This window comes from Acomys russatus, chromosome 17 (assembly GCF_903995435.1).
Source record: "Acomys russatus chromosome 17, mAcoRus1.1, whole genome shotgun sequence".
NCBI lineage: Eukaryota > Metazoa > Chordata > Mammalia > Rodentia > Muridae > Acomys > Acomys russatus.
In genome coordinates, this window is record NC_067153.1 from 55,299,747 (window position 1) to 55,443,925 (window position 144,179).

General features: G+C 42.7%; 3 protein-coding genes and 1 pseudogene across 9 annotated transcripts in view; all 4 read right to left on the bottom strand.

The window, feature by feature from the left end:
• Positions 1 to 1,256: 1,256 nt before the first annotated feature.
• Positions 1,257 to 32,109, bottom strand: Gxylt1 (glucoside xylosyltransferase 1). Of its 2 annotated transcripts, XM_051160235.1 has the most exons (8): positions 31,866 to 32,109; positions 21,864 to 21,956; positions 17,141 to 17,312; positions 15,421 to 15,546; positions 11,743 to 11,994; positions 5,235 to 5,358; positions 4,707 to 4,879; positions 1,257 to 1,974 (listed from the first exon to the last, which is right to left on the bottom strand). In XM_051160235.1, the coding sequence occupies exons 1-8, from the start codon at positions 32,069 to 32,071 to the stop codon at positions 1,813 to 1,815; spliced, it is 1,308 nt and encodes a 435-aa protein (XP_051016192.1). In that variant the 5' UTR covers positions 32,072 to 32,109; the 3' UTR covers positions 1,257 to 1,812. The 2 variants fall into 2 exon arrangements, with proteins under 2 accessions (XP_051016192.1, XP_051016193.1); XM_051160236.1 differs by lacking the exon at positions 21,864 to 21,956.
• On the bottom strand, positions 6,361 to 7,280 carry LOC127201774 (60S acidic ribosomal protein P0-like; annotated as a pseudogene).
• A 10,562-nt stretch (positions 32,110 to 42,671) lies between the features above and the next one.
• On the bottom strand, positions 42,672 to 106,729 carry Yaf2 (YY1 associated factor 2). Of its 3 annotated transcripts, none has more exons than XM_051160237.1 (4): positions 106,587 to 106,729; positions 106,176 to 106,301; positions 44,443 to 44,595; positions 42,672 to 43,506 (listed from the first exon to the last, which is right to left on the bottom strand). In XM_051160237.1, exons 1-4 carry the CDS (start codon positions 106,610 to 106,612, stop codon positions 43,269 to 43,271), a joined length of 543 nt encoding a protein of 180 aa, XP_051016194.1. In that variant the 5' UTR covers positions 106,613 to 106,729; the 3' UTR covers positions 42,672 to 43,268. The 3 variants fall into 3 exon arrangements, with proteins under 3 accessions (XP_051016194.1, XP_051016195.1, XP_051016197.1); XM_051160238.1 differs by lacking the exon at positions 106,587 to 106,729 and adding an exon at positions 86,066 to 86,133; XM_051160240.1 differs by lacking the exon at positions 106,587 to 106,729 and adding an exon at positions 86,066 to 86,194.
• A 30,619-nt stretch (positions 106,730 to 137,348) lies between these two features.
• Positions 137,349 to 144,179, bottom strand: part of Zcrb1 (zinc finger CCHC-type and RNA binding motif containing 1) — an 8,881-nt gene continuing 2,050 nt past the window's right edge. The window contains exons 3-8 of one of the 4 annotated variants that reach the window (XM_051160242.1): positions 143,992 to 144,020; positions 142,303 to 142,414; positions 141,900 to 142,007; positions 139,535 to 139,647; positions 139,369 to 139,444; positions 137,350 to 137,802 (exon numbers count right to left, since the gene is read on the bottom strand). In XM_051160242.1, the coding sequence (XP_051016199.1) occupies positions 137,671 to 137,802; positions 139,369 to 139,444; positions 139,535 to 139,647; positions 141,900 to 142,007; positions 142,303 to 142,414; positions 143,992 to 144,020 (570 nt within the window). In that variant the 3' untranslated portion in view covers positions 137,350 to 137,670. Of the gene's footprint in view, positions 137,803 to 139,368; positions 139,445 to 139,534; positions 139,648 to 141,899; positions 142,008 to 142,302; positions 142,415 to 143,991; positions 144,021 to 144,179 lie in introns of all 4 variants that reach the window. The other 3 variants (XM_051160241.1, XM_051160244.1, XM_051160243.1) reach the window with 3 other exon arrangements.

Consider the following 144,179-nt stretch of genomic DNA (forward strand, 5'->3'; position numbering starts at 1 on the left):
GATACCAACAGTTAATTAATATGAACAGTGAGTGCCACTGCATGAGGCTCTGACTCCTTGTCATCCCCGCCCCCTCCCCCCAACAGGGCTGCTCCTTGAGCACACTAAGCAAGCACTCTTACTATGGAGCTATAGCCCTAGTCCACTTACATGTAATTTCTACTCTCTTCACTTTAACGTTTCTTGAGGACCCCTTCCTAGATGTGTTATACACAAGATAGCTGTTTGAGGACGCTCCCTCAGAGTATCAGGCAGACTTCAAAGGCTAGGGTTCTTGTCTTCCCGCCTTGACACAGTTCACACATTCTTACTCCACCATGGCGCCCTGTCAGGGGTCTGGCTGCTGCTCTCTCAGCCCACCTGTTCTGAGGGGACCGTGCTGGCTGACAAGCCCTCTTCTGGGCACAGGGAACACATACTTATAATGGCCCTTTAACCCTCCTCAGTCTGTCCCTGACTGAACTGCAGACGTCAGGACAACTGCAGTGGTCACTTCTTCTGAAGATTCCTACAGAAGATACTGGATCTTCACAGCTGCTAGTGCTCCTTCATAATTTCCCTTTCTCTGTGTAAGCATTAAACATCCCAGAGAAAAAGAAGATAATCGGGAGGCATGGGTAGGTTGAGACGTGGGCCTCAGCACGGCGCATGCTGCTACTCAGACCATGTCAGGGGTCAAGGAGTAAAGTCTCTCATCTTGAGATTTTAAAAAGGAAACTGTCTGTAGTGACGTTCAAAACAGAAAATATGCACATTACCCAAATCAAAACAACTTTTTCTACAGCTAGATATAAAAATCCTCTTACTCCTAACCACCCGCCACAGCCATCTACTCTAAAGCGAGGCTCCGCAGCTGCCTCTTCAAAAGGATCCTGGACTGTACTCTGAGGTAGAAGGAAAGTCTAAATGGACCACTTTTAATCTCACAGGCTTATCCATTTGGTCCGTTGCATTTTTTCCCACCATCCTGTTAGTGTTGCGATTAAAGTTCTCACTTTATTATGGCATAATGCATTTTGCTTCCAGAATACCCAGTAAAGCTGAAATTTTTCACTTAAAGTGATTTTTTAAAAAAACATCTCCAAATATCTTAGAGCTTAAGTTTGGCAAGACAGTTTAATACATACAAAATGAAAACACTTCATTCTTTCTCAACACACACATGCACACACACACGCACGCATGCACGCACGCGCACACTCCCTCACACATCCACTTTTATCATACACAAATGCTTCCTTATGTTTTCGCTGTTTTCTCTTTTCTCATACAGCTAATTTTTAAATGTGCAGCTTACTTAAAATCTACAAATAATCTTTAACATGATTGTCACAACATATTGCAGAGCAGAGATGAAATGTATGCGGTACATAGATTGTCAATGGTTACATTGGTTATATCACATTTCATAAGAAACAGAACTCTCTCGCTCCTGTAAACTGTTTCTCACACTTTAAAGTGAGGTTAGTGCTGACAGAATTATTGCTACACTCACAGCTTGAATGTCTCATTGTGTCTGAGGTACATTTCCTCCAACATCCCCTGACTGTTCTTACAGAGCTCCACAGGCCACAGTGCGCGATGTTTTCATTAACACTGGAATGACACCAAGTCATGTTACAAAATATCAGAGATCAAAACAGTCTTCTTACTGGAGCCCAAGAGTTTAACTTATTCTTCATGACTTGAATATACTGCTCTTTAATTTCTTCAGAAGAGGATTATTCTGGAGACAGGAATGCCTTCCTAAATCCTTCATGTCAACTCTGATGCTTCACGGTTTCTTCCATTTAGCTCAGCGGTCACGAAGATTCACCTTTCCTTTGGTGGGGTGTCATAGCGGTTTCTTATGCTTTTCGTCAACTGCTTGATAAATATTTTGTAAGTTTTTCCACAGTATGTGTGAACTGTCTTCTGTAATTCCAGTTCTAAAGGTTTTAATAAGGAACGGACGGAATCATCCTCAAGAGAACACTAGAGAAGAAATACAACAGGCAACAATACATACAAAAGTTTAACTTTTGTTCTTCAATCAGTAAGACATTAACAACTTCCATTTACTATTTCATGTGAAGTACACTCTCAGCCAACGTTCTTCAGTGAACTAAACCCTGCTACCAGAGAAGGGAAGAGTCTGCGGACAGGGAACCCCACAGAGGAGCGGTGGAAGGACATCGCAGGCCAAGGGAAGAAAGGACGCAGAGAAACACCAAACACTGGTGATGCACGCCTTTAATGCCCGCACTTGGGAGGCAGAGGCAGGTGGGTCTCTGTGAGTTTGAGGCCAGCCTGGTCTACATGGGAATTTTGACGACAGCCAGGGCCACACAGAGAAACCCTGTCTCAAAACAAACAAACAAAAGAAATAGAGAAACTGGCATAAAATGACTTAATCTCGTTAAAAGCATCTGGGAGAAACTAGTAAAAGCTAGACTCATTTAAAGAAAATGGGGCAGGCAATTTCTCCATGCACTCCATCTCCTGAATGCTACTCGGTGACAATGCTGATGTCAACTTAGATATGACCACAACAGCCACAGGGCAGGAGTGAAATGACTCACTTCCCAAAGACACGCAGATGCTATGTGCCTCCCGGAGAGCAATGTTGGACTGGACCGTCAATCGTGGTGATACGAGGAGGTGGGGCTTAGGAGGTGCGGTCTAGCAGAAGGGAGAGAAACCACTGGGGACGTCCCTTAGAAGTGGACACAGGACGATACCCATTCCTAGCCCTTTTCTTGCTTCCTCTGCTGTCTGTTCCCACCAAGACACAATGTTTTACAATAGGCAATGGGACCAAATGACTTTGAACTGTGAGCAAAAAACAACTTTCCCTACACATGAACTGACAAATCTCAGGCTTTCTTACTATAATGGAAAGCTTGTTGACATACTACACAAAAGGATCCTAGGAAAAACACATATGAGAACCAGGAAACACCACATGCTCTTTACAGGGCTCTTACAGCATGTGACTGTCTATAAAGTAAGCCAGCACACCAAGGCAAGACACCAAAGCTCCAATCAAGCGGGACTGAAGTGGCAGTGGCCTCCCTGCTGCCTTAGCTTCAGCAGGGCCACAAGGTGCTGTGCACACTGATGGGGAGAAGTCAGTGGGCAGCAACTAGCAGAGAGTTATCAATAGCTAAACTGCTGAGCTAAGTGCTGACGCTCAGCACTAAATGAGCCATGTCTGTCACCCCAGCCAAAGCTCAGAGAACATCACAAGAGGAGGGTTAGGGGGATGGTAAGATCTGGAGTGTTGATGAACACTGTCCTCAAGCTGTACCACAAACTCTCAGAAGCTTTGCTTAGCTGCATAAGACCAGGCAAGTGTAGGGCAGAGCGACAGTGTTGTGGAGGGGATAGACTCAGGAGGTGGCACCCCTCCTTAAGGAGGCAGGAGGCAATTAATGGGTGCTAGCTGTGAGAGAGACATGTTCTTCAGCGGTGTACCCAACCGGCACAGTGGAAGGTGGAAGGGAGGAAGAGAGAGGGGGAGGAAAAAAGAGGCAGGGGAGGACATGAAGCTAGAGACTGCCTGGGCAGAGGCGAGCATCAGAAGGAAGAAGACATGAGAGGTGCTGAAGATAGTAAAAGTGCATGTGTGAAAATATAATATAGGCTAACAAAACATTAGCAGTTTTTTAAAGGTAAGCTAACAGTGACGTGGAATGAGAAAAGGATGGCGATCCTATCTTCTTTCAGTAAGTCATGCGTTTAAACAAAAAGAAAAAGACATCCAAGCTCCATCCTAAGAAGTGGGCAGCGAGTCTGAAAGGGAAACTGTGCCTGTGCTCATGTGTCCTAGCTTTACCACTTAGAGGCTGTAAGGGCTGGTCTTAGACTCACGCAGAGAAGCACCTCTTAGCGTTACAATAAAGGACCCGCTGAGGGCAGCAAGTGGTGGCATCTTCCAAGGATGGCGAAAATAGAACTTCATCCGTGTGTTCCCCCACTACCTCCACCCCCATGTATCCTTCTGGAGAACCGTGACTAGTACAGAAGAAGCAAAACAATGCATGTGCTGCCCAGCTGGAGCCCATCAAAGAGGAGAAAGCACCTCTGGCTGACCGCTGCCTTCAGAGCTGCTCAAGGAAAGAGTAAAATAAACCTGGAATTTCGCTGAAGCGGGAAATAAAGAGATGGTCTGAAAAACGATGAGGGTGTTTCAAGAGTGTACACGCAGCCCAAGAGGTGCCCAATGGCCAAATCCGAAACACCATCAGCATCCACACAACTTGAAGGAAATATAGTCAGGGAGGGATAAGTACTCCAAAGTCCACAGTGGCTGTACATACACCACTAAGTGGGTACAGAGCTGGGCCCCAGACGTGACCTGTGGACACAGTATCACAACTACGGAAGAGAACTACACAGCTGTCAGCTATCAGGAAGCACTGGTAAGATAGTCACTAACCGAGATTAGGAACACTTGGCAAATACACAGGAGTTTACAATCTGCATACCACTTAGTAAGGAAACACCCTCATCTACTAGAAAACTGCAGATTTTAGGGTCAAGAGGATAATATTTACAATTCGCATTCGGAAGTGCACTGAGAGAGAACCCATAACAAACCACAGAGCCAGATCTTGGGAGCTGTGACTTTACAATAAAGGATAAGGAAATTCTTTACACTATATTTGCAAACTCTCCATGATAGCATAGATTTTAAGTAAAAACTTTGGGGGAGCAAACCTTACATTTCTTAGTGCTTCATAGATCGCTCTGAATGCTGGCTGCTTGTCATCATGGTAGACACCCCTGTTCCCATGAAGGATAAAGACCCCTTCCTCTTCAGCCTCTCGGCAGTTGCTTCCATATATACAGTGATCTGGTCGGTAATTCCATTGACACGGAAAAACAAAAAGGCTTTCTAGAATGAAGAAAGTTCAACAACAGTAAAGTGATAAAGTACACAATGATTCTGGGGAATTAACATGCGTAAACATTTTAGCTTAAAAAATTGTGCTTGGTATTTATATTTCTCCCCATCAAATCAATATTCAAGTCTTATTCTGCCTCAGATAAAAATATTGACAACCATTAATATAAGCAAAAATCAAACAAATTTGTTTTTTATGGTTTCAAGGATTGAACTGAGAGCACTGAATATGCTAAGCAAGCACTCTGCCAGTGAGCTATCCGTAGTACATTGTTTCTTAGTTTCTGATTTTAAATCTGTGATTGTTTTTACAAATGCAAGAATTAAAAGGAATTTAGATGATTACCTGGATTATGAAAAAACATGATATTTAGCAGATCTTGATCACCCCATGTGATGTTTAGTTTGTATTTCTTAAGCAGTGGCATAAGTATGTCTCCCCACTGTAGTCGCGCAGTTGTCATGTCATTCTGTCAATAAAGCATTAAAAGGTCTTAGCACTCACATGTAAGTGGCCGCACGACAGCTCCCATTCCTCCCTTAGCAACCATTACAAAGCCCAAAGAGAGAGGCAAATTCCATTGTGACAAAACCATGTGTCATTTAGAACCCTGCATGTGAGAAGGGCTGGGGTGAGATGGGAAGGCGGCACTCAAGGAAAGCACAGAGAGACAAGGAGGATGACAGCTCCACTGTAAGAGGAAGGACCATGAAAAGTAGTCTTTGGTTTGGTTTGGTTTTTTGAGACAAGATTTTGCTACGTAGTCCAGGAGCTCCCTCACTCACGACCCTCCCGCCCTGAAGTGCTAAGACTACAGGCCAGCATCACGCCCATCTTTGAAAGGTCACAGCTTAGTAAGGCAGGGATGCACACTATCTGGGCAAGCAGACATCTGTGTAAATCTCCCCAGGAAAATTTACACAGCAACCCAACCTTTCAAGAAGGCATTTGTTAGGAGACCCTCAAATAGTGGGGGAACTACTGTACCACAGGCACACAAAATTCGTAATTTTGTATTTATTTCATTTCCCCCCCTCTAAACTAAAGGGTCTTGCTTCCCTCTGCCTCATAAATGCTGAAGAATCATACTGTTCTTTAGTGTTACAACTTTAATTGTATGTATCTTATTTATTAATTTCCAATAATTTCTTTAAGGGTCTAATTATAAAGAACAGTGGTCCTGACAGAAAAAAAAAAATAAGACGTTCCAGACAATATTCTGAGCACTTCTTACCACAGTCCAGCAGGTTCAACCCCAACTCTAACACAAACACATAGAAGGTAAATCTGAGTCCATTTTAAGGGCACAGTCTTCATTATAAAATGTGTGTGTGCATTTGCACGAATTGTATATATTGATACATACAATTAAAGCAGATATTCATAAGAGGAAACAAAAATGACTACAAATTATATTAATAGATTTTCAAGGAGCTGGAAAGATGGCTCAGCAAGCAAGATCACTTGCTGTTCAAGGCTGAGAATCTTTTTTTTTTTTTTTTTTCCTTTTAAAAAAAGAGGAGTAATCCTTTATTTCCTTGTTTCCCACAGGGGCAGCAGCCACAAACGCTGCCAGTCAGCTAAAAAGGCCTTGACTTTCTCAGCAAGAGGGAAGGAGTAGTCAGTCTCCATAGAGAAAGCCAGGACCCTCTTGTACCCACTGACGACAGATAGGGTGTGGCACTGAGGCAACAGTCGGGTAACCAATCTGCAGAAGGACGTTGGCAACATTTCCAACACTCTCTAGGAAGCCGGAGTGCAGAGTCTGCTCGGTGAGGTCAAGCACTTCAGAGTTACAAACGCTGTCGTTGTCAAGCACCCTGCTGGATGATTAGCCCAAAGGAGAAGGGTGAGATGCTCAGCATGTTCAGCCCTGTGGCCTCGGGGCTCCCACTTTGTCTCCAGTTTTCTCAGCTGCACATCACTCACAATTTCCCCTGGTGCCCCTGGAGATTCTAGTGGTGATGCCCAAAGCCTGGAAGAACGAGGTCTTCTCAGGCCCCAGACCCGTGTTCTGAGCTGGCACAATGACCTCACAGGGGGCGATAGCACAAGCAGGAGCAGCAGAAGGTACCTTATTGGCCAGCAGCATGGCCTAATCTTGGTGAGGTCATCCTTGGTGAACACAAAGCCCACACTCCCCCAGATGTGAGGCAGCAGCTTCTCCAGAGCGGGGTTGTTTTCCAGGTGGCCCCTGGTGGCCTTGTGCATCATAGTGTCCTTGCCCATCACTACCACAGCCTTCCCTCTCAGGGACATGTGCATCTGCTGCATCTGCTTGGAGCCCACACTGCCTGCTCCCACAATGAAGCATTTTGGGTAATCATCCAAAAGTCGGATGATCTTAAGGAAGCAACTGCCCTTCTAGGCCACTCTGTCTTCCCTAGGCATCATGGTGGTGAACCAGAAAAAAGAGGGCTTGAGAGGGCTCAGCCATTAAAGGTAAGGCTCCCATCAAAAGAGAAGAACTGGGTAGATAGTGGGTAGCATGCTTGTCACACAACAAGAGACACCGCTCTGTAGATCCCCAGGAAGCAGATAAAAGCCAGGCAGCTGTAGCAGCTACTCAGGAGACACAGGGACCCCAGACTAAGCTAGCCGAGCCATAACTGGTAAGCTCCCCAGTTCATCAAGAGACACTGCCTCAATGAAGAGTGACTAAGGAAGACACTCAACATCAACTTCAGGCCGTTGCATGCATGTGCACACACACAAAAACAAAGATTCAACACTGCAAATATCATCAGGACACAAAATCCAAGTATATATTAATAGCTTAACAGGGTATCCTATTTATCAAGCAGTAAGAGATACAACAAACAAAAAAAGTTTACAGTTTTAATTCTTCATGTTACTTTATTGTAACAGATTGAAACTAGACACTCACAATGGCAAGAACAGGATGTCAGCCACACAAATACACAATTAGACCTTGATTATAGGCAGGTTCTCTTCTGGTTTTCATGTGATAATAACCATGAGGCAATAATAGTCATGGATTTGAATGGAATAATCTGGAAAGTGACCACAAGTCAAATAGCTAATGGTCTAAAATTTATAACCTGTACCCAAAGTTACTGAACAGGGGGAACTAAAGCAGTATTTACTAGAGAGACAAAAAAGCTATGAAGAAAATTATACATAAGCAAATATATTTTAAAAATCAGTTCATTCTATACAACCACCAAAGCAAGCTCATGTACAGCAACACTGAAGAATAATGGATTGTGTCCTTACACGGCGTAACGGAGCTTGTGAATGTGAGGAGAGCGGCTGCAGTCAACCCCATCTGCTCAGTAATATGCCCAATTGTCTCATCTCTTCTGCAGGGAGGGCTCAGAAGGTCAGAGCACTGGCCACTTTTAAACAGGAGTGGAGATGAATTGCCAACAGCTCACAATTGCCTAAAGCTCTAGCCCAAGCGGATCTGATAGCCTTCTGACCTATCTACTCATGGCATACATAGTCAGGAACAAGCACAAATAAAAATATAAACAAGTCTCTTTAAGAAGGAAAAAATGGAAGTTTAGAAATTATTTAATCCCCGCATTACCTGGCTTATGAGCAGAAATAAAAGGGAAAGGGCTAGAGAACACTACTCAAGCAGCAGCCAGGGACCCCGCAGGAGGTGACAGATCAGCTAGGCAGGACGGGATCGGCCAGTTCTGACATTCAAAGGGTTGGACTAGTTCCACAGTTGTTTGCAATACCACACTCATAATTGTATGAAGTTCAAATGCGGTCAGTGAGCAGTCACAGAATCCTTAGCAGTTTGTCTTACAGCACCATCTTCTGGCATGACATCACCAAGCACAGTCTAACAAGCAGCAGGGCAGTCCTGCTGATACTGCTTTCACAGAGAAAGCCTCATGGTCATGAAATGTAAATACTCAGAATGTAAGAGCAAATGAAACAGTGTCGGTTGTTAAACAAGAGCGGATGCCAACTGTGCTGGCTGTTCCTGGTGTCAACTTGACTACCCCTGGAATTAACTAAAACCCAAGCAGCTGGGTATACCTGTGAGGAATTTTTCTTTTTCCTTTTTTTAAAATCAATCTTTCTTTTCTTTCTTTCTTTCCTTCTTTCTTTGCATTGGCATGAAGGTATCAGAATCCCTGGGACTGGAATTACAGTTGTGAGTGCCATGTGGGTGCTGGGAATTGAACCCTTGTCCTTTTGAAGAACAGCCAGTGCTCTTAACCACTGAGCCATCTCTTCAGTCCTGAGGAATTTTTCCTAACTAAATCATTTGAAGTGGGAAAACACACACACGTTCAACCTGGTTCACACCTTCTGCTAGCAGCCTATATAAAGGACATGGAAGACGAAGCTCTTCACCCTTTGCCTGCTTGCCTGCTACCCCATTCCTCACTGGCTTAGAGGCTGCTCTTCAGTATTCCCATGCACAATGAAGACCAGCTGACACATCTGCCTTGGGGACTAAACACCTGCTGGGCTCTTGGACTTTCTGTTGGTAGACAGCCTCTGTTGGACTAGTAGAGCCACATGCTAAGTCACTCTAATAAATCGTATGTATGTATTGTATGTAATTATGTGTATATATGTGTGGATATGCATATATACATATATGTATACATAATATATAGTATAGTATATATACCCCACATATATGTTATATATTTAATGAAAATATTTCATTCTATCATTCCGTGCCTCTAGAGAACTCTGTAATACATCAGTAGAGCACCAGTAGCATTCACTCAGTTCTGGGACACAAATTAAATTTAAAAAAAAAATCAAGATCTTTGTAAAGACTCAGCAAATGGAAAGTTAAAATAAGAGTTTACCAGATGGAGAGAATATAAAGTGTGATACACACAACAGATTTCTAAGATGGAAAGGCTGGCACACAGTTGTGACAACAGCAAGCAGTACACTGCCCACACTGAAGAAAACCTGGCACGGACAAAGAGGTGCACAGCTTTAATGCCAGCACTCAGCAGGCAGAGGCAGACAGATCTCTGCCGGGTCTACACAGAAGTTCCAGAATAGCCAGGAGTACATAGAGACTCTGGCTCAAAACAATAAATAAAAAAATGTTTAAATAAACAATAAATATGCTGGGGTTTTAGTTAAATTCATTATTATATTATTATTAGTTAATTCCGGGCATAGTCAAGTTGACACCAAGAATAGCAACTACAGTTGGCACCTGCTAGTGCTTAACAATGGACACTTTTGTTTGCTCTTATATTTTCAGTATTTATATTTGTATAAACAAATAATAAAAACAAAGAAAAACTTCTACATGATGTGAAGCGTTAAACAGATGTGTAGAAAGGAAAAATAACAATGTAAATCCTATTCTGCCAGAAGTCACAGAAAATTATTTGAAAATATTATTAGAAAATATATTCCTTAATTATTCCTAACTAGTCATAAAGAAATAATCATTGGAGGGAAAGCCTGAGCTTTCTCACAAGTCTCTGTTTTTTACTTAACTTCACCTAATATTTAAAAACTTGACTACTGTCACACTGTATACTGGACTTTCTAAGGTTTTCTTTGGCATTTTACATGTTATATGATGTGTACTTACCTGAGTAACTAATGTGTGCTGTGTTCATGCAGTTACGTGTGGAGGCCAAGGGAGGGCAGAGGATTCCATGGAACTGGAGTTAACACACAGCCTCCAAATATGAGTGCTGGGACCCAAACCCAGGTCCTCTGCAAGAGTTTAATCCCCATAGCCCTCACAGAAAGGCACATTCCATTACCAGATGAGGGATACTCTGAGAGTCAAAACTCACCGCACTCACCCAACTTCTAAGGAGCCAAAGTTAGAGCCTGACTGACAGGCTGCAAATCTATGCTGATAACCAAAACCCTGCCCTGAATGTTGCTTTGGATTCAAGTTCACAATGCTGTACACCTATAAAGCGATGACAGCTTCCTGCACTGACAGTCTAGAAAATGGACTTGAATTGGCCACTACAGAATACTATGAACACACTTTTATCCAATTATCCTAAATAGAAACATAATAAAATAAAATAAAAATAATTTAGTATCTCTCCTTCTGGCTCTCAAATATATAGTGGGTGAGGTAACAACTATGGAGCTCTGGCTGGCACAGAGATCCACCAGAATCTGCCTCCTGAGTGCTAGTATTAAAAGATGTGTGCCATATACACACATATTTATTTTACTTTATGTGTTTTGCTTATAAGTAAGTATATTTACCATGTGAGTGTCTGGTGCCCTTAGAGAGCAGAAAAGGCGTCAGATCCCCTGGAACTGGAGTTACAGCTCTGAGCTGCCTGCCCCAGATGCTGGAGACTGCATTTGCACCCTCTGTCAGAGAGCAGTAGGTACACTTAATGACTGAGCTCTCTCTCAAGCCCCAAATCTATGTATTTTTTAAAGATTTGTTTCATTTTTATTTGTGTGTGTGTGTGTGTGTGTATGTGTGTGTGTGCGCGCGCACATGCGCGCTCGCCGTGTGCCTACAGAAGCCAGAAGAGGACCTCAGATCCCCTGGAGCTGGTAACAAGCTAATTAGTGAGCTAACATAGATACTAAAAATTCATCACTGTCCACTGTAAAAGTCCTTAACCACTGAGCATCTCTCCAGTCCCTAGTTTACATTTTAAGAAAATCAAGTAAGCCAAGCACATACAGGCGCATGCCTGTAATCCCAGCACTTGGGAGGCAGAGGTGCAGATCTCTATGAGTTCAAGGCTAACCTGGTCTACTAAATCAATCTAGGACAGCAAGGCTATACAGAGAAACCTTGTCTCAAAAAAACCAAAAAAGTAAAAAGAAAAGAAAGAAAAGCAAATGACTTCAGGAGAAAGTGAATCTCAACCAGCTGCTTGCATCGTCAGTTTACCTTGAAGTACTTCTTTCTCATCCGGGTCATGTTCATCAGCATCACGCCAGAGTTTACCCCAGTCTTCCCATAGTACGGATGCCGAGCAAAGCGATTATACCATCCTATTCGAGGCTCCTCGTGTTCTGGTGCCATGGCAGCAATTTGTGTGGAATTAAACTTCTTTAGTAATGACCAAATATCATCAACAGGTCGTAAAAAAAGGATATCAGTGTCGACATACAACAGTGAATCAACTTCTTTCAGTATTAACTATGAGGAGAGATATTTGAAAATTATATATAAATGTATGTATTTAATAAAAGCATAATATCAGAAATTATACCTAAGTGATGAGCCAAACTACAGTTAAGGTAATTTTTCTAAAATATATCATTTTTGAAAAATATATAGATACTTTGCTAATTTTCTTCATCAATTTTTAGAAAAGTGAGAAAAATAAACTCTAAAAAAAACCTCAAGATATATAGTGAGGAGAATTAAAAGAAAAAAAAAACAATGGTCAAGAGAAAATTGCTTTCTTGCAAGAAAACACACTAACTTATGGTGGATTCACATGTTGAGCCTTAACACTGAGGTAAGTACAGACATAAATAAAATAACAAACGGGAACTGGAGAGATGGCTCAGAGGTTAAGAGCACTGACTACTCTTCCAGAGGCCCTGAGTTCAATTCCCAGCAACCACATGGTGGCTCACAACCACTATAATGAGATCTGGTTCCCTCTTCTGGCATGCCAGTGTACATGCAGGCAGAGCACTGTATACATAATAATAAATAATAAATCTTAAAAGAAAAAAACAAAACATAAATGAAGGTCACCCAAGCCCACTCCCTCTGCTAAACACAGGCACTGCATCACTTCAGTGCCCACTTTATAGTGAAGGGCAAACAAGAGGCTAGGCTCCCCACAGTCTCCTGTCCTATTTCTATGCACACCATCAAGAAATCAGAACCACCTTGTTAGGAAAAACAAGGTCAGAAGCAACACTTTTACTTTTATTTTAAAACTAAGATTGACTCTGTTGTACTTTAAATCTCCAGAGTGCCTTCCACAGAGATTTTTTCCAAAAATAGTTTTCATTTTTCCTTACAAATTTTTAAAATATGACCCTTGCAAATTTAAATATGTTGCCTATCCTGGGATATTTGGAAAACTCAATGATTAGGTTAACCTAACAGGAGTGTGCACCCTTTTGACATTTGCAACATGACATCATCCACCAATCGCACACTGGAGGACCATGCAATCAAGTTACTAGAAGTAATAGTCTCATAATGTTGTAGACAAGTTTACAACTTTGTAATGCTATATCCATAGCTATCCTCTGGGGGAGGGGGCGTCTGGAGGAGCCTGAAACATTCTAGTTAAGACCCAATGAGAACAACACTTGATTCTCCTTTTGCTACCAAGCAAATGAGTTACCTTGCCAGCAGCAAAGTTGACCCACTGCCTCCCTGAGCAGTTCCGATGAAATCCCTCCTCCTCTCTCGTCTGCTGGAGGCTAATGTAATAGCAGACAAGATAATGCTGAGGGAGACAGTTGGACCTGAATGGGGAAGCCCCCGCCTCAGAGAGCACAGTTACAAAGCAAGGCCGTGCTTCCCCACCAGTGGAAAGGGAGTGAAAGTTGTTTTTAGAGGATTTACTGGTTTTTGTTTTGTTTTCTTTTTTAAGGAAAGAGTGTTTCTATAGAGTCCTAGCGCCCACATCAAGCAACTCACAACTACCAGCTCCAGCTCCATGGACCCAGTGTCTTCTCTGGCCTCCAAAGGCCCCATATGTACATGTATTCATATACATGTACACATGTAAATAAAAAACAGTAATCACAACTTAAATCTAAATCTAATTGATATGCTTGAGTATGGTAAACTATATTCTAATTTACTCAGGTGCTCTGACCCACTTAACAAGCAGCAACTGAAGATCCTTCCCTATAGTTCACATATTTTCAGGAACTTACGACTTGGTTTTGTTTGGGTTTTATTTGTTTGTTTTTTAAACAAGGCAAGGTCTCTCCATTATGTAGCTCTGACTGCTCTGTATCTCTCTATGCAGACCAGGCTGACCTTGAACTTGCAGAGATCCCACCTGCCTCTGTGCTGGGACAGAGGTGCCCACCAGCACAGCTGGCAGAACATAAGCCTTCAGCATTTGCACTGCTGTAAGCATTTTATTCATTTTTAAATTGACTATATCACAAGAATTTTAAACGTCAAGAGTTGGAAAAACTATTCTGGATTTTAAATTTTAAAATTACTTAAACTTAAAATATCTTTAGGATGGGGTTTATTACCCCAAATCATCACCAAAGAGCCCTAGTAAGCAAATGGCTCTGCGCTCTCTTGCCTTACAGCTGTATCAATTCAAGTATCACTTAGAAAAGGCACTTGGCCTAAGACAGAAATGTCATCAGCGATGTGCACACTCCCTACCCGGGCACTATTCCTTCCCACAGTTAAAGCAGTTCACAGCAACTGTGTGAGTTACCACCAAAGCCTGTTTCTCGGTATTGAGGGTCAGCTCCACCATTGAGCTAGTCTGCAGCTCCACACTTCTCACTTTTTCATGTCTTTATTATACCTCTGATGTGTTCTATGCAAACTTTTTCCTCATGTTTGACATGTGTCTGTTTACTTAACGAGGTCTGTATGTAACTACTCAGAGACTCTTCTGTGGTGGTTTAAACAGGAAAGGCCCCATAGGCTCATCGATCTGAATGCTTGGTCACCAGAGAGTGGCACTATTAGGGGGTATGGCCTTGTTAGAGGAAGTATTTCTCTGGGGTGGGCTTTGGGGTTTCAAACACTCAAGCCAGGCCCTGTATGGGGTTGGTGTGGTGATACGTATTCTCATTCTAATTACAAGCTCCTAAGATACAGCTGCTGCCCAGACAAGCACATTACACCTGTCGTTGCTGTATAAACCTTGCTCTACCTATCTAAAAAGTTGATTGGTTAATAAAAAAAGGCCTACACCTGAGCAAGGCAGAAAGAAGGAGCCGAGCAAAAGCTCAAGGACTTCTGGGACAGAGAAAGATTTGGGTAGGAGAGGGGGACAGAAGGAGGAGGAAGAAACAAGACCTCCATGGGAGAGCAAAGGGCTACGTGGGCCAGGAGGAGGAGCTTTGAAGTTCCTCATGGAGAGAAGTGGGGCCGGTGAACAGCATAAGCAAGGATTTTAGGATTATGGATGGAGGTAGCTCAGATAAATAATTAAAGCCGATGCATGAGCTGGGGCTGGGAAATAATGGGAGGCAGTTTAAGGGGTTAGTATCTGCCCAGCCCCAGGTAAAACAAGGCTATTCTAAACTACAACAGCTGTCTGTGTCTTTTATTGATTATGATAGCAGGTTAGATAATACCACCATAATAATTATAGGCTATTATAATAAAAAAGCGCAGCCACTTTTTCTTCCTACTGTCTATGAATCCAAATGTAGCACTCTCAGCTCCTTCTCCAGCACCGTGTCTGCCTGCATGCCGCCTCAGTTCCCACCATTACAACTGTGCACTCGCCCTCTGACCTGTAAGCCAGCCTCGATTAAATGTTTACACCATAAGAGCTGCTAGGCTTATGGTGTCTTCTCTCAGCAACAGAAACCCTAACTGAGACGTCTTCTGCATAAAAATTTAAAAAGAAAAGCAAAAGAAACACTGGGAGGGACAACTCACTGGCAAGAACAGCCTCTGGGAAGCACAGGGCTTGAAGAGCTTCTTCCACTCCACGGCACCGTCGCTCGGGAAGGTGATCGGGTACAAGGTGAAGTTAAATCTTTGTAGAAACAGCCAGCTGTCGAGCTAAGAACACAAAAGGAATTAACGTTAAAAGCATAAACCAATTTAGGTTTGTTTTACTTTCAACCTTCTCTGTAACATCAGAAACCTATAGTTAGTTACAAAGCAAAAATGCAAAACCACACATTATGTTATACATTTAAAAACTTCTTTTCCATTACTGTCTTCATTTTCATTTCAAATCTCACTAATGACACGCTACAAACACTTCACCATCAAGACCTAAGACACAGACGAGTTTTTAAAGTCAATGTTCAGGCCACTGGGATGATAGTCCAGAAAACTAGGAATGAAAACCTGAGTTCAGATCCCCAGCACGGTGCTACATAGGAGACAGGGAGACAGCTATGCTTGCCTAGTACCACCACCAGTGAATGCCAGGCTAACCAAGAGACCCCATCCAAAAAGTGAAGAAGCACACACAGGTGCTTCTTGCTAAGCCCAACAGCCCAAACTTGATCCCCCTTAATTTCATCTATGTGAAATTTCTCAATTCTAAACAAATTAAAATCAGAAAAGTTAAGCACTAAATTTATTACCATAGTATATATGATTTTTTTAAATGTTTATATTAAGTGTCAGAATAACATAAAATCGGTTTAGTCCACTCTGGTATTCCTAATAAACCATTCCACTAAATACATATCCAATGTTAATTTTTAAAAAAACCATTAAGGACCCCAAAATACAATTAAGAAAAAAAATCTACAATGAGTACTACTCTTTAATGTTCTAAATTTACTTCAACACCCTGCCTTGGTCCAGGCTGCTAAAATAATCTATCATTGTTGCTTGCTTCCCAGTGGGCTTATGCCGTTGTAGCCCTGTAAAGTAAGGAATGGCCCATCTGCAGGGCAAGCTGCAAACCCCGGGCTCCTGTGAGCTGGAGGGATGAGCGCATGCCAACAGGCCCCAGCTTTATTTAGAACGTGTGGTTCAATCACCCAGAGAGCACAGAGAGATGGCCAGAGGGAGGTGGGTATGGTTACATCAGGTTGATTAAGGGTCTCTTTGAGATATAGCTGTGTTCAAATACTTGAAAGTATAAGCACCTTCCAACATAATTTAAGAATGCTATTGTTGCAACACCCGCTTTGGAATCCTTGTTAATTATTTCAAAAGAATAGCAATCTCAGTTTCCCTTTCAACTTACAAGTCACCTAATGATCTTTTCAATACTAACTTCAAAATGAAAGAGCACTTTTCCTCCTTCTCTCTCTCTCCTCATATTAGACACGGTTGGAACAGCTGGAGCTTGAATGGCCATTTAAGCCATGAGGTAGAGTCCTATGTTGAAAATGGCCTGGCCACAACCAGAAGAAAAAAAAAACCACCACCACCAGAGCCCCTCCTCACAAATGAAGAACCACAGCAGCACGCACCGCCTACTTCTATCCGTGCCCCTCAGTCCAAACATCCTGGAACAGGTAAGTAAATGAAATCTTCATGCTTGGCAGGACTTAAGGTTGCCTATTCTTGTTCAAAAACCAGTCTTTCTTTTTACTGCATCTGGACTCCCAGAAAGCACTGGTGCTAATGGGGGAGGTTGTAGCAGAGCGGACTAACAGATGGTCATCACTGAGCCTCAAGTACTTACTCTGTCCTTAAAGCTATCATGTAGTTGGTCTTCAGCAAAAATATGGACGTGCAGCGGCTTGACGCTGAAAATCAGGGCTGACTTCAACATAGTAACAGTTTCTTCCAGTCTTTCACCACAGGCGACAACAGCAAGGTGCATCTCCTCAATGGGCCGTGTTTTCAGACCGTATCTAACAGCAAAGAGAAGCACACTTCCGCAGTTCAGGACGTACTTACTACTAAATGATATTTTACTATGTTTAAAAACAGAAGTTTACAACTTAAAATGCAAACAAAAAACTACCTCATTCAGTCATGTATTCTTCTCAACCAGTTCTCCACACCCACACCCCCATACACCCACACACCCACACACCCACACACCCAGCACACGTCATGAGCTCACTCCCCGAGAACACATGGCTACCTCCACTCATCTCACACTGGGTGCCAGGGCAGGGAGACTGCGATCTCACGGCCTTCCATTCAAATATTAAAGACTCTACTTCTTCTAACTCCACTTAAACCCCTTCCCCAGGCCTCCTTCAACACAGAATCATATCTGTGAAGCAAGTCAGCTACAATTCCATGCATATGTGTTTCAGTATCGCATCCCAGCTGAGCCATACTGATTACAAGAAATTTGTTCATGGAACTTTTCTTCAGTGGCACACATTCAGTTCTACTCACCAAGTACTCACCAAAATGTGTCAACATTTTTTAAAGGATCTTAAATATCAATGTGTCTTTTTGGAAGGAAAAGCCTCCTCACCCTACCCATCGCTCCCCGCCCCCCAGGCAGGAACCCGCTTTCCTGCCTCTGGTGTGGGCTCTCCACACTGCTCCACTGCCGGTGCTGGATGGAACTGCTGCCTTCTCCCAGCCACTCCTTCCATCTCCCCGCCATTGTCTCTGCTAAGCCCTTCATCTCCCAGAGCGGAGCTGTACGCTACCACTTATGCCATGACAAAGAAGCATGAACGTAGCTCTTCTCCAAACAGTAGAAGACACAGAGAGAAGACAACGAAGGTGCCATTCTACAGAAGGCTATGTCATCTTCCTGTATCTGTGTTCAGATCCTGCTTCTCACAGTGGTTGAAAAGTCTCCATTAAAACATCAGCGTGAGGATGGACAGACGGTTTGGTGGTTGACAGCACCTGTCGCTCTCACAGAGGACTAGGCAGCTCTTCCTTCAGTGACTTCTCAAGTACTCACAGGTAGAGGCTTATGTCACCACAGTAAAATTGTAGCTTTATTTTAGTATTTTTTAACAGGCCACCCAAAGTTTCTGGCTTCCTCCACAGTCTCCACTGTCACTGTCCACAAGGTGGCTCACAACCATCTGTAATTCCAATGTCAGGTATCTGACACCCTGTTCTGACTTCTCCAGGCACCAGACCTTGCATGTAGTACACAGACATATATGCAGGCAATAAAATAAGTCTAAAAAAATTAAAACATCACAACTAGGCATAGTGGTTTAAGTCTACAGTTTCAGCACTAGGAAGGCAGAGGCAAGAGGATCCAGTCTGGGCTCCGTAACAAGACTGTCACTGGAAAAACAAAATCATAATTTGATAATGTCCAATAGGTTAGGGTGCTTAATTGGTCCACAAGTAGAGTGCACCCCAAAGTCAGGAGTCTAGAGCAGATTAACTGACCTGCAACAGACACACGTTGCTCTGCACAGAACTCTCTACAGAATATGTTAAGAAACACTACACCTTAGAAGAAAAGAAGAAAAGAAAAACATTCCTCAAGGATGGAAAAAAATCTGCCTGAAAGTATACTCAAGGGCCAGGCATGAACGCATCACCAGGCCTCGGGAGGTGGAGGTGGATGGGTCACTCTTAGCTAGTTTGAGGTCTGTCTGCAGCACCAGGCCTCGGGAGGCGGAGGCGGATGGGTCACTCTTAGGTAGTTTAAGATCTGTGCTCTATGCTCCATGAGGTTCCGTCTCAAGCCAACAACAAAGCAAAAGTAGAAACAATCCATTCGATCCCCCACACATTAGTAAGGATGGCTGAGCTGTGGGTCATTTGTTGCAGTGTCATGCTCCCACAGCATTGTGCAGACTCCAGCACCCAAGCTGACAAGATGAAACATGCATTGAAGAAGTCTCTACCCACCACCTGCTCCTTCAGCACCAAGGACAGAAAGAACACTAACTGCAGAAGAACTAGAAGAAATCTGCCAAAAGTTCCATGTTACAGTAATGGATGGCTAATGTTTTCTAAGCAGTCATGGGGAAACAGTGTTCTGGCAACTCTGGCCCAAATGAATGGAAGGATCTGATCACAATCTGTTAAAATGTGCTTTATCTTAATTCAAATCCCTGCAGAGATTAATGCTGCCCAAGAAGAATTTTAAAACCAACTCTATTTTTCCATTATGGTAAAAAGAAATCTCTAGGTAATTCAAAGAACAACAGCAGGCTCTCATACTTCAGCAAAGAGTAACTTAAGGGAGAAGCACAGCCCTAGCTGCCTGTGACTATAGGAACACCTCATAGCATGGCCTGAAGTGGGAGTCAGGATCCCTCAGACCACTCACAAAGACAGGCTGCAGCTCAGTCACCCAGCAAGGAGCTCTGGACTATGATGGTGTTAAATGCTGCTGCAGACAACAAGGATCCAGCTCCCTCCGACAGGCCCCCTACCCAGCTTTATTTTTATCAAAATTCCTTCCCTAGGATCCCAAGTCATCCAAGGATGCTCTCCAACTTGATAGCTGAAATTACTGTGTCCTAAGCTCTGACTGAAGGGTGGTCTGAAATGTAATGGTTCACTTTGTTTGTCAACTTGACATAGCAAAGAACAGGGAAGGAAGGAAGTCTCAACAAGGAAAAACTGTCCAGGTTAGGTTGGCCTGTGGGCAAACCCTGTGAAACAGTTTCTTGGCTGGGATTACTGACCTGGGCAGACCCACCCTAAACATGGGCAGCTACAGTTCACAAACTGGGTCCTGGACTCAGTAAGAAAGCAAGTACAAGCCAGACACTAGTTAGGGACAAATTAATCCATCGCCCTCCGTTCCTGACTGTGGATGTGACAGACCTCTGTCACCCTGACTTCCCACAACAATAGATTACGACCTGACTTGAAAGCCAAACAAACCCTTTCTCCTTTACATTGTTTATGTAGGTGTATTTTATCACAACAACAGGAAACACAACTATGACAGAAGAGGAATCTCAACTGTGTGAGGAAAAACCCTTACTTAGGCAACTTTCATGACTGTAGAGCTTCCTTCCCTAACTCTATGGAGCGCCTCTTACAGAACCCAGGCCTGCCCGCCTCGGGATGGTGTCACTCACAGTGGGCTAGACCCTCTCACGACAGTCACTAAGACAGTCTCTGACAAACATGGCCACGTGCCATTCTGATTCAAGAGTTCTACCTTCAGATGACTCTAAGCCATGTCAAGTTGATAATCAAATTTATGTAGGCCAGATGTTAAAGGCTGCTTCTACTAGATATTTACAGATAACCCTGAGCAGTGTACAGAGCCGTGTCTTTGCTTACTTGAGCGGTGTCTGCAGGGCACACATACATTCTCTCTCCTCCAATGACCTCTAGTACCTGAGGAACCTGAGGCTCACAGGGAAAAGGAAGAACTGGCAGCTTGCTCTGGGTTCAATCTCCAATATCACCAACCGAAAACCCAAACAGTAAGACACTAATGTGGAAGCAGGCAGCAGAAGCCCCAGGACTGCTCTACTGTACACAGGCAGCCGGCTCCAAACAAGGTGGAAGGTGAGCAGCAACATGGAGAGTACCCAGCCCTCTACATTCAAGATCCAGCAGAGGCACCTGCATGCACAAGCACGGAGCACGCACATGCACACAAACTAACACAGGGTGAGAGAGAAGGTGGCATCTGTAGAGAGGCATCTGCTTCCACAGGGTAAAGTTCCCCCCTGCCACTGTGGGTATTTAAAAATACTGGGAGTTAAATATCCAGTATTAAATCCCCTAGCTTTAAATTAGATAACTGACAAATGCATGTGTGCATACACATACACGAATGCACGTGAACACACACATGCACACACATGCACATTATCTGTAAATGTCCAGTGGAAGAAGCCTTTATCATCTGGCCTGCATAATTTTGATTGACAGCTTGACATGGCTTAGAGTCATCTAAGGGTAGAACTCCTAGACCAGAATGGCACGTAGCTATGTCTGTCAGAGGCTGTCTTAGTGACTGATGTGGGAGGGTCCAGCCCACTGTGAGTGACACCATCCCGAGGCGGGCAGGCCTGGGCTCTATGAAGGGTGCTGAGTAAACGAGCAAGGAAACCAACAAATAGCATTCCTCCATGGTTCCTGCTGCCTTGAGTTCCTTCCTTGACTTCCCTCAGGAGTAGTCTGTGACCTGGAAGTATAAACCAAATAAAGCTGTTCCTCCCTCCCAAGCTGCAATTAGTCAAAATATTTTATCAAAATTGAACACACCTATGTATCAATTTATCATAAAGATCAATCACAAATTCCTCTAAAATTTACAATTTATCTTAATAACATTGAGAAAAATTTAGAGCATTTACACATAATATGCATTAAAATTAGTAGTAACGAAAAGATGAGATAAAGAAATTTTTAAAATCCAGAAAAATCAATTATTTAGTTATATGATATTGAATTAGAGGAAAAGAAAGACATTACAGTGCAAGTTTTGATCATCTACTGGCTAGTCTTACCTACTCTGATCTACCAATTAAATAGTAAGGGCCTACCTAAAAGCCGCTTCCCAAAAGCAGTTCACTCCACAAACATCAGAGGGCAGCATCCAATAGGGATTCCAGTAACACAGAGAGAAATCTTTACACCTGACAGTGAGAAGAAATAACAGTCCTCTGTGAGTATTTAGATCGGGAACTACCAAAGAATTTACTGAATAATGCAATAACTTTACATTCAGTTTTACAGCAACAAAATTGAAAATCCAATTGCTATGGAAAATGGAAGCATTTTTAGAAAACTTCTAAATGTCTGCTTTACTTAGGGCACATCATTTTAAATAAAACCTTAAGACCATCAGTGGTGGGAGTATCTTACAATTGGAAGTGTTTTCTAGTCAGGAACTCTCTGGAAACATTAAAATCTCCTCCCCTCTAATGACACATATATCTTCTTCATAGACTATGCACATTACCCCAGGAAATTCATTTCACCCATGTGTTTATCACAAAAGTCAAGTGTCACAAATACAGGTGTGATGAGAGGAAAAGAACATTAAGTACATGCAAATCAATCATCACCTCAAGCTACCCATATGGTGTTCAAAGTGGCGAGCAAGACACTGCGCTGACCACCGTGGCTGCTCATGCCTACACCCTCTGCTTCGCCATTACTACAGAAGCTGAGAGAAAGACGCCCGTGGCCTTCCTTCTTAAGGCTGAAAAAGTGTCTCGTGTTGCAAAAATGATTTTCACGGTTACATCCTCCCAAAGCAGCCACCTGACAATGATGACCATTGTGAACAAAGCCAGGGCAAGTCACTAACCTAGGACGGGTCACCTCAGTCACCTCAGCACCAGGGAGCTTTGTTTTCTCAGTAGATTAAATTAAAAGTTGCTATTCTAATATCAAAAGCTCTATGAAATTTCAGACTCAAAAAACTCTTCGGTCTGACTTCCCACAAAGCTCTGCAAATCTATGATCTAAGGCGGCAGCAGTCCTCAGCCTGAGGGCATAATACTATCTCTTGGAGGGAAGCACACAAGACCGATGATTAAATACGACTCTGGGACCAGGATCTGACTAGTGGCCTTTTAAATACTGTCTACGAAATTCTGTACGTTATTGCATAGACAACTACAGCACTGGAATTTTAAAATCACTAGGAAAAGTTATAGTTATGTTTGGTTTCCCTTTGAGAAATAAATCAAAGCCCACAAAGGGCAGAGTGGTGGCACACGCCTTTAATCCCAGCACCCTGGAGGCAGAAGCAGCAGCTCACTGTGAGTTCAAGGCCAGCCTGGTCTACAAAGAGAGTTCCAGGACAGACAAGGCTACACAGAGAAACTCTGTATTGAAAAACAAAACAAAAAAACAAAAACAAAAACAAAAGTGTAGTCAGGAATGTAAACGTGCATTTCTTATAGGCAGCCAAATTCAGTGGCACCCTAGCAAATAGCATGTATTCTTCTTTCAAATCCAAGTGCCTGAGGATCATGAAAGCCTTACAATGACCTTCAGAGAGAGCCACTATTAGTGTTATTCTAACACAGTTTACTTACAATCAACACCTAGCATGTGCCTTTGTTGGGGGGACATGACAGGACCTAACCTGATTATTCCATTTCTCCTGTCAAAGTGCACAAGAGGATAACACTGGAATGAAAACAGAAATCTCAATGTTTCAAAAAAAATTACTTTGTTAAGTTGATTATATAGCAATACCATTTTCTGCTGGAGTTTTTTGTCCATTTTACACAACAAATCATTTGTGCATTGTTTTCTAACCCTACCTGGCCCTAAGGTCACTTATGATGCAGATACAGGGTCCTATCCTCTGCCTCCTTAATCCAGCCAAGGCAACTGAAGACCCAAGCCTCCAGGTCAAACCTGAGCGAAAAACAACGTATCCAGCAAGAGTCATGGGACTCAGGTGCAGCGGCACAAGCCTGTAATCTTCAGCACTCCAAAGCCTGAGACAAGGACTCTCCAGTTATAGGACACAAAAGAATTTTTCATCAAAAGTGCTTCCTACCATGCCTAAGACATAGGATAGTTACCTGCACCTATTCTTCCCGCCAACGTCTAATGACTTTAAAGTCTCTGGGCTTTGCTGGTCTCAAACTACAGGATCAAAATTCAGTAGATAAAGGATAGTCATAAATTCTATATAGCACTTCCATCAAGAGGTCGGTAAGAGTTTAGATTTTAAATTGCCTCATGAAAAACCTAGGTGCAAAATCTAGGTATACCACCCTTACTTTTAAAGCATGGCAACGTGTAAGTTCTGTTTCTTGGACCTTTAAACCCAAGGATACATACTGTAAGACACCCAAGGTATCTGGAGAAGTAACATGAGAGGGTGCAAGGCAGCAATCTGGTCAGAAGCAAGCATGACATGCCCGTTCTGTGAAAAGCTGACCTGCTGCAGCATTCTCATCCACCAACCTACTGGGTAGCTTCCGGTCAGCTTCTGGGCCACCTTCCTCCTGTCAGCACCAAGGTCCACTTTCTCTCCATTCACTCAATACATTACCAATTGAATGATCAGATACATTCTCGACACACTAGGAAAACTACAGCGAGTAAAAAGCACAAATCACACTTGTCCGATGGGGAATGAGAAAATATGGCCTTGGATACTGAGATGTGGGGTACCTACCCAACAGTCAGGTTCCACAGTTCGCCAATACCACTAGCTTGCACCCCTTTAGGCTCCTCTAAGCTAAAATAGGAAATCCTAGCTGGACCTCATCATCCTCTGAAACTGACACCCTAACCTCCAGTTCTTCCTCAATGAACTAACTGGGACTTGCTGTTAGCCAGGCCCTTTGTCAGCCCACACTACCACAAGCACTCCACTGGACCTATGTCACACTTTTCTCAGGGGCCCTTAAAGACCACCTTATGTCAGCTAGGCCTTCTTCCTTCCTCCTTACATCTAGTAAACTGTCATCCCACACCCTGAGCTGCGTGAATTCTCTGATCCTATTATTTCCACTGACTTTCCCTCTAAAGTGAACCTGGATTACATTATTCACCAACTGTGACCAAAGTAACACAAATCTAGAGCGTCTCGGTCAACGTCTGCGTCAGACTGGGCATGTTCCATGTAAGGAGAGCGTCTTCAGCCTGGGTTCAGAGTGAGATGTTCATGCAGAACCATAGCCACAGCCTTGTAAGACTTCAGGAAGTGTGATTGTTCATTGTTAGTTTATAAACTGCTGAAAAGCTTGGGGTTGTTACAAAGCAAGGAAGAGTAATATAAACCATAATTCCCGTTTAGGGTCGAAATGCAGTGACTAGCAGGATGGCTCTGCAGGTCATGAGGCTCACAGCTGTTCATGACGGCCCGAGTCCAATCTCTGGAACTCACATGGTAGAGGGAGAGACCCGGCTAATGCAGGCTGTCCTCAGACCTCCACACAGTCACTACAGTACACACAAACACACATACAAAGGGAGGTTTGTTTGGTTTTTTTTTTTTTAAGCTAATGGTTTGGGCAACAAACAGCCCACAACTTCCAGTCTTAACACTCTTAAATACTCAAGAACACTAAAATACCTATGTTTATAGGAAAGATGTGTATGGCCAGGTAGTGTTGAGAGACAGAGAGAATGAAATATTATCAAGTATAGTAATAAATGCTACAGATGAACCCTAAAAATACAAATTAAATGAAAGAGGCCAAACTCATGAATGCACAATTGGTATGGTTCATTGTGGAAGGGCTCAGGATAAGCAAATCTATGAGCACAGACGCAGACTCGTGGGAGTCAAGCAAGGGCTGCAGGAATTGGAAGTGACACTTATGGGTAGGGTTCTCTGTGGGTAGTCATTAAACCCAACTAAAAGCCAATGCGGACATATCTACACGGGAAGAGTCAAGTTTTAGGGTGTTTCTTGATTGTACCTCCATGTTAGAAAACACACAGTACTTGACAAGATTTAAAATTCATTATTGAGGTGCTGGCGAGACAGTTCGTTCAGTAAAGTGTTTGAGAAACAAGCATGAATACCAGGTTGAGATCCCCAGTACCATGTAAAAAGCCAGGTGTGGCAGCACACCTGTGACCCCAGAACTACAGGTGGAGACAGTGAAATCTCTGGGGCCTGCTGTCTAGCCAGTCTAGCTCCGTGATCAGTGGAAGACACGTCTCAGAACAAAAAGGTGACTGATAGAAGACACCAAGCCTCACACACACACACGCACACATATACTCCACACAGAAAATGTATTGGATATGTGAAAACACCTTTAGGAAGAATATGCCCACTACTACCACCATGAAAAAGAAAATGAGGGGGCCTTAGCCGTTAAAAGCACTGGCTGCTCTTGCAGAGGACTAGAGTTTGGTTCCCAGCATCCACATCAGACAGCTCTAACTGTCTATAACTCCAGCTCCAAGGAATCTGACATCCTCTTCTGGCCTCCACACACATGAACACACACACACACACACACACACACACACACACAAATAAATAAATCCAGAAAAAAAGAGAAAACACTAGAAATGTGTTTGCAAGAAGAATAATTACTTTAGTGTATTCACTTAAAATATTTACTCTCCCACTCCTAAAAAACTGATTTTTTTTTTTTTTTAAAGGTAAGGCACTGTGTCAAACACCTACAATCCCAGCGTTCAAGAGGCTAAGGCATGAAAAGTCTAAGTTTAAGGTAAGCCTAATCTGTAATAGCAAGACCCTGGGGTGGGGGGACTAGAGGGGCAGAGAGTGAGAAGAAAAACTGTTATTGCCCTGCATGGTAGCACGCACCTTTAATGCCAGCCCTCAGGAGGCAGAGGCAGGCTGATTGCTGGGTGTTCGAGGCCAACCTGGTCTACAAAGAGAGTTTAGGACAGCCAGGGTTACACAGAGAAACCCTGTCTCGAATAACCAAAACAAAAAATAAAGTGTTGTTATAGGTAATAAGTAAGGGAAAGTAACCAACCTAAGGACAAACACCAGCTATATTAGTCCTCAAACTAAGATTCAAAAACACTGAAAAAGTAAAGATCGTAGCCCAGCTTATAACTGCTCAAAGAAGTGTACCAGATGTTCAACACTCAGCAATAACTACTAAATAATCAGAACTTGGTGAACGGTGAGGGAAGTGGCTGTGTTATCAGTTAATACTATGACGTCCCTAAGTATACTTCCTGTGGCTTGTTACCAAGTTTCCCAAGCCTTAACACACAAGGTTCTAAGGTGGCAAGCTGACCAACGGGTAGTGCAAGTCACACAGCTTTAGATATATTATTAAAATGCTCAAAACAACACACACACACACACACACACACACACACACACACACACACACTGCACCAAACACGTCTGAATGAGTTCTGGGAACTATACAATGTCAACTTTAGGGTAGTAATATGCTATACTGACCTATTTTCTGGATATAGAGATATTCTATGTAAGATGTTACTATTCAGAAAACTGGGTAAGAGACACAGAGTATCCCTAAATTTCCCATGAATTAGTATTTAGTTCAGAACAAAAAATTTCTTGAGAGAAAACTAATTTTTAAAAAAGGACATCTTCAAAATTGTCAGTAATTACAAATGTTTCAAAAATTACATTCTGGGACTGGTGGCACACAGCTGTGATCCTAGTACTTGGGAGGCTGAGGTAGAAAGACTAAGCTGATGGGCTGCCTAAGCTACACTGAAACCCTGTCTCAAAAACATAAAAACAAGGGGCTGGAGAGATGGCCCAATGGTTAGCATCACCGGATGCTCGTCCACAGGAGCCGGTTCATCTGTAGCTCAAGATGCAGGGGATCTAACCACTTTTCTGGCCTGAGGGAACCACACATCCATATGGTGCACAACATACATGCAGACAAACCACTCATGCACATAAAATAAAAATAAAAACATCTTCTTTAAAAATGCCATTTCGGGGCTGAAAAGATGGCTCAGTGGTTAAGAGCACTGGCTGCTCTTCCAAAGGACCTGGGTTCAATTCCCACCACCCGTACGGCAGCTCACAGCTATTTGTAATTCCAATTCCAGAGGATTTGACACCCCCACACAGACATACATACAGGCAAACCACCAATGCACATGAAATAAAAATAAGCCATTTAATCAGTCTTTGCATTTAAATAAGCATAAAGCCAGCTGGGCAGTGGGCACACACCTTTAATCCCAGTACTCAGGAAGGACAGCAGGTGGATCTCTGAGGACAGGCTGGCCTACAGAGTGAGTTCCAGGACTGCCAGAGCTACACATAGACCCAGTCTCAAACAAACAATAATCATAGCACCAGGAGGCTGTGGTAGTGCATTCTTTAATCCTAGAATGGAAAGCCAGGGTAAGTGATCTCTGTGAGTTCCAGAACAGCCAGGGTTAAAAATAAAACAAAAGACAAAGCAAAAAGCCTGGTACCAGCTACTTGGGAGGCTGAAACAAGAGGATCTGAGGCCAGGAGTTGAAGGCTGGTGTGGGTAACGGTGAGATCATATCAAAAACAAAAACCAACAACAGAAGCAGTTAACAATACTGCTCTACTCAGGGGCACCCCTCAAGCTTGAAGCAGACTTAAATTCAAAAACAGACGTCTTCTATGGGGAATGTGAGAGCAGGTGAGGTCCTGAGTGAGTGTGCATCACTGACACGGCAAGGACCTAATGCCACAGACCTATGAGAACAGGAAAGATTCTCCCCCTCAAGCCAAAAGTATATTTTTAGTCAGATGAGTATCTCTAAAAGTGTAGAGAAATGTTAATTCAGAACATGGCTGTTCTGGCAAGAGACCACATCCAAAGATCTTCTAGGACTGTGTGATCCGGGCGGGAATACAAACACGCCTTTAATCCATGAGACACAGAAAAACAGATCTGAGTTCAAGGCCAGCCTGGTATAGAGCAAGAATCAGGTAAAGAAAAGCTTAGGTCTAGGCATGGTGGTACATGCCTTTAACCCCAAATGAAGGTAAATTTACTTTGTAGAAGGAAGTGCCCATATTTAAAAATAACTGAGTGGCAGAAAAGTTGACAAATCAGAGAAGATTTGACAGAATAGGATACATCCAACTCTCAAGAGGAGAGAGAGGAAAGGGAAGCTACTTACAAAGCAGTTTTTACCAGGACAGTGATAGAGAGAACGGCTGCAGAGAGAGAACTCAGGTGAAGACAGATCAAGACAGGAAATGAAAAGCCAGTAGATTAGAGCAGATTGCTGAGTTAGTTTGTAGCCAAGCAGAGCAATTCCGGGCTGAGAGAGAAGCCAGATTGAGTAAGTCAGCTGGGAGAAGAGTTTGAGCCAGAACAGCTGAGTGGAACCAGCCAGTCCAGAGCTCAGGAAGAACAAGTAAGGGTGAGCTTATTAAGCAGTAAGCCTCAGAGGCTGAAAACATTCCAGGCCTAGGTTAGATTGTATGGAGACTAGAAGCTTCCAGGACTAGGCCTAGGTTAGCAGGAGGCAGTAAGCCTCTCAAATAACAAATGAGCCAGAAGAATAAAAGTTACTTTTACACAAAAGCTCATAATATTAACTACTAGTTTTTATTAAATATCATAAATCAGGGTTATGCTAAGTATTCGGACAGGTTTTGTATGCCTTCCCCACCAGAAAATTCACATCTTCCATGTGATGACTGATGTCGGGAGGTGGGGCCTTTGGTAGGTGATTAGAGGATAAAGGTCAGGGGCCCCAAAATGAGATTACTGTCCATTTAGAAGCAGCTGCGCACCTGCCTGCCTACGTGAGAACACAGCCAGAAGGTGTAAGAACTAACTTATTCCTGCTGCGTCCAATCAATGAGCTCTGGAAAGTTTGGTACAGCTGCCCAAATAACACTCAATAAGGACCTCAACTTGATGCCACTAGAATGTCCAATAAACTAAAAACCAAGGTGTGGAGATGGTGTTCCGTGCCTCACCAACGAAGCAGAGTACTGGGCCTGACCTCAGTATTCCAAAGCTCTCCAGTGTTTAATGCCCCAATTCCCCTCTCTTCCCAAAGCAGATACAAGGAAGGTGGGTGGGGGGAGGGGAGAGGGGGGAGCCGTGCAAAAAATAATGGTCACATCTATCTCTCAACTGTATCAGTGGTTCTCAGTGTTTACTGCATCTTAATAACAGCTCATGGTTAAACACAGATTACTGGCATTCCAGTTTAGCAGGTTTCTTACTGGGTCCCAATGAACAGATATTTTTCCCTAAAGTAAAAATAAAGTAAAATAAAAGGGGGAGTTACACTTTAAAATTAAAGCGATTGCTGTATCAGCTGCAGTTCTACTGTGCCAGTTACTAAGTAACCTATGCAACTATTTCACTTCAGTCCTAACAAATGTTCCACATCTAATGAGGAAGTCAACACAGCTGCCAGTACATGGCAAAGGCAAAGCTGGTGAGTCAAAAGCCCTCGGTCTTTCGTCATTAAGTTCCCAGTACAGCCTACCAGTGTTGACAGGCCTCAGCAAAAATGAAAAGGAGGGAGGGAAGTGACAATCATTTCAGAATGTACACCAAAATATCAAGTTGTTAAATTAAATATACTTAAAAGTTTGTCAACTATATCCCAGTGTAGCTGAAAATGCACTATGTACGTTTTACAGTAAAGAAATTAATGCACAGAGACTGATGCACCAACCAAAGACCATGCATGGAGAGGACCTAAAGCCCCGGGCTCAGATGCAGTGGACAGGCAGCTCAGTCTCCATGTGGGTCCCCTAAACAGGGAGCAGGAGCTGCCTCTGACATCGTGGCAGCCTTGCCAGGCCACAGAGGAAGAGGATGCAAGCAGTCCTGATGAGACTGGATAGACTGAGGTCAGATGGTAGGGGAGGAGGGTCCCCCTTTCTGAGGGCTGGGGGGGAGGAGGGGAGAAGGAGGGAGGGTGTGGCAGGGAGGAGATAGGGAGAGGGCTACAATTGGGATGTAAAGTGAGTATATTTTTTAAAATTAATTAAAAAAAGAAATTAATACACAGAGAAGTAACCATGTGATTAAAGAGTTCCGAGGACACAGGTTTGTCTGACCCTAAGACCTACTCTGTCTACTAAAGCATATAGCAAGGCAAGTCCTTTACACTGGGATGTATACCCAGTCCTTGGACTATGGAACCTGGGTCTGTCTCACTATGTAGCCCAGGCTGGCCTCAAAGTCATGATCCTCCTGCCTCCGACTCATTCCACAAATCCTACCACAGTGTGGGACACCACAGCCCACAATACCTTTTTAAAGATGCGGGCAATGGAATCTGAGACTACGCCCAGACCCCACATTTCTCTGACTACAATCCAACCATAAAACAAGAAGTCTGGCTATCCTCCTCCTGCTTTTTTGTACCGGCTTCCTCTGGAAGCGACCATCAACTCTCTGTTGCTACATAACAGCTCAAAGTGGATGGTACCCTTTTTATAATTCCTCTGTCTCTTACTCTCCAATTAGTTGGTCTCAGACTTGCCTACAAAAACAGGTATCCACCAAGGCAGTGCGAAATGCTCAGACTGCTACACTGCCAAAACAGTTTGGCACTTAAACTTCGTAATTCTAATACTGAAAGTGATTTATGCAAATTCACCAAATCATTATGCTGTTTTTATAAATATACAAAACTTAAAAAATGATATCTTCACTCCCCACGCCTCCTATAATATATGGGCATACTAAGTATTGCTCATGTTTCTGAACTTCCTTTTGAGTTTCCGAATAAGCAGAGTATTTCCAACACAAAAATTCACAGCTCGCTTTATGCCACGGCCAGATTTATCTAACCACGGCCACAGATGAAAATACTAAGCGTTAGGATGAAAATGTAGACACCTGGAAATGGGGGCTCAACAAGGGCGCCGGCCTAATTCTTAAATAGCTCAGCTTCGACTCCATGGAAACCGGAGGGAATTCCCACTAGCTGTAATCAGGATTTTGTCGGCCACCACTTACTTCCAACAAACCTTTTAGAAAGTTGCAAATCAATTCAATTTCTAACTGCTCTAAACACTGGGTCTGAAGCCAAACAGAAAGTGCTCGGTGGTGGGAGCGGCGCGTCCCGCCGGCACCGTTCCAGAGCCCGGCGCCCCGCACTGCGGCCCATACCTGCGGGGCCAACCCGGGCCCGCGCTGCCCGCGCCTCTCCCGGGGCCGCGTCCGCCGTCCGCCAGCCAGGAAACCGCCGCGGCCTGGGGCCTGCGGCCTTCGGTCGCTCCTTCCTCCAAGGACACCGCGAGCTGGCTGAAGGCGTACAGCAGCGAGCAGAAGCCGCAGGCCAGGCACAGCCCTACGACCCGCAGGTAGCGCCGCATCCCGGCCCGCGCTGCTGCTGCTGCCGCCGCCGCCGCCGCCGCCGCCGCGCCCGCCCGGGCGAACTGCGAAGGGCCGCAACGCGCAGCCGCAGGGTGAGCTGCCCGGTGCCCGCCCCGCCCCTCCGCCCGACTCCTCGCCAGGACCGGCTCCCTCCTGTCTCCGCCCAAGCCCCGCCCCACGCCCCGATTGGCCCCGCCTCCGCGCGCCAGCCCCGCCTCCGAGCCACGCCCCAGTTCCCGCCCCGGATCTGCAGCGCTCCCGGAAGTAGGGCTGCGCACTGCCGGAGCAGTAAAGGGCTGGGCGTTAGGGTGAGCCGCGCAGAGGTGTTGCGAATGGAGCGGGTCTGTAGGCCCTTGAGCTAAATCTTCGATTTTTTCCCATTGTGTAGTTTGTGACTCTGAGCAACTTGAATTTTAAGGTATCGCTGCGTGACTAAAAGGAAATCGTCGTTTTCCGCACTTGTTACCTTTTCCCCGCCCCAGGCTGCTCCCCACAGACCTCAGCCTCGGATCTAAAAGGTCTGTGCTTCGCGGGGCGTCATAAGGCGGCGGTGGGTTAAAGGTGCAGCGCTTTCCCCTCCACACAACGGGGTGGGTGGCAAGGGTCCTACCTTTTACATTTTCAGACTTTGCTTACAACTCGTTTGCATATCCGAAGCAAACCTGATACTCTCCCTAGGAGGCCTTCCCTCCCAATGCGAATTCACCGCTCACATCCTGCGCCTAGAGCTAGAATCTTACGGAAGCCTAGTGGGGACATGGGTAGAGGCATAGATACTAGAAATGTGTACAGCTCGAAAACACTGGCTGGTGCGGAAGACCAGTGTTGAGGATTTTACAAGACGGAATGACTAGCTTCAACTTCATGGTTATTCTTAGATACCTTTAGTCCCTGAATAAGACTTTCGTTAACCACCCATTTCTGATCTAATACCCTTTTGACTCAAAACCTTTAAAGCAATCTCACCAGTTTGGATGCTAAGAATGTTATTAGAATAGACCTAAAACCTACCAGGTTTTTCTCAGTTGGCTATAATCAATCTAATGATCCAACCGGTGTCTGGAAACTGCCCTAATTTCTGACTTTCTTTTAATCTCTAAAGATAATATAAATACTTCCATGTTGTAACATGTTATTCCAGGCAACCCAAAGCCATGTGCCCAGGCCCAGGTCACTCGTATTTGGTTCAAAATAAATTATCTTACTCCCTTTCAAAGAGGGCTGTTGTTCACAGACAGGACAGCAATCTGTAAGGGTGTGGACGCGCCCAAAAATTCAGTCAATTAATTGTAGCTCAGAGAGTAGGTGAGAGTTCTTAGTGATGGTGGCCCTCGTAAGGGAAGGATTTCTAGGTTGAGTGAGCAATGAAAACAACTCTTTTATTCAGGAGACTGAGAGACGTGTGATGCCAGGATAAGTGAATGCAAGAGTGGGCATGTGGAGTGATAAGGCTGCAGAAAGGGTTAGCTGTTACAGTGCCTTGCCTCAGCAAACTCTTGGGAGTCTGAACTTGATCTGCTTGACGGGTTAAGGAAGGAAGTAACATGATCACATTTGCATTTTAGAGAGTGATTCTGGCTGGAGTGAAGGCTGGGGCAGTGATGAGAGATTGGAGAAAGTCAGTCCAGAGCCAAAAATTGAGATTTAAACAAACACACTTAAAATGCACACAAAAATACATTTAAGCACACACTTAAAATGCACATACACTTAAATACATTTAAAGTTAAATACTTTAAATGAACACTTAAAAAATACATGAAATGCACAAATAAAACAGACATCTAAAAATACTGGTAAAATGAACATATTCAAGATATACAGGCAAAAACACACATTCTTAAAAGCATACACTTAAAAATACATGCATACTTAAACACACTTAAAAATGCACACACACCTCATGAGGAAAACCACGCTATTGAATTGTTCAAGTTGCATCTGGGTCACTGAGAAGTCCGTCCACAAAGGACAATGTGAGGGAAAGTGCTGGCATAGAGGCTCTCAATCCCCACACCAAGAGCTGGCTCTGTGACCATGAGAAAGTCACTAGAGGAACTATGGGCTATTTCCTCCCCCTAAGAATTAAATTTCTTGGGGCTGGAGAGATGGCTCAGCGGTTAAGAGCACTGGCTGCTCTTCCTGAGGTCATGAGTTCAATTCCCAGCAACCACATGGTGGCTCACAACCATATATAATGTGATCTAATATCCTCCTCTGGTCTGCAGAGCTCTGTATACATAATAATAAATAAATAAATCTTTAAAAAAAAAAAAAAAAATTAAATTTCTTGCCTTACTGAAAAAAAAAGAAAAGAAAGAAAGAAATCCAGTGAACTGTCAAGATGTATAAAGAGAAAGAAAACGGTCATTTGTTCATTCAATAAATATTTATTGAATATTTTCTACATGCCAGACAGACTCAGATGCACAGTATTCAAGAATAAAGGGGTGTCTTGCCCTCAAGAGGGAGAGAGGCCATAAAAACAAAGAGAATACGACACCTTTCTAATACACCTTACAATTCTTAGAGAAACAAAGACAACCTAAAAGAAGTACAGAACGTTACAAGGGCACTAAGAAGAATAGAAAGTTGGAGGGTGGGGCACATACTAGAGGAAGAGTGCGTATGCAGACAAAGAAAAGCCCATTTGAAAGATGCTGAGGAGAGCGGACTTGATGACTTAAACTCTGGTGGCCGAGGCAGAGTCACCACCATAGGCTCAAGGCCAGCCTAGTCAACATAGTAAATTCCAGATCAAACTGGGCTACTGAGTGTGGCCCCATTTAAAAAAAAAAAATTTATTTTAAAGATTGCTAATAATTTTTCTCCAAGAAACTACATACAAGTAATCTCTTGACTCATAGATCATAAGCCCTGGACAAGTATAAAGAGAAAGCTAGCCAACACTATATGTAAAGAACACACAGAGTAATCATGGTCTTGACATGGGGATTCAAGGCCATATCATCTTTTACATTCCTTTTAATCCTGTAATTGCAAAAGAAGCTGCTGCAAAAGGGCACCCTAAAAATAATGTTTATACCACCGACACAGCAAGCCCTGGTTAGCTGGCAAGGTGAGGAGTCACTGTATGTTGCTGTCTGGCCAGGGTTCACACACTTCCTTTTTATATTCCTACGGTGACTTCTGTTCCTGAGTACAACTCTATCTACTTCAGCATCGACGGGGTATTTCTTTCATTTGTTGCATGTACCTATTCCCAGTCTATCTCTAGAGACATGCTCTGTAATTCTCCAGTGATAAGCTGAATGACTCCAAAATCTCAACTCAAAAGAACAAAGGTGCGTGAAGGAAATAAAATTTAAGATCAGACATATTCAAGGTGGCACTACTGTAGACAAGGTCAGGAAGTGAAATTTGAAACTAATATGTAGAGGGGTTTTTCCCCCCTAAAATTAGATGAAAGATGTCTATGAGATAGAAAACTGACTCAGAGCCAGGCATGGTGGTGCACACCTTTGATCCCAGCACTCGGGAGGCAGAGGCAGGTGGAGTGCTGTGAGTTCAAAGCCAGCCTGGTCTACAAAGTGAGTCCAGGACAGCCAAGATAACAGAGAAACTCTGTCTTGAAAAACAAAAAACAAAACAAAACAAAACAAAACAAAAAAAAGAAAGAAAGAAAGAAAGAAAACTGACTCAGAATTTAAACCAGATTTTAAGAATCTCTAGCTTAGATGGTGCAGGGCTACAAGGAGGCTGGGTACAGACTACTCTTGCAGAGGACCAGAGGTCTGTTCCCAGTACCCAAGATGGGCAGCTCACAACCACCTGGAACCCCCACTGCAGGGGATCTCATGCCCTCTTCTGGACTACACATGCACACAGACACACACCTATATAATGGAAAAATTTAAATGTTGGTGCTCTCCTCTCGTTCTTTCCACCCATCCCTCTTTAGCCCAGGCAAATATGTATGGAGTCCTGTCCAGTGTTTCCTTCTATTTTCTACCTTTGACTCATTACAAAAACAAAACAACAAACAAACAAACAAACCACAGTAATCCTACTGGACAAATACCCTCACCCAGAACTCTCAAGTGCTGGGATTACAAACTGCACCATTTCCTGTCTCCTATATTTCTTATATAGACACACCAGTGTTTTAATAAAATGGTTCTTCCCTAGCTGTGGGAGTGCACACCTCTATTAGCAATGGAGAAGCTAGATTGGGAGGGGACTGCAGGATCTGGTGTGGAGGAATGCCCTGAGTGGGCGTGGCACTTGTCAATAAAGCACTGTTTTGCCAATGGGCTGAAGAGATTAGAAGAACCTGTAGCTGGACTGTTGAGAGTTGGGAAAGAAGCTGGCCCAGGAGTCAACAGGCTGGCAAATTATTGGTATACATGTAGGCTTTGAGGCCGTAAGATTAGAGTAGTTTAGATTCTGCCCAGTGTAGTGGTTGCAGCTTTAAAATACACTATAACCTCACCGTGTTGGTTACTGGCACCTTAGGCCATACTGGTAAGTTAATAGCAACAGTTTGGGCCAGCCTGGGGATGTAGCAAGACACTGTCTCCAAATACAAACTTAAAAATGACAGTTTGGCTGGGTATGGGGGAGTATGACTTAGTGCCAGCCGCTGGAAGGCAGAGGCAGATGGCTATTTGTGAACTCAAGGCCAGCCTTATCTCCACAGCAAGGACAACTATACCTGGAAAGACCCTGTCTCAAAAACAAAGTCACGTCCCTCGGACTCTGCAGTTCTGCGCTAGACACACAGTCCTCTTTACTTTGTATTTCAGTCCCTCCTGAGCCTGACACTATCCCTGTGCTTTTATTCTGAAAACCCAGCCTGCTCCATGTGGAGACTTGCATTTCTTCTTCCTAGGTTCCTCTTCTCCCAAGCTAGTTTCTTACCGCCCAGTCCTCCCCACTTTTGCTTACCTCCCTCACCTGCAAGTCGGCATAAGGCCATTTCATTGTTGCTATAATTGTGAACTAAAGTGGGATAATGAAAATTACACACACAAGAAGCCTAAATTATTACATCTAGGTCTTCAGTTTAGTTTCTGGGTTTTCCTATAAAACTTTACAGAAAAGTGATGACCAGAGGGCAGCTTTCTTCCTCAAGTCATCAGGTGAAAACCGAGATTCAGCTGCAGGCCCTGGGAGCAGCTCCTCAGAACTGCGGGGTAGGGAGGCAGCAGCGACACTGATGTGTGCCCCTAACGTACCTTCCTCTTATTCTCACACTTTGAAAGAAAGCATTTTTTTTTAATTATTAGTTTTACAGGGCAAGAAAGATGGCTGAGTGATTGAAAGGGCGTGCTGCTCTTGCAGAAGCCGTGGCTGTGTTCAGTTCCCAGCCCCCACATGATGGTTCACGACCCTGTGTAGCTGCAGTGCAGTATCAAGGGATCCAACACACGCTCTGACCTCCACAGGCACCAGGCACACACACGGTTCCCAGACATCAAGCAAAACACATAAAATAAAAATGTTTTTAATTAGTAATTTTAAGCCCTATTTACCTACCCAAGAGAATTGAGACAGTTTATAAGAACGACAAAAAGCATAAAGTCAGAATTGGTTAAAATAAAAAATGACAGCCATTGAGTCCTATAGACATGTTATTAAAAACAGCCAATCTTAGCTGAAAATTTTTACAACTACAGCAAAAATTAAGAATAATAAATCTGAATTGTCTTAAAAGAATGGCAAGTTGATTTCTCAGATGAAGTAAACTTTTGCTGAAATCACTCTGAGTAAAATTTCTAATTTGGGCAGTTAAAGGAATCTTCCTTTAACACCTTCACAGGAAAGAAATGTGAGACTTTACTATCTTGACTTTTCAAAGTTGGGGACTGGAGAGAAGGCTGAGCAGTTAAAAGCACTTGTTGCTGTTGCAGAGGAGCTGGCTCACCGCCACCCGTAACTCCAGGTCTAGGAGATCCATCACACCTTTCTTGCCTCCTCAGGTACTGCACACATATGGTACACTTACACATGAAGGCAACACAACCATACACACAAAAATAAATGTATCAAATAAACTAGAAGGAAATGGCATCTCAACTTGCAGTGCTTAAAAAGGTAGTTTTGACAAATACAAGCTGCATTAATAGGTCACTAGTTCAAACAGTTGGTAACTCAGTCCGCTGCAAACACCAACATGAGGTCCCAATACTCTAGAGCAGACTGCCATTCGATGTCTGAGGCCTGGGTGAATCTTCTATGAAAACAGTCCCAGGCACTCCTATCTGCTATTTCTGTGTCTTATACACAGTCTTACTGTTGCAGGGATTTATAGATCTCTAAATCGTATGCTCTGCATCTTCAGCCTCTTTGTAACCAACCGTGAAGCAGTAACTAAAAGCCAAAATATACTTAATATCATAACTAAACAAAAAGCTAGATCAGTAAAATTCAGCGAAGGACTGAATGGTAAGCTATGACCTGTCAAAAGGTGCAGAATGTGGGGCTGGGGCGCTCAGCTGGTACAGTGCTTGTATTCAAAGCATGGATTGGCACTTGTTTGATTCTCCAGAACCTACAGTTTAAAAGGGGTGGGGGGAAAGATTCAGCGGTCCATACCTAGAACCCAGGGCTGGGACACTGGAGACAGGCAGCTCCCTTGGGCTCACTCATCAGTCATCCTAGACTACTTGATGAGCTACAGACCCGTGAAAAAACTTGACTCAAGAAGAAGGAAAAAAACAAAAGGGAAAAAAACATAGAAGGCTAAAAAGTTATTTGAGAGCTGATTTTGTTGCTCCTGCAGGACCTGGGTTTGACTTTCAGCACCTAAATAGTGGCCTAACTCTAACTCTGTCTAACTCTAGTCCCAGGGGATCTGACACCACGGTACACAAGCATACATGCAGGCAAACATTCATACACACAAAATAAAAAAAAAAATATAGGCCTATAACCCCAGCATTTAGGAGAGAGAGGCAGGCAGATTTGAGTTCAAAGTCGGCCTGATATACCCAGTGAGATCCAGGAGAGCCAGGGATAGAAACATAGTAAGTGGCTCCTGAGGAATGACACTGGCAGCACCCACACAAACACACCTTACACACATAACACAGAAGGTAGGAAATATGTCCCAAAACACTGAAACCTTCCAGAACTCTACTTGATTGTCCACTGAAGTATCAGGTCTCTTCCTAGTATTTCAAATGGTCCATTCCATAAAGACAGGATAATCTACTCCAACCAAGAAAAGCTTAAATCATAACATTTATGTGATCTGAGCTAGTAGGTGTGTTCAAAATGCTATTTATATAGTTTAAAGAAAACCTGTCTATAGTAGCTTACACTGAATGGCTTGATGTAAAACTACTCTAAATTCTTACACACATTGCTGCCCTATTTAACATGTGCTGAGGAGATGCATGACAGGTCCCCAGAGACTAGCAAACTATAAGCTGTAGTTCCCTCCCTGGTGATGCACTGTCCAGCAGCCGGCCGCTCCGACACTTGTTGTACAGCCTGTTCCTTCTCTCCTCACTTTCTCCCATGCCCACTCCTCCTTACTGCTGCTGCTAGTGGAGTGGAGCTTGCTTTTCATCAAAGCCTGCCTTGCTTTCTACTTTTGAAAACCATCAGTGATGTCCTTGTTTTCTGAACCCTTCACTGTTTCCCTTTGGCTATTTTTGTCACTGAGATTTCTGTACTTTGATTTTTCTGCATTCTTTGTTTGAGGCTTCTGTACATACCTGAGGTGGCTGAGAGGATGAATTGTAATAAAGTCATCACTTTTTTTTTTTTGGTTTTTCGGGACAGAGTTTCTCTTGTGTAGCCTTGGCTGTCCTGGAACTTGTTATGTAGATTAGGCTGGCCTCGACCTCACAAAGATCCGCCTACCTCTGCCTCCCTAGTACTGGGATTAAAGGTGTACGCCACCACCACCCCACAGTGCATTATTATTTTACTGTTATCCTACACACACATACATACACACACACACACACTTTCACTTAACTCTCAAATCACACAGCAAAGATTTCTTTCTATGACTAGTTCCTTACAAAGATTCCAGAAAAGAGGTGAGCTGCTAAGGAAGTATAGTAAGATCATTACTCTACATGATATGCCCAAAGTCCATTCTCTTAGGCACTGATGATTTCTACCTACAAGAAAGTTGACTGCCATCAATTTAGTTGACTTTCTTCCTCCTATTAATGTACCTCATCTTGTCTATTATCACTATAATTTTAGGAAAGCATTTAATGAAACCTCTAATAAACTTTAATTAAAACCATTAAGCCATTAAGTCATCCATCACTGCTGTGATGTACAAAAGGTTTTTTGGTTTTTAGATTTTATTTATTATGTATACAGTGCTCTGCCTGCATGTAACACCTGCAGGCCAGAAGAGGGCATCAGATCACATTATAGATGGTTGTGAGCCACCATGTGGTTGATGGGAATTGAACTCAGGACCTCTGGAAGAATAGCCAGTGCTCTTAACCTCTGAGCCATCTCTCCAGCTCACAAAAGGTTTTAAGAGTGTATATTCTTATGTGCTTCAAAGTACACCTTCATTTTTACTTACCTTATTTTTACCTGTACTCTAAAAACACCCAAATTCCTTTAGTGTGGAATCTGGTTGAAAGAACCCACTGCCGAGGGGGCTGGAGAGATGGCTCCGTGGTTAAGAGCACCTGCTGCTCTTGCAGAGGACTAGACTTTGATTAGCAGCACCCACAGAGGAGCACACATTGTCTCTAACTCCAGATCCAAGGACTCCAAAACTCTCTTCAACCTCTGTAGGCACCAGGCACACACATGGGCAAACACACTCATGCAAGCAAAGTACTCACACACACAACATAATAAAAACCTAAAAAAGAGTCCACCACTAAAACTGTATCACACATTTACAAAACAGCTACAAATATACCCTAAGCCCCGGCTCAGAATAGTCTTTTGCATATTTTTACGTTAAGTGCATGTACTAATGGAACTTGCATGTCTTCCGATATGAAAGCATATTTGAGGTAGAGTGAAATAAAGGAAGATAAAAGGGAAACAAAATCCCACTCTAAATAGCACAGTTCAATTCTCCAATCTCAGTGTATGGGATTAGGTTCTTCAGTCATAGAAAGGTAGTCTCTCTGGGACCAGAGCAAACACTGACAACACTGTTCTCTTAGGTTACTTAAGTAGCATTAAAATAACTTGGTTACAAAAATGTAATTTTCATGATACTACCTACAATGATAGTAAAAGCTCACATTTTACTGAGCAACTAGAGTGTGCTAGAGAAATGTTAATCTTACATGGGTTAACATTTAATCCTCCCAAGAGCCCTATGCGTCAGATCTGGCCATCCCTACCCCTATTTCACAAATGGGAAGTATGCTTGAGAACGCATTCAAGTTTGCATCCTACCGCAGAGACTCGAGCATCAGGCATCACATTCTGAATCTCCATGCCATTGTTCCTTCCACCAGAACACAAACATGAGTGCAGCCTATTCAGGTAAAACCTCACCTTCTCTCATGCTTTTCTTTCTTGCAGAAAAATCTAAAATATATTATGAAAATAATATGATCATTGTAAGATATATTGCCTTTACTTATTTTTGTCTTAGGAACTAGAATTTCCCCCATTACAAGTATTTAAAATTGAATACACTGAACATTTATACATGAAAAACAATGTAAAATTAACATGTTTGAAAAGAACATAGCCAGTTAGTTGGAAATATCTTAGAATAAGACAATATTACACCTTCATTTTACAACACTAAAGAATGAGGTATCTGCATGTTTTCATCACAGACTTTTACTGTATTCACAACTAGCATGTTACAAGAGTACCATGGTGCGAAAGAAGCACTGCAATTGAACAGTTACATTACCATGAGAACCAAATAGCACAACTGTCAGGGTCCACAGTTTTTCCTTTAAATGTTGTCATGATGTCTTTCATGTAGTAGGTTATATTCAAGTTAGGTCTTGTCTTTAGATTAGTTTACATTTCAGAAGCCTGCTATAGGTAGATATACATTAAGCAAACAGCTAGAGAAAACAAGTGAACCTGAGGAGAAATTAAAGATCTAGCATGTGGTTCCGAAGATGGGTTTTCAAACACAACATAACACACTTCATTTAGTTGTAAACAAAATGCGAAATCTTAAGTCATAAAAAATATTTTATTGGAAATAGTACATAAGTGAGTGGAGCTGTAAATACTTTTTATTTCAAGATACTGGTGAATGCATAAATTGGGAGCATCTCTGGAAATAGAGTACTATGGTTTTCATAGGAATTATTCTGTTTAGTAAAAGGCCAATTGAACTGACTTTGGATGACCTTCCCAGTTCTGTGTAATCGTTGCCATGCTCATATGAGTTAGATTCACATGATCCTGGACAGGTTTGGAACAAGGAAACAGTGACAAACTATCATTAAGTTAAAGCTTTTCCAAGTATGGCATGTTCTTTTCTGCTTCTGCCAGATGCACATCCCTCTTTAACCCGAATGTCTTAGAGAGCACAGGATACCAGTGTTCAGTGACCACAGCACTAACCCTGAATTAGAAAGCTAATCAGTCCATGTTTTATCGTTTACTATTCAGCTAGTAAACAGTACAAAACTAACAAACATAAACTGCAAACGATGGATAAAACATAACTCAGAAACAATAATTTAGTAAAAACATGTCAAAAACATTGGCAAAGGTCCATACAAATCCTTTATTTAATAACAACTTTCCTATTTAACCACACCAAGTACCAGCAGGTGCATTAAGAAGATAACCATTAAGAAAATCCTGTTGCAGCAATAGTTGATTAAGTTGATCTTTGACTTGCATACATATAACTATTTGTTTCACAATTCTCAAATAATACATATTTAGGCAGCTTGCACTATGTAATAAAAAATTTAAACTCATTACATGCCAATAGTAGATAATTCAATAATTATGTGTTAGAATTCACTAAACTATAAGTGAAAATAGACTTACCAATAACACTGCATAATGAATAATTCAACCACATTTTCATGACATTTAACAGCAGAGACCAAAATGTTAAGTCTGGAAATGTTCAATAGCTTACACAGCAATAAAATCTAATAAATCCTGGAAAATTCATATTTCATGTAAAACTCAAATTATTGGTTAGGCATGAATGTGTCTGTCATGAAAATGTGGTAGTTCTTGGCATAATCTGTGTTTCCATGGGAGGACAGGCATGACTAAGTGGAACAAGAATGTTTAGTGAGACTCTCCGTTCAGGGATGAGGCTTCTCCTCGGGGCGAGGAGGACCTGGACACGCCCCGCTCCGTGTTGTCTGAGCTGCAGCTGCTCTGGCTGTGTTGATCCCCAGCAGCAGCACTCGATGCCGGCGCTGACTTTGCTTTCTCCTTAAAGTCTGTAATAATGACTGTTAGATCTCCAACAGTGACTTCCAAATGCTGAGCACTACTCCGATCCACATTTTTCAATCTTGGTCTAAACACACAAAAAAAGGAGTTTGTAAAGCTAGCTCACTATCAAATTTCTGAGCACATACTAAATAACCAAACAAAAGTAATAAAATGAATGTATTTCTGTCTAAAGAGGTTAATATGTAATAAAGCACCAAAGAATCACGAAAGTCATTAATATTAACCAAAAAAAGTCATTTATGAACCTTCAACATGAGAGAGGGCTACAGCCTGGATGCCATGGCTAACCATGCTTCAAAGTCACACTCAAGTTCGCATGCAGCTTAATTTTATTCCAATAGATGTTTAGTCCAACAAAGCCATGACTGCACTACAAAGGCAGCCCATAAAAGCTAAGGATGGGGACTGGAGAGAGCCTCAGCAGTTAAGGGCACTGGCTATTCTTCCAGGGGACACAGATTTGATTCCTACCACCCACACCGCAGCTCACAACACCCCTGACTCCAGCCCCAGGGAATGAGACACCCTCTTCTGACCTTCGCAGGCACCAGGCATGCATGTAGTGCACAAACATAAATGCAGGCATAACACTTATTACATAAAACAACAAAATAAATAAATCTTAAAAATAAAATAAAGCAAAGGCCAGGCTAAACTTGCACTCCATCGCTGCACATCTACTCATGACAAGATCCAGAACTATGATCACTGGTCAAAGCTCATGATTCTAAGTACCAGTTTCAAGTACCTGTTTTTTATTAATGAAGGAAAAAGAACAGACATAAATGTCTTCTGAATAGCTAAGAAAGAAAAGCCTCTTCACATTTGAGCTTATATTTTGACCTTTTCTGATTTCCAACATAACTTTCAAGCTCAGAAAACCTCTGTGATATTTTATATTGAGATAAAAGTTCACTTTCACTTTGCATAGAGGAGTGTGATCAAAGTTTAAAAAGAACAGTGTTGTTTTTTTAAATTTCAACCATAAAGCACTATTTACCTGGTTTTCTTATGACCGTTCTTTTTGCTAGTTGCTTCCTTTTCACTTTTTTCTTTTTCTACTTTATCTTTCTTCTCTTTCTTTGACTGGGTAGGGGGCACGAACTGCTGAGTAACCTGCTGTGCAACCAGCTGTGAGACAGGGCGAGGTTTCCTGTGTGCACAGTAAAAAAAAAGGCTTTTATTACAACTGAAACATACATGTTTTTATGAAAGAATAGCAAATGTTGTGAGAATATTTTATGATTTCAAGTATAAAATTTATCAAATGTAAAATATAAATTGTCATTCCTGTTCAACAAAATACGACAAACTATCACAACAGTTAAAATTTAAGTCCAAGATACATGGTCAAATCATTAGCATGTAACTACGTGAGGGAGGGAGCATGTGACATTATTTCAATGTATATCCAAGAATATAAGAAGGCACACATGCTAATAAGCTGACTGTTAACACAAGAGTTTGCACTTAAGGCGTTATCAGTGCTGAGTCTGAAGTAGGGGCCTCACACTGCAAAGCTAAGGCACACCAGGCCAAGCTGTTTAGCCCACCCTTCCTCCTGAGTGAAGAGCTGAGTGTCTGTGGTAGCGCCCCTCACTGGCTGTGGACTTACTGTCAACACTGTCACTCTGACCCCCTCCTGTCTCGGGCTACAATTTTACACACATTTTTGATGCTGGGGTACAATCAATCCTCTGAGATTTTCCAACTTCCACATTTTAAATGTGTTTACTTAAAAGCCTACTACAGGACTTATTTCAGGGTACCTGCCTGGTTTTGCCTTTGGGTGCTAGCATGAGCAAGCACCCCATCACCCCAAATCAAGGAGCCCTCCAGCTTTGACAAAGCTTGGGCAACTGGGGCAAAATGCAGATAAAACAATCTCTAAGTTCCTGAGGGAAAGAAAAGTAAATGAGGAAGAGAGCAAAGAGTGGAGAAATATGAGTTAAAAAATATTTTTTAACCCAGTTTTGTAAACGGTAATTTTATAGCCTAGAAAATCCTATCCTGAAAAAAATCAATAGGAAGAACTTAGAATGTACAGTATGAAACATAAACAAGGTCATACAACCTCAGAAAGAAAAGGCAGACATACACGGTTTCCTTCATGTGCAGATCCTAGCCCATAATGTGTGTGCATACATGTGGGCACAGTATATAACGTGTTGAAAGGAGAACAAGAAAGGCTACACATATCAATTAAGTGATGAGGAAGGACTGAACACAGAGGAAAAGTATTTGAGTAATGGGAGAGGGTATAAAGCTAATTGTTTTCATTGTTTCAATTCTGCCATGGTTTTTCACCACCGCCACCCCCTTGGTTGAACATAAGAGCATACAAATATATTTGTTAATAAAATGTAAAAACTAATGTAAAACGTTATAGGTTCAGAATGGCTAGTATTACTACATACAGACCAGGCTGGCCTTAAGCTCACAGAGATCTGTTTCTGCCTCAGGTGCTGGGATTAATATGCAAGTTTTTTCTTAATTTAATTAAAATTTAATTTTTTAATTCTTAAAATTTTATTTTAAAAATCCTATCCTATTTTGCATAGAGCACTTTTAAAAAATCTTTTATGTTTTCTTTTATTACAACAGGACAAAAACAGGAAATAAGAAAATATTTCACAATTAAAGTTTGAAGGCTAGCAGGATATAAGAAAGCAGAGTTTAAAACAGATTTCAGGAAATGAGCTGTGAACATTTATAGCCCACTTAGTGTGAAATACTGGAAAGTTGCCAAAGATAGACGTACAGTAATTTTAAAAATAGGACTGAGAGAAATCAGGGCTAGACGTCCAGAGTAACAGCTACACTAACTGTGTTAAAGAGATGGCTCCATGACTCAAGGGCTTGCTGTGCACCTGCGTTTGGACCAGCAGCACTCAGGTAAGCAGCTGGGCGTGGCTCCTGATACACCTCTAAACCCAGTCCTGGCGGCAAGGAGGGCTGTGGGCAACAGCTAGGTGTTGTTGAACACCAGCGTAACAGGTTCAGTGAGATCCTAATTCAAGGGAATAAATAAGGCTGGAGGTAAAGGAAGAGGAATGGACACCAGACATCCTCCTGGGACCTCCATGGACAGGCCTGTATGTGCCTTTACACACACACACACACACACACACACACACACGCAAAAAAAGCTACACATATGAAAGTGATCTGAAGGTACTGTATTCACTGGTCAGCTCTATTAAGAAATGAACACAGCAACAACAAGCGTCGAGGCAGTGGTCCATGTATTAAAACAGTGTCAGAATCCCCCAGAGGCCTTTTGTCTTGCCAACTCTGACAAGTTTCTGATTCAGTGACTACAGAGTAGAGACCAAGAATTTGTATTCCTGACTAGTTTTCAAAAAATGCTAACCTGTCTGACACAGGGATGTTGTGTGAGAAAACCTTTCCTGGGGAGATGTAACACACACAGCTACTCACCCAGATGGAGAGCCCATGACAGAACACAGTATGAATACCACTAGAGCCCAGTGTCGTGAACCAATGAGTTTTATTGGAGTTACTTACAGGAATATGGGTGAAGGGTTATTACAGAAACAGAAATGACCCAAAGGCAACTGCATGCATCACCAAAGCCCACCCCAGCATGGGCGACAGTGCACAAAGCTAGGAACCTAGAGCACAGCCTCAGACAGCTGAACTGGTTGGACAATGTCCTTCAAGGTGCCTTATTTGCTCTAAAATTCTTCCAGGCAGCTCCACTGGCTTCTCCTCCTTCCAGGAAACTGGTCTGGTGCTCTAGTCTCAGAGCCTATTTGCAGCTTCTCTCCTCTCAAAGTCATCTTTAAAGCTTGGCTTATCCAAAGGGTCTTCTGTGCAGCTCTGTCTCGCTAATCTCTAGACCAGACTCTCAGTTTGTATTGCTTGTGGGGGTGGGGGGTGCACAGAAGGCCTAGTGAATCTAGTCAGTTTCAGGGACTTCCTGAAGCTCAAGTTGTTTACCTTCTTGTTTAAGCAACTTCCCTGCAGGAGAGACTGTTTCAGTCTCAGAGGAAACTGTTACACCACAAGAGATCTTTCTGAAATGAAGCTTCAAGAAATGTAAGACATTTTGTGACTACTGTGACTGCTGCAACAGAAAGCTCCAGAGAGTGCATATGCTGCAGAGGCATAAAGAATGCTGCACTGAGAGCACCAGGAATACCTTAAGGAGTGAGTTACCTGAAAGTAACAGAGTCAGTGAAAAAAAAAAAAAACAAACAAACTTAGCAAAGAGTATGGACACCAATACGAAGCAAAAGTTCTATAGGAAAAGTTGTTTGGAAGCTTTTTTAATAGACCAGGAAAAAAGCATTCTTTTTTTTTTTTTTTTTAAATGCCATAGGAAAACAGAAAATGAGAAAATAAACAAGTAAAAATGCCTAAAATAAAGCAGCAGCAATAAGCTTCAGAGTATCTGAAGAGTAAAGCCAAGAGTGAGTGGTAACTAATTAGCTGTGTCCTCATCACTTTTAACCAAGAGATATTTCTTAACCAAGAAATAAAAATTCTCTGACTTGAATGCAGCCAACAGTCCATGGGCGAGTACTATGGTATGAATGTTCACGTCCCTCAGATTTTTAGAATGACGCAGAATCCCAAGTGTGACTAGAATCTAGAAGAGAGGTGACTAGGCCCTAAAATCAGAGCCCTTGCGAAGAATTCGTTCCTGGAAATTTGATCCCAGAGAGCCATTATGGTCCTTCCACAACCAGCCACAGCACACACACAAAAGCAGCCCCTCGCCACCAGCAAGCACCTTAGCTTGTGCTTCCCAGACTTCACGAGGTGGGAGACACAAATGTATTACTCACTAGGTACCCACCCTACGGTATGTCTATGGTATTTTGTTGTAGCAACAAAAATAGACTAAAAGAGTGAAAACAAAGACAAAAAGGAGAATAAAATAAACACAGACTCTTAAATACTGGTAAGTGCTATGCACTGAGTATTAGGAAAGAATGTACTTTCAATTTTATGTCTCCTCGTCTACACTCGAAACACCAACAGTAAGGAAGCAGGTGTTAGCAAGCAATCTGTACTGCACCGTGAAGTACGCCAAGAACAATGCTGAGGAAGGAATAATAGTTTAGTTTTATTTTCTTACTGACTCATAATAATGTACATGCGGTGCAGTATGGCATCTGAATAGCCAGACAGAATGCACACTAGCAGATCAGTGTAACCAGCAGATCATCTTCTGACAGACATCCTTAAGAAACAGGGTACTTCCTCTAAGCTTACTGTGTAAGTTAGAGTCACTTTCATTTCTTTTCTCAGTTGTACCAAACTGTGGAAAGAGAAAGCCGAAAGGTATGGGTGGTTGGGAATATATCTGATCAGGTTAATGCCTAGTAAACAGTGAGTCATTTAAAACTGCCTTCTAAAATAGAAAACGCAGCTAAGAAATTGTCATTGCAGGACATTATAAATCACTGAGTCCATTAAATTGTGGCTTTGCCACATTCTTATACTATGCCTCGTATTGCCATTCTTTTACCTCAAAATTTAATACAAATGGATATACAAAATATTCCTGACATGATATTATAAAATTTAAAGTGGAACTCCTGAAGCTGGGGAAATGGTTCAGCAACTAAAAGCACGTACTGCTCTTGCAGAGGACCCAGGTCCAGTTCCCAGCACACATTCAGCAGCTCAAACCATCTCTAATCACAGGTTCCAGTGTTCGCTTCTAGCCTCCTCAGGTGTGTGTGTGTATGTGTGTGTGTGTGTACACACACACACAACAAATATACATAATTTAAAAATAAATCTTTAAAAAGTAGATATCCTAGAGTTTCCAGCCATTAGCAAGTTGAAGTGCCTTATTATTGTCGCTGTAATACATAGCACTAATGTTCACTGCACTTAGTGTTACTTTCAAAAACAAATCAACAGTTACCTCACTGTCCTACTTTCATCTATGGTCACAGTATATGACACCATGAACATTCAACCATTATGCTGCACTGAGGTGCTGAGTTTTTTCGTAACATGCTGCTCACCCGCCCCGCCCCATGCACAGTAGTCAACACCATCAGCCGGACGGTGCTGTTCACTGTATCACAGTCCCATGTTCATACAGCAGCAATCCTACCTTTCTAACTCACAATCTCACAGTATAGTTGCTACTCTGTTTTTTTTTTTTTTTTTTTTAATTCTTTTAAGTCTTATTTATTCTTAACCGGTGTTCTACTCCTTGTGGAGGCATAGGCAGGAGATTACAGGCTAACCACTGTAAAAGTAAACATCTATTAATAAGGTATAATTTATATAATAAATTTGTAAAGCTGAATTAGATCCCTTATTTTAAATGAATTACCAATCTAGAATATTCTTAAAGTACTACACTCTCAATGGTAAGAATAAAATACTTGAGAATATTATAGTCCATGAGGCAAAACCAACAGAACTAGAGGAGTTTGTCAGGGAAGAAAAAGATTATGTCAGGCTGTAGTCAAGTAATGTTAGATCTATACTATGGTCCAGCAAGACGAAGTGGAGGTGAAACATGCATCTAATGTATACCTGGATATACAGGGATAAGGAGCCTCCAATCATATAAGGAAGAGAAATGGTGACATCAAGGAGGACAACAATGGCCTTCTCTAAATAAGAGAACCAATAATCTTGATATTGGGCAGCTAAATGTTATGGCTGGAATGTAAAATGTCTCCCATGGCTCATCATGTGTTTAAACAGTTGGTCCCCAGCTAACAGTGTTGTTTCGGGAAACTATGGTACCTTTATAATAAGTGGACTGGAGCACTGGGGAAGGCCTTCAAGGTAACATCTGGTTCTGGTTCTGACAGGAGTTCTGATCTCTGATATGTCAGATTTGAAGCACTGAAGGCAAGCTCTCAGTACTACAGACCAAGCTACAGTGCTCTCTATTGTGACAGACTGAAATATGAAGCCACAGGCCATTAAGTTACTCTGTCAGCTATTTTATGAGTGGCAAGAAGAGCTAACAAATACACTGAGTCTTCAGGTTGTGAACTGTGAGTGAAGATGGCCATGCAGCAAGAAAGCACTCTGGTAAAAGCAATCATAACTATCACCTCTGTGTCCTGTGTCCTTCATTGTTATTTCAAGCCGGGCACAGTGGTGCTCACCTGTAATCCCAGCACACTGTGAGTTCAAGGCCAGCCTGGTCTACAGAGCTACTTGCAGGACAGGCAATGCTACGCAGAGAAACCCTGTCTCAGAAAAAAAAACAAAAAAACAAAAAAAAACCAGAGTTATTTTTTTAAATTTTATTCTTTAAAGATACTTATAGATTTTCAAGTTGCTGAGAAAGGTGACAGTTGACTGCTTGGCCCTAATCAGGGCATTGATATCCCACAGAAGGCTCAGTGAACACTACAGAAAGGGAAGTAAACAGAAATGTTAGAGCCATAGGCACGATACAGCCTTGCTAGTCATGATCTCACAGCAGCTGTGCTGACCTACACCAGACCTGTATAAGAATGGGCCTCTTAACAGTCAGTCATGGATGGCAAAGGGGCTCATGGGATAAAACAACTAGTTACCAATGGCTCCTGTGGGACCAAGAGTCACTGCCTTCAGTTGTTTACCCAATAGAGAGCCCACCAGGCTCCAATAAACAGTTCTAAACCCAGAAGGCCCTGGTTAAACTCATAGTGTCACAAAACAAGAGAAAAAGACATAAATTCGGGAAAGAGGTGTGCAGGGTTAAACAGGGTAAGAGAGACATGAGAGAAGACACAGGGTGAGAGTAACCAGAATGTAGTAACGTGTATAAAATGGCCATATAATAAAATTACTTATTAAAAAGTTTCTGAATAATTATAATCTTCTTTTATTGTAGGCTTTTCTAGATGTTTGTTCTAGATGTTTTATTTTTGTTCTAACAATAAAGATTAGATGGCTTTGAAGACTGTAACTGTACCCCACAATTCTAGGGTTATTTAATCTGATTCAACTTTGAATAAAAAGGAGAGCGTGTAAAGGAACAAATGTATTAACTGAAATAAAATTCTCTCCTGCTCTTTAGGGGCTGAATAAGCTTTACAAATCCTTCATTAACAGCAGTAGGGAGACAGTTTGTCAGAGTCCTTATAACGTCTTAGAAAGGCACAACTCCCTTCCACAGGGGTCAGAACAATGTGTGGCCTCTGTTCCACTTGATGACAGCAGTCTGCTGAGTGAGAGAGAGGAGGGTCTTTTAGTGGTAGAAGCAGATAACTCAGGAAGTAAAAGGATGTCATTATGAGGCAAACTTTTCCTTTTCTTTGAAATGGAGTGTCATGTATTCCAGGATGTCCTCAAACTTACTATGTAGGCAAGAATGACCCAGAACCTCATCCTCCTGAGTGCTGGGATTATAGGCGTGCACCACCATGCCGAGTTTATGTAGTGCTGGGGATCAAACTAGGGCTCTGTGCATACTACACACTTCCCCATTTGAGCTACACCCCGAGCCTTAAATACATTTTACAAATCCGTATGTTCATGTGTATGAACACAGGTAAGTGTGTGGTAGGAAGTTACTCTGGTCCGTACATGTTCAATATACAAGCAATAATTACATTTTACAAATTCATATGTTCATATATATGAACACGGGTAAGTGTGTGATAGGGAGTTACTCTGGTCTGTACATATTCAATATGCAAGCAATTTTTTTTTTTTGAAAATTGACTATGATTGGTGTTTAACCCATGCATGTGGAAACTTTGAGTGCAGGGTGTGGGCCAAATAGATCTTAAATCACCAAAGGCTTTTGTTTGTTTGTTTCTGGTTTTTGTTTTGTTTTGTTTATTGGTACTGGAGATCAAAGGTAGAACTGGCTCATATATGCTGAACACGTATCTTAGCTACATCCCACAGTTCAAAACCCTCCTCGCCACCACCTAGAAACGCCCTCTACCACTGTATCTCTATGCCTCTTCACACTTTTATTTTGAAACATAGTCTCACAAAGAGGCCTAGGCTGACTTTCCAGCCTTGAATTTGGATTCCACAGATACAGACACAGCCTCACGAGTAGCCAGGATTACAGCCTAGGCAGTTAGGCAAGCCTTTTTTTTCTTCCTTCATTCCTTTTTTAAAAAATGTAACTAACAAATTATGAGTCAAAAGGAACATGTTTATCTTGTAAAGGCTGATTTTATTTTAAATACATATATCATAAATTCATAACTTACCTTTACTTCCATTTCTTCCTACACTTACACCATCGGATATTTTACTTTCAAAACTCTCTTTAAATTTTAAAAACAAGACAGCCATTTTCTTTGCTCCAAAATAACCAAACATTTTCTTTTTTGTTCTCATTTTTTCCATAGGTGTAGCAATGCCGGAATATGATTTTAAATACTTTTATTTTTTAATTTCATACAGGGTTATGATGTGTGCTGATCATATCCACTCCGTCTACTCTCCAACTCCCATCGCCCTCCGTGAGATCCTCCTCCTACCTCAGGCTTCCTTCCTCCCACTGAGTGCAGCCGGAGCTGCCGCCCTAGATGAGAGGCTAGGGTCCACAGGTAAGGGGCACTTGAGTTAGGAAGGAGGATGTCAAGCTAACTGTTTTTCTAGTTTTAAACTGGATATAGATTTTCATGTTTTGGTCATGGATGAGACATAAAAATGCATTTGAGCCAGGCCTGGTGGTGCACACCTTTAATCCCAGCACTGGGGAAGCAGAGGCAGGTGGATTGCTGTGAATTCAAGGTCAGGCTGCTCTACAAAGCGAGGGCAGGACAGCCAGGGCTACACAAAGAAACCGTGTCTCAGGAGGAAAAAAAAATCCTACATTTAATAGAGAAAATGCCAAACCCACTGTGAAGTGCCAGAGATTCAGTGAGATGCATAAACTCTGGGTCTGATATTTGGTGTTTCTTCCTTGCAAGTTCTAAAGTTTTAATAAAGATGTAAAAAGAATCACATTGCCCACTTAGAAATTCATGAGTTTGAGAAAAACAGTCTAGAACACTGTCACGGGAAGACCTGCAGTGTGAGAGTCCCCTGCCGTGGGTTATTACAGCCTTGTTTCTCGCCGCAAGTGAAGGCCTCAATCTCTGCATCTACCTCGAATCAACTGGTAACTGTGAAACACACTCGTTTGTGCATTTTCGTCTCTTCATCTCAATGGAAAGATAATACTCTGACCTTCATACTCATGAAAACTAAAGAGAGAACAGAGACTACAAAAATGGTCATTCTAGGCCAGGCGGTCGTGGTGCACACCTCTACTCCCGGAGGCAGGTAAATCTCTTTGAATTCAAGGCCATCCTGGTCTATACAGTTAAAATACAGCCAGGCTAAAAAGTCACCGGCTCTCCTCAGCCCCTGGGGGGAAAAAGAATAGCGTTCTTTAGTCTTCTTTTATACCCCTTGAAATTGTCTTACTGTTTTTTTAACCACTTTTAAAAATATAGTTTGGAAATTGATAAGCAAAGACGAGATTATTCCTAGGAAAACGAAATAGCAAACAATGTTAAGATAAAGGTGAAATAAAGTCACCTAGTGCCCACATACTAGACAATAAGAGTCCAAAAAGACACAAAGTGATGTTTTCAAAGTGAGTAATCTTGTTTGCAAACCTTCAGGAAAGCACAAAACATTAAACAGCAATCCCAGCACAAGGGAGGCAGAGGCGAGTGGATTTCTGCGAGTTTGAGGCCAGGCAGGTCTATAAAACAAGTCCAGGACAACCAAGGATACACAGAGAAACTCTGTCTTGAAAAACCAAAAAACAAAACAAAACAAAACAAAAACAAAAACAAAAACAGCAATCCTTATAAATGGAATTGTTGGAAAGACTCAAAGCACTGGGACTGGGTCCAATTTAAGGACAAAGCAATCATTAGTGCGTCAGTATGCTAGAACCACACTAAGCCTAAGGAATGCAAGCGTATCAGGAGAATCATCTTTACTCAGCTCAGTGTTGAGGATTTATAAACAACACAGAGCAGAAGCTGAGTGAATACTTACTGAAATTTTCTAGCTTCTCTTCTTGTCTTCATCATTTTATCCAGTCACTTAAATTTTTCTGATATAAGAAAACTGCTCAGTAAGAGAGAAAAAGGGTTTCCAGGACTACCAAGAAAACTATCCTGAGTAAGAATTCATTCCTGGGGGTTGGGGATTTGGCTCAATGCAAGATTTAGCATCATTTCGGCTACAAACAGGAATGGGTGTGGAGTATTTATTGTTCGGGCACATGACACCAAACTGGACAAACTAAGACGGATCCTTGTAGCCCACAGAGGAAAAGTGAGACCGGACTCCCACAAGTGTTGTCCTTCGACGTCCACGCACATGTGCACATGAACACATATGCACACAACTACACAAATATAAAAATCCGTCCTCTTAAAACTTTTTTTCCTGAAAACTAAAGCCAGGGTTTTGTGCATGATAAGAAATACTGGGGCTGGAGAGATGGTTCAGCCATTAAAGGCTAGGCTCACAACCAAAATATAAGAAATACTGCACCGAGCTACACCCAGACACTAATAAAATTGTTAACATTTCTGAGGCTATAAGGCAGTTCTCTCTCTCATTGTAACTCTCAAATTTCAACTTTTATTTGGTTGTTACTTATTTTAGCAGTCCCTGCATATCCTAGCCAAATGCTGGACTTCAAAGATACATTTCAGCTACTCACAGTTAATTCCCTGTTTTTTTATTTTAATTTGACCACAAAAATTATATATACTCAAGTTGTTAACCATGCAAAAAGCAAATCACACCTTCCTAACAATATTATTCCTTGTGGATCACGATATCATAGTAATCCCTCATAGTCCATAGTTAAGTTCAAGCAAAATTCCAAAGTGTTACATGAAAAATTCCAGAAATAAAATATTTTGAGACCATAGTTATACTGCTTTTATTTCACCATATATATATATATTTCATCACACACACACACACACACACACACACACACACACACACACACACACAGTACATAGAGAGTTTTGTACTATCCAGGATTTCAGGCATCCAGTAGGACAGAATCTTACCTGTAGAGACAGAGAGTATAACTGCAGTCATTAATACTCTTTTACCATAACTGCAGTAATTCACATTCTCTTTCTTAAAAAGGTTATATATTTTACTTTATGTGTATGAATGTTCAGTGTGCGTGCATGTATGTGAACCAAGTGCATGCCTGGTGAATTCCCTATAAATGGGATTATAGATAGTTTCGAGCTGCCATGTAGGTCTGGGGAACCGAAACTGAGGCCTCTGCAAGAGGAGCAAGTGCCCTGGCTCACACTCTTTCCTTCCTTCTCTGCAGGCCCTGGATCACACTCTTTCCTTCCTTCTCTGCAGGCCCTGGATCACACTCTTTCCTTCCTTCTCTGTAGGCCCTGGATCACACTCTTTCCTTCCTTCTCTGCAGGCCCTGGCTCACACTCTTTCCTTCCTTCTCTGCAGGCCCTGGCTCACACTCTTTCCTTCCTTCTCTGCAGGCCCTGGCTCACACTCTTTCCTTCCTTCTCTGCAGGCCCTGGCTCACACTCTTTCCTTCCTTCTCTGCAGGCCCTGGCTCACACTCTTTCCTTCCTTCTCTGCAGGCCCTGGCTCACACTCTTTCCTTCTCCTAGTTTATCCAGTAACCAGCTTGCTATCTCTGTGTCTTTAACTTCTCTTTTTGTGCAGGAAAGTTCAAAGAGCAATTTCATGTAAGTTTGTGACTTCAAAAAGCCAACCACCAATAAATATTCCCTATGGTACTATATCTTCTTTTCCTGGCACTCTGGGTGGGAATATTTGTGTGTGTGTCTACTGGATGCATCTTCTTAGATGAAGCAGGTATCTCAAACTCTACTTGTTTATAACCTGATGTCATAAATGAACCTTATAATTTGCTTTCCAGAAAAAGATCTCCACTACCATCAAAAACTCTTGCCCTTAATGGAGGAAAAACCAAACTAGCAATTATATACTACTTTTCCTCTGAGACCAGCTACAGTAAAAGGTAATGTGGAGCCTATTGTCAGCTAAATGATCACTTTGTCATCCAACAGGAGTGTCTTCTGGGGCATTTGGTTTGTTCTGGGTTTTGTTTGTTTGTTTTTATTGCAGCCCATGGGATTAAATCCAGGCCCTTTGCCTGCCAGACAAGTGCTCTACCACTGAGACATATCCCAGACAAGTAATTTTTCGTTAAATAAACAAAAAGGAATATGACACTGTCATTTTTATCCCCAAATTCTTTAGTTCCTTGGTTTGACATATATCCTCTTTCAGATGACTCTCTTGTAGTGCTTTTCCTATATGCAACTAGCTGTTCCATAAATTTAATGGTTGGTTTGGTTTGGTTTTGATAATCCTTTTCCTGTTGAAGTACTTATTAGTAACACCTGTCAATTCATTTAAACTCACTCAGGAAACACATGTCTAAAGCAAGTTTGAGGGTGTTTCCAAAGAGGTTTAAGGGAAGGAGAAACCCCTCCAATAGTTTTGCCTAATAAATACATAAGTATTAAAACACAAGACAAACATAGCCGGTCAGTGGGGGCACTCGCCTTTAATCCCAGCACTCTGGGAAGCAGAGGCAGGTGGATCTCTGTGAGTTCGAGACCAGCCTGATCTACAGAGTGAGTTCCAGGACAGCCAAGACTACACAGAGAAACCCTGTCTCAAAAAACAAAAACAAAAAGACAAGCATAATAGCTTGTGTAGCTGAACTGAGCTACACAATGAATCTGATGCCCATCTAGTTTACACAGGAGAAAACCTATTACACTTCTAAGGAAACATAGCAAGAAAACAATTCCTAATGACAAACAGTCTCACCCAACCCACATCAGAGAAACTTCTTCCTGCAGCCGATGGCAATGAACACAGACACCCACAACTGGACAAAGCAGTCAGTCCTAAGTGGAACGCCTTTAACAATACTCCTCCCCTTAAGGCTCAGGAATCTATGAGAAAGGCTGGGAGATTTTAAGAGTCAGAGGTAATGGATGACCCCAAGGACATAGTGTCTTGCAGACACAATAAGACTGATGCACATATGCACTCAGAGAGACTGCCAGAATGACCTACACAGACCTACACAGGTTCAAGCCAGACAGGGTTCCAGCACTGAGAAAAGGAAATGGACATGGTATCCCCACTTCTAGCCAAGAAGATATTTATAGCTGATTCCTGCAGGCAAGGGAAAACCAGTTTTCTCCAATGGAATGTCATTGGGTATATCAACCACAACACATCAGGCCCCATACCCAGGAGGAGTTGACCAAGGAGTAGGGAGGGAAACACTTTTTTGTCTCATTTTGGCCTTTTTTTTTTTTTTTTCCTTTGTCTGTAGTGGATGTACACATATTTTTGTTTTGATCCCAAGTGTGGGCTATGTAGTAGGTGTAAACATGTTTCTATCCCAAGTGTAGGATGGGGAACAGACTTGTGAGAACAGGTGATGTTTATCCACTAGAAGATGAACCACCTCATGCAGGAGCTTGGTTTGTGCCAGCTGAAACATCTGAGTGCAGACTCTGAGAGGAGATACACATATGAACCCAAAAGAGGGGCAGGGGCTTTTTGGGTCTTGGTATTGTTTGGCTGCTCGTTGCTCCACTTCAAGACGCTGCTAGAGAGAAGCACTCCATAGGACACTTCAGAGCTGCTGTTCCAGGTTCTAGCAGTAACTTTGGTTGAATTGCTGGTCTGCTGAAATCCTGCCGACTATGCCAGGGGAATCGCTCCCAAGAACTGAGTCCAAAACGGTCTACTTCTCAAGTTCCCATTATCCTCCTTTCTCTCCTATCTGGGGTCGGTGGGTTGGAGGGAGGTGTAAGCATTAAAGAACCCCAAATAAAACAGGTTTGGAAAAGGTCGAAGCCTACAGGTGGTGTCCAGCATGCTTTGGGCATAATGGGTAACTTAGCTTCTAATGTTGTGGAGGAAGATACAGGTTTTTAGAATACAGAGATGCTGTTTCAGAGTGTTAGCAAAATCGCAGTGGCTACTGCAAAGTTCTTTCCTGCTTTATACCCAGAGGGAATTTTTTGTTTTTTCTGTGTCTATTTACTGTATTACATTTTTTAAAAGATTGGAAGAAAGACTGATAAGATACGAAAACCGGAAGGGTCAGTAAATTCTATCGTTCTGGAAAGGATTGCAGAGTTGGCTGTACAACCACAGAATTTGCGAGTAGAGGTTGAAGCATTTGTGAAGCTAAAAGCGCAGTTGGGAAAGGGAAATCACCTGGTAACTGACAGCCATTATTTCCCACAATTGGCGCCCCGCCCTGCCCTGCTCCATGAGCAGGTGTCCAGAGCACTAGCTTCCAGAAAGAGGCGGAGAAAAGTGGGAAGCTAGAGAGGTTGTGAAGACTCTAGATGAATGCAAAAGCAGACGGGCCAAAGGGGCTTTGGAGACAAGTGCTCCGATAGAGGAATTCTCTAGGGCTACACAGACACCATCAGCTTTTCCGGTGTTTGTGCAACATGTCCCTGCTAATGATGGTGATGATGAGGCTTATGATGAGATGGCAAGGCATCCAGGAGATGCGCTAGACTTAAAGCATTTTAAAGTCTATTGTATGGTATGGAATGCATTAATCTTTCGTTAAACAAACGTTAAGTAACTGGGCTACGCAACATAGACTTATTCCCCAAGACTGGAAGGGATTGGTTTCAGCTGTGTTAGAAACTGCTCAACAGTTAGAGTGGTTATCTGGTTGAGAAATGAAGCCACAAAAATAGAACAAAATATAACGAGGGGGATAAATGTTGTTAAAGATCAATTGCTCGGAGAAGGGCGGTATGCTGACTTAAGAGAGCAAACTCATCTGAAGATGTAGTAATTGAACAATGTTGTGTTATGTCCTTTAGAGCTTGGGACGTGGTTGAGGAGCGTTTACTAAGGTATTTCAAGGCCCTGAAGAAGCCTTCACAGAATTCTTACAGAGATTGGGTTCAGTTCTAGATTTGTCTTACTGGGTTTTGGGGGTTTTTTTTTTGTTTGTTTGTTTTGTTTTTTTGGTTGTGCGTGTGTGCACGCGCACACGCTAAGCAAGACAGAGAGAGAAAGAAGATAGTGGGTAGGAAGCTAGGAAGGCTCTAGGAGTTAGGAAAGGGAAAAACGACCAAAATATATGGTATGAAAATTTTTATATGAAAAATTATGGGCTGAGAGCAGATATATGCAAGCAGTACCAAAAACTGACTTAGGAATGCTTCTCCCGAAGACCTTAGTCTCTCCTCCTTTGGCATCTTTGAACAACATAACGACAATGTTATACTCCAAAATCCTGACTTGAGAGAGCCCCAAAGATGTCTGAGGTGTTAGGTAACTGCTGCTTTTACTTTTCATTTCATTCCTCTTGTGACCAGTCCCTCCAAAACAGCACCCAGTGAGCCTGGGCACTCCCGCCACTGTACAGTTCCCCTACTGTTAGCTCAAAGAATCAAATTACTAAAGAAATGGGAAAGCAGGCCTTCTAAGTCTGAGTCACTAAAGACACTGTTACTTCTGTCTTAGTCATCTGGATCACTTGCTCTGGGGAGCCAGCTGCTTCATCTGAAGGACGTCAGCAGCCTTATGGAGATGTGCACATGGCAAGGAATTAGGCAATCCTGCAAACACCAGTGTGTGAGTGAGCCATCTTTGGAAGGAGGTACCCAGAGGTCAAGCTATCAGATGAGTGCAGCCTCACTTAACTCCTCCTTTGTTCATTTCTTCTCCATCCTGTCCTTCCTAAACTGGATAACCTGGAACTAACAATTTTCTGTCTCGGTCTCCTAAGGGATTACACTATAGGCATGTGTGGGGAGCCAAGACCATAGCTGGCAAGCATCTCGGACCTTGGCATAATACATTGAGTGGACCTGGGGCAGGCTGCCTTGTGACCTCCTTCCCTCCTTGCCTCAGGGTACATTCCAGAAGGCTGCCTTGCAACCTCTTCCCTCCCTCAAGGTACTCTCCAGCTGTTCTCAGTATTCCCGGAATTACAGGGCCTTCAGAGGATGAGTGAAACAAAGTCTATAGATAACATCATGTGGTTCCAGATGCCTAACAATTCCACCCAGCCCCAGAACCACAGGGGCCCTCGCCCTGCCAAACTTCCTGACTTCCTGACAGCTTGTGAAAACCACCCACCCGGATCACCCCACTCAGCCTCCTGCTTCAATGGTATGTAATTGCCTGTGAGAAAATAAAATTCTGTCAGCTTCATCAGACTCCTTGACTTGCTGTCCGTTCTTCACGTCTCTTGTCCCCCATTCTCTCCCTAGGGGTCCGAGGGTCCCAGTTGATTGTCTGGAGGGTCCGGACAGGCATGGACCACCATGACGGGCCTCAGCGGACATTAACTATAACCTGAGAGCCATCTAGAGCCTGAAATATTCAGTAAAAACTGAGGCAAACACACGACTTACTGAAATTGAGAAAATAAATATTCTAAGGCAATTTGTTGCAAATATTTTATTGTAAAACTGTTTACTAGAAACATTTAAATAAAAAAAGTAGTTATTCCTAGTGTGGGAGAGGGGGTCACAGCAGAAAGAAAACAGCAGAACAATGAGAACACAGCTCATCAAGGCATCTGGGTCACTTGCTATGGGGAGCCAGATGCAGTGTGGAGAGGACAGAAGGAACCAATAGTGCTCAAAAAAGTTTAGGCTGCAACCATTTCTGTGGTTCTAAGACAGCAGTTCTCAACACTCTAAGGGTCTAACAAACCCTTTCAGTGGGGCTACACATCCGATATTTACATCATCATTCACAGAAGTAGCAGAATTACAGCTATGAAGTAACAAAAATAACTTCATAGTTGGCAGTCACCACAACATGAAGAACTGTATTAGAGGGTTGCAGCATTAGGAAAGTGGAGAGTTCACAGGTCTAAGGTCATTTATTTTTCAAATTTGTCTTTGGTATTTCTAACTATTTTTATTACACTGTTTATTACACTGATTTGTGTTTGTTGGTGTAAGGACCTATGCCATGGTACTTGTGGGGGTCAGAAGACAACTGGTAGGACAAAGCTCACATCTTCTATCATGTGTTTCCGGGGTTCCACCTGAGGGTATCAGGGCTTGAAGCAAGCACCACTGCCTGCTGAGCCATCTCATGACGCTATTTTATGTGTTTAACATATATTACTTTTAGAAATTAAGAGCACAGCACATGTGTAGTTTTATTATGCAATAGTCTATCTGAAAACAAGGTTCAAGTGCTGAGATTATTATTCAATTTAAGATTTCTACATGCAAAATACTACACTAAGCTGAAGGGGCTAATGGCAATAGTGTGCTTTCCAGCACCAATGAGTTAGAACTTAGTAAAAGAAATAGGAGGAATCCAATAACGACTTTTTGGTTTGCTTTGGTTTGGTGTTTCGAGACAGGGTTTCTCTGTCTAACAGCCCTGGCTGTCCTGGACTCGCTTTGTAGACCAGGCTGGCCTCGAACTCACAGTAATCTGCCTGCCTCTGCCTCCCTGAGTGCTGCGATCCAGGCATGCGCTACTGCCACTGCACCTAGCCCAGTAAAGACGTCTAACATAGCATATGTCCACGTATTTGCTGAATAAAAAACATAAATAACCTTGACATCTGAAAGTGTCCCTGAAAAGAGGACTCTGAGGCCAGGCAAGCCGACAAGCAGGGCAGCTAAGGCAGAGGAAGCACGAGGAGCCGAGCCGTGGCGCCGCATCTAAAGACACATGCAATTCCTAAAGCACTTTCCACCGACTGCACGCAGTTAGCTGAGAAAAAAGGAGACAGGTTTTTCCTTTCTTTCTTTTTTTTTAAACTTTTTTATTTAATTAATTTATTCAGATTACATCTAAATTATTATCCCATCCCTTGTCTCATCCCGTTCCTCCCTCCCTCCCGCTTTCCCCCTATTCCCCTGCCCTAGGACTCCTCCCTCACTAAATGGCCATAGGCTATCAAGTCTTGGTAGCCTGCTTATTTTTTCTCTGAGTGCCACCAGGCCTCCCCACTACGGGGAAGTGTTCAAATATGAGGCACTAGAGTTCGCATCTGAGACTGTGGAGAATGTCTTGTCCACTGGCTAGATCTGAGAAGGGAGGGGTTCGATGTTTACTCCAAGTATTGTCCTTGCTTGGTGCAGTAGTTTGAGCAGAACCCCTGGGCCCAGAACCACCCATCACGATGTTCTTTTTGTAGGTTTCTAGGACCCTCTGGATCCTTCTGTTTTCCCATTCTCCCATACTTCTCTCACCTAGAGTCCCAAGGGCTGCTGGAGAGAGCATGGGGAATCAGGCTGTGGGAGGCTCTACCTGACAGAGTGATGATCTGTAGCCTGGATTGAATTCGGAAGGACTAGGGAGTTGTTTTCCACAAATTTAATCTATACTAAGATTTTCAATTAATATACTTCTCATGTAATTTTAAATGTTTTATAATGAATAATTTTTAAATAGTCCACTTCAAATCCTCACTACTGTAAAAGCAAAGACACTGAAGATAGGATGGAAACAAGAATTCTTAGGTGCCTAACATTTGCTGCCCTACAGCAGCAATGTCCCAGCATGGCTGTGTGGGGCTGGACATGCATATGTTCATACGTATTCATTCATAGGTGCTCACAACTTACCATGAGGCTGTAGGAGATAACCCTACAACATGTTAATAAATTAAGTCAAGGGGCAGGAGAGATGGCTCAGAGGTTAAGAGCACTGTCTGATCTTCCAAAGGTTCAATTCCCAGCAACCACATGGTGGCTCACAGCCATCCATAATGAGATCTGGTGCTCTTTTCTGGTATACAGGTGTACATACAGGCAGAACACTGTATATACTGTATACATATTACACTGTAATACATATAAATAAATTAAGTCTAGTCTAAGGTCTATTTATTTGCATCTACATATAATTTAAACATGTTGCCATATAAAGTATTACATAACAAAAATCATATATAGTATAATGCAGAATTTTTATATTTTTAAAAAAGATGTTTATTTACAGTTGTGTATCTGTTCACTTATGTATACCCAGTTCAAGCAAGCTCTGGCTTTTCTTTCTAAAGCTAGTGAAAAATCACCAGGACCTTTGGAGAGTTAATCTACTTCCAGATCAGATGACAAAAAGGAAGTTGTAGTTTTAAGTGAATTTCTTGCTTCCTATCATAGTCTGCTAAACAAAAATTATTTTAGCACAGGAAGCTAAAATATAAATACTTGGCTTAAACTATCAAATGTATAAATATGACATAGCAATGAACCAACCAGCTAGCAGGCTGAGTAACTTGACACCTTTGACAGAAGATTAGAGTTAGGCTAGCCAGAATACATAAGGAAATTTGAGACAAATTTCACTATCTTACACAGAGCAACCATCATTATGTACAGGTGCAGGGGGACAATATGAGGATATGTTTGCATGTAAGGACTATATACTCGATAGTACATTATCTAATATGCAATGTGATTTTGCTAACAATTAGAAATTAAATTAACTAAAATCATAAATGTACAGATGACACAGAAGGAAAAGCAAGAGAAACATAGGAGACTAGTAGGAGAGGTGGAAGTGAGAAGGGGAAGAGGAGGGTGGCAGAATACAGAGGAGGAAATATTTCAAGTAAATGCTGTATTTGCACAGAAATGACCATATGCAGCCCTATACAATATTTTTAATTAACATAATAACATTTTAGTTAACAGAGAAATGATGTGTTTAGATAAAATTGATTCTCTAGTTGACTAAACACCTTATGTGCTTCACTGTCTTAATTACATAAGTTATTAATCTTAAAGAAGCCTTGAGTGAAGTATGCAACAGATTATACGAAGCTTTCTACCTTTATTTATCCACTTGATTTTAAATTCTGTTTTGTGTGAAGAAATGCGCCAGGCACACTTTCTAAGTCCCAATCAGCTCCTGGTCTGCCAAATTCGAAAGTTCATCCCTCCACATACACAACACTGTGCTTCTGATGACTCACAACCACCATTTGGAGCCTCACACAACAAGCCTCTCTGGACTCACTAAGATGCTCCGGGCCATCTGCCCACACTTGAAATAGCTCTTCCAGAAGGCTGTGTCATGCTCGCTGGGGGTTCTCCTGCCGGTCACCACTTCTCAGTGTGTCTGCTTCTGGCAACTTGAGTCACCCTTTAAAAACGTCAGCCCTTCAAGCTGCTTATAGCTTAATGTCTATCATAATCTGAAAGGATAGGTGTGGATATAGCTCAGTGGGTGAAGTGCTTCCCACAAAAATATAAAGTCCAAAATCTAGATGCCCAGAACCCACACAAAAGCCAGGTAGGCTTGGCAAGTGCCTGTAATGCCAGCATTCAGGGGGCAGAGAATGGGGGTGGGCAGGACAAGACAGCTGCCTAAACTAGCCGAAGTCAGAGTTCTGGGTCCAGCAAGGGATTCTAACCCCACCCCCCAAAAGTAGAGAGATTGAGGAGACAGTCTATGTCAACTTCGTGACTCCATGTACTTGTGCACAAACTTCTTTTCACACCCACACACGTACAGCTTCTATATGCAAATACATACACACAAGCACACCGTGTATGTATGTTAAAAAAAACAAAACAAAACCCACAAACTGCCAAAAATAAAAAAGATCTCATCACATTGGTCCCTGTTATTTTATGAAGCAATTCTTGTATACTAGAGCTATGCATCACAGGAAAAACTAGATAGCAGAGTATGGTGGCTTTTAAAGCTGCCTGGCGCATTCTGAGCGCTTGGCAAACGGGGGAGGGAAGGCACAGTGCCAACAAAGCTCCCTAACCCCTTACACCCACAGCGGCTGTTTCTTGGCTTCACTATTAGCCTAACTGAACAGGCTCCATGAGACCACCAAACGCGACTTAGCAAAATGAGTACAACCTCAACAAGGTAAGTTATTCTTAAACATGAGTTACTGGATGCCATTCCAGAGCCCTGGATATTTTATTAAAATGTCAGTCTTCCTTCATATATCATACTTCTCTAGTTTCTGCGACTTTCAGTACATTCATCATAGTTAATTGGATAAGAGCATTTCCTTCATTTAATCTCTACTATATCCCTATGATTCTTGGCTGTGATTCTGAGTACATTAATTTTGCTAACATATTATTAACATTTTTTGAATGAGTGTTCAACAAACTAAATGATTTCAAAACCTGTAATTTTCCCTTACTAACATGCTAACTGTATTTAAGCCATTTTCCTATATGTTGGCAGTTCTAGAATATTCTATTTAGATGGAGCACAGCTTATGTCCTGTGTTATCTAGGCACCATCCCTGCCAGATGTCCTCACTGCACCTGCTCTACTGCTGTTATTTATGCAGCACTAAGACTTACTGAGGTTTTTCTGCATGTCAGGCATTGTTCAAAGTGGAATGTTTATATTAACTTGTGTAGTCTTCATAACAACTCTAACTTATAGGAAATTAAAGCTTTATGAAATGTCAACTCTGTCTTTGTTCTCAGCCTAATCATTCACCAAATTGTTCTGGTGGCGCACGCCTTTAATCCCAGCACTCAGGAGGCAGAGGCAGGCGGATTGCTGTGAGTTCGAGGCCAGCCTGGTCTACAAAGTGAGTCCAGGATGGCCAAGGCTACACAGAGAAACCCTGTCTCGAAAAAACAAAAAAAAAAAAAAAAAAACCAAAAACAAAAACAAAAACAAAAAACCAAAAAACAAACAAACAAACAAAAAAACAAAAACAAAACAAAACAAAAAACCTTAAAGAAATCCCTCAAAAAAAAAAAAAAAATCTGGAACTAGTAAGTACAGGGTCTCAGTCGCTTGTAGGGTTATTTTTATTAATTCATATTTTCCTACTAAGAAAATCCATTCTTGCCTCCCTTCCCTCTGGGAGACAGGTGTTCTTAAATGAGCTTATATTTTCTCTCTCTTTCTCTCTCCTCCCTCCCTTTCTTCTTTTTTTTCTTTTCTTTTCTTTTTCGTTTTTTGAGACAAGATTTCTCTGTTTAACAGCCCTGGCTGTCCTGGAACTCTTTTTGTAGACTAGGCTGACCTCGAACTCAGAGAGATCTGCCTGCCTCTGCCTTCCGAGTGCCAGGCGTGTGCTACCAAGGCCAGCTGAGTTTATACTTTCTAATTTACTAAGTATGCCAATTGTTCCCTGATAAACACTAGTATCATTTATATGGATGTTACTTTCTTTTTTGTAGCCCTAATTCTTCTTAGAGTACCTTCATATTCTAGCTAAGACAACTTACCTGCTCTTGTACACATGCAGGTGTGTACATGTACATGTGTATGTGTAATGTGGATGTACACACATGTGCAAATGTGGAAAATAGAGCTCAATCTCAGGTGCTGCTCCCCAGGAGCTGTCAATCTGAACTTTTGGATAAGAAACCTGGAACTCACCAATTAGGCTAGACTGACTAGCTTGCCCAGGAAGCCTCAGAGATTCACTTGGTCATTTCTCCACACTGGGATGACAAGTAATCACTAGAATGCCTGGCATTTATGTTAGTGCTAGGACTTGAACTCAAGTCCTCATATTTTTGTGGCAAGCACTTGACTGCCTGAGAGCTATCTCCCAGCCCAATTTAATTTTCCTCTAATGAAAGCAAAGGCAGCCGGGTGTGGTGACGCACACCTTTAATCTCAGCACTCGGGAAGCAGAGGCAGGCAGATCACTGTGAGTTCGAGGCCAGCCTGGTCTACAAAGTTGAATCCAGGATAGCCGAGGCTACACAGAGAAACCCTGTCTCAAAAACACCGGGGGGGGGGGGGGGGGGGGGGGGGGGGGAGGAAGCAAAGGCTTTATTTTTACTGACCTACACTTTGTTTTCTATTTCATCTTAAGTTTATTTTGTCATTCAATATCCCATGCACTATTTACATGTTTAAATTTATTGGATTATCTAGAGAACCCACAGCTGCCAATTTGCAACAGTTCTTTGAACTCAAGACTTTTTAAAGAGTATTTGTTTATTTGAAATGAGAGTTCTGTGGGTCCCAGTATGGCTTAACCTGTTAGGTCACAGAAGACCTTGAGCTTACAATCCTTCTGTGTCTTGGGATTACACTCTACATATCACTTAGTTTACAGGGTGCTGGAGATCTAACCCAGAGCTTCATGCAACCTAGTCAAGCACTCAACCAGGCGAACTGCTCTGCCCTAGCCCAGGAAAATCCTTCTGAACTTCATCGAGGGAAGAGTGTCTGCATACCATGTGCATGCTTTTTTTTTTTTTTTTTTTTTTTTTTTTTTTTTTTTTTTTTTTTTTTTTTTTTTTACCATGTGCATGCTTAAGTGAGCTGTGCATGTGCCATGCGTGGCCTGCCGTCAGGGAACAACTGCAGGAGAAGGGTCTTTTCTCTCCATAGTGGGACCCTGCGGGGATCAGACGCAGGTGTCAGGAGGCCTGTGCAGCAAGCTCCTTCACCTTCACCCCCTGAACCATCTCACAGCCAGTCACCTTTCCAGAAACTGAGGTTGTGGCTTATGTTTTGCTTTCTAGCTCTTGCACTGCTGTTAACTTAAAATCTTATTGCAAAGTATACAGCTAATAACATGCCTGCTTAAACCCTGTTTGTCGGAGCTGGGAGACACGTCAATGACCTGTGTTTCCCTCCCCAGAACTCATGCATGGTGGTGCACACAGTAATCTCAGTCCATTTCTAGGGCCTACTGCACACTTGTCTTAGTCCCTCTGATGAGTTCTAGGATCCTGAGAGAACCTTTCTCAAAACAAAAAACAAGGAATGAGATACCTAAGGTTGTCCTCTTATATATGCATGCACACACACACAGAGACACACACACAGACACACACACACACACAGAGACACACACACAGACACACACACACACAGACACACACACACACAGACACACACACACACACACACACACACACACACAGACACCCACAGACACACATACAGATACACACCCACAGACACACACACCCACAGACACACACAGACACACACACACACACAGACACATACACACACAGAAACACACACACAGACACACACACACACATACACACAGGGAATCTGATGCCTTCTGACATGTAGAGATATAAGATATGAGTTGTTCACAAACATATATGCAAGTAAAACATTCAATCATATCTAAATAATCTAAGAATAAATAAGTAAGATAATGGAAGTGAAGAATGGTGGGTCTGCCTGGTGTAGTAACGTGACTGCAATGCAGCACTGAGAAGGTGACAGACAAGACTCCAACTCAGAGGTTTGAAACCAGCCTAGACAACACCCTGAGAACTTGTTTGAAAAGAAAAAGCAATATAAAGAACTCAAACATAAAAATAAGCATTAGTAGTTCTATTACAAGCCGCGTGCTTGCTATTAAAAAGCACTTCTTTTCTTGTCTCGTGTTTAATGCTTTTTCTAACAATACAATTCTACTGATTACTTTTTTGTTTTTACTTGCTTAGTGTCATATTTTAACTCTGAATTTACTTTCAAATCTCTCCACAATTTTGCTCTAGAATTTTTCTATTCTAAACATCAAGTGTATAGTTACATTTAGGTTTTAATTTAATCTTGGACCTCAGTTAATAGCTAAGCTTCTTTGATGAGCATTGACAGTATTTACAAGCACATTTGGCCTCCTTTTATGCTTTAATTTTTCTTTTTCACACTTTTTCTCTTTTGCTTTCCTTCTACGATACAATTAATTCATGGATTAAACAAATATTTATGGAGTATTTACTACTTGAGAAACAACATGCTTATAGTAAAACAATGGCAAATAAGCATTAGCAACATGCATATAAATGCTGCTGCTCTTTTTCCTCCATCTCATCTCAACACCATAGGAGATTTAACAGAAGTGGAGTGAATAAGGATGAACAAAGGTTTTGTCTAAACTATGACATACTGAAATTTAAATATGCTAATTTAAATATGCTAACTATGGTGGGTGCATGCCTTTAATCCCAGTACCTGGGAGGCAGAGGCAGGCAAACCTCTGAGTCTGAGGTCAGCTTGGTCTACTTAGCAGTTGTAGGCCAGCAAGGGCTACGTAGAAAGCCCTTATCTCAAAAAAATTATTTATATACAACAAAAAAATTGCCCAAATGAAAAAATGGGAGAAAGACTATTTCATACAGAAACTAAGCACTATATGCACAAAAAGGGAAAGACGTGTGTTATAAACTAAAGGAACTGAAAAAGAGTGGGTCCTGGACGACGAGGGGGGAACTGTGGGAAACCAAGCCTAAGAGTGCACACAGCAGCAGATCAGGCAGGGCCATGCAAAGGAACCTGACGTTATTCTATGTGAGCACTACAAGCACTTATGAAAATGACGTCCATCATATTAAGTTTGTTGGATAAGGAACTGGGAAGTCCAAAGGGCACACTGCTGAGATAGTGTGGTGCTGTGTGTGGGGGGTGGCAGACAGTGAAGATGGCCAGGCAGAAATCGATGCCACTACTGTAACTACAGTCTTCTCTTCCCAACCCCAGCCTGGAGGTACATGCTGACTGCTAGTTCTATGCAAAACTACTTCACATAAAGCACAACATGGGCTTTTAAAAATTCATTATTTTTATTTATTTTATATGTATGTTTTTGTATCATGGACATGCTAGACCCCTTAGAAGCTAAAGAGGGTGCCAGATTCTCTGGTACTAGAATTATAAAGGATTACAACGTGGGTGCTTGAAATTGAACCCAGGTCTTCTGTAAGAGCAGCAGTGATCTTAACTGCTGAGCCGTCTCTCAGTCATAAAAACATCATCTGGCCAGGCACAGTAGCTCACAACTGTAATCCCAGCACTCAGATAGCCAGAGGCAGTTGCGTGTCTGAGTCCAAGGCCATCCTGGTTTACAAGGAGAGTTTGGACAGCCAAGGCTACACAGAGAAACCCTGTCTCAAAAAAACAAAAACAAACAAACGAACACATCATCTAATGTGAATGTTTTAATAATTGACACCTTTCTATTAATTTACATAATTTCACTCTTTCAGTAACTGCTTATTGAATATGTATTACTAAGTCAAGGATATACAGTCCGGTGGAAAATGAGATGCCTGGCATGTGTTAAGCCCTGATTCAATCTACAGTATCAAATATAAGCAACTAAATAAACAAAGCATATTAAAGACAGGTAACAACAGTGTGGGCATGGGAATGTGGCAAAAAAAAAAAAAAGCAAACTCTAGTCTAACAAAGCTCACAATTTATGAAGTAAAGTATAATTAAAACTACACACACACACACACACACACACACACACACACACACACACACGTCATGCAACAATACTTTAAAGCAGTTAAAGCATCGCCTTTTGGTGTAGGTCATCCATTTAGTCATTCAAATCCATTCAATAAAACAGTATCTGTGTTCCCAGTCCCTTGATACAGATTTGAAGAATATCTCCTCCTAGAGTAAGTATTCTGATAAACACAGGGAAACAAGTATATATACACATGTTACACTGACTGCATATAATTATAGCAGAAGAAAAAATAAAATGTGTGCTAGGACTAGAGTATTACTCAGACATGCCATTTTCTGTAAAGAAAAAAATGAAAGCCTAACGGCTACGTTTCAGCAGAATCTTCAAAGAAGTGAACGGTGAGCACACAGGGCCTGATGTGAGACATCCATGAAAGGCAAGACCAAGGGCAGAAACCCTGGGCAGGCCTAGACATGCCTCAGCAGGTGAAGGCAACAGCCAGCATGCCTGCTAACCCAAGTTCCACCACCAAGACTCGCACAGAGGAAAAAGAGAACTACACCTGCATCCTGGCACATGTGTGTCCACACACACACACATGCATGTGTACAACATAAAAACAATGAATTTACTTAGAGTCATGGCAAACAGCTGGTATATTCAAGGAGCAACACTGAAGCAAATTCAAGTGCGGTAAGTTTTTTAAAATAGTAAAAGTCATTTGAGGAGACAGCAAACAGCCAGATTACATATTGTCCTTCAGTCAGACACAGAAAGAACTTAAATTTTTACTCAAATTAGAATGAGAAATTAAGAAAGATGGGAAGGATCTAATCAGAAAAATACCATATGATATTAAAATAAAAATTACTTGGCTCCAGACAGGAGACAGATGGGGAGAGGAGCAGACTAAACTCAAGAAATCACTAAGAGCAGTTACGACACTAAACACGCAGAGATGATCACTACTCACCTAGGATGGAGTGGGAGAGGGAGCGGAAGGTGATAGAATTTCAACAATACTTTATAAATATGGTAAATATAATTTTTGGGTGAATGGAAATATGAGATAAGAGAGTATCTAGAAAATTGGAGGACACAGGGTCAGGAATCTATGCTGAATTGTGTTCCATTGAAGACAGCTACACATAGAATGCCTAAGTAACGGCCCAGCAACTCACACGCAAAGAGTTATTTATGCCTTGCTTGTCAAAACCACTATTTTGCAGTCACACTTCAAATGTGTATACCGATTAGCAAGATATTCTAACGATAATTTTAGCTCAACAGTACAAGCAGGTGTTTTTAACACAAAAGACAAGGCTTGGCCCTTTATAGTTTTATTGTGAAAAGCAGAAAAAATATACAAGCAGTTAAAATATAGGCTTTTGGAGCTGGAAAGATGGTTCAGAGGATAAGAACACAAAATTCTCTTCCTGAGGACCTATGTTTGATCCCAGCACCCCACATTAGGCAGCTTATAACTGCCTGTGACCCCAGCTCCACGGGAATCAAGACACCTCTGACCTCTGTGGGCACTTGGATTTATATGCATATACCCCCTCTACACACAACACCTATTTACATAATTAATATAATAAAAATAAAGCTTAAATAAAATAAAATATAGGCTCTTAAGTCCTACTATAGGTAAAAATCAACAATGGAAGAAGAAACCTAGGCCCAGAATGACTTGTGGCCAGGTAAGATAAGAGAGTTCGCCGTAAACAAGGGAGGGTTACCAGGTGAGCGACGAGAGGTTTGACCCATGACAACATACACTCTGGAGAAATCATTTTAGCTAATCTCACACAATTAAATAAAGTGTAAGTTACTGACAAACTCGAACATCTTAGGAATGAAACTGAAATGAAATGTCACTTTAATTTAAAGAAGCATACACAAAACAACGCCGCATGCTAAAATGAGAAGTCCCTGAAGCATGCCAACAGCACCTCCAGAAGTGAAGGGAGGATGGGCTCTGAAGCAGGATGACACCTGTGTGTGTGTGAGAGATTTAGCCCCCAAGGATGGAGGGGGAGGGGCACAAGAGCCTCCATCTCAAGGGAAGGAGAGTCAGTTTTCTTTAGGTTCCTATGAGGCTGCCCATGCTCCAGTGGACGCCCCACACTGGGTAATCAGGTGACCCAGAGAAAGGGGTGTGAAGAAGAAGCTAGAGAAGAGAGGAGGGGGAAAGTGATCACAATAGACTGTGCGCGGATGTGAAGTTCTGAAGGAACAAACGTTGTGAAATGTGCTGGCCATATTCCAGGAATGTTACTTTCAAAGAACTTTCCCATTGATTTTGTGATAAAAAAGGACAGAAGAAAAATAGGTATGAATCCAAAACGCCAATAGGACAACATCAGCTGAACTTGACTATGTGGGAAAATCACTTAATAGTGTTTCCTATGGACAGATAGGTAACATGGCTACTTGTTACCATGGCTGATCCATTAAAGTCTCATTCTTTCCTGTCCAGTATAGGAATTAAGCTATAAACTCTGGATGGAGTAGGAGCCTTATAACCTCTATGCTCTGGCAATGTGAGGATTTTACTGCCTCTCTAGAACAAGATCAACGCTTGTGGCCCTATTTTTTAACATTTTGAATAAGATCTTTTAAAATGAAAAACTTGGGACATAGCCATATTTATTAATGCTTTTGGTGAGATCAAGATCTTCCACAGATTTTTAAAATTTGTCATGAAGATAACTTTTAATTACATTTTACAGTTCTTAACAATAACAGAACTGTGGAGACGGCTCAGGTAGTAAAGTGCCTGCCATGTAAGCATGAGGACACAAATTTGATCCCTGGAACCTATGCAAAGCAGCCTGGAGTGTCCACAGGGAGACCAAGCTAGCGGATCTGGACCCAGGAGGGCCTGCACAAACTGATCACCAACCAATGACAATGCATGCAGATGTAGCTGATGGGCAGCTCATTCTCCACAGTAGGGTAGAGGACTGCTTCTGGCATGAACTCTGGTGCCTGCGATTTGATCACCACCCTCACCACCCCCGACCTTGTCAGAGGTCTAGGGGAGGGGAATAGGGAGGAGGAGGGAAGAAGAGTGGGAACAGGAAGATAAGAGTGAGGGGATCACAATCGGAATATAATGTGAATAAATATTATTATAATAAATTAATTAATTTTTTTAAAAAAGAAGGCTGGCCAGGGATGGTGGCACACACCTTTAATCCCAGCACGCAAGAGGCAGAGGCAGGCAGATTACTGTGAGTTGGAAGCCAGCCTTGTCTACAAAGAGAGTTCCAGGACAGCCAGGGTTATTACACAGAGAAACCCTGTCTCGGTGGCGGCGGAGGGAGGGTGGGTGGAAAAAGAAGCAGCCTGAAGTTGAAGTGCACAGCAGTAGCCCAGCACCTGAAGACTGACAGGAGGACCCCTGCATCTCACTGGCCAACTAGCTGGATCAGCTGCTTCAGTTCGGAGTGATTGAGGAGGCACTCACAATGGAGTGCTGGCTTCCTGCATGCACACCATCCACAAGAACAACAGTGAAATGGAAGCACTATGTGCACACGGGGCAGGGTTTACAAGCAAATCTACATCTACCTAGCAACACACTGCACTTTATGTGGGCTTTTCAAGCTGAAATGTAAGCGCCAGTCATCACAAAATGAGATAGATCAACACTGTGCCCAAAAACTTATTCAATTTACTCCTTAACTCTTAACTGTTACATAAACTTTGTTCTCTTGAGGATTTTACATCTTCTGGCTCTTGTTTAGCACCCATAAAAATATCTGTCTACCTATGAAGAAAGGAAATAACAGCATTGTTTTTATAAGACACTATGACAGATTTGAAAGGCATTTACTTTCTCATATTATGAATCTTGGTATCATCTGGAAAGAGTTCATGATCACCTGACAAACTGAAAAGAAGGTGACCTGCCAGGCGTGCTGGAATATGACTTTAATCCCAGCACTCGGGAGGCAGAGGCAGGCAGATCTTTTGAGTTCAAGACCAGCCTGGTCTCAGGCCCAGGACAACCAGGGCTATTGCAAAAAGAAATCCTGTCTTGAAAACAAAAAGAAAAGATGGTGACCTGTAGAAATCATTTCACTAATAAACACAAGACACAGGCAGTTTGATAAAATAACACTGATTCAAAGGCAGTAGACACATAGCAATGAGAGAAGCAATTCCACTATCTCAAAATTATAAGTCTACTAATTTTTAAAAATGAACTCAGCTGTATGTGGTGGCACTCTCACTTAATCCCAACACTCAGGAGGCAGAGGCAAGGTGATTCCCGTGAGTTCAAAGCCAGCTTGGTCTACAAATTGAATTCCATGGCAGCTACAACTGTTACACAGATAAACCTTGTCTTGAAAAACCAAATAAATAAACACATAAAAAACAAATAAACAAATAAAAATCAATACACCTCAGAAAATTGGGGCTGGAGAAATGGCTTAGTGGTCAAAAGTACTGACTGCCCTTCCAGAGAACCAGGGTTCAAACCCAGCACCCATATGGCAGCTTTACAACTGTCTGTAATTCCAAGATCTGAAATTCTCACATAGACATACTTGCAGGCAAAACACCAATGCACATAAAAATAAAGGTAAATGCATTTACAAAAAAACTAGATATGGTGGTGCATGTCTGCAATCCCAGCCCTTAGACTGAGGAGGACTGAGGTTGGAGGTCAGCCTAGGTGATACGACAAAACCAAGCTTAGAGAGAAGAGGAGAGAGGGGAGAGGAGAGAGGAGAGGAAAAGAGAAGAGAAGAAGAAAGGAAGAGAATCCAATTCCAAAAAGTAAAAATTAACTAATTTTTTGATAACCAGAAATTCTTACAGATTTCTTAAATATTACTTGTCAGTGTTTTGACTCAAAACAAGTCAGAGCTTTATACAGAACTCTCAGTAAAACTATCTTAGTTTCAGCCACCAAAAGAAGAAAGGTAACCAGCAGAAAACATTCCAAAGAGCTTATGGAGAACTTAGGCCAGAGATGCTAGTTCATTTTAGAGAGAAGTATGAAGCTGTGTCGGTATTCGCTCAGGCATCTAAGAATCTGCTAAGTATGCCGTGCCTAGTTATGGAAGCACACACTTGTAACCCTCGCACTCAGGCTAATGGTAACTGGAGTTAGTCTAGACTACACAGGGCTGATGGGTGTGAGACTATATCTTAAAACCTAAAAATATACATACTAAAATTTGGAGATACAGTGGTCAATAAACTACAATCTCTGGTCACTAAAGACTTTATTCTTAGCCAAGCGTGGTGACACATGCCTTTAATCCCAGCACTCAAGGAGGCAGAGGCAGGAGGATCACAATGAGTTCGAGGCCAGTCTGGTCTACAGAACTATTTCCAGGACAGCCAAGATTACAGAGAGAAGCCCTGTTCTGGGGGGAAAAGACTTTATTCTTGGGTATTTTGTAAAAAACTAGGAAGTGAGATCACTATCGCTGTGCACTACCTGTTTCCCAAGCCTCACATCGTAGCGTCTACTACTGCTCTACAAATGAGTTACTACTACAACTAGGCAGGCGCAGACAAACAGGAAGGAGATAGATAGATGTGCATCAGTCACAGGAAGTGAAACCCTGCCTCCTCTTCCTCTCTGTGAAACTGAAGCATTTAAAGAGAGGCTGGACCTACTCAGTTCTTTTCTGGAGCTTCAAGTGCCTGCTGGCTGCCAGCTCAGAGCTAGGCTAATCTACAGCACACACCAGAGTCTTGCTTTATTTTTCTACCATAGACCAATATCAAGAATAAATGAAAATTAGAATAATAAAGTACATTCCTCATAGTGTGTCCTTTTTAAAAAATAAACTTTTAGAAGTGAAACATGCTGTCTACAAACTAGTTTCCTTCTCTACCCGTTATCAGATCTCCCTTCTCAAATCCATTCAGAGGTGACCATTACCATGAGTTTCTGTGGGGTGACTTACACCTGTGCGTATTTCACTCTGCACCTCCCTCTCCCTTGCACTCATGCAGTCTTCTCCACATGCCTAAGAACTAAAAGGCAATGGGGCAGAGTGAACCTGGAGCCAGACACCTGACATTCAAATCTCAGTTCTGAATCTGGTTACCAGCTGGAAGAATAGATATGGCTTAAGAGTGCCAGCGAAAGCTGACGGTGAGGCTGCATCTGAGAGGCGAAGGCTAGAGGATCAAAAATTCAGAGTCACCTTCAACTACACAGAATGAGGCTCAACTAGGCACGATGGCATACACCTTTCTTAACAGCACTCATAAAGCAGAGGCAGGCAGTTGTCTGAGGGGTCAAGGCCAGCCTGGCCCACATAGAACTCATCCAGGGCTACCCATGAGACCCTGTCTCAAAAAGAAATGTTTTTAAAGTTTAAGGTCAGTATGGAGACATGAGACCATCTCAGACAAAAGACAGTGTATCCTAAGGCTCATGTGTTAGAAAGTTAGGTCATCGGGGGCCATTACCCTCTACAGAAACTAATGTTGATCTCTCAGAGTGATTTAGTTCTTGAAAGAATGAGTTGTTAGTAACTGGGAAAATAACTCAGTAAATTATCTGCTATATAAGCATGAAGCCCTGAGTTCAAACCCTGACACTCTCATAAAAAGCAGGGAAGGTGGTTCACACTTGTAATCCCTGCACTCAAGACACAGGCAGATCCCTGTGGCTCAGTGGTCAGCTAGCTTAGCCTAGTCAGCAACCCCTGTCCCAGTGAGGACAAACACCAGAGGTTGATGTCAGACCTACAAACTCTCACAAGGACCTGCACACACATGAACATACATGCACAAGCATACCCACACTCACTCAGGCCAGGCAAGGCTCACCTCTCCTCCTCTCTGACTTATGATCCCTTCCCTACCATTATTGTGCCGCCCGCCATGAAGGCCTCAAGCACAAGAATAGATGATTACCTACATTCCACCTCAAAACAACCTGTGCAGTAACTACAGCTCCTCTGAAGTAACATTCTCAGCAGCCCAGGCCTCCATGCAGCTCAGGTAGGAGGGTCGCAGCACGTTTAAGGGTTGTCTAGACTACCACGATGTTCCGCACAAGCACTGGGGCCCAGGCAGCTAACACTCTGAAGTTATGAATCAAAATCAATCCTTAGACTGTTCTCTCAGGGACACCACAAAGGTAAGGACGTAACTAGCACAGCTAGCCTCTCAATCTGCATAGTCCACACAAATCCAGTGAACAGCCAGTCACGTACCTTTTTTGGCTTTATGTCTTTGTTTTTTTCTTCTGAGTGGGCAAATCACTCATCTTGGATGACTCATTCTTCTTTGACTTGCTAAAGAGACTTTCCATATCTTAAAATAACCTATTCGTTATATTTGCTTCTTTTAAAAAATGTCTGGGGTGGGGTCCTCAGGAGCTAGATCAATTGGTGCTAGCCATGAGGAGCTGACTTCAGATCACATTTGTCAGAGCACAGACAAATGTGGCTGTAACCCCAGAGCCAGAGGTGAGGGAGATGGGGAACTCACTGACCAGCCAGCCTCACACAATCAGTGAGTTTGCAGTTCAGTGAGAAACTCTCAAAAGCTAAGGTGAAGAGAGATCAAGGAAGCTGTCCAGTATTAGCTATTACCACACACACGTGCAAGTGTAAGGATGCACACACAGTGGATTTTCTTCCAGAAATGGTGCTGTGGACCTGTAAACCGAGTACTCAGGAAGCTCAACCAGGAAGATGAGGGCCAGCCAAGCTACAATCAAGTCCATGGCAGACTCCTAGTGAGAAACTGTTTCAAACTAAAAAGAGAAAGAAAATAGTAGTTTCCAGTACTTGTTACTGACTCAACTGCTTCCCTCTTTTAAACATTTCTCTGGGTAAATCTGTACAAAACTGAGGTTTGCTCTTTTTAAAGTACAAAAATTATGATTACTGATCCCACTTCCCATGTTCTCATCCAGGGTCTAACCTGGGCACCATATCTGGTGCCTAGTCAGACCACCCCAACCTGTACCACAGCCAAGTAACCACCCACCAAGCCCCATCTGCTCCGCTTCCAACCATCCCAGGTAAGTCTCCTGACCTCCCATCCACTCCTTTTCCCCAAGCCCACCAGATCTAGCCTGGGTACAAAATCAGCACACATGTCTAGTCTGGCCTTCCTTGTCTACACCAAAAAGAAATTCTAGGCTCGGGCCAGGATGCGCCCTATCTATCTCCGTAACCACAGGGCTCTCCTAGGCCACCTCCAACCTTTCTACCCAGCCAGATCTACCCACTCCAAGCATGGAACAGAAAGCACAACCTGTGCAGCAGCCCAGGCCCCTCAGCCTCTAGACCCAGCCTGTTTGCACATCCCCTCTTCTGTCCCAACCTGCTCTATTAACATCAGATTCAGAACTAACAAAGAAGCCCACATGCCTAGGAGTAATTGCAAAAATACCAACAATATATAAGATCAAGCCAGGATCTTCTCTCCAAAACCCACCAGCTGCCAATGAGAATTACTTAGATGAACTCCAGGACACAATATAAACACCACCACCAAAACTATCCTGTATGGGCCAGGCATGGTGGCACCTTCCTTTAATCTTAGCATTCAGGAGGCAGAAGCAGGCAGGTCTCTATGAGTGTGAGGCCAGTCCGGTCTCCATATTGAGTTCTAAGCTAGCCAGGACTCCATATGGGATTTTTTTTTTTTTTTTTTTTGTCTAAAACAAACAACAACAACCACCAACATGAACAAAACTTATTCACGTATAGGACTGTAAACGTAGCCCACCACCTGTGAGACATGCCTAACTGCAGATACGTAATCCTCATACCGCAGGTAAGCACAGCCCTCACCTCACCCCTCATGACCGCAGACTCTGTTTGCAGAAGATGAAGTCAATTACAGAAAGCCACAACTGATCACACTGCAAAGAATAATCGACAGCGGAGCACTCAGCCCCAGTGTTTGGCCTCCAACACAACCGGCGTATGGCAGGCTCGTGAACCCAAATGCCTGCTGAAGCCAGCGTCTCTCATCACAGGGAAGGTGCACCAGTGAAATCTCAACAATATGGTTACCTAAACAAGACCTGAAAAACAATACCACCAGCTGGCATGCCAGTGTGGATGGGGGAATCTCGGAAGGCCTGACCCTGAGATAAAGAACTGCAAGCAATTAATGGCTGCTCAAGGGGAATTAGAGTTCTCCATGGATGAGCCTCCTGTTAGGCTATTTCATCCCAAGTGGTCACCGTTATTATCTATTATCTATTATATATAATAATTAAAGAATAAAGGGCCATGAATTTGAGGCGAGTTGAGAGGACACGGGAGGAATCTAGGAGAGGAGATGGAGGGAGGAAACGATATAAACACAGTACCCTGTGGTCCACTCTTTAACTTATCCGTAGTAATCCTATTAAGTGCTCCTCACTTTGGTTCCCTTGAAAGATAAGAGCTTCAAATCGTACCAAAATAACATGACTGTTGTAAGACAACAAAGCACAGCTTCTTCTCAGCAGGTGCACAGCCACGCTCCCCCCGTGTCTGTCTCACTTTACACCGTGCTCTCACCGTGCCTGCCTCACTTTACACCGTGCTCTCACCGTGCCTGCCTCACTTTACACCGTGCTCTCACCGTGCCTGGCTTTCCTTTTCTATTAATTGTTAATAATCACACGTTTGTAAAATATATGCTTAAAATGCCTAATAAATTTCAGCTCAGCTTTGCTAAAAAGCAACAACAATCCCATTCTTTCCAATATTATTTCACACAAACTGGTTCTCACATATTTTTGGCAGGAAGCAAAATGGATTTGCTACTTTGGAAAATAGCCTAGCAGATCCATAAAAGGTAAAAGTCAGAGCTGTTAATACCACCTAGCAACTCTGTTCCAGGTAAATTTTCAAAAACTAACATACAGGGTCCAAGATGTCATTCACTGACAGAGTGCTTACTTAGCAGACACAGGTTCTAGGTTTGATCCCCAGAAACACAAAATAAAAACCTAGAGCCAGGTGTAGGAGCACATGCCCAAAACCTCAGCATGAAGGAGGTGGGGGCGGGAGGTTAAGGAGTTACAGACTAATCTACGCAACGTGAGACTCCAGTGTACGTACACACACACACACACACACACACACACACACACACACGTAAAAACATTAACCCCTGGCAATCGCATGGTCTGTGCTCTGTGTTTGATTGTTATTTTGCTCCCAGACAAGCATATTCTCATGTTCACCTATCTGTCTTTGTTCTGTAAATCTTGCTCTACCTAATTTAAAGTTGATTGGTATAAGGAAAAAAAAAAAGCCTACACCTGGTTAGGACAGAAATAAAAGGCAGAACTAAGGTTTGTGGGCTTTGGGGACAGAGGGATCTTGGGTCTTATTTCTTTCTTTACACATCATGGTGTCTGGAACCTTCTTTGGCCACATAAGGTGTGCTGTAAATGCTTGGTTTTATTATCATCAAAAATCTTGAATGCCAAATTGCTCATAAGCCATATTCTGGATTCTCAAAATATAGTTCATCTTAATACAATCATGACCAAAGCAACCAACAGACACATTTCAAGAAAAAGAATGGTGTGGCCCATCTTCACGAAGGGGTTGGACCAGCAATGGCATGACAAAGACCAGTAATCTCACTCTGAAGTTCGGAGCATGTGTCTCAGAGGCTTTGCTTATAGGTGTTCTTTCTCTTTTCCCCACTACCTGTCTCTAGACACAAGCCCACCCCTTTACCTCACCCACACCTGAAGCCTGTGACTGCTTTCCTAGTGGCGGGTTCATCACTGATTAGTTCCTGCTGCTACTGACAACTAAGCCAGTCTTGATTCCCAGTTCATGGAGCTCAACAGTTAGGAGTAAGGCTTGCCTCCTGTGGGGAGAAAGCAAGCATCCAAACACAAGGCAATGATGTGTAATAATGACTGCCCATAGGCTGCAGGAGGCTTAAGGCTGAGATGGGTGGTGATGGGTCTCTCACCTCTAGATAGGTTCAGATAATGTTGCTGTTATAATAGTCTTGATTTAATTGCCCTTTCTCTCTCACATTTTTAGTGTGTGTGTGTGAAAGAGAGAGAGAGAGAGAGAGAGAGAGAGAGAGAGAGAGAGAGAGAGAGAGAGAGCGCGCGCTAGGAAGAGAAAGGGCCATAGTCTTGATTTAATTGCCCTTTCTCTCTTACACTTTTAATGTGTGTGTGTGAGAGAGAGAGAGAGAGAGAGAGAGAGAGAGAGAGAGAGAGAGAGCACATGAGAGAGAGAGAGAGAGAGAGCACATGAGAGAGAGAGAGAGAGAGAGAGAGAGAGAGAGAGAGAATAGAATCACTGTGAGATAAGTAAAGAACCCCGTGGGCCAGGAGGAGGAGCTCTGAAGTTCCTCATGGAGAGAAGTGGGCCCAGTGAACAGCATAAGCAAGGATTTCAGGATTATGGATGGAGGTAGCTCAGACAGAAATAATTAAAGCAGATGGCATGGGATGGGGGCTGGGAGATAATAGGAGGTAGTTTTAGGGGTTAGTATCTGCCCAGCCCCAGGTAAAACAAGGCTATTCTAAAATTGCAGGTTAGATAATACCACCATAATAATTATAGGCTAATTTAATAATAAACATTATTAGCTAATTTTTATATTTACTACAACACCCTCTCAAACAAAATTTTCCATACAATGTTTCTAGCACGACTATCTAGAGTAGGCACAAAGTGTAAACAATCCAAATATCTGTCAACAGATAAAGTATGGTGCTATCTACATAGACCTGACAGTATTGTCTGGTGGGAGAAAAAAATAAATTATCAGATGCAAGCATCAATCAATGATTCAAAAGGCTAAGGTAGGGTGACTGTATGTCCTTTTCCATGTAAATTCTAATGTGAAAAAAAAATTTCCTACAATATGGATTTGTCTTCACTTTAAAATTTATTATACACAGTCTGGGTGTAGAGGCTTGTTCTATAGTGAAACACTCAGAACTACAGGTGTAGACTATGCCCAGCAAGACTTTCCTTCGTTTGTTTGTTCAGACAGGGTCAACCCAGACTGGCCTCAAACTCCGCATGCAGAAAAGGATGGGATTACTGGTGTGTGCCACCATTCATAGCTAAAAGCCTGCCTTGATGTAACTCTTGCCAATCGTGACACTGCTGTATTTGAATGAGGAAAGCCTATTTAATATGTAACCCCTTTAAAAGTGAGATTCAAAATTACCATGTGTTCTCTCTTTGCTCTCTCTCCCTCCTTGGCCCTTACGTATATCCTACCTAAATATCTACTTTTTCTGAAGCTACTCCTGAACTCCAGATGCTTCACATTCTGAAGCTACTCCTGAACTCCAGATGCTTCACATTCAAGCATTTTGACATACGTCTTCAAAGAAGACACACACTGTCAGTATAGCCACTGGGCCATTCCCACGCCCCACTGAGACTCACCAGGACTTTACACAGATGTGGTACAGCAGATTGGAATTCATAATCAAATCATCTGACTAACTGTTCTTCATCTCATCTTGTCTAATGATTGGATCTGAACTGATTTTCTTATGATCATTTAGAGGAGACAAATCTGTCAAAGAACATTTCGTCCTTTAATGTCCTTAAAATTACATTTCATTTACTCCTTAATTGAACATGAACTCCTTAATTATTCTTAAAAATAAGTACTTCCAGCCAGGCATGGTGGCACACACCTTTAATGCCAGCACTCTGGGAGGCAGAGGCAGGTAGGTGGATAGCTTTGAGTTCAAGGCCAGCCTGGTCTACAAATCGAGTCCAGGAAAGCCAAGGCTACATGAAGAAACACAGTCTCGAAAAACAAACAAACTAATAAAAAATAAGCATTTCTGCAAATGAATCAATAATCCTCTAAGACATGTAAACTTCAAAAATGAAGTATACTGCCTTTGTAGCTTATTTTCATAAACATGTACAACAGTCTTAAAGTGAAAGTATTATAATAAATGGACTCGGGGTTACACATTCTCTTGTTCTTATGTGAGACAGGTCTCACTTTATGGCCCTTGCTAGGCTGGAAATTGCCATGTAGACCAGGCTGGCCTTGAACTCACAGTGATCCGCCTGCCTCTGCCTCCTGAGTGCTGGGATTAAAGGTGTGCCACCTTGCCAGGCTGAGCACATTCTTTTTCTAATGTACCATAAAAGTTAATATTATACTGGCTAGAATTTCAATGTGCTAGTTTTTAAAGGAAAAAAAAAACATTTTCTAGAGAAAAGTATAGTTCACATAGGATTTACATGGCCAATAAATGAATGTTTCATACACAATAAACTGGTAAATACATTCGTGCATTTATGTAGACAACTAACTTTCAGTGAGTATTTTTGTATTAGTTACTTACTAACTTTAGGAACCATCTGATATGAGAAAATGGTAAAATCTTATCCCTGCTCTCAAAAAGCATTCAACAGTTTTAAGTATTTAAAAATGTGCTGCACATGATGGCACACAGTTGTAGTCTCAGCATTTACGAGGCGGACGCAGGAATTGTGTGGTCTCAAGATCAGTCTAGGCATACAGAATCATAATAGCCACAGGCAAAGAGCTAAGTTTTAAGGGCTAAACAGTGTGATCCTGGTAACTGTGACCACAGAAGTATATTCCTTAAATTAAGACAGTATCACCAAATTTCTATTCTGGCACAGAAAAAAAAAAAAAAAAACAAAAACAGTGAGACAGACACTACCAGTGACTAGGGGGATAGCTTAGTTGGCAGAGTATTTGCCACAAAAGCCTGAGGACCTGAGTTCAATGCCTGACACCCACATAAAAAGCCAGGCAGAGCAGCTCACAACTGTCAGCCTACCACTGGGAAGACAGAGAGACAGGAGGCGCCCTGGGGCAGGCTGGTCATCCTAACCTCATCAGTGCACCCCAGGACCCAGTCAGAGACCACATCTTTAAACATCAAGGTGTAGTAACTGTTGAGAAATGACTGACAGAGACTACTCTCTGGCCTCTCCTGGTAAAGCTACCCATGTGCAACGGCACACACATAAACAATGTTAGCCAAAAAAGACTGATGAGGGGGTGTAGAAGTGCTTCGGCTTTTCAAGTAGAGAAAGAATGGGGAAGTCATTCTAAACAAATGGAAAAGTGGCAGCCAAATCCTTAAACTATCCAAGTGAGAGCAAAGACCAAAGTTTCAAACTGAAGACAGGAAGAGTACATGAAGAGAATGAAATGGAATTAACAGCAGGCTTTAAACACGCATAAAGAAACGAAGACTTACAAAGCAGCTTCAGAAGCATAGTACTCAGGGTCTATGTGCTAAAAATGCCCTTGAAGAATAGTTTTCTGGTAATAGCGCAAAAAAAAGAGAAACCAAAAATAAGAAAGTACTTATAGGTGACATAACTCAGTAGTAGAGTACTTCCCTAGCAAGCTTCAGATTCAAACCTCAGTGAGTGTGTGTGTGTGTGTGTGTGTGTGTGTGTGTGTGTGTGTGTGTGTGTGTGTGTAGATAGATAAGGTAGACACCCAGCCATGGAGAATTCTAGCCTGTAACTTATGGAATCAGAGTGCTTTGTAGCAGCAGAGATTGTGATTACAAACGATGACATGGAAAAATAAGTGCAGCACTCCCAAGATCACGTTCAGGTATGCCTTCAGTGACACTACAGGACCCACTGAAAGCTGTGTCACTTAATGCCTGTGGTCAGCCAGGCATGGTAGTGCACCTCGCAACCCTCATACTGCAGAGGTGGAAAGGTCAAGTCAGCTTCAGCTACCCAGGAGTGTGAAGCCAGACTGGTCTAGGAGCCAGTTTCAACAACAAAGCTAAAGAGCTCTTTTTTAAAAGTGCTAGACAGGCTAGGGACGTAGCTCAGTGAGGCAGAGCATGCTTGGTGTATACTCTAAGAAAAGAAGAGAAGAAGTGGGGCCAGTTGACTAAAACCAAATTCCGATCATGGTGGCACAAACTTAAGAGACTGACAGGTGGATCTCTGTGAGTTCAAGGTCAGCCTGGTCCACACAAGGAGCACCTGTCTCAAACAAAGCTACTCTTAATGTTCAGAATACTGTGCCAAGTTAATCTGACCGAATTTGATATGTGAAAAATGTGCAGTTCACATACTTCACTAAAAGCAATAATATAACTAAATTCATAAAAGAACTCAACATGTAGCTTTCCTACCTAAAACATAATTTTTAGAAAGTTATGTAAATAATGCTGCTTTAGAACCATTTTATGCCTATGCATAATCTATTAGTAGTTTGGTATTTAGCCGTAATAGTTTTCATAACATACAAAAAATGAAATTATCCAAAACCACTTCACAATTCCTATTACTCTCCTAAAGAGAAGAAATTTGAGAGAAAGACATCTCGTTGTGAAGACCGGATTACTCACCAGGAACTCGAGCTCTCCTATTGGGCCTTTTCCCACACAGATCCACCCCTTCCTCTGTCCATCCTGAGGGTCCTCGTGAAGCACATCCACAGGGACTGAGGCATGCAGCACAGATGCATGGGAAGAAAGCTGGGGCAGGCTTAGGAGGCTAGAGACATGCTGCAGGCACTCACTTACCTTCCTGAAATGGGATTGCAACGCTCCCTTGGTCCTCGAGGCATTCACATAGCTTCAAGAATGTGGATCTGTGGAGATTACCCAATAGGAGAACTCCAGTTACTGGTAAGTGATCCAGTTTTTTCTTCTCTATCAGAATAAGAAGATTATTGAATTTTACTTGGGATTATTAACTCATGTAGAGCTACATAGGAGAAACAGATCTGACTGCATCACGGAACTAAACATGTACTCACCAAAGAAAAAATGGATAAAAACAAGATGACTATTTGGTGTAGTCTGAAATCCAAGGAAAATACAAAGATGCAAAAGACTTCATTTGTAAATATCCACTATAATGGCAGCTGTATTTTAGCAACAACAAAAATCAGCTATTCAACTTGCATTTCACTGAAACACCACCATCGTATTGTAATATTAGTATAGCAATAAGCAGTTGATCAAAATCTGCCATTCCTTAGGATGATCAGGCCACCATGGTAAATTTTATGCTAAAATTCACACAGCTATATTGGTTGGCTAGAAATCCTTAGACTTCAGATTGAAAGTCATTAAGTCACACTTGGAGGCAGAGGCAAGCAATTGCTGAGAGTTCAAGGCCCACCTGGTCTATAAAGTGAGTCCAGGAAACAAATTCAAATACAAAAAAAAAAAAAAGTCATTAGGTCTTTAAAATTACTATTGGTACCCATTAGTAAGCATCAAAGTACTCCATTACTAAAAAATAACAATGTTTTTTTTTTTTGTCCTCCAATACTTGTACCAACATGTCTATCATTTAAAGAAAAATTCTAATCAAAAGGAAGAGAATCCTGGGGAGACAGCTTAGTGACTAACGTCTTGCCTTATAAGGACCCAATCTGTATAACTCATGAAAAGAGCTGGCTGTTGCTGTAGGGTGATGCACACACCTTTAACCCCAGGATTTGGGAGGCAACGGCAAGTGGATCCCTCTGAGTTACACAGCCAGTTCAAGGACACCAGGGACACAGAGAGAACCTGTCTCAACACTTAAAAAGCTGCAGTCCTGGTGACAAGGTGGCAGGGAGGTGGATTCCTGAGGTTTGATGGCTAGCCACCCTAGCTTTCTTGGAAACACCATGCCAGTGAGAGATCCTGCCTCAAAAAGAAAAAGACTAGGTTTGGGGATGTAGCTTGGTACTAGTGTCTGCCCTGGCTTGTCCTCAGCTCCAGAAAGGAAGGCAGAGAGGAAGGGGGGGACCAAAGGAGACAAAAATGACACCCAAGGCCATGTATACCTGCAAACACAGAGAAAAGAGATCCCAGGCAGAACTCTACCTCATCCTCAGCTGTACGTATGGGCATCTTACTGCCTTTAGCTGCACACAGTCATTCTGTCATTTGCAGGGAAAGCCCTATGTTAGTAGCAGTAGATACAGATGCACTTCAGTACTTTTACCATTATACGGTTGAACATCCATCCTCTACCTTCCAGATCTTTCTAAAAATCTTTTTGAAATAAGGATTCATATAGCCCAAGCTGGACTTGAACTTCTGATACTCCTGCCTTCACTGTCAGAATGTTGGAATTATGGGTATGTGCTACCACTCTCCCTTCATGCCATGTGGGGATTGAACTCAGGGCTCCATGAATGCTAAGCAGCACTCTACCAACTGAGCTACCTTTGGCAGCCCACCTTCTAGATCCTTGTGGCTTCACTCTTCTCCATGCCATGCAAATAAACTAAAGAAACTTTGTACATTTTCTGTTTCATCTGTAAAATTAAATAAGACTAAAAGAATATTAAATCATTTCTCCACCGAAACAAATTCGGAATATGAAGATCTTACATTTCAATACTGTTATGAAGAATTTAGTGCATGGCCCAAATATCAAAGTCTGTTAGTAGCTTGCTAAAATTTTTCCTAGAGTCACATTTAATTTTATCATGCACATTTCTCTGGGTACCTTATATCCATTTTCTAAGCCTGCAGTATAATAATCATGAATGATTTCATTTTAAAATAACTATTCATTCAAACTGCGTACTACTTCCATGAGGTCTACTACACTGCCACAGTGTAGCTGTGGCTGGAGTGGCTGGACACAGGATGCTGCAGCATAGCGAAGCTGGGTACTATGGAACCTTTAGCATCAGAGGCTAGGGAACTGGAGTAAGGCTGCTGGAGGCATATCCCTCAGGGAGGATGTTCACAAGGGCAAGCTGCTATCAAGGCAGGAAGCCTGAGCTTGCTGTGCTTTCTGGCCTGCCTTGCCATGTGACCTACTGTGTAGAGCTTCGTCACAGGGACTGCCCTCTCTCCAGAAGCTGGAAACAGACAGCTAGTCTACAAAACTGTGAACTCAGCAGGCCTGTTTTCTTTTCCAAGTATGCACCAATAGACAAGAGATCTCCATTTTGAATTGCAACACAAAGATCAGTGTTGTTGTTTGGTTTTTGTTTGTTTGTTTGTTTGTTTTATACAGAGCTCCTCTGTGTAGCCTTGGCTGTCCAGGCTGGCCTTGAACTCGAGAGGTACCTTTCTCACCCTCTTGGAGTGTTAGGATTAAAAGCTTGCACCACCATGCCCAGCTCAGATTAGGGTTGTTGCTGTGTTTTTGTTTTTGTTGTTGTTGTTTTGGTTTCTGTGTAATCTTGCTATCCTGGATTCACTTTGAAGACCAGGCTGGCCTCAAACTCTGCCTCCCAGAATGCTGGGATTACAGGTGTATGTATTTTTAAGGGTCATCTAAGTCAACATTTTTAGTTGCAGACTCTCCCTTAACTTCAATTTGCTAAAGAATGGGCAGCACACCACACAGAGTTTACATTACTTATTTGGACTACATGGACAATTATCTAAATGTTTTTCCTTAATGAAATGAGCTAACAGACATCATTCAAAATCAAATAATATCCAATTTTTATTTAAAGCAAATTTTGTCTCCATTTAGATTTAAGTCTTTGGAACTTAAAATATAATTAAATACATTTTAAAAATAACAACAGTAAGGCACATGTAAAATATTTTAATATAACCAAGAGCGTAATCTACATATTGGCAGCAGTGAAAGCTACATGTTGCTGTTGTTGCATTAGTTCTGTGTGTGTGATAATGGGACTTGAACCAGGATCTGACACATGTTAGGCAAGTGATCTACCACTGAGCTATTTGCCTTCAAGTAGATTTTGGTTGATTGGTTGGTTGGTTGGTGGTTTTTCGAGACAGGGTTTCTCTGTGTAGCCTTGGCTGTCCTGGAATAACTTTGTAGACCAGGCTGGCCTCGAACTCACAGGGATTCTCCTGCCTCTGCCTCCCGAGTGCTGCGATTAAAGGCATGCGCCACCACCCAGCACAGATTTTATTTTTAATTCCAGAAGTCAGGACGCTCTCCTCAAAATCAGCCTGTTTTAACTCTGGCAATTATAATGTGCATCACCAAAAGTTTCTTCTTAGTATTCAAAACGGAACCAAACATTTCATCAGTAAAAGTTACCTCATAGTACATGTTAGCTAAAACTAGGTGTAGTGGTGCACTCCTTTAATCCCAGCATTTAAGAGACAGAGGCAAGCAAATCTCTGAGTTCAAGGCCAGCCTGGTCTACATAGTAAATTCCAGGACAGCGCAGCAATTTAGAGAGATATGTCTCAAAACAAACAAAAAGGAATGTGAAAACTAGCTGGGCATGTGGAGCACACTTGTAATCCCAGTAACAAAGAGAAGGAATGATCCTGAACTTGAGGCCACCTGGGCTAGACAAATAAACTGTCTCAAATAACATAAAACCCAGGCACGGTGTTTTGTGCCTGTAATCCCAGCACTCTTGAAGCTGAGACAGAAACACCAGCATTAGTTTAAGGCCATCCTGGGCTATACAGGGAGTTTAAAGTCATTCTGAGCTACATAGTAAGATGCTACCTGAAAAGGAAAATTGGGGGTGGGGTGGGGATAAGTAGTCCTGGTGTAAACACAGCAGACAAAATAAAAGGCTGGGTAAGATAAGGGTAGCAGGCTATATAGCTCGCTGTGGAGCACTTGTCTACTATGTGTGAGGGCTTGGATTCCATCTCCAGCTCTGTCTCTTCTGTCTGTCTGTCTCTGCCCTGACTGCCTGTCTTTCTCTATGTCTGTCTCTATCACACACATACACGCAATCTTAATATTCATGTTTAACCTCATAAGCCACTACCAATATCATTCCAATACATAACTGTAAGACACAGTATTAGATTTGCCTTTGTAATGAAAGCTACTCAGACGTTCAAAGTTGCCAAGACATCATTCAGAGTTGTTTCCACATGCCAATGTCTAATTTATAAGACAGGATCTTATACTGGCAGTACCTAACAAATTCTAAAGTGAAAATATGAGGTCAGTGTATGACCATTTTCTTGAATGACACTTCAGCGCTAACTCATAGGCAACTTCCTGTTAAAAGTGCAGGTGAACTCCAGGTCCCTCAGAACTCCTGCTCTAACCCAAGAAACTTGCTTTACTTACTTCCATTCCGGGTTTCCATAACAAGCTTCCCTTTCAATAGACAATCCTGCTAACAATAAAAAGTTTTAGCTGTAAGCTGTGGTGGGCCCTGAAATGACTGCAACTCTAGCTGACAACTTAATTGCAGCTTTATAGCAAAAAAGAGACAAACAATAATAATTAAATTTATTTTGACCAGATCTTAGAGTCCTGTAGTATTTTTCAAATCAATTCTTTTTTGAATGATTTGTTTTATTTTTAGTTTATGTGGATTGGTGCTTTGCCTGCAGCAATGTACACTGTTTGCCTGAGACCTGCGTCAATCAAAACAGGGTGCTAGCCAGGCGTGGAGGGACACACCTTTAATCCCAGCACTTGGGAGGCAGAGGCAGATGGATCGCTGTGAGTTTGAGGCCAGCACAGTCTACAAAGTGAGTCTAGGACAGCCAAGGCTACACAGAGAAACCCTGTCTCAAATAAACAAACAAAAAAAAAAGAAGGCGCTAGATCCCTGAAAGTTACAGGTGGGCGTGAGATTTGATGTGAGTGCTGGAAATTGAACCCTGGTCCTTTCTAAAAGCAGCAAGTGCTCTTAACCAGACTTCGAATAGATTCTTAATAACAACCGCTAAAATACAAATGTGTATTTTCCGTTTAAAACTGACTTGATAAAACAATGTCAATTTTTTTCTAATATGAATTCAATATAGTCATTCAAGTTTAGAGTAGTGCCACTCTCACTTTAAGAGTGCATATAAAAACTGCAGAGACGGCTCAGTAAAGGCTGCTGAGCCTGATGATTTGAATTTCATCACAAGAATCCACATAATAAAAGAAAACCAACTCCAGAAAGTTGTCCTCTAAGCCTCACACAGAGACAAATAACTGCAAAAGTGCAGCAAAGGTGCACATAAGACTGAGAGTTTAATTCCTCTGCAGAGAATCTGCCTGTTTTGTTCAAGGCCTCAATTAAATACCCAGCACTTTAAAAAGCCACCTGCACAAAAGATGGCTCCTCCCCTTTGTCTTTATATTTCAAATATTGCCCCTGTCATCACATTTTCTATCTATGACTATTTCAGCTGAGATGCCATGAAGGTAAGAATAGGCCTTATTCTCCTTTCCCACTCTGCTACCACAAACAGCAGCTGCCGCACCACAGCACTTCACAACTCGCTCGTGTACAGATGCAGTCTCAGCTGTGTTCTGTACTGCTCATCACTAAGTAACTTCCTCCACACTCACAGAAGATTAATCTAACCCCTGTTAGATTCGGGGACAGCTGGAGCTCTAGAGAAGCAACATATATAGACAGTGTGGTCCCGTTTATGAGCTGACAGCAGAGTCCTGAGTCCTCCTAAAAAGACATGATAGAGCCAGGCGTGGTGGCGCACACCTTTAATGGCAGCACTCAGGAGGCAGAGGCAGGCAGATCTCTGTGAGTTTAAGGCCAGCCAGTGAGTCCAGGACAGCCAAGGCTACACAGAGAAACCCTGTCTGAAAAAACCAAAGACATGACAGAAGAGCTTCCTCAGGCCACATATGCTCGCTCACAACTAGCTATGTAATTGTCCACATTTTCAAAGTTACTATACATTTCTTTACAATTAAAAATTTGACACCAGACCAGACAGTAGTGGCACATGCCTTTAAACCCAGCACCCGGGAGGCAGAGGCAGGCAATCTCTGTAGTTCAAGGCCAGCCTGGTCTACAAAAGGAGTCCAGGACAGCCAAGGCTATCACAGAGAAACCCTGTCTTGAAAAACAAACAAAAATTGGACACCAGAATCTACCTGAAGTTTTGAGGATTTTAATTACATTACATTCTGTAATTTCAAATAAGAACTACATTAAAAAGTATAACTAACTTATCCCTCCTACAAAAAAGCATAGTTTTAAAAATAAATATTTCTAAATAATTATAGCATTCTTCTTTGGGCATCAAAGCTAGCTAATAAAACAATTTTATTGATCTTTCTATTTATTATTAATCTCCTTTATTTAATCTATTTATACAATAAAAATTGTTACAGTTATAAAAAGCTGAAGACAAGCAAAATGCAGTATTATCATCCTTTACAATGTAACATGTAAATAAAAAATCTGTACCTGTGACAACAGAGGTCACACTGGGTGTGGTAAATGAGTGTTACATATGTAGCCGTCGCAGGGAGCTTCACGGGAAGAGCACTCATCTTGCCTCTGCAGCCACTCTCTCCAGTGCTGCTTCCTCGGCGTTCTCCCTTCCCTAGCTCTTTGTTTTTCAACAGCCATCTTTTGCACTGGAGAGGGAGGCCTGGTGCCATCTTTTGCACTGGAGAGGGAGGACTGGTGCCATCTTTTGCACTGGAGAGGGAGGACTGGTGCTGTCCCTGCAGGGTCCTCCTAACCCCCACTCTCATACCTACCTCGCCCACTTCCCTGGCTCCCACTGAGCACGACGGCAATGATGAGCAGGCCTGTACCGAGAGCTCCTCTTTCCTGACCTTCTCCACACACCTAAGCACACTGGGATCTACCCTCTCACACCTGGGCACCTAAGGGTTCATGAAGCTGAAAGTAAACGGCTGCCTTCCCAAGGCTTATCAAAAGTCTACCGATGCAGCCACACAACTGAGCCAGACCCACTTGTGCGTGCTCCTTCCACACAGCCCAGTTTTCTACCCCATAGCCACACACAACGAGCAGTCCAGTCCTAGAAATGTTCCCCTGAACATGCGTACAATCACTCCATGCCCTCTGCACTAGCAGTGCCTCTCGTCACCACAGCACTGCTGACTCCTGCCTAGACAGCTGTGATTACTTCTCCTACACGGTTCTCCGCAGTCAACAGTCACCAAGCAAGTGTGATGAAGAAAGAATAAAACTACTGGCTCTGATTTTAATCATACATGGTATTGGTGGTTAAAAAAAATTTTTTTTAAGTGCTTAAAAATAAAACCACAGAAAACTAAGTTCTTTACCTAGTAAAATGGGGAAAATAAAATGTACCGCGTGTAACTCAAAGTGAATGAAATTAAATAAATGTTCCTTAGAAAATAAGTGGAAACCAGGAAATACGAGAATCAGACACATAATAAAGGCCTCTACAGTTCAGTTACACATTTTCAGTTCCTATGTAAAATGCATACAGGCAGTGAGAATTTCAATTAACACTCTGCAATCATTAATAACCAACACATACTAAATTCACTACACTATGCCAGATACCACTTTTACACATCACCAAATGGCAAGGTGGAGATTTAGGCCAAAGTGTGACTCTTGAACCAATGGTTCCCTTGAGAAGAAAATGGTTTAAGAAGGTTCAGTGAAACAAAACAAAAAACCTTCCAAAACTCAGTTGTCACTTTTATCCTAGAATGCTTTCAAATTAGCAACTGGACCACTTCAGCACACACTGCTTACCGTCATACACTACACGGCAAGACGTTACACTTACTGTTCCGATCAAGATACTTACATGGCTACCAACGACAATACACTAGAAAATGTATTTACTCACATATTTTTAAATCCATTCATTGTAAAAGTAACTTTTATTCTCCTATTCAGTTGTTGTCTGGGAGGCTTACTGCCTCCTTCTGCTAACCTAGGCCTAGTGCTGGAAGCTTCCAGTCTCTGTACAATCTAACCTAGACCTAGAATGTTTCAGCCTCTGAGACTTACTGCTGAATAAGTTCACCCTTACTTGTTCTTTCTGAGCTCTGGGCTGGCTGGTTCAACTCAGCTGTTCTGGCTCAAATTCCTCTCCCAGCTGATTTATTTAATCTGGCTTCTCTCTTGACACGGAACTGCTCTGTTTGGCTTCAAACTAACTCAGCAATCTGCTCTAATCTTCTGGATTCTTCTCATTTTCTGGCTTATTCCATCTTTACCGGAGTTCTCTCTGTCTCTCTCTGTCTCTCTCTCTCTCTCTGCAACCCATCTCTCTATTACTGTCCTGGTAAAACTGCCTCCTCTCTCTGTAAACTGCCTCTTAAGTAGCTTCCCTTTCCTCTCTCTTCTCCTGACAGTTGGGTGTATCCTATTCTGTCAAATCTTCTGATTTTCTGCCACTCAATTAGACATCACTTTCAAATATGGTGCTCCCTTCTACAAACTAACTTTACCTTCATTTGGGATTAAAGGTACGTACCACCACGCCTGGACCTAAGCTTTTCTTTACCTGATACTTGCTCTATACCAGGCTGGCCTTGAACTAAGATCTGTTTGCTTCAGTCTCCTGGATTAAAGTCGTGTCTGTATTCCAGCCAGATCACAGAGATCTAGAAGCTCTTTGGATGTGATCTCTTGCTGGAGCAGCCATGTTCTGAATTAACATTCCTCTACAACTCATTCTCAGCCTCCCCTACCACACTCACAAGTAGGCGGGAGGGAAGAGGAGGCACTAAGGAAAGGAGGAAGGGAAGCAGGCAGATTATAAAAACACTGAAGCAATTTGTGAGAAATGATCGAATTAGGAACTACTTACTCTTTTCTGTTTATTTTTGTTTTGTTTTGAGACAGGGTCTCTCTGTGTAGCCTTGGCTGCAGAGAACTCTAAAATTCAAGCTCTCTGTATTTTGGCTTTTCCTAAGTTTACTAGAGACATGTAAACATTAAAAACAGTATGCATGCTACTACAAGCCTCAGAGACCTCTGAAGAGCTTGCGACCATTTTCACCTTGGCCAGACCTGGAGTGCTCCCCTTCGGGTTGAGAAGGCCTGCTACAACTTCTGTTAAATGGCAAGAATTCCCTATGTGAGCTAGCCATGGGAGCACAGGCCTTTAATCTCAGCACTTGGGAGGCAGAGGCAGACAGATCTCTGAGTTCAAGGCCATCCTGGTTTACAGGTCAACAGAGTGAGAGCCAGACCTACATAAAGAAACTCTGTCTCGAAAAACAGAAACAAACAAAAAGCACTATGAGTCAAGCAGACACAGCCGGAACAAGTGGTCTTGCTTCATCTAAAATCTGGCCCTGACTGGTCCAGACAATCCTCCCCCCTAGCTTCCCACGCGCTGCACCTGTGTCCTGCTCACTAGTGCCTATTTATAGGAAGAATGTTTTATGTCACAAGTTGCCAAGATGTACAGCTACATCTAGATAGGAGGAAAATTACAAGAAGAAATCCTTAAGATGTGTGGGAGGGAGCTTAAATTCTACCTCTGCTAGACAGAAGAGGTCCCAGACCTCCAGATACTTTAATCTCAAATTAACTAGCTATTGGCCTGACCTATCTCCTTCCCCCACCAACATATTAGACTAGAGCCTCAAGTCCAAAGACAGAATAGGAACAAGAAAGACCTCATTCTAGCACATTCCAAAAACTATCTCTTAGTTCTTTTTTGTTGTTGTTGTTATTTTGTCTTTTTTTTTTTTTTTTTTTTTTCCAGAGCTGAGGACCAGAGCTAGGCAAGCGCTCTACCACTGAGCTAAATCCCCAACCCCTGCCTCTTAGTTCTTTAGGACAATGCTACAAAAATCTAAATGTAGCTGAAAATCCTAAAGGGGCCTGCAAACAACAGTGATCTCAACTTATTAAGAAATTAAACACCAAAATCCTCCCACCGTCTGACAGTCTTCACTCTGCAGACTGCCTGAGCCCTCGTAGAGTATCAAGCAAACATAACTAGTCTGTCCCAGGAAGCGAGCGTGCATTCTGGAGGCTCCTGAAAGAGCCTTTCAACTCTTATTCTAGTCCTACAAGTTCCTAAAGCAGACAATATTATCAAATGTCTACAGAATCATTTAAAGCAGATGACTGTCGAGCACAGAACAGCTTATGTAACAATAAAAAGGATAAAAAGCTAAGAACCAAACACTACCGATGTCCTACAAATACTTGGTGAAAGGAATACTTTATTTAAAAATCAGAACGACATACTATTTCATTACAAGCTTTAAATGGAATAATTCAAGAGAAGTATGATTTTTAAACCAAAGGTTTCATTCAAGGATTTAGATGGAACCTTTGGTTTAAAATCCCTCAGTGACAGCCTGACAGGCCACGGCTAGCATCCCTCTAAGGGTAAAGGCACTCTAGCTAATCCTGAAGGAAAAGGAAGCTAGCAAAGTCTCACCCAGCAAGCTAGTTTTAGAAACTCTCCACCAAAGGAAGGAAGGAAAAGATCAAGCAGCAGTCAGACTACCTGGTTGCAGCTCTGACTCTGATACCAGGCCATGACTAGATGATCCTTCCTCCTTCCCAGCCCTAGGGTAAACTGAGGATTCTTTAGTACTGGCGTTAGAGATCCTTGTAAACCACCATGTGGGCGCCACTGAAAAGCATATATGGCCTGGTCTGTGTTGTGCTAGTTTCTAGGGGAAATGTGCACTTGTGAGCCTCTGAAAAGCTTTAATGAAGCTTTAAAAGGATAAAGGTTTATCTACCAGATAGATCTACCTTGTCTCAGGAGTGAGCATTTATCCTCAGAGTATCCTATGTACCCCACCCTTAGGGAGTATGAACTGATCTCCCAGGTTGGGACCTTTCAACACTGAGGTGTAGCTAATAAAGTAGTGGCAGTGCTGCCAGTTTAGAGCCTTTGTGGCAAGTAAAAGCTCAACTCCTGAGGCACTAGAGCTAGCCCCACCTCACCCCTGGCGGGTGGGAAATGGGAGGCATCAGTTGCTTCAGTAGCCAACCTGACACACCTGGGAGGAAGGATCCTCAATTAAGGAATTGCTCTATCATCCCGGCCTGTGGGCAAGTCTGAGTCGCATTTCTCAACTACTAACAGATAGTAGAGGGCCCAGCCCACTATGGGAGTGCCATCCCTGGGCATGAGTCGTGGGTTATATAAGCAGAGCTGGTCCGAGGGAGCCAAGCAGCAAGCAGCAGCCCTCCATGCTGCAGTTCCTACGTCCAGGTTCCCTCGGTGACACACTATGATATGTGAGACATAATCCCTTTCTTCCCAAGCTGCTTTTGGCTGGTTGGTTTTATCTCAGCAGGAGAAAAGCAGAGTAGGAAAAGGGTGAGAGTTGAGAATGCACGAGACACAGGCAGCTCATCCATGTCTGTGTTTGGTTACAAACAAGCAGTGCTCTATCCCAAACAACTGATGGAGCGCTCGGGGCGGCTGTGGACCTTGCTTTCTTCCTATCTTGAGTATTCTTAGCTGCTGAAGACCCACTGCACTTGCCTCGCTTCAATTGCATAAAGCTAACCTGAATGTTACACAGATTTAAGAAGCATCCTGAAAATATGTAAGAGCAGCTAAACACAGGAATGAGAAAATCAATTCACATTCATGTAAAGAGCATGGCAGGGACACGTGTGAAATTCTTCAGTTTATGGCCGGATCAGGTGCCAATAACAAACACCCAACAAGATGACTGAAAAAAATTCATGCAACTGCCTGTGGCTATAAATGTTAAAACAATGGTTAAAGAATCTGCATAATGGTACCTTGCATGGATAGAGGAAGAAAACACACACTTCAAGAAGCCATATGGCTACTGAATGAAAATTCCAATACAAGAGTGGGTTGCCTCTTCGAGAGCTGCTGGGGAAAATCACTGAGGCTCCAGAAACGAAGAAGGCTACTGTCAATGGCAAGACTATGGCTGAAGCCATCATGAACTCTGGATGCCGGGCATAGGCAGGATAGGCTGAGTTCAAAACACACTCCCTACCAGCTGGGACGACTCTTAGTACAGAGAGGCTACAAAGGCTGATGAAGAACTCTGCCAATGGTCTTACTCAGCAGGGTATCCTTCATGCTGAAACTGTCAGCACACCAACTGGTGGTGCACTAGTGCCATGACTGACGTGAGTCCACTCAACTACCTTCCTGCTCCTAATAAGTAGAAACTACTTATTAGTTTGGAGAAGAGGCTGGGGCTGAGGAGATTACTGCTGTCGAGTTTTTGGTTTTTTGTTTTCTAACTGGATATGATGCTGGGTGAATGGATGAATGTTGAGGAGCTCTGTTCTCCAGCGTGTCCATTTACCAAAACCCACCACGCCGCCTTCTATGTCTATACCCATGGAATACCACTGCTGTGGGTTTTGGCCAGAGAAACTTCATTCTGTAGGGTCAGTGACGACTGCAGAGACTCATAACCAGTCAAAGTGCTAAGGATAAGTGTAGCTCTCACTGAGGATAATAGCACAATGCTCCGCCCTGAATAATTTTACAACTGGGCTCAGGGATTATGTTGAAAGGGGACCACAAGAAAAAAGAAAGACCTAGAGAACAGAGGGGGATGTTAAGGAACTCTGAAGTCACGTGGCTGCACAAGACACTTCCTAACTGGAAGGAAAGCACAGGCATCTAAGAAGGTGCACGCGTCCCCCTTCTTCTCCACGAAAATACAGAAACAAGTGGTAGAAGGAAAACTCTTCTTGGGCGGTGCATGTTCCACTTGTAAGTAACCCAACTAAACTCACTGGCTCACCAAGCCAGTGCGTAGCAGAATTGTTCCTTGTCTGTCACTGCCTCCCGATCTGAGGCAAAGAGAAATAGTCTTGCCCAGGGACAACAGTAACCCTGAGCACCATGCCCTGCTGCTCCTCACTTACTCAGTGGCCACTCTTTAAAAAGCATACCAGGACCAGGATTATGTAGGTTTGTTAAAAAGATATGTGCATCATTTTGAGAAAAAGATCTAGAAATCTAGTATCTCATGAAAGAAATGGCACAGGTTTCCGAACTGTGACTACAGCACTGGAAGAAGGATGTGAGACACAACCCGTGGAAGACTGTATATGGAGCAACACTACATTGGAGTTAAAGCTGAGAAATGGTTTCTAGCTTAGGTAATAGAAAAGATTCATGCCACACACAAGGGTAGGAATACAGAAAAGTCAGATATGACCAGGCAAAAATTAATTTCAGAGACTTACTAAGAAAAAAAGAGTATTGATGGCATCAAAGAAGGAATATTTTAATTCAAAAACAAAAGCTGGCAACAAAGACCAAGAGAATGACACTGAAAGAAGACTGACATTAAGTCAACAGATCTTATTAAAAAAAAAAAAAAGGCATCATCAGTTATCAGACCAAGTAAGGACAAAGAAGCTGGACAGTGGTGGCACACGCCTTTAACCCCAGGGCTCAGGAGGCAGAGGCAGGTGGATCACTGTGAGTTTGAGGCCAGCCTGGTCTACAAAGCGATTCCGGGACAGTCAAGGCTACACAGAGAGACTCTGTCTCGAAAAACAAAAAACAAACAAACAAACAAACAAAAAAACAAGTAAGGACAAAGAGTATCTGCTCAGGTCAACCTACACTACACAGAGAACCCCAGGCCTGTAATACTGTAACAGGCCAGCAACTCACACAAGTTCCCTCTTCGTGCTCTTAAAAGCTATGTTTATGTGGTTTGTGAAATTTTACTTTTATTTTATGTATATGAGTACTTACATGCATGTAAGTGCATCATACATATGCAAAGCCCAAGGAGATCAGAAGAGGTCACCAGATTTCTCTGGGACTGGAGCTAGATCCTGGGAATTGAACCATGATCCTCTGGAAGGGCAGCCAGCACTCTTAACCTAAGCAATTTCTTCAGCCTCTGCTTATATTTTCTCACCTATGACAGGGCTCAGCGACAGGGCACATGCTTTACCATGTCCAGAAACCACACAAATGTATAATGCACATTTGTTAGCTCATTCTAAAACATGTCACATTTTAATTAAATGACATATTCCCTATAAGGGGGGAAACCTCTGTATTTTCTAAAATAAAGATAACTTTGTATACAGTACCTTTTTTTTTTTTTTTTGGCAAGCTTTCCACATCTGGTCAACCAAAGTGTATTCTGTCACACCTAGTTATGTATTTAACTTCCTGCACCATGTTATCTTGGTCCTAGAATATGAAATATACCTAGACTCCAATAGGTATATTAAAAAAGAAAAAGATTTTTCTTTTCTTTTTTAAAAGACAGTGTCTTAATTTGTAGCCCAGATTGACCCTAAGCTTGCAATGTGTCTGTGTCTACTTCCAAGGCTACAAGCACACGCCACCACACCCAGCCTCAACTGCTTTTTCACATAATTGTGGATATTCTTCTTTCCAAGTAGCTGTTTCTTAAAGTTCAGTTGCAATATAAAACCTAAAGCCACATCAGCTAAATTTTCAAGTTATTTCCTTAAAAGCCTTTCTGTTTAGTACTTTGATTATTCATGCATTAGCTCTTTAACACCACACACTGCATTGATTATAAGGAAATTATAGCTCACTAAATAATACAGAGCTCCCACATGTGGAGACATTTCATGAAAATATCAGAAATTACATTCACTGATATCATCACCAACCTTACCAGAAAGAAAAAGGGTGCACACAAAAATAAGTATTCAGAAGCACCAAAGCTCACTATTGTGATTATGGGTTTTAAAAATATACAGTTTTCACTTGATTTATATCACTGATAAAAATGCCATCAATTTTTCTCCAGAAATGACAGACTCAACTGCACTTACTTTCCGAAAGTATCTGTAAATGGTTCTCCAGGTAGCCTTTCAAGTGGAGGCTGCTTCCTGAGAATGAAGATAGCAAGAAGCAGCCAAGTGTCTTCGCTTCGTCTTCAGCAGAGTGCTCTGCCTGCACTTCCTGCTGTGGTGACTACTAAGAGCAAAGAGGCAACAAAAGTAGCCTCCTATCCTGCTTCACCAAAGGCACTCTGAGGTGACACGAGGGGGGGGATGGGCTTTCACTAGCTGGTGGGAAAGGGTACACTGAAAGTAATGGCATGTGGTGCCTCTGCTGTGACTCACACTAAACGGAGACTTTTCCTTGCCACTGCCGGTGCACTGTTCACATGGTTAACAGTGAAAAGTGAAAACAACTTGGGTGTCACAGGTTCACTATTACAAAAGTGCTCAGCGCTCCGGGGCTCCTCCTTTGACACTTTGAAAATCATGACTAGATACTATCCAAACACTTGTCCCCTTTCACAATGTTCCTGTAGACAATGAACTTGTATGAGTTCTTTAACCATTGATAAGCAGAGGGTAAACCCTTGAGAGCAAGTCCCTAAATAACAAGTACAAATAGTCCTCAGGTGGCGGAAGGTCTGGAACCCTACTGCAAAAGAAAACCCAATCCGATGGCCCTTGTTTGGCTTCTCTTACTTCTATACCAAGTGTCTAGAAGAGTTGGTGCCAAACCGCAACTAACAGAAAGCCACTGTGACAGATAACAGGTAAGCTGTAAAGACTTTCACCAAGTCACAGTTGGTAGCTTTATGGTTTCTTCAAAATGTAGACTTCACAATTTATTCCTACTTCATAAAAGCTGAAATAACTTTTACCATTTATCACATCCTAACCATAACTCTGTGTTAGCTATAAACTGTACGCACATTTTAGGTTACTGTCATCTCTTCAGCTCACACTAAACACATAACCCACCTCAAATGAAGAACTTACTTTTACTGATTTATTTATTTTATGTGTATGAGTAGTTTGCCTGCATCTTTGTCTATACACCACGAAGAGGCCATCAGAGCCCCTAGGATTGGAGTTACAAACAACTGTGAGCTGCCACATGAAAGCTGGGGACAATCCAGGTCCTCTGGAAGCGCACCTGGTACTCTTAACCAACGACCCTCACTTATAAAACTGTATATAGTCCATAGTGTTCCTCATCAACAACAACAAAAAATACCAAATGCCAGGCAGTGGTGGTACATGCCTTTAATCCCAGCACCTGGGAGGCAGAGACAGGTGATCTCTATAAAATCAAGGCCAACCTGGTCTACGTAGTGTGTTCCAGGACAGCCAAGGCTACACAGAGAAACCCTGTCTCAAAAAAACAAACAAACAAACAAAAAACAAAACACTACCAAAAGCAAAGAAACAAAATTTCCTCACGATAGTGAGTACCTAAGTCAGGTTTTGTACAACCAGACACTAAAGAAATGATGCTGATGCTGAAATGGCTCGTGTGAGACACGAACCTGTTACCAGACTCTTGCCTACCATAGAAACCAGTACTTTACTACCGACAGCTTTTCTATATACCCCCAAGCTATGACACAAAGAGAAACCTACCCTAAAAAGCTACATTACCTGTTATGCTTGAATGCTAAGGACTAGGATGACTTACCAGCTATCAGTCAGACTACAGTTCGAATCCAAAGCAAACAGCGTGATCACCCTTATATCTACCTGCTAATTAACTTATGCAAGACAGTAATTTTTGATTCCCTCATAAACACGTTCATCTTAATTCAATCATCCAGCAATTAATACCTTCACAGGCAATGCTAAACACTTCCCTTTCTACAAAAGTGAACAGTTCATTTCCTAAAGTCTTTGCATGCCTTTATTTATTATATTATTATTATATATTATATTTGCTGACTTTAAAACAAAAGCCAGCTATACAGGAGACTGGGCAGGCCCTCTAACAACGTTACAATAGTGCCTATTCTGGTTTTGTTAGGTTGTTATCATTGTTTTGGCTTGGATGGATTAGAGGGGGAATGATTTTGGGGTTTTTTGGTTTTATTTGGTTTGTTTTTTATGTGTGTTTGTTTGGGGTTTTGTTTGGCTGTGTATGGGATATTTTTGTTTTGTTTTTACAATACTCCTAGCACTCAGGAGACTAAGGCAAGAGGAATTCTGTATGTTCAAGGTTAGCCTGAACTCCAGGGCAATGCTGCCTCAAAGGACATAAAAGCACAATATAGAAACTTAAGATCTTTGAACTATCTTCTTGTTTACAGTCTAGGATTTTTAAAGGATTAATCAAATTAAAACTAAAGGCATCAAATACAAAATGAAATGCATGATATAAGTGGCATAAATTTATAGGATGTAATTTTTTAACTAAGGAATTGAAGCTATGCCCAATGACAAACATGGTCTGAATATAACCCCATTATCTGAAGGACAAAACCAACCAAAGATGCAGCCAAAGAAAGTAACCATCCGTTCCAGTATAAAGCATCTGAATCAGATGTTTTTAAACTGTGTGTGTGTGTGTGTGTGTCTAAGTATGTATCCTATTCCAGTCAAATCTTTCAAGAAACATTATGAACACATCTTCTATAGAGACTTAAGAAAGAAAAAGTTTCAGACTTCTAGAATGACATAGGCTTGGCCTCACATTTGACAACTAAGACAGATTCAGTTCAGAGGTCGTTCTGACCCAAGGGATCCCAATGCTGGCTGTGGTCGCACAAACAAGTCATTAGCAAGGTGCATCCCTCCGCCCTGCAGCTCTGCTCCCGGCCTTGGTTCTTGCAGCCTTATTCTTTAAATTACTCTAACTGCTAATAAACATGTCAACTGGGCGAATAATTTCTCTCAGCCACTGAACTTTTGCTTTCCACCTGTGTTCCACAGTCTTCTCATCCTATTTCCCGTCATGCCTACAAGAAAATATTCTGTACATAACCAGTATCTACTTATTACCAATGCTCTACTGTTCTATCCAAATGTAGATTTCATGTTCAACTTCAGAAAAAGCAAAGAAAAGGTAACAGGTAACAGAGAAATCAGAGCTCCTATCGCTAACTTAGGGCCAAAGTCAAGAGAAAAGAGACAGTTCAGGGGAGGAAGGAGACGCTGAGAGGGTCGCAGTGCAGACACTTACTTACTTTTAGGAACAGAGTCCCTTAGACTGCTGCTGAGCTGCCCAGAGCCTCTTCAGGCTCAATCCAAATGACAATGCTTCTGAGTCCTCCTCAAGCCATGTTTCCACCACCAAAAATTGGACCTACAAGAGCCCAGGGGCCTCCAGGTGGGCCCCAAGCCTCTTTTAAAGCAGGCCCACTCCCCTGCGTTCTGCAGTCCTCCTCCTCGCAGAGGCCACGCGGTCAGCCTGCCACTCCTCTCCCGAGTGTCACCACCTGCTCTACTTCTCAGGGCTCCTCTAACCCCAAGACTGGCTGTGGAGCAGGACACCAGCTTCCCCCCATCCTTGCTGTCCCTGCAAACAAACAGGCTCTTCTAATCCCAGTGTTTCTCTAGTAGAAAGAAAAAACAGAGGAAAGACAAAACAAAACAAAGTAGCAATATAGAGGCAGAGATCAGGATTGTAGTAATTGTCTCTACTTCAAAGGCCTGCCTCAAAAAAAAAAAAAAAAAAATCAAACAATACATATCGCTTCTTTACAAATATACACGTACACACACACACACACACACACACACACACACATGCACGCACTATACACTAAGCCACCTCCATCCTTATGCAGACATAGGCACTCTGCTTTTCAAAACACTTAAAACATGAGTCCAAAAATAGCAAGTGGTTTCTCTTTTTAGAATCTTTCCTTGAATTTAGAAGGTATTTAAAAACTTGCTTTTTAATAGACATCAAGAAATGCTGAGCCGGGTGTGGTTCGGGAGGCAAAGGCAAGTGGATCTCTGTAGTTCGAGGCCAGCCTGGTCTACAAAATGAGTCCAGGACAGCCAAGGGTACACAGAGAAACCCTGTGGGGGGGGGGGGGAATGTTGAAAATATTGTACTTAATGTAAATAAGAATTCACAGTAAAAGCCTATTGAGACTTACAAGTATGTCGAAAGCAACCAGTACTATAGAAACATTACAATTCTGACATGTCTCTACACTTAAATTTTTAATAAAACTCTACAAATTGCATTTGAAAAGCAGGAGACTGTGCCAGGCGTAGTGGCGCACACCTTCAATCCCAGCACTTGGGAGGCAGAGGCAGACAGACCACTGTCAGTTCAAGGCCAGCCTGGTCTACAAAGCAAGTCCAGAACAGCCAAGATAACACAGAGAAACTCTGTATCGAAAAAACAAAAAACAAAAACAAAAAAAAGCAGGAAACCTCATTTTTAGAAATAACTTGGACTATTAAGAATATGTCAAAATTATATAGGCCATCTTTTTCAAGCAACAAGAGACTTCCCAGTGCTCTTACTGTGGTAATGTATATTTTAAATAGGCTTCATTTTATCAAAATAAATACCTTATCTAAATATTGCTACCAATAACAGGACACTAAGACATGAACTCAAAGGCTGCCTTCCTGCAAAGGAACTATGACCAAGTAGAGACAGATCAAGAAGGCCACAGACTTTGAATTTCCTAGATTTAATTCTTTTAAATGTTTTTTAAGACAATTATAATACTATATGCCTACCATACCACAAGTTTGGGGCTGGAAACAGGCAAAGATCGCGTAATCTCGTTTGTGTAACGACATTCAGATGATCGAGTTTAAAAAAAGAAAAAACGGTGTTCCTGGGCTCGCCCCCCAACTAACTATCTAATTGTAAAATATCACAGAAACGGAACAAAAACCAAGACGCAAAACCCTGGCCTGACCCTTCCGGACATGCATTACTAAGAAAGTTTAATCTATTACGATCCTACAACCAGACAGCTCCCCCGCCCCCCGGAGGGAGGGATGACATCGCGGCCTCTCTTCCATCCCACCCCCCACCCCTCCCCGCACACTAACACAACAATGCGGCCAACGTCTCGGTGCCTGGCCGGGGAGAGGGCACTGCACCGGCCACGCACAGAACGGCAGCAGCCAGCGACCCCCTTGAACAATTAATCCATCCTCCGCAGCGGCCGCCGCCACCGCCGCCCCCTCGCCGCAAGCCCCGGGCCGAGCGGGGTCGCATCGTCCCGCGACCGCCGCCGGGCTGGCCGCCCCGCCGTCCCGCGTTGCGCGGGGGAGGAACCGGGGACCTCCGGCCGCGGGCGGGCGGGAGGGCGCGCGGGACTCACCGGGTGGAGGTGCCCTTCCGCACATCGCACATCATGCACTTGAAGGCCTCGGCGCTGTTCCGGAAGGTGCAGACGCTGCAGTCCCAGTAGCCCTCATCCGAGGCGGGCTTCGGCTGCCGCTTCGGCCTGCAGGACACAACCGGACACGACGCAGCGCGGGGTCAGCGGCAGGGCCGCGCCCGGCCCCGTGCCCCGCCCCGCCCGGCCCGCGACCCCCGCCCCCCGCGCCGGGCGCCGCGCGGGGGAGGGGAGCGCGGCCGCTGACCCCGGGCCGCCATCGCGGCCCATTGTGGGCAGCCGCGCGCGGCGCCGCACCCGCGTCCCCGGTCCACACGCGCACACACACACACACACACACACACACGCACACACACACACACCCCGTGCCGCCCCCGCCGGCGGGCGCCGTACCTGGTGGGGCTCTTCTTGTCGCCCATGCTCGCTGCCGAGGCCCGCGAGGCCGCGGCCGGTGGTGTCAGCGCCGAGGTGAGTGGCCGGCGGAAGCGCGGAGGCGAGGGGGGCGGGGAAGGCCGCGCCGCGAGCTGCAGCCGCCACCGCCGCCGCCGCCGCCGCCACCGCTACGGCCGCCGGATCCCACGCAGCCTCCAGCTGTCGGGGGAAACTCCTGCCCGCGCGCACGTGACCCGCGCCCGCCAACCAGAGGCCGCGCCGGAGACTTCAAACGCGGGGAGCGCGGCCCAGCAGCACCCGTGGCGAGTTCGCGGCGCCGCCTCCTTCCCTCCCTGCCCGCCCGCCCGCCTGTCGCCTGCCTGCCTGCTTGCTGCCTGGAGCTCCGGGGCCGCAGCACGGAGACCTAGAGGGGCGCGACGGCAGGGCGCGCGGGCGCTCAGCGCGGCGGGGACTGTCACCCTCCGTCTGGCGGGGGGGAGGGGGGAAGCGAAACAGAACCTCGGGAAAGGTTCGGTGCCCCGCTCTAGCTTACATAATTTCAAACGTGACGAAACCAGGGTCCGATCGTGCTTTAATTCCAGAGGCGTTCTCTTGGCCTCACGGGGCTCTGCAGTGGCTTGTTATAAAACGGATGCTCAGAATCTTCCTTAACGACACACGAGCTTGCCAATGCCCTGGGACACCGCCTCCCCCGGGTCCCGGCGCTTCAGATGGAGCACTCACAGCTCGTGCTAGACCCTAACAAGCCACCCCGCTGGTCCTTTAAGCTCTGCTCCCACCTCGCTAGTCTAAGCCGGTAACCCACAAGCGGAGTTTGCGTGCCATCGCGCTCATCAAGAGGCGACCTTAGCATGGCAGTCGGTGAATCGCCATCTGGAAAGCTGCCCCCTGAAGAAAGAGGAGATGAAACCCATCCCTTCACACAGCCCCTGCCTTCTGCCTTACTTGGGTCAGCTGCTGGAGGCGGCAGAGCTTAACGTCAAGCTTAAGTAAAGAGGACCCAGTCCAGGCCCTGCGTACTTAACAGTTGATCTAAAGCGAAGACCGCTAGCTGTGTGGCTCTAAGTTGGGGTATATTGAAGGGGTGTTCACCCAGCTGGAACAGAGCAGGGTGAAACAAATTTTCATCATAATACGCAGAGCAGGATGGCAACTAAAAATTTATGAGTTAATTATTTATGAAATCCTTAATATTTTGAGCTATGTTGTCTGTGGGTAATTGAAATAGGAAAGCAAAACTCCAGCTAAGAGGGGACTACTTATTGATGTATTACTTACTAAGCAACAAGAGCTAATAAGCTAATAACCGAAATGGGAAACGCTATCTTTTTAACGTTGGGAATTAGACATTAATTGGGGCAATTAAGAGGGAAATGGGCTACAAGCCTCTGAGAGAAGGAACTCAAAATGAAGTATAGCAGAACGGTTGGAAGGAGTATGGTTCAATAGTGGGGCACGCGCATAGCATGCGCAAGGCTCTGGGTTACTAAAGATTAGAGAAAACAACATTTGAAAGATCGATTTATGTGGACTTTGCTTGGTTGGTTGGCATCATTTTTGCAAAAACAGATACTGATTTAGTTGAGTATAAAAGTTATATATTAGAAGTTGCATTAATTATCCAAGACAAAATAAGTATTAAAGGATGAATGATTTATACAATGGAAATATATTTTCCCATAATATCGGAGGCTCGAAGTAAAAGGTAAGGGCGTCAGCAAGGCTGGTATCTTCTGGGACCTGTCCTCTTTGCTTGCAGATAACCATCTGTCTAGGTCCCACCTTCACATCTTTGTATGTGTGTGCCTTTATCCTAATCTTTTTTTTTTTTTTTTTTTTTTTTTTTTTTTTTGATTGCTTATGCCTATGTCTCTTCTTATATTCATTGGATTAGGGCCTGTATTAATGACATCTTTTTTTTAAAAAGTAATTTATATGTGTATTGGTGTTTTGCCTGCATGTATGTCTGTGTGATGGTGTTAAGTCCCCTGGAACTGGAGTTACAGACAATTGTGAGCCAGCATGTGGGTGTTGGGAATTGAAGCTGGGTCCTCTGGAAGATCAGTGCTCTTAATTGCTGAGCCATCTCCCCAGCCCCCTAATGACCTCATTTTATTACCTCTTTAAAGAGAAGCAGGAAGAGTGGTAGAAGTTGGTGGTAGAGAAGCCACCCTCTTCTGCCAGCTTTCTATTGACCCTGTTGCTCCTACTGGCAGAGCCTGCAGGCAGACACCTATCAGATGAAGAAACTGTGTTCAGCAGCTTCCTTTCTGTAGTCGCTCATGGGCTCCTAGTTGACATTGGTACATAGCTCATATTTCCTCAGTGTACTGGCTAGTTTTATGTCAGCTTGATAAAAGAGAGTCATCAGAGAGGAAGGAGCCTCAATTGAGTAACTATTGCCATGAGATCCAGTTGCAATGGGGCTAGAGAGATGGCTCAGCGGTTTAAAGCACTGACTGTTCTTCCTAAAGGACCTGGGTTCAGTTCCCAGCACCCACATGGCAGCTGACAACATCACACCCACATGGGGTGATTAGCACAGATAATCCCGTCACTCAGGCTGCATCCAAAGGGCTACTACTGTGAGTTAAAGGCTAGCCTGGGCTACAGAGTAAGACCCTTTCTCAACAACCAACCAAATGAGTGAACTGTACGCATCATACTCTTTCAGGATATTGTCTGAAACAGCCAAAGCTTCTTCATAATCATTGTACTGTTCCGTGAGGGCAGCTGCTTCCTAGAAATGAAGACGTGGTCCGGTTAGTGAATTCCATGGGTATGAACGGATTGCTACTTTCCTTTTGACACAAGATCAGTTTATTAATCAGAAGGCACTGTTGTTCAGGATACAGTGAAAATGACGGCAATGAGTCCCTGGAGAGTGGCACTAACAGGAATGTTCTAGAATGCAGTGAAGGCAAATATTGATCTAGAATATGTACCTATTTCATTGAAAATATCTTTCTGGGGCTAGGGAGATGGCTCAGCTGTTAAGAGCACTGTCTGCTTGTCCAGAGGTCATGAGTTCAATTCCCAGCAACTACATGGTGGCTCACAACCATCTATAATGTGATCTGATGTCCTCCTCTGGCTACAGATGTACATGCAGGCAGAGCACTGTATACATAATAATAAATAAATCTAAAAGGAAGGAAGGAAGGAAGGAAGAAAATATCTTCCATTCCACAAAGAAATGGTCAATATAATCAAGCTATCTTGAGGCAGCTGGTTTGTTCATTCACAGAAACATGCCACACCCAGTGTTGGTTTCTGCTGCTGGCTGGTTACATACCCAGCAGTAATAATGTATCTAGCAAAGCTACAAGGTTGGCTCTGGTGAGAAGGTTGTGTCACTCATGTAATGGCTCTGTTTCAAACAGTGTGGCCACCTTGTAGATCCCACTGAGAGAGCACTACAGTGACTGGGGAAAGCGAAGGACATGTTCACTTTGTTCTCTTATTACAGGCCTTTCCTTCCTGTGATGCTCTCTGTGGAGCAGCTATATAGCCCACTCTCTGCCCATCCTTAAATATCCATCCAACACTTGCCTCCTGCCTTTCCGCATCAGTTTTCCAGTCATCTCTGGGATCCAGACCATGTGGCCTACAAGTTAGAAACTACCCATTTATCTGCACACGTCCACACTCTGACCTGCTCTAATCCAGACCGTGTGGGCAGTCGAATTGCCGGACTTCTCCTTAGCAGTTGTCCCTGCTACTTCCCTCGGAGCCACCTCTCGTTAGGGCTGCAGAAACAGCTGTGGCTGATGCCACCATTCCATACAGAGCCTAAATGATATGAAACTCTTTACACAGCTACAGATGTGGACTGAGAGATTTCCTGTTGTGCATTTGTCCGTATTCCTGCTTATATCCCATGTCCTGCACACCGTTTCTCTGCAATGATTGTTGTTGTGCGTATACATGTAAATGTTGGGCTTGGTCCATTTCAAAAAGAGAGACTCAATGTGATCATTTGGTGTTATGTCATGGTTAGCCATTCCATCTCTACACAGAGCTAAATATAAGGACAGCAGCATGTCTCCGAGGAATTGTCTACAAAAAGGCCTAGGCTTGTTGCAAAGCCATAGAGGTCCACCCTATGATTTTATTTTATTTTTTTATTTGTTTGGTACAAAGAATATCTGTTGGGGCTGGAGAGATGGCTCAGAGATTAAGAATACTGACTGCTCTTGCAAAGATCCTGAGTTCAATTCCCAGCAACCACATGGTGGCTCACAACCATCTATAATGTGATCTGGTGTCCTCTCCTGGGCTGCAGGGGTACATGCAAGCAGAGCACTGTATTCATAATAAATAAATCTTAATTAAAAAAAAAAAAAAGAATTTCTGCTTAGTAGACTGTGGAGTAGAATATTTTATATACATGACTATTTGACTATTTTATCTCACAATTCTCACTGGGACTTGTTTTGATACAGTGAAATTTCTGTTTGAACTCTGTTCTTTTAATCTAGCTGTGGTGGCACATGTGTTATCTCAACACTCAAGAGGTAGAAGGATCGTGGGTTAAACAACAGCCCAGGTGACATAGCAAAACCACATCTAAAAAGTTACATTTTGTCTTCTGGTCATGTTCAAAATTCTCTTTTAGCATCCATTAATCTCAATTTATACTGAATTTCCATTGCTTTCCAACTATATTTTGTCCTATTTTCATCTTGTTTTCTACAGATATTGCTGTTCTATTTTATCTTTTCCATTTTTTTCATCACTTTTTTTTGGTTTCTATTTGACACATTTCTTCTCCACAAATTTCATAGTTTTCTCTTCTATTTTTATTTTATTTGTAATTTTTTAGACAGGATCTCATTTAAGCACAGGCTATTCTCACTATGTAGCCGAGACTGACTTTGAACTCCTAGTCCAAAGAGAACCTGTTTGCTGCTAGCTCCTTGTTGCTGAGATTACAGATGCGCAATGCTATGGTTGGCTTTCTCTGTATTTTCCTTTTGGTATTGGTGTTTGTGTTTGTGTGTGTGTGTGCATGCACACATGCACACGCGTACAACTGCTGCAGAGAGGCTTAAATTTCCCTAGCAGTAGAGTTAACTGGCAGTTGTGAGCCACCTGACATGGTGCTGGGATTTGAACTTAGGTCCAAGAACAGGAAGTGCTCTTAACCACTGAGCCATCTCTCCAGCCCTATTTCTGTAGTTCCTTGATACTAACATATCTACCAGTTCATATCAGAGCCATTTAAGCTGCTTAACAAATGCGCTGGGGATAAGATTTTTATATTTATTCTAGTGGAATGTTCAGAGACTGCGAAAGAGGAGCTGGCCACACCACAACAGAAGGAGTTGCTTGGTGTATGTGGCTCTCTAAAAGTGCAAGTAAGTTACTTGTTCACAAAGAGTTTTAGGTTCAGTAGGGCCAAAAAGCAAGCAGGGTCTCAGAATGAAAAGGGCTTGGTTCTCTACAGACATGATGTACGGACATCTTGGTGTGTTTCTGCAAATCAGCACTGTAGGTATTAAAGGAGTACAGGGAAGCAACTCCCTATGTACCCCACAGTCTAAAATGCTAATAATGTTGCATTTACTAACAACTAGCATTGTGATGAGCTCATTGTAAAGACTTCACTCCAGTTACTTACTAAATTAGGTTATAAGCTTTCAGTGTGAAACACATTGTAGCTACACTTAGAACCTTTGGTATGGTCAGGTAATTTTAAATATCTTTCCATTAATATTTTGACCCAGAAATTTCGACTATGTATGACATCTGAAAATTTATGAGTGCCTAAAAATTTTTTGCCAAAAAGAATAGCACAAATACAGTGCACTTTCAAACTTCTCAGCTAAGAAATATGTTTTCCTCAGACTTAACCATGGAGAATAATATTTAAGGTCCTGAGTTCAATTCCCAGCAACCACATAGTGGCTCACAACCATCTTTAATGTGATCTAATACCCTCTTCCGGTGTGCAGGTGTACATGCAGGCAGAGCACTATATGCATAATAGATAAATAAATCTTTTTAAAAACTATGATTGGAGGCTAAGTGTACTGACACACAATTTTAACCCCAGCACTCAGAGGCAGAAGAGTTGGGTGTCTCCGCGTTTGAGGGCAGCCTGGTCTACATAGTGGACTCCTTTACAGCCAGGACTACATAGCCCTGTCTCAAAAAGAGAAAAGAAAACGATTGGGAACAGCATCTGTGTATTTGTTATCATAGTGATATAAGTAAAACTATTCCAACAATACATTTCACGAAAAGAAAGTAGAATAATGTGTATGCCATCAAAGCAGAAAGAGGAACTGTTTGAGGGGAGGTAGGGGACAGGAGGGAGTGGAGAATGGGGACAGGAAGTGGGGAAAGGGTGAGTAAGAACAGAAGAAAATAACGTGTACGTATAAACATGGCAAAGATAGTGCTGTGCTTGCTTCGGTGCCACATATACTAAAATTCAAACAAAGACAACTAGCATGGCCCCTGCACAAGTGTTTACACAAGTTCGTGAACTAATGTCATAATGAAACACATTACGAATGATTGATACGTGCCAACAAAAACACTAAATTTTCCCCAAATGAGGCACTTTGTCAATATATTCTAGAAGACACGTCATAGAAATGATATACTCAATAACATTTTACGTAGTATGTGTTATAATATTTTAAATATTACTTGACATTTCTTAAATTACATATATTTGGTTTTTGTTTGTTGTTGCTGTTTCTCCGACTTTTATTCTCACAAGTAACAATTCATGGGTCTAACATGGGGTTAACTGAGCTGAGCTCTGTGCCAAGGAGTCTGTCTTCTGGAAGAAGGCTGCAGATCCTGAATTTGGAGCGGCCCAGGCTCAGGTCTAGGAGTGTGCACATGCTGTGCTCTGGCGCCGGGTGTCCTTTAGGTGGTGGTGTCAGCAGCCAGGGGTACGAGTGGGCTCTTTAGTGCACTTTGCTCCTTGGGATTTGGCCACATTTTTCTTTTCATTATTCCCTGACTCCACAGAAGAGCAGTTAAAACCAGTTCTATCCACGAGGGAGTGGTGTATGCCTTTGATCCCAACACTAGAGTGTCAGTGACCGGCAGATCTCTTAGTTTGAGGCCAGGCTGGTCTACAGAAGAAGTTCCAGGACAGCCAGGGCTACTCAGAGAAACCCTGTCTTGAAAAACCAAAACAAACAAAAGCCAGTCCTTTGCTTCCAGGAGTACAGCCTTCAGTGCCCGGATCTTCTGCCAGTAGCAGGAATGGGATGGATGTCTTAGAGCCAAAGCCCTACACTGAGCTCGCACAGAGGGACACCGTAGCTTTTTGTTTGTTTGTTTGGTTGGTTGGTTTGGTTTGGTTTTTAGTTTTCAAGACAGGGTTTCTCTGTGGGTAGCCTTCTTGTCCTGGGCTCGCTTTGTAGACCAGGCTGGCCTCAAACTCACCCAGATCTGACTGCCTCTGCCTTCAGAGTGCTGGGATTAAAGGTCTGCACTACGTTTTTTGAGGCAAGGTCTGTCTCTGCATCTCAGGCTGCCCTCAAGCGTTTTGAGCCCAGCACTCAGGAAGCTGAAGCAAGATAATCTGTGACCTGTAGCTTGTCTGCATCACTTAAGAAACTCTGCCGGGCGTGGTGGCACATGCCTTTAATCCCAGCACTCAGGAAGCAGAGGCAGGCGGATCGTTGTGAGTTCGAGGCCAGCCTGGTGTAGAAAGTGAGTCCAGGACAGCCAAGGCTACACACAGAGAAACCCTGTCTCGAAAAAAACAAAAAAAAGAAAGAAAAAAGAAAAGAAACTCCTTCTCAAAACTATATATATGTGTGTGTGTGTGTGTGTGTGTGTGTGTGTGTATGTATGTATGTATGTATATACATATTATATATGTACATATGCAAAGCATATATAAATTCTGGCCCTGAAACTTACTAGCTATGTAACCTTGAGTATTTAAAGTTTTTACTTTAAACTTTAAACAGAGGCTTGTCCCCAGCCTCTGGCAACCACCGGTTCACTTCCGCCTTTGAGAACGTGACCACCGTGTACATACAGACCCGGAGTTCCTGTCCTTTTATGCCCGACTTGTTTCACTTTATGTCTTTGAGGTTGAAAATGTGTCCAAATTCCCCTCCCCTAATGCCGAGTCACACCCCACTGGGTTACAAGAGATGCAGCTACTTCCTCATGCCTATGAAAAGAGACATGACAGAGCCCCCATGAGGAAGGAATGGCTTGTTTCCTGAATTTGAGGGTACAGCCCGTCACGGCAGGAAAGACACGGCAGCAGCACATGTGGGCTGGTCGTGCTCGCCCCACAGTTGGAAAGCAGAGGGGAACACACGCTGCTTCTCAGCTCCTGTTCTTCGTATTGAGTCAGGACCTCAATTTATGGGATGGCCCTGCCCTCAGTCAGGGTAAGTCTTCCTTGTTCTGCTGAAGCGTTTGAGAAAGACTCATCTTGAGGTGTGTTTCTGTGGTGATCCTGAATCTCGTAGCGATTTACTGCTTAGTATCTAGACTCCTCATCTAGATAATGAAGACTTGTAACTGGTCTTTGCTACTTTGTGGGTTCTTCTCCCCCCTCCTTATCCCCCACACCTGAATTTCACACCCTAACACTAGATTAAAAAAGAAAGAAAGAAAGAAACAAGGAGAGAGGGGAGAGGGGAATTAGGAAAATCCCTGAATCCAATTTTTTTTCCTTTTGTTTCTTCTTTGACTATGGCTACTAACAAACTGCAACCACCCAGCACGCCTCTCAGAGCCCCTCACATTTATGAACCCTCTGGAAAGTTCCCAGAATTCTAAACATCACACAGTCACAGAAATGATCCGCAGCTGGCAAAACCATGCTCCTGTTAGAGCAGCAGGCAAACCGTAGTCAGCTGCTGCAGGCAGTCCAGGGCAGCCCCACAGCCCCACACCTAGGATTAAAACAAAAGCACATTCTTATAATATTGCTGTGGTTTGGTTTGGTTTTTTTTTTTTAAAGAAACTGAAACTCCAGCATCCTTAAAAATGTCAGTACAAAGATGACTCACCACAGACGTCTATACCACTTTTCCACCCATTCATTCTGCTGGTGCTTAGGTTGCTTCCCCGTTTTGGATGTTCTGAACAGTGATGTCGTAAGCATGGGTATATAAATATTTCTGGGTAATTGGTTCCAGTCCTCTTGGGTGTGTCCCTGGAATTTATTGGATTATATCTTAATTCTATATTTAATTTTTAAAGAACTGTCAGTAATAGATTATAGACTTAAGGAAAGATGTGGTTATTTAACACGGATTTTTGTGTTAATGACAAACTTTTAGAGATGATACAGAAAAAGGTGAAGTTTTTTGTATTAATGGGCAATATTATAGGTTGTGGGAAGGGACAGGAAGGACAGCTGAGAAAAAGACTCTGACTTTTCCATGAACTTAACTAGTACTAAAGATGCAATGTTTTTCTAGAGTCATTACTTGCTTTTTAAAAAAGATTTATTTAAACTGAATTTATGCACATACACATGGATGTCCTTAGGAGTGTGTGTGACCTGCCGAGGCCAGAAGAAGGCATAGGATCCCTTGGAGCTGGAATCTGTAAGCCACCTTAGATGGGTTTGGTACCTAAACTCAGGTCCTCTTAACCGTTAAGCCATCTCTCCAGTCCCTTATTATTCGCTTTTAAAATTCTATTAGAGGTATATTCAGCATCTGAAACTTTGAATGCCTATTTTATTACTATCTTACTTTTTGTTTTTCATTTTGGTTTTTTGATGCAGGACTTCTCTGTCTATGGCCCTGTCCTAGAACTCCCTATGTAGATTAGAGTGGCCTTGAACTCAAGAGATCCATCTACCTCAGCCTCCCAGGTGCACCACCACCACCACCACCTGGCTTAGTTATTTTTCTATTGCTGTGACAACATCATGACCAAGACAACTTATAGAACAAAGAAGAGTTTACTGTGTCGTTACATCTCAGAAGGTGACGCCGTGACCACCATGTCAGGGAGCATGGGAGCGAGCTGGCAGACATGGTGCTGGAGTAGTAGCTGAGAGCCTGCATCCAATACACAGGCACAAGGCAGAGGAGTCACACGCCTCTTCCAAGAAGGCCACGCCTCTTCATCCTTTCCTAACAGTTCCACCAACTGCAGACCAAGTATCCAAACATGTGATGCTATGGAGGCCATCTTCATTCAAACCACCACAATCACTATTAAAACACACACACACACACACACACACACACACACACACACACACACACACGGTCAAAAATACTTAGTCCTAGAAATAGTTTTTCTGTGGAGTTTTCAGAAAACAAATTAGGTGTGGATCCCATGCTTGGGAAGCACAGGCAGAAAGGCAGGTATGAATTTGAGCCATCCTTGGCTACCTAGTGAGTTCTAGGGAAAAAAAATAATGTAGAATATTGACGTTAGCCAGGTGTGGTGGCACACACCTTTAATCCCAGCACTTGGGAGGCAGAGGCAGGTGGATCTTTGTGAGTTCGAGGCCAGCTTGGTCTAACAGTGAGTCCAGGATAGGCAAGGCTACACTAAAAAACCCTGTCTTGAAAAACCAAAAAACAAAACAAAACAAAAAAACCCAAAACAAAACAAAACCCAAAGAATAGTGATGTTTTGTATGCAATTTTATACCTTAATCTAACATCTATTATAATATTTTAAGTCTATAAGACTTGTCTTTAAGACAAACAAAGATGCATGTGTACTCACGTATAAGTCAATAACGGGCTTTACTGGATTACATGATGGGAGATACCACAACCTCAACAGTGGCTGAGTGCACACAGGAGAGGCAAAGTGTGTTGAGTTCAGGAAGCCTTTGTAGTTCCACTGCAGGACTGAAGGCCAGGAACTCTCCGGAGTATTACTGGTGTGTCCGTACTGAGGGGCTGAAGAGAGCGAAGTGATGCCCATGGGTGATGGCAGCAGTAATAAAAGTACCCATTTGTGAAGAATGGAACTTTTGGGCACTGGCTGGCCCTGTCTAGGAACACTTTTATTGCCATGTCTTTATTGACTAGCCAGGAGCGGGGATCATGCAATATTCCATTGAAAACGTCAGGGAAGTGTATAAACTCTTGACAGAACTATAGCAAAAGCCTCATTTTCTCTGACACACCTGCAATGGGGCTGTTTTCAGTTAATCCTGAAACTTGGCTTACCTCCATCATCATCACACAACTGCCAACTACTGCTCCCGCCCCCTCCACCAGCATGGGATTAGAGGGAAGGAATATTCTGGTGCTTTCTTCTAACTGTCCTCCTTCCCCAACACAACATCAATTCTATTTCTAACGTCATGGTGCCACCATGTCAAAAGCTGTGACTTGTTAAACTCCCATCAAAATTGGAGTGATCTAGCTGGGCATTTGGTGGTGCACACGCCCTTAATCCCAGCACTCTGGGAGGCAGACACAGATAGAGCTCTGTGAGTTCCAGGCCAGCCTGGTCTACAGAGCAAGTTCCAGGACAGCCAAGGGCTACACAGAGAAACCATGTCTCGAAAAACTATGTATACAGGGGACATGGTCTATTTAAACAGGGATCTACTTCAGAATTGTTAGGTAGGCTTATATTGTCCTGCTACTTAAAGGGGCAGCCTTGACATGGATCTCAGTTGTTGAAGGCTTACCTTCCATCCTAGGCGTCAGTCCCCCCTAGCACCTTAGAAAACTTGAGTTCAAGGCCAGCCTTGACTATGTGAGAGCCCACTTCAAAAGAAGATGAGGGACAGGCACAAACTACCTCCCCCTGCCCTCCCCTCAGCCCCCTACTCTTCCCTTCTCTTCTTCCTGTTGGCCATGATGGCTAGCTTTACAACTTGCCACCGTGAGAGCCTCCTGGAAGAATGGGTGCGGGCAGGAAACAGAGAGGATCTTGTCCTGGTGGCCTGATGGAGCTCAACGCTAACCCTGAGATTCTTAGTCCTCTTGTCTCATTAGACTCCTACATTGGGTTTTGTTGCTGTCTCTTGTATGAACATTCTCATGTTCACACATGTGCTGCACCAGTGTTCCCAGCACTTTCCTGCCGTCGCCTGCTTCTCTATCCCCCCCCCCCCCTTAAACAGTTGCAGGTAGCCCAGGTTGGCCTTGAATTTACTATACAAGAATGACACTCCTGCTTCCCCCTCCTGAGTCCAGGGCTCACAGGCCTGTGCCATCAAGCCCACTTGCGCTTGTGCCACAGCGCACAACTCCGGGCTTCCTACACGCAAGAAAAACCCTCTAGAAATGAAGCTACATCCTCAATCCCTTGTCTCACTATTTTCATCATAACCCATCGAGAAGAGGTGTCTATCTTCTGACACCCCAGGAACCAGTGGTGGAAGAGTGGGTGTCAAGCAGAAGTGGGTGTCAAAGCCTCTGCTTTGAAGAGATACTAGATCCTTCTCTGAAACCAAGGCCATCAAGGAGGAAGAGCCATCAGGGATGAAGCATGGAGCCCCATGTTAACCTGAGAGGACATCTGCCAGTGTAGAAGTCTCTGGGGAGAGGCTTTGTGTGACCAGAGAAGCATTTGCCGTTGAGGAAAATAAGTGAGCACAGAACAAACAGCTGGGTAAACAGCCTTAGACCTGAGGAAACACCATGATGGAGCTGACCTTAACCCCTGCAAAGCTTAACAGTGGATGACATTGTGTCTTGGCATAAGTTACATCGGAACATGTGTCTCCTTTCCTTCCTTTTCCTTCCTAGGCCCAAGCTCTCAGGATCCAGACCCTCAAGTCTCAACCCGTGAAAAATAAGCACAGAAGTCAACTCCTCCTTTTCTCATAGGCTGGTTGTAGCTACAGGAAGCAGGGGAGACGATTTCATCCTAACTTGATTTGACAGAATTCTTACAAAGACACGGCCAGACGGACATTCTGCCTGTGTTTTGTGACTTTGAGTCAACAGGCGTTGTTTACATAATACAGCTTGGAGGGCGGGCAGCCACTTGGAGGGCGGGCAGCCACTTGCTCTCTTCTCAGAAGAAAGCGGAGTTAGCTGGTGCCCCAGGCCTGGGCTTGAGATTCTGGTTCTTCCCTCTGCTGTGTAAAACAGAGGTGCTGGAGTAGTTGTTCTTTCCCCTGTAACCCAGTTTTCTTTTATTCCAGGTTCAGAAAATAGCCTTCTATTCCTCTGATAGCTCCCCCTCGCAGTGACGTGGCTGTTCACCTCTCCCGGTTTGTCTTGTTTTTACACAGGCTACTGAGCAAGCCCAAAGCAAAAACGTTTACCAGAACCTAGCAAATCCATAGACCCATCTCAGATTCTCAGACTTTTTTTTTTTTTTTTTTTTTTAACATGTATAGATCTACTCAGATCACTTCCTTCTTTTTCTCACTTTAGTATCTGTCGTAGCTCATTGTCACTCGTTTCAAGCTTCGGGTGCTAAATCGATTCAGATTCCACACAAAATGCTGAAGCATTTCTGTAGCCAGGTTCTGTGCTTTCCAAGCCGTCATATTAGCATCTCTCTCTCTCTCTCTCTCTCCTTTCCTATCTCCTGTAGTCTCAGGTGCATCTGTCTGTTGGCTGAATCTATTCTATTTATGTGGGCTCTGGGTCAGTGCGTGTGAGTCCCAGGCTTTGATACAGTAACTCCGAGGAGGAACCTGAAGTCAGTCCCTTCTGTCAGTCCATCTGCCCTTCCTTCCCACCCTCCCTTTCTTCCAGCAGGCTCTCATGATGACACCCAGGATGGTCTCAAACTTGTAACCCTTCCTGTTCAAGTGCCGGGATCTCTTGTTCTGAGGTCACGGGTGTGCGCCACCCAGCTGGTTTGAGGAGCTGGGCCTCTCCTACTCCTGACAGGGCACCCACAGAGCGTGTGTACGGAGGAAGACCTGCTCGGTATTCTCCTGTCCTCCTTTCACTAGCCAACAATCATTTCTCTGTGCTTTGTTTTCAAATTTCCTGTACTTTCTTCAGCATACAAAACACCCAGATTTCTCTGACCTACAGAAAGCAAAAGTACCTTCCAAAATCTTTTCTTCTTAAAGCATCCATCTGTTTAAGATCTTCCGTATTGATTTTCCACTTTGCATTACAAATTATAATAAAGCTTAGCAGCTATAGATCACGTACCTGAACATCCAGGCAGACAAGAGCTGAGTGCGTTCTGGCTTAGTGTATCCCAAGACTGCAGCCGCGATATCCGAGCAGACGATGTCTCAGAGGGTGTCTGAAAACTTCCCTCTGGGGAACAAGATTCAGTTCCCTGGAGGCTCTTTAGACTGGGGCCCTACTAGCTGCTGTCCAGGAGTCTTCAACAGCCATTTGCCATGTGGGTCTCTTTCTAAAGCAGCTCACGATATGGCAGCTGACTTCCACCTGAATGAAACAACCAAACAAGAAATTGCAAGCATGATGGTGTGTGTGTGTGTGTGTATGTTTTGATGCTACAGTGAGCTTGTGAGGCCAGAAGATAACTTTGGGTATAGTTGGTCCTCTGCTTTCCACCTTGTTTGAGATGGGGGTCTCTTTTTTCGTTTGCTTCTGTCTATCCCAGGTTAGCTGATCCAGGAGCGTTTGGGATTCTCCCATCGCCAACCCCTCATCTCACCACAGGAGCGCTGGAATTAAAGACTACCACATCCAGCTTTTCTAGGTTCTTGGAATTCAAACTCAAGTCTGAATGTTCGAGTAGGCAGGTGCGCTGCCCACTGAGCCATGTCCCAGTGTCCCCTCGTGCTATTATCACTTGTTGCCATCTCCAAGCCTTTTTTTTCCCCCCCTAAAGTGCTGCTTCCATGTTGTCATGCACAAAGAAAACAGGAACTGACGGGAACTCTGAAGGATGAAGGTCTTCTGGGGAAAGTGGATTATCATTACCACTAATGTTATACCTTTTCATTTCATTTGTCACAGTTGCCCTACACATGCATGCTCACATGTGCACACTCTCACACAATACACTCACACACACATACACACACACACACACACTTATTTCTTTTTCTTGGTTATATTGCAAGAAGGCTTTCAGATAAATATCTTTTAGATTAATCAGCTATGTAATTATACAAAAATAAAACATAATATCTGTATGAACTTTATATATAGATCGTATATGATGAAACTAGCCTACTTGCAAATCAATACTCTAGTACTTAAATCTGCATAAAATACAAATGGCTTTCTCATGAGCCCCATTTTCATGAGCTTTATTTTTCTACTTGCATATCATTGCATTCTCAGAAAATGTATAGATTGTATATAATCATAAAATAGAAATATCAGAAACACTATGGTTCTTGCTGCCAATGTTGTGACATTTTGCGGTTAGGCCATGTGAAACTGTATCTCTTAGTGTACGGAGAACTTGTTCTTTATTCCCACTCCTACACAACTTAACTGAGATGGGCATGTTAACCAAATTAATGCATTACTGATGCTTTTTTAAAGGGCCTGTCGTTAGATATTTGATCCCTTGTCCTAACAGAAGCAACATAACTAAACCCTCTGGCAGCCCTCTGTGCAAGTGAAGCTCATTAGCCCTGACTAGCAAGGCAAATAGTACAAATAGTACTTGAAACTCTTTCATTGAGAACACTCTTAGGAGCTCCTCATTAGCCCTGAGGTATGTGAGGACAGACACACGAGAAAAGCAAACAAGCAAATATGGGTAATCCATTAGAAGTTCCCAGGTAAAATTAGCTGTGAGGTAGTGCTGTGGAAGAAGCTGTTTCCACTGGGGTTCAGGTTTGTTTATTAATTTATCTCAAGTCAAGGCTGGTATTCCCACTAGCTCCAAGAAAGGTAACAAGTATTTTCCTACATTTAGAAAGAGCCATTGGCAGAGCCTTTGCAAATGAGCCGATTCCTGCTGATTTATGGCAGACAGGTCATGTGCCCGAGCTGCTTCCTGATAATAGAAACAGATTTACACCCATTCTTGTGCTTCCCGGCTCAGCACTTGTGCCAACACCTGAGTGTGTTTAAGATACAGATGAATGGTTTGTATATTTAAGAAAAAAAATCAAAGCACCTGACCACAGGCTCCCATTGTAGCCTCTATCAGAAGTCAGGCGTGAAAGCTGTAGGTCAGTGACAGAGCATTTTCCTAGTATGAGCAAGGTCCTACCTTACAACACACACACACACACACACACACACACACACACACACACACACACACACACGGTATATCAGGTTTGGTGCAGCACGTCTGTGAGATCACTGGAATTCGGACTACACAGCATATTTTATTGGATTCTACAAAGATTTTTTTTTAACGTTTTCCCTTGGTTTGACTCTTTTAGCTCAAGCTGATTTAACTAGAAATTTTTTTTTTAGGATTCTCTTTTCTGTCTGTCTCGATTAGTTTTCATTGTCACTGGGTGACATGGCTTCTGTCCTTTGGCAGTCTCTGTTTCTGCTTTTGCCTTATTTTCTGAAGCCTTGCTGACCTGCTCATGTCACCCTCTGTATCTGGCTCCAACTGGTGGCCTGCTTTTATCTTAGCTCACGGCTAACAATCTGGGAAGCCCTTGATCTGTCTCACAGCACAAGACAGATGCGTTCAAACAGCGCGGGCTGGTTCTGTTTGCCCTGTGACCTCTGTCGACTGAAATGGTTGCATCTGTGGGCTGTTTAGTTGAAGCTGCCTGACAGCCTTGGATTATAACCTTCAAGTAAGAAAGCTGCAATATGGATGAATAGAAAATAAACATCTTTTTCTCGCTTCCTGTCCTTCCCATTTGTAGCAATAACCCTTGAGACATCATGGGAGGAAAGTGTTTCGTTTACTAAACAAATCCAAGCAGAAGCATGCTACTTTGAAGTTATTTCATAAAAGTAACTGTGAAATGGCAGTCCCATTACTTGGAGATTAAAATCTAGGAAAGAAAAATTGTAGTATATTTTCTCAAATAATTAATGACCATACATGTGTCTGGGTGTTTGTTTTATGATTTTCAGGCTTTTTTTTTTTCCAGCTAAAATTGTTCATTCCAGCACTAATGAAGTATATAATACACATTAATGTTTAATGTTTTAACTTTTGTTTATGTTGATATTTAGTATATAGTGGTTTCCCCCTCTTTTTAAAAAGATTTTATTTATTCTTGTGTATACAGTATTCTGCCTGCATATACACCTACAGGGCAGAAAAGGGCATCAGATCCCATGACAGATGGTTGTGAGCCACCAGCTGGTTGCTGGGAATTGAACTCAGGACCTCTTGAAGAACAGAAAGTGCTCTTAACCACTGAGCCATCTCGTGGGTCCCCCGCCCCCAATTATTGATGGATTGTTGCATTTCAAAAACAATGGTTTTAGCATGAGGATTAAGTCAACTGAAACACAGAAGAGCACAGAACAAAAGCTTTTGCCCCTGGAACTTGTGAAAATTACAGTAAAGGATTAGTATCATGTTGATGCTAATGATACTTACTTAGTCTCTAGTATCTGAATTTGGGGATGGGCCTGTTACTCCTGTCTGTGATGGCACTGAGGAGCTATATGCCCAGTTGGATGAAACAGGCCCAAGCAATACTTCACTGTTAGTTATATCCTTGGCTTTTACCATAGTATAAAATCTAGAGAGGTGTGCTCTTAAGTCTAAGGACACAAGCACATTTATCCAGAGCAAGATGAATTCCCATGGGGAATAATTACTTACCAAGTAGTTATATAAAAGTAAGTAAACAGACCTTTTTATATTTCCTAAACAATAAAAGTAAGAGTTCTGAAAAATATGCAGCATTCAATTTACATTTAGGAACACTCAGAACATAAAAGTATGGTTCTTTAAGTATATAAGATAAAATACAATAAACTTAAACTGCAGCCAGAACAGGCAGGACTACACAATGAAACCCTATCTTGAAAAACCAATAAATAAAAAACAAACAAATGAAACTGAAATAAACAGTATATAGAGTACTGATTATTATTGTCACATAATTTGTTTTAATTTTTCCAAGTCCAGAAGCCCCATAATGAGTGACTTAACCTGGAAGCAGAAAGAGTCAAATGGTATATACTCACTTATATCTGGACACTAGCCCAAGGGGCATGTCCCATGAATGTCTTCACTTATCAGGAAAGTGGGACAGAGGGGAGACATCCTTTTGGGACTCTAGGTGAGAGAAGCATGGGAGAATGGGGAAATAGAAGGATCCAGAGGGTCCTAGAAACTTAGAAGAAGAACATTATGACGAGCAAATCTGGGCCCAAGGGTCCTGCTCAAACTATGGCACCAGCCAAGGACAATACATGCAGTAAACTTCAAACCCCTACCCAGACAGGACAAGACATTCTTCACAGTTGAGTGGAGAGTGGGGACTGACTTTCAGACGAACTCTGGTGCCCCATATTTGACCACGTTCCCTGGATGGGGAGACCTGGTGGCACTCAGAGGAAGGATAGCAGGCTACCAAGGAGACTTGATACCCTATGAGCATATACAGGGTGAAGAGGTCCCCCTCAGTCACAGTCATAGGGGAGGGGAGTAGGGGGAAAGCGGGAGGGAGGGAGAAATGGGAGGATACAAGGGATGGGATAACAACTGAGATGTAATATGAATAAATCAATAAAATATATTTTTTAAAAATCCAGAGGCCCTCCACTGTGGATTATTACTGTTAAAACTGCAACAGAACATATTTTATCAGTGCTTATTTCTATACATCCTCCATAACAGCTCTTCTGAAAATGATACTTTGTCCTGGTGACAAAAATTAAGCCCAAGACCTGTGCATTTTAAATACTTACTATACCAGTAAGTAAACAGCCCCAGCTCTATTCCTTGATTAAATTATGAGTCAAGTAATGTCTCCCTGGGGGCAAAACTATGGAAAGAAGCTAAAAAGTATACGTGGTATAAATGTTCCTCCATATGCTAATCAGTTGTGTGTAGTGTCACTGTGTCAACATGCCTGAGAAACTAAGCTTAAAAGGAACATGACAGCTTGATCTCTTTCCCCAAAACAAAAGAAAAAAGGAGAAAAACAAAGGAGTTAAGATGTGTTTTGGTTCATTCTCACCGGGGTTGGTCCATCATGGTGACTAAAGTGTGGCAGAGCTGAGCCATCCTAACCGGAAGCAGAGAGGGGACTCATGCATTTTCTAGGCTTGTTCTTTCTCTGCTTCCAGACATTTAGGCTCCTGGCCCTTTAAATCAGGAGTTCAGCACTACTACTGGGAGATGCCATACTGATTCCTCATGACTGAAAACAGAGGTATCTATCTGGCACAGCTTAATGTTCAAAATGACTTGGGTGAGATGGTAGACTCCAAGTTGTGGAAATACATCAATACTGGCATCACTGGTGCTGAGGTCCACTCAGAAGACAGTGATTGGAGTTGGTAAAGTCTCAAGGGTGCTCAACAGAGAGTTTTAACAAGTGCTGTAGGTGTGGCTACCGAAGGATGGATGAGTCAAGAGTCTTCATTCTTCTGTTGGCCAAGGTCATGGTCTCAGGCCTTGACTGGAAAGAATTGTTACCATGGAAAATATTCTTAGCTATACTGAGATACCAAAACCAAAGTAGACATTCACAAGTTTTTCAAGAGAAAAAAAATTTCTTTTGATTTAATTCAATTTCTATATGTGTGAGTGTTTTGTCTGCATGTGTGTCTGTGCACCAGCTGCATGGCTACTGTTCACAGAGGCCAAAAAAGGACAGTGGATCCCCTGAAACTGTTGGTGTGAGCCACCATGTGGATACTAGGATTCAAACTTGACCACGTCCTCTGGCAAAGCAGCCAGTGCTTTTAACTGCTGAGCCATCTCTCTAGCCCCTCTTTTAAAGTCCCCCTGCCCCACAAAGTTATTTGTGAATGTGTGCTTGCATATACACATGAGGGTTCCCAAGCCACAGCACATATGCAAAATTCAGAAGACAGCTTATAGGAGTCCGTCTTCTCCTTCTACCAAGTGCATCGAAAGGACTGAACCCAGGTCTTCTGGCCTGGAAGCAAGGGTTTCACCTAAACTGAGCCATTCTGACGCCCTGATATCCATGTCGTTGGTATTACTTTGTTCCCAGCTTAGGCTCCAGAGAGAAACATTTACCTTTGGGAAGGTGTGGTGGTTTGAGAAAGAATGCTGCCCATAGGCTCATACACTTCAAAGCTTAGTTCCCAGTCAGTGGAAGGGTTTAGGAAAGTTTAGGAGGTGTGGCCTTGTAGGAGAAGGTGTGTCACTGGGCGCGGGCATAGAGGAGGCGAGCGGAGGGGGGAGTAGATTTTGAGTTTTCAAAAGCATATGCCCAGCCAAGTGTGGTGGTGCAGGCCTTAAATCCCAGCACTTGGGAGACAAAGGCAGGAAGGTCTCCTCAAGTTCAAGGCCAGCGTGAGTTCCAGGGCAGCTGGGGTGCAGAGAAACCTTGTCTTACAACCAAACAACAACAGTACAAGCCAGGCTTGGTGGTGCACAACATTAATTCCAGCACTTGGGAGGCAGAAGCAGGTGGATCTCTGTGAGTTCAAGGCTAGCCTCATCTACAAAATATGAGTTCCAGGACAGCAGGGCTACACACAGAGAAACCCTGTCTCAGAAAAACAAAACAAACAAACAAAATGAAAACAAAAAGCAAAGTCCATGCCAGGTCCAGTCTTGTTCTCACTCTGCCTGAAACTTGCAGATGAGCTGTGAGCTCTCAGCTACTGCTCCAGTGCCATGCCTGTCTGCCAGCGCCATGCCAGTCTGCCAGCGCCATGCCTGTCTGCCAGCACCATGCCTGTCTGCCAGCGCCATGCCAGTCTGCCAGCACCATGCCAGTCTGCCAGCGCCACGCCTGTCTGCCAGCTGCCATGCTGCCCACCACTATGGTAATGTATTCACCCTTTGACACTGTAAGCAAGCCCCCAGGTACACACTTTCTTTTATAAGTTGCCTTGGTCACACTGTCTCTTCACAGCAATAGAACAGTGACTGAAACAGATTAGGTAAAGTTAGGACTAATTAACCTTAACTAGATGATCTGAAAAGGATTAACATGCCTATAGGAAGTGTTGAGGAGGAAGAAATTCAAAATAAGGTAGACAGAAAGAAAATGAAAAGCTAGAAACAAAGCTTCCTTCCTGCCTTCAACAAGTGAGAAACCAGTGGTTTTCAGAAAAAGCAGTTTTTAAGTTCCTGTTTTTTTTTTTTTTTTAATCTAAATAAGCCATTCTCAGGAAACAGGGCCTATGAAATGGCTCTGTGGGTGTAGGCACTTACATAGTCTGATAAACTGAGTTCCACCCAGGAATCCACATTGTGAAGAGAGAGAAACAAATGTACACACACACACACACACACACACACACACACACACACACACACACACAAGTTTTCAAATAGAATTAAGAGAATACAAGTATGGTAATTGTAAGGCCAAATGAGTACAGAGTAACAGCTTCCTTGCTAAACAAATAGCAAGTGTAATGTATGATAATATTAGTATGTACAAACCAACAAAGTACTAATTAATGTCATAATTTGCTAAGTCATGAATACCTGCTTGAACCCCAATATAAATCCTTGTGTTTATTGTGAACTGATTTTCAAAAAAGGCACTGGGGTGATTCAATGAGGAAAATTTTAGATGTTATCTCTTTACAGTTATTTATTCAAGGCTAGATATTGCTTCCTTGCTTCGAGTCTCTCTCTCTCTCTCTCTCTCTCTCTCTCTCTCTCTCTCTCTCTCTCTCTCTCTCTCTCTCTCTCTCTGTGTGCGTGTGTGTGTGTGTGTGTGTGTGTGTGTGTGTGTGTGTGTGTGTGTGTGTGTACGGGTATAAATGGGTGGAGTGTGGCAGTCAGAGGACCACTTGAAGGAGTCAGTTTTTTCTTTCTACAGTGTGAGTCCTCAGGGTCACACTCAGTTCATCAAAATTTGCAGAGAGCCTTTCCCACAGACTTCTATCACCAGTACACGGCGGGTGAGGGTGGGGTGCGGAGGGTGTTCTAATTCTTCAAGCAATGGTGCTGGGAGGTGGCTGCCCTCATATAAAGTGCTTAGGAGCTTACCTCGTAATGTTCAGGAACGTCAACTCAAAGTGGATGGTAGACAGATCAGTAAGAACTGGAGCTACAAAACAAGAGAACATCATCTTACCCACAGAATGAAAACAATTCTTGGATAGGGCATCAAAAGCACAAATGATAAAAAGTGATCGTTTGGGGGCTGGAGAGATGGCTCAGTGGTTAAGAGCCCTGGTTGCTCTTCCAGAGGTTCTGAGTTCAATTTCCGGCACCCACATGGCAGCTCACAACTGTCTGTAACTCCAGTTCCAGAGGATCCAACACTCTCTCCCTGGCAAGCAGGCAGGCAAAACACCAATGAAAAATAAATAAATAAATAAATAAAAATTTAAAAAGTGATAATTTGTATTTCATAAAAATTAAAGCCTTAAAGGACACAGAAATAAAGCCACAAACTGAGAAAAAGATTTGTAAATTGCATGTCTGATAAGGGACTCATATCTAGAATATACAAAAGGCTGTTACAACTTAGGGACAAGAAGACAAAGGGAAAATAAATAAGAGCATCTAGGAATGCCCTATGTGTTTATGAAAGGATGTTGAGCATCGTGAGTGACTAGCAGAGACCTAGTGAGACCACAGTTCACACCCACAGGGGGACAGATGGCTGGGGCTGCAGTTCAGAATCACAGTACTGCCTAGTGCAGCAGGTGAAAGGCCCTGGGTTTGCTCTCCGAATGGAGAAGAGCAACAGCAAAAGCCCTCAAAGACAATAATAAATTGAGGACCTAGAACCTTCATACATAAGGAATGTAAAATCCTCTAGCCGGTTTTGAAAACAGTGTGACAATTTCTTTGTTAAAACAGCTTTATCTGGGCTGGAGAGATGGCTTGGTGGTTAAGAGCACCACCTGCTCTTCCAAAGGTCCTGAATTCAATTCCCAGCAACCACATGGTGGTTCACAACCATCTGTAACGTGATGTGATGCCCTCTTCTGGCCTGTGGGTGTACATGCAGACAGGACACTGCATACATAATAATAAATACGTCTTTTTAAAAAACAGCTTTATCTTATGTCTCAGCAATTGTCTCCTTCATATTTACTTATGATAAAAGAAAACATAGAGACTTCTACACAAATAGCCAAACAGGTGCCATTCACATTTGCCAAGAGAAGAGCTTCAACACTCCATAAAGTATTAAGACTCGTTGGTATAGTCACACTGGGTGATTTAGCCAGGTGTAGTGGCACGTGCCTATAATCTCAGCACTCCAGGCTCAGACATTAGGGATTCTTGAGACCTTATTTATAAATATAGCCCTGTATGGCTTAAACTCTATATAACCAAAGCACTAACCAAGGGCCATGCATGGACTGGACCTAGGTCCCCTACACAAATGTAGCCGATGGGTGGCTTGGTCTTTGTGTGGGTCCCCTGGTAAGTGCAGCACGGGCTGTTTTCTGACATGGACTGTGTTGCCTGATTTTTTATCACATCCCCCTGACTGGGCTGCCTTGCCTCAGTAGAAGATATGCTCAGTCCTGATGTGACTTGATGTGCTGTGGCAGGTTGGTGGCGGGGGTGGAGGGGTAGGGGGTGGGAGTTCCCCTTTTCTGAGAAGGGGGCATGGGGGGAAGGGGGGCAAGGTGAGACTGGGAGAATAGGAGGGAGGGGGCTATGATCAGACTATAAAATAAATAAATAAATAAATAAATAAATAAATAAACATAAAATTAAAAAAAAAAAAGAAAGTAAAGTTTAAAGTAGAGTGTAATGTCAATTTATTTTGAATATGTACATCTTAGAGAGCTGAGGATATATTGCCTGGGTTGTCTGGCCCTTTAACAATGGCAAAAGCTTCTCCTTATGCTGTTTTCTTTTTGTTGTTGTTGTTTGTTTTGTTTTGTTTTTCGAGACAGGGTTTCTCTGTGTAGCCTTGGCTGTCCTGGACTCGCTTTGTAGACCAGACCTCAGACTCACAAAGATCCACCTGCCTCTGCCTCCCGAGTGCTGGGATTACACGGGTGCGCCTCCATGCCTGGCCTTATGATGTTAATATATCCATGGCCAACCAGTTTTGTATAATGGCTTCCTTCATTTTAACTTCTGAGTTTAAGAATGAGATACTAAGGACTGTAAAAAGAATATAGTGATCGTTACACACTAATACTATAGAAAAACATACAGGAAGAATTTTAAGAAAGTGAGCAAATTAAGAGGAAAATAGTGTGGGATTACAATCACCCAGCATATGTTATTCTAATAGTGCTTTCAACTGAAAAGCAAACAAAATAAACGCACAGCCAATAATAGACATTTACTGGAGCTTACCTTTGCATTGAAGAAAATGTCTTTTTATTGTTGTTGTTTGTTTGAATGGAACTTTTAATTATTTAGTGGGCCGGGCGTGGTGGCACACGCCTTTAATCCCAGCACTGAGGGAGGCAAAGGCAAGCAGATCTCTGTGAGTTCAAGGCCAGCCTGGTCTGCAAAGCAAGTCCAGGACAACCAAGGATACACAGAGAAATCCTGTCTCAAAAAAGCAACAAGTAATTAGTTAAGAGGCTCCTGAGGCAAAAATGCTTCCAAGGGATCCTGGGTGAGAGATGTCAGCTGTGAAAGGAACACAAAGCCCGAGCTCCATGTGGTTGGCTTACATCCTAGGTTCTTTTATCTCTTGGGGACCTCAACTCAGGCTAAACTAGACCCTTGGCTTTAATGTAGAAAAGAATTTCAGGAGCAGCCAGTATGAAGCCAAGCTGACAGTTTTGTTTTGTTTTGTTTTGTTTGCTTGCTTGCTTTTTGTTTTCAAAATCCAATATCTCCTGAGCTCTCACTATGTAGTCGTGCTTGGCCTGGAGCTCACTATATAAACCAGTCTGGAATTTAACTCACAGAGACCCACCTGCTGCTGCCTCTCAAATGTGCACCACCACTCCCTCTTGTTTTTTGTGTTTTAAATGTATTTTCTATAAGCTTTAAGCATGAAGGTTAAGAGGAAGAGAGGCACTCAGAAAGTAAGGAGCATCCTAGAGTGTGACTGCATGCTTTTAAAAGAATCTCACTTGGGGAATAAAGTGCAATTTTGGTCACTTTACAATAAAAATTACTTAAGTGCACATTAGCAGCAACCTCTTCTTCCACACGTCTTGTTTCAAAGAGCAATTCATCCTTGATGAAAGTAATCTGCTCAAGGCACTGTCCACTCAGTGAACACACACAGCAGTGGACAGACCTGTTAGATCAGGCTACATAAATGACTGCCTTCAGCTCCTTGAATCCAAAGGAGTTTTCTTTCCAGATATAAACTGTTGCCTTGGACTTGGCTTGAGTCCCAGGACTCAGGCTCTCCCCACAAAGTTCTGAGCTTATCTTTTGTCCATGTGAGGACTCTGACTGTAGTGTGTCCCGTAACTAATTGGAATACAGGACGATACCCATTCTATGTTTCTATATAGCTGACCATACATGTACACACTGTCTTAGTAGGGTTTCTTTGCTGTGAACTGACACCATGACCATGGTAACTCTTATAAAGGGAAACATGTGCTTGGGGCTAGCTTACAGTTTCAGAGGTCTAGTGCACTATCAAATGGTGGGAACCGGCAGCATCCAGGCAGACGTGGTGCTGGGGAAAGAGCTGAGGGTTCTATATCCAGACCAGCAGGCAGCAGGAGACAGCAAGCCACACTGGGCATAGCTTGAGCATAGGAGACCTCAAAGCCCACCCACACTTCCTCCAACAAAGCCACACCCACTCCAACAAGGGCACACCTCCTAATAGGGCCACTCCCCATGGGCCAAGCATTCAAACACATGTGTCTACAGGGGCCACTCCTATTCAAACCACCACCACTGCCGCTGCCGCCACCACCACCACACACACACACACCACGCCCACACAAACACACACAAAACACAAAACACTCACACAACACACACGCATACATACACACCATATGCATACTTAGATGCACATGCATGCATACACACACATATTTCTGTCCTGATATCTTGGATTGTCTGGACTTAAAATCAACATTTATCACAATATTTTCCCATTTGTTCCTTAAGGAACGAGACAAAGGATGGGCTGTGAGCCAACGTGATATGTCTACTGGAGTTTACTTTGAAAACCCAGTCTGAGGGAGCAACTATCCCATGTTAAGTGTAAAAAAGGTTGTTGGAGAGATGGTGAATCAGGGCAGTACAGTCAAGTGACTGAATTCCTAGGGAATACAGGAATCAGGCAGAAAAAGAGTCAAGGCAGTTCTATTTGTATTATAGCAAATAATGAGTAGAGGTGAAATAGAATGTGGGTGGGCACGGTGTCACACACCTGCCTGTAGTCTTAGCAAGAGGCAGAGGTTAAAAAAAAAAAAAAAAAAAAAAAAAAAAGAGTATAAGGCAATCCTCTAGCACCCAGTGAGTTTGAAGCTAGCCTAGACTATATAAGTCTCTGTCCCAAGAAAAGGTTTTCTGGGTGAGATACAGACAATACTCTTATAGTAAGTTTGCCTACTCTCCCTCAGACTCTAGGCTTGACCTAAAAGATAAAGGATATTTTATTTTTTTTATTTTTTATTTTTTATTTTTTTTAAATCTTTTTTTTTTTTTTTTTAAGTTTTACTTTTTTATTTCTGTGCATACATTACTCTGCCTTCATATATATTTGCAGGCCAGAGGAAGGCATCAGATCGCATTATAGATGGTTGTGAGCCATCATGTGGTTGCTGGGAATTGAACTCAGGACCTTTGGAAGAGCCGTCAGTGCTCTTAACCGCTGAGCCATCTCTCCAGCCCGATAAAGGATATTTTAAATCCCTTAAGTTTTATTCTGGATTGATTGATTGTTTTCTTTTTCTTTTTTTTTTTTTTTTTTTTTTTTTTTTTTTTTTTTTTTTCATTTAATTTTGAAACAGAGTCTTTAGCCCAGTTTGGCCTTAAACTTCCTATGTAGCCAAGAATTCCTTTAAACTTCTGATTCTCCTGTCTCCACCCCACTAGTGCCAGAATTTCAGGTGTGCAGCACCGCACTTACTTTATGTGATACTGAGGATAGAACCCAGGGCCTCACACACACAAAGAAAATATTCTACCAGCTGGGGTAAAAATTTGCACAGAATCCAAGCTTGGATACTATAATTAGGTGGCAGCGGTGATGGGGGGATGATTTCTTAGCAACCGCACACTACCTGCAGCCCATCCTGCACATAATTTGGCAGCCCAGGCTTGGCCTTTTAAGACCAAGTGTGGTTTGTCACAGGCAAACCAGGCCTGTGAGAAGCCAATGCAGAGGTGGGTGGCAAAAACCATCCGTCCCATCACACACACAGACACACACACACACACACACACACACACACACACACACACACACACACTGCAGCTTCTGTATCTGGCCCTTTGTTTTAATGCCTAAATCTAGGGTCTTCTAGGGTATAAGTTTGGGTCTGTGTAAGTTCTTGCCCTATATTGGGCACCAAATGTTGGAATTAAAGTTTTTTTCTATACTTGCTCAAACTCCCAAATATGACACAGAGACCTGTTGCACTTATAATAAGCCCCAAAGCACTAAGCTGGGCAGATATATATTGATTTATTCAAACTTGACTAGCCTGGCTTAGTTCCCAGTCATGTTCTCCATGTCGCTTGGCATCTACTCTTGCCCTGTCCATTCCTGCTTCATCTTTGTCCTCATGGTGACTCCTCCATGGTGATCCTCTCCTCATGGCCCAGCTTCATGGCCTCATCCTCATGGCCCAGCCCCCTTCCCTCTCCCTTTCCCCCTCCCTCTTCCCCTCCCTCTCCTCTCCTTTTCCGCTCCCTCTCCCCCTCCGTCTCCCTTCCCTCTCCCCCTCTCCCCTCTCCCCTCCCCCTCTCCCTTCCTCTCCCTCTATCCCTGCCTCCCTCTCTCCCTGGGACCCCTAGACTTGCAACAGAAGTCCTACCTACTGTCTTCTCTGCCCAGTCATAGGCTCTTCAGCTTCTTTATTAGCCAAACAGAGATAACTGGGGGGTAATTTTTACCTAGCACTGAAACAGGAGATTCCTCAGTAGTAATGACAACACCAGAACTAGCTCACTGCTGGTTCAGCAATCAACTATGGAATATACAGAGACACGTCTTAATGAGGCAAATGAAGGTCACCTCTACAAATATGTAATTATAGAACCAGCCTTTTCAGAACTCAAAGCATTTGTCCATTGAAACCCTGAATACTTATCTATTTGTGTGTCTATGTGTGGGTATGTACTGGTGCCCCTAGAGGCCAAAAAAGGGTACTGAAACCCCTGGCATTGGAATTACATTCAGTTGTAAACTACTAACAGGTGCTGGGCACAGAACTTTATTCTTCTGAAAGAGGAACAAGCAGTGTTAACTACAGAGCCATCTCTCTTCCTCCTCTTTCTCCTCCACCTTCTCCATCTCTGTCTCCCCCTCCTCCTCTTTCTTCTTTTGAGACGTTCTCCATGTGTAATCCTTTCTGGCTTTCAACTTGTTACTTACGTAACTAGCCTTGAGCTATGGTTAACTTAACCCATGTTAATTTGTAAGCCAGATGAGGTGGTGTATGCTTCTAATCCCACCACTCAGGGAAGCAGAGGCAGGCAGTTTTCTGTGAGTCCAGAATAGCCAAGACTACACAGAGAAACCTTGTCTTGGAAACATGCCCCCCCCCCAAAAAAAAGAAGAAAGAATTAATTCACAAGTGAAGCCATCTAGGTTTGATTTTCTTCGTGTTTAGATTATCAGTGCAATTGTTTTGATGCTGGAGACTAAAAGCAGGGCCTTGTGCCTGTCGAACATATATACTCTACCTCTGAGGTACAATCCCCGCCCTAGGTTTTCAAATTATTAATTCAATTGTTGGAAGATGTGGTAGGAAAAATAATAACCTAAAGATATTCATGCCCTACTTTCTAGAGCCCATGAATGTTTATCTAGCAATGTTTGGCAGATGTTGATTTAATTGGGAACTTTGAACGAAAGAATACCCTGGACTATCCAGGAGAGCCCTGGCAAGCGACGAGGATGCTTTACAGCGAATGAAAGCTGGAACATGCTGAGTGTGTGGCCTGTCTTTCTTGCTTTGTAGCTGGTGAAGGTGGTTATAAGCCAAGGAGCACAACATTCTCCAAGTCCAGCCCTAGAAATGCCAGAGGCAAGGAAACACGGCCCTGGAGCCCACAGAGGGAAATACAGTTCTCTTCACCCTAGTGGAATGTCAAGACTTTCAGGAGACTGGACTTCCGAGCCATGCTGCTAAAATCTGTTTGTATTGTTTTAAATCACTAGATTTAAGGTAGTTTGTTATAGTTGTAACAAAATCCTACACAGGCCATTCTTATTTCTCTTTGTTGCAGTATGGTAGTATGTGCCTTACAAGACACCCCGTCACTCTATTTTATCCACCGGCTCATAATACCAGTTTTACAGAACCAAATAAAAAGGATTTGGAAAGACTTTGTCATAAATACAAAAAATATAATTGATGACATGAAAAAGTATTTACGGAGCCGGGCGTGGTGGCGCACGCCTTTAATCCCAGCACTCGGGAGGCAGAGGCAGGCGGATCACTGTGAGTTCGAGGCCAAGGCTACACAGAGAAACCCTGTCTCGAAAAACCAAAAAAAAAAAAAGAAAAGAAAAGAAAAGAAAAAGTATTTACATCATTATAATCCTTCTTACTCTAAATACAATGTGTACTTAACAAACATCTAAAATCAATTTGAAGATGAAGGCCGGAGAGTAACAGGAAAAAACAGAACAAAAAAACCTTCTTTTATCCCTTTATGGATGAACAAAGGCCCATTTTATTTAGTAACGTACGAACCCATGAAAGGAGATGGCTAGAGTTTTCGCTTCTAGGGAACAGATCTCAAGGCCACAGGCAGCACATAACTGTTTAGCCTTTTAGATTTTCTTGTATTAAGAAAGGGACTCAGAGGTTAGTGAGATGGCTTAAAGCTTAAGAGCACTGGCTGCTCTTCCAAAGTTCCTGAGTTCAATTCCCAGCAACCACAGGGTGGCTCATAACCATCTATAATGAGATGTGATGCCCTCTTCTGGCCTGCAGGTGTCCATGCAGGCAGAACATTGTATACAGAATAAATAAATAAATAAATATTAAAAAGGGTTGGCGCTCAGCTGGGTATGGTGGTGCAGGCTTTTAATCCCAGCACTCTGGGAGGCAGGTGGATCTCTGTGAGTTCGAGGCCAGCCTGCTCTACAAAGCGAGTCCATGACAGAAACCCTGTCTCAAAAAACTAAAAAAGAGAAAGAAAAAAACAAAACAAAAAAGGACTCAGTACATTGTGCCCAAAATGGCTTCACACGCTGGCCTCTCACTGTGTGCCCCCATGAAGAGCTTTATTTTGCAGGATGTGAGAGGTGGCTTTGTGGTTAAGAGCACTGGTGGCTCTTCCCCAGGGCTTGGGTTTGATTCTTAGCACCCATGCATTGGCTTACAACCATCTGTAACTTCAGTTCAAGCTCATACACTCGTCTTCTGGCCTCCAGGGACACTGCATGCACATGGTACACAAACATGTATGCAGGCAAAAATTTAGGAGGTTAATTTTTTTCACAAGTCCTCACATGGCCCAGTTAGGCACAAATGAAGTGGTACAACTATGTTGTGAGAGTGTTTTACCATCCACTCTCTACTTCTGGTAGTTGGCAGTACTATATTTTATTCTTTAGAATTATTTTCAAGTTTACAAAAAAACCTCTGATTTTAGTCCAGACTGGGTGTCCCCTGTGTGAAATGTGTTGGACTACAGCTACAGCAGCTCCAATTCTTCTGGTGATACACATAAAGAGATATTTGGGTAAGAGCCGAGTCTAACCCCAAGGCTCACTCGTGTCTCACCATAAGCGCCTCTCTAGTCTTTAACAAGGCTGTGAGTAAAGCAGTTTCACTGTTCCACTTGAGGCATCATGCTGGTGCTAAAAGTCTGGAGCACTCTAGACACTGGATTTTCAGATTTAGGATTTGCACTGTGCTGAGGCAAGCTAGAAACATGGCACTTCAAAATCACTGGAAAACTTCTTTTGAGCTACATTAGAGTAAATACTATATGGCTTTAAGTGTTCTTATTCTCAAATATTAAAAAAAAAAAGTGTCTATCCACAACTGTATTTGGTACAATAAGGTTTTATTTGAGGAATATTTACAAAATAAATACAATTTTAATCACTAAGTTCTTCTTCATCACTGAAATATGCACTTTTCTTTATCCGTGGCCGTCTAGAATCATCCGAGGTTGAGGGGCCCCCTGGGCTGGGTCTCCATTTGTTTTGCTCTTCTTCAATTTTGGCTTGCTGGCATACGATTCAGAAACAGAACAAAACCAGTTATTTAGGGCATATCATGTTACTTCAAAAGAATTACCATGGAAAAACCAGAACACAAATAATTTCCACCCTCCCAGGTCATACTGACAAACTTGGTCCTCCATTTTTTTTTTTTTAAGATTTATTCATCCTATTTATTGTATATGAGTGCTTTATCTGCAGAAGAGGGAATCAGATAACAAAGAATGGTTGTGAGCCACCATGTGGTTGCTGGGAATTGAACTCAGGACCTCTGCAAGAGCAGGTGGTACCCTTAACCACTGAACCACCTCTCCAGCCCCAAGCTTGGTCCTCATTAAAGTCCTACTCAAAATTATTGCAGGAAGCCAGGTGCCCATGGTGCACGCCTATAATCCCAGTGCTCAGGGAGGCAGAATCAGGCAGATCTATGTGAATTCAAGGCCAGCTTGGCTACAAAATGAGTCCAGTACAGCCAAGGCTACACAGAGAAACCCTGTCTCAAAAAAACCAAAGAAATAAAAAATAAAATAAAATAATTGCAGAGAATTAATTTTTATTCCCCGAGAGAGAAGGGTTGAACTCTCTACATAGGAAGGGCAACCTTGAACTTCTGACCTGGAACTTGTTAGGTAGCCCAGGCTAGCCTTGAACTCATGATCTCCTACCTCAGCCTTCTCAGGTGAGAAGACAAGTATGCTATTTCCCCACATTCTAAAATTACAGAAGTCTGATAACACACTAGCTAGTCCAATACTTCTATCCAATTTTGTAATGAAGACAGGTTAATAACATACTGAAAGTATGTGGGACCTCACAATCTAGAAAAACAAACGAAATGTTTCATGTAGCCTCATATTTATGAGGTGAGAAGGAAACAGATATTATCGTCCTGACATACATGAGCAGCACAGTGATATAAGAAGATGAACTATAGCCCGGCAGTGGTGGTGCACGCCTTTGATCCCAGCACTCCGGAAGCAGAGGCAGGTAGATCTCTATGAGTTCGAGTCCAGCCTGGTCTAAGAAGTGAGTCTAGGACAGCCAAGGCTGTCTGGAAAAACAAAAACAAGAACCCCCCAAAACAAAAAGAAAACAACAACAACACAAAACCAAAATCAAAACCAAATAAAAGAATATGAACTATAAAATGAAGTATACCATATGCCTGGATAATCTATAATTTAAAAAAAGTATTTATTCAATTTTTGAGACAGGCTAGGCTCAAGCATGTAATATTCTTGCCTCCCCTTGAGTACTGAGTTTATAGGTATGGACTACCCTGCCTACTATGTCCCCCCTTTTTTCTGAGATACGGTGTCCCTGGGATGGTCTTGAATTCTTAGGCTCTGGTAATTCTTCACCCCAGCCTCCCGGGTACATAGGGGAAAGGCTGTAGCTGGGCTCAGTCAAATCAACTGGACCACTAAGCTCCACACTGTCCCACACCATCTCCCCACAGCCCCACCCCCAAACCTGCTCTGCTTTTCCAGTACGGGAATCCTGCCCTGCCAAGCAAGTGGTCCGACCTGTGCCTTGTCCCCAGCCACCAGTGCCGCCAGCACAAGCCAGTACCTGGAACGCTATGGCCTGACTGAGACTGTCCAGAGCCGGGTCCTCCCCATCTTCTTCACTCACTTCCACTTCCTCACTAGGTCACAAAGAGAGAGAGTTCAGACATGCTCAGCGGACAGCAAAAAGACAAAAGGGCGCACCAGCCAGGTGAGCAAGATGCACGTACATTTCCTCCTCCGGTTCAGGGACTTTCTTTTTCTTCTTCTTCTCTTTCTTCTTTGGTGGCTCACGCTCTCCAAGCATGTTTTTAGGACAGGCATAACTTAAGTGGCCACTTTCCTTTTGTTTCATGTTAAAAAAGAAAAGGAAAAAACCCACTGTAGTGTTGTTACTGATAGAAACCCACCCTGACCCTGTGACTCCAAGGCTAGAACTCAGGAAACAGCATTCTCATTGTGTGAACACAAGACCAAACCTGTTCCCTTCGCACGGAGGAGGCGGAGTGTGGGACACTCCAAGTGCTAGCATGCTACAACAGTAACTGAGGAGCCAGGAAGAACTTTCTTCAAACACTTTAAATCTCAACTCTTACCCACAAAAGAACTGTAATCTAAATGGTCGTCAACTCTAATACAAAATTTATATTAGCCTGATAAATGGGGATAAAATTATTTGTATTAATTTTTTTTTTTTTTTGAGACAGGGCTTCTCTAGTAGTCCTGGCCTTGCTTTGTAGACCTGGCTGTCCTGCCTCTGCCTCCTGAGTGCTGGGATTAAAGGTATGTGCCACCACATCTGGATATTTCTATTAATTTATAAGATGCTGCTGAATATTCAGTTTTAAAAACAAGCAGGGGAGCTGGGTGGTAGCAGTGTGGCGGCGCACACCTTTGATCCCAGCACTTGGGAGGCAGAGGGCAGGTGGATCTCTGTGAGTTCGAGGCCAGCCTGTCTATAAAGTGAGTTCCAGTATAGCCAGGACTACACAGAGAAACTCTGTCTCAAACAAACCAACAAACAAACAACATACACACAACAAACAAACAGAAAAACCAAAACAACAACAAAAAAGATTATTTTGAAACTATTCTAAAGTATTAGGTTGGGTTTGTGAAAAGAACAGTGCTGACTGCGCAAAGCAGCACAGGCCTGCAGTCCCAGCAGTCAGGAGGTTCAGACAGAAGGACCTCCAGCTTAGGGTTACCCTGAGCTACATAGTGAATTCTAGGCAAGACTAGGCCACAGAGAGACTCTGTCTCCATTACGTCCGTTTATCTGTTTAAGAGTTTCCTGGGCTGGAGAGATGGCTCAGCACTCAAGAGCACTGTCTGCTCTTTCAGAGGTCCTGAAATTCAATTCCTGGCAACAACATGGTGGCTCACAACCATCTACAATGTAATCTGATGCCCTCTTCTGGCAAGCAGGTGTACATGCCGGCAGAACTCTCATACACATAAAACAAACAAATCTCTAAAAAAATGTTTCCTTACTCTCCATGTTTATAGTGAATATAGATCACCTGAAAGATGCTAAATAAGTGTGGAAATCAGATATCCCTTTTGAGCTATGGAATCACTCATATCTGTTGTTGTCATGCTTTGCATATTTTTGTTGTTATTTCTTATTTTGGGTTTTTTATTTGTTTATTGACTTTGTCTCATTACATAACATTAGCTGACCTGGCCTACACAATAATCTTTTAACAGGATTTAAATGATATGAACTGACCAAATTAGCATGCAGTATACCCATAGTTGTCTCCTTTCTAGTCACCTACCCAAATTTATGAGTTACTTAAAATCTTTCAAGACATTAAGATAATTAGCCTTGTACTTTTAGACCATCTCAAAGTGAACTGAAAACAATCTACAACAAAATGAAATTATGAGGAGGCTGGAGAGATGGCATGGCAATAAAGAGTGCTTGCTGTACCAGCAGGAAGCCCTCAAACGCTCAGCCTCACATTAAAAAAAAAAAAAAAAAAAAAAAAAAAAAAGCAGCTGTGTGGTACACCTTTAATTCCAGTACTCCTGAGGTATAGGCAGGGGAATCTCTGAGTTTCAGGCCAGCCTGATGTACACAGAGAGTTTCAGGAAAGCTAGAGCTACAACACAGAGAAACCCTGTCTTGAAAAACCAAAAAACCAACCAACCAACCAAAAAAAAAACCAAAAAACCAAACCAACCAACCAAAAAACAAAACAACAATGACAACAAACTCAAATCCAAACCAAACCAACACCCTGTCCCTCCAACCCCACCCCATCCCCCCACTGCAAAATATTAAAAGAAAAAAAAGAAAAAAAAAAAAAGAAAGAAAAAGCCAGGCATGGTTGTATGTATGCCTGTAACCCCCAGCAAGGTGTGTGTGTACAGAAGACTACTGCCGTTTGCATGTCACCAGCTTAGCCCCAGGTTCAGAGAGAGACTTGTTAAAAGGGAGTAAGTGACAGGATAGCCAGCACATTTGAAGCCCTGTATCCTCTACCCACCGGTGCCCCCTCCAGGCACCCCCATTGGTGGGCACCACGGAAAGACTACTATGAAGGACACTTGATACCACAGAAGAGTCAGAGGGTTAGGCTTACTCACCCCACATTCATAGCACTTAGATTTATCAAAGTAGTTTCGCCTTCGGATGAACTCCGCTGCTCTTCCATTGTCGATAGCAATGCTCGCCTTGATTACTCTACCAAATAACTAAATCAGAGAACAGTGTGAGTGCACAGGGCGTAGTCACCAAGACCAGCTATCGAATGCTGTTGCCTCAAGTCTTCTTGTAGTAAGTACGTGCTAGAGTCTATGCTGTAATTTCCTCTCTTAAGATTCTTCCAGCATTTTGATAATCCAGTACAATGCTGACATCTTTTTCAAAAAGGCAGCAGTCCTGAATTACAGATATTAACCCAAACTTGATCTCCTGTAGCCCAATAACTTTTGGATTAAATGAACACAGAAACATTAGGTTAAAATCCTAACAAAATGAATGGCTTACCTGTTTGTTATTTATTGCTCTGGTGCAGCTTAAGGCGGAGTCTTTATCCAAAAATAAAATAAATGCAACACCTTTACTCTTCCTAGTATCTTTGTCTTTCATTATTGTAACCCTTAAAGCACAAACAAAGAACAGGTTAAAAGTGAGTCAAAAATGTGTAACTACTCAGGAAATGCAAGATCATGTTTATAAGGCTAAATAATAAAACATTTGAAATGAAAAAAAAAAATCATGCTTTAGTGGTAGATGTTTATGATGCCAGCACTCAGCAAGGGGAAGAAGAAGAAGAAGGAACAGGAGGTCAGGGTTATCCTTGGCTAGAGCTTGAGGCCAGCCTAGGCTGTGAAAGCCTGTCTGCAGAGAGACTGATTTAAACCATCGAGCTCTTCAAAGTCATGAGGACCAAGGAGAATGGAAAGGAGAAGGCAACTGACAACACAGAGGACCACAGCTGGAATAAAGAGAGCTTTTTTCCCCTAGTAATTAGAGCGTGAAAGGATCCAGTCAAGAGACAGGGAGATGCAATTGTTACATCATTATCAACTGTGTTATCAACACACATCCTCTTCCCTACCAACCCTTTCCTTGCAAAACTGAGACATAAATTGAGGTATTCTCTTGTATACAAAAAGCAAAGTGAGTTACTGTTATTTTCAAGTTTAGTGGTCCTTAGCTCTACTTCAGTGCCCCTGGGCTACAAGGATGGCTAGTCACGTGCCATTTAGTGCAATGACATTCTTCTAACGTCGTTTAGAAGGACAGTACTCGAGTCTGGCATGGTGGCACATGCTTAGAATGCTACCACTCAGGATGCTGAGGCAGAAATGTGACAAGCTGAAGGCTAACTTGAAGTAAGTATTGAGATCCTGTCTGTTGTATTTATTTGAGGGTTTTGTTTTGTTTTGTTTTAGTTTTTGTTTTTTGAGACTGGACTTCTCTGTGTAGCCTTGGCTATCCTAGACTCACTTTGTAGACCAGGCTGGCCTCACACTCACAGTGATCTGTCTGCCTCTGCCTCCAGAGTGCTGGGATTAAAGGCATGCGCCACCACGCTCGGCAAGAAACCCCATCTTAAAAACAAAGCAAATCAACGTTTTGCTGAGCTCTTTGGGAAGAAACGTTTGACTAAGTCTGGAGCAGGGTGGAGGCAAGAGGAACCTGGAAGTTCCGGTTTCAAAAAGCAATTAAACAAAACATGAACATAATATAGAGCATTGAGACAGTATCACTCCAGAGTGACTGGTCGGCTAGACATTTCCAAGTAAGCTGTACGCTGCACAAGCAGAAGCTCTCAACAAAATCTTGATGTGTAACTGAGCTGTTAGGAGTGTGCTTAGTGCATCTGAGGCCCTGAGGTCAGTTCTCAGTACTAGAAAGGCAATACTATTAAACTTTTTTTTTTTTTTTGGTTTTTCAAGACAGGGTTTCTCTGTGTAGCCTTGGCTATCCTGGACTCACTTTGTAGACCAGGCTGGCTTTGAACTCACAGCGATCCGCCTGCCTCTGCCTCCCGAGTGCTGGGATTAAAGGCGTGCGCCACCACGCCCGGCCAAACTTTTAAATCTTTGTATCATTTATGACATGAAAACTGTCAAATGTTTGTGTGCATAGGAAAATAACTGAACTATATATTAAAATGTTAACAGTAGCATCTTATTTAACCAATCATTTTGTAATGTGAATACTTACTTCACAACTTTGCCATACTTGGAAAATATCTGAAAACAAAAGATCACAGAATTCATAATTTAAAAGGTTACCAAATTAAATATTCATATTGTATTCACTGACCAGATTCTGTTATGTTTTATGTAAAATTTCAGCCTTCGGTCTATACAACAGGCTTTACAAGAAATATTCTTATACCTAGGGGCTGA

Excerpts from the sequence above, each read along its gene's own strand:
- Gxylt1 (XM_051160235.1), bottom strand. The coding sequence starts at position 32,071 with ATGCGGCGCTACCTGCGGGTCGTAGGGCTGTGCCTGGCCTGCGGCTTC. Across the intron at positions 15,547-17,140 it reads ATGATAGCTTTAAGGACAGA|CTCGACAGCTGGCTGTTTCT; the intron begins GTAAGTACTTGA and ends TTGTGTTCTTAG. Across the intron at positions 4,880-5,234 it reads CATGTTTTTTCATAATCCAG|AAAGCCTTTTTGTTTTTCCG; the intron begins GTAATCATCTAA and ends TCTTCATTCTAG.
- Yaf2 (XM_051160237.1), bottom strand. The coding sequence starts at position 106,612 with ATGGGCGACAAGAAGAGCCCCACCAG. Across the intron at positions 44,596-106,175 it reads CGGAAGGGCACCTCCACCCG|GAAACCTCGCCCTGTCTCAC; the intron begins GTGAGTCCCGCG and ends CTGTGCACACAG. Across the intron at positions 43,507-44,442 it reads AACGGTCATAAGAAAACCAG|ACCAAGATTGAAAAATGTGG; the intron begins GTAAATAGTGCT and ends TTGTGTGTTTAG.